The sequence below is a fragment of the Brassica napus genome, chromosome C9 (genome assembly GCF_020379485.1).
Source record: "Brassica napus cultivar Da-Ae chromosome C9, Da-Ae, whole genome shotgun sequence".
Classification (NCBI taxonomy): domain Eukaryota; kingdom Viridiplantae; phylum Streptophyta; class Magnoliopsida; order Brassicales; family Brassicaceae; genus Brassica; species Brassica napus.
In genome coordinates, this window is record NC_063452.1 from 9,826,028 (window position 1) to 9,970,206 (window position 144,179).

Genomic DNA, 144,179 nt, shown 5'->3' on the forward strand with positions numbered 1-144,179 from the left:
ATGTCTATTACAATTGTCGAACTTCGTTCGTTTATATAGAAAAGAAATTCACTGTGTAAATAGTGCAGCGGACCCCACATCTTTTATATTTTCAACATTTTCGGCGTTTCTCTTTCTGACTTTCATAACAGTACGCGTTTTGTTATGCAGAACTAATATTTTTGTTTACCCTAGATACTCACACTCTCTCGTGCATGGTACATTTGTACTATCAATTAACAAGAAAAACTAAATATATTTTTTTAACAACAAATTTAGCACAATAAAACCGTTTTCGGTAAACACACACAAGGATAGATGAATCCATTTTTATCGATTTTATACTGCTAATAAATAACCACATCGCGGTGGTCAAGTGGTTTCCACTAGAGAAAGAATTACCATGTTGGTCCAGACCAATGATCGACTCTCTTCTAGGGTAAAATTAATTAGTTCCACATGTGGCCATACGGATATGGGCTCATTGCTTACGGTCCATTTGAATACCAAGAGATGGTATATCTGTGGGCTGTATCTCCCACTCAGGGGTTAAGTCTGTGTCTCTAAGAGATCTGAATTTAATCCTTTTAACCAAGTGGTCTTGACTTAGTAATAAAGAGATTCCGGTTGGAGCTTCCGTCCTGGGTTCGATTCCCTTTGGCCATTCATGGACGCTTTAAGTGGGAAAAAAACCCAGATTTCCATGGACTTCGTAGTGATTAGTCATTGGGCTTAATAAACCTTCGAGATTACACTGCACTACGATTATTAAAAAAAAAAATACTGCTAATAAATGTCTCATACCAACTTTCGATTTCTAGTATTTCAGTTATCTGGATGAGAACTCTCTAATGAATAACCGAATAAGTTTTGACTTTCAGAGTCGGAAATATGAAAGCCTTAAAGGCTATCTAAGTCTTCATTATCAAGTCAGATATCGTTAAGACTTCAAAGAGGATGCCAGCCTGAAAAGCACGTTGTTGAATTTAGAATTACCATAAACTTTCTACTAAGAACGAATTAGTAATAATTGGATTAGTTCTAGCTAACCAATTATTTCTTTAACTATTAAAAGTGTTCAATTCGGATTTTGGTTTGACTTCGTATGGTTTATAAATATTAACTATTATATTAAATCATATTTACTTTAGTTTGGTTCGATTTATATATTATTGGTTTTTGATTTATTTGGTTTTATAGCGAAAACCTAAAACTATATTTATCTTTTATAACATTTTCTGAATTTTAGTTTATCAATATATAAAGACATTTTCAATACTCTAAAATAGTTTATGTTTATTAAGTTTTAAATAGAATAGTTTATGTTTATTTTTTCATTAAAAAGTAGCTGGTAAAATATAAAATTAATAAGTATAATAATTTTACAAAAAATATATTAAAAATTATTAATATAATAATATTACTAAATAGCTAAATTTTAACACACATATTTGTTACTGAAAGTTCGGTTGAAGTTGATGAGGAAAAAAGAAATGACTTCTAACTTAAAATACAATAATAAAGGTTTAAAATCAACATTTTAAATATGAAAATTATATCAATAAAATAAATTATGTATATATTATTAATTATATATATGTACATATAACTACATACTAATGATTTGGTTTATTTTGTTTTATTGGTTTATATACCGAACTATATCCATAAATTGTGGTTTCTTAAAAATAGCATCCATTCGGCCTCTACAATATTATCAAATCCAGACTACTTTTTCTATTTTTGTTTGATTTTAATTAATTCTGTTTTACTAAATTCCTTATCAACTACCAATATGTGACTTTCATTTATTCATTAACATTCTCTTTCATGCATAGTGTGGGAAAGTGCAGGAATAACATTCAATATATATATATAAAGTTGGCTTTTTCCCTTCTTATGACATATGGAAGGGGGGGTTTATTGACATGTGTCCTCATGTTTTTTTTTTAAATCCTTCTTCATTTAAATTATTGCAATTTGCTCCATCAATTTCTAATTATGTACTATCTAATCTTTCTCATATTTATTGGTCCCTAAAATTCAAGAAATAAATGAAAGAATATAAATATATTTTAAATATTTAATTTATTCACAATTCAAAATAGCATAAACTTTCACCATTTTATTATTTACTAATTTTTATTATTTCATTTACAAATTATATATTTATTTCACTATTAATATCATAAGATAATCAAACTAAGAATAAGAAACTAGTGCATCAACGCAAATAACCAAGAAAGCGGGACAAAGAAAGAATAATAATCGAAAGGCCAAAGCCACCAAGAAGCAGGATGATATATGACTAAAGCACTGGAATCACAACCAGTAGCTAAAAGGTAAGAAACACCTCACAAACTAAACAAGAACATACAAGATGGCCATGCAAGTGCAAAACCATAAAGCTCTGGATAGAAGGGACCAAAGCTTCAAGAGACTAACTCCGCTCACCTATACCAAGAGAAATATAGAAAGAAAAGAAACAACTTGAGAGAAGGAGAATGAAATACAACCACTGAGAAATCAGAGACTAAACTTGAGACCATAAATAACCTTCCAAGCCCACATAGCATACACGAACGAAAGCATTATCCAAACCTGAAGTGGCAAACATGGTGAAAGGGAGAGCCACCAGAGATGCGATGAAAGCTGCAAAGAGATGCGAGAATAGAGAGGGAAAGGGAGACGAAATGAAATCAGCAAACTATGGAGCCATCCTCGAGATATAAAAGAGAACATATAAATCAGAACACCGAAAAATAGATCTTGAAAACCAAGACGAACAGAGACACTATTGACGGTAAGCCAACAACGATGAATACAACATCAAAGACGACTAAACTCTGGCCCAACCAAAGAGACGCAGTTCCAAACATCAGCTGAAATCTAAGGAAGAAGAAGACCTGTCAATATTGACTGGAACAGCCTACAATGCCGTGAGAATCAACCGAACAACTGAAAACTCATAAACCTGATCTACAACAAATACCATATAATCTCACATGTGAAGAAGGCAAGGAAGAATAAGAGAAAGAGGTGAATCTTTTTCCGGTGATGGTGAGAACAATCGCACACCAGAAAGGTAACGAAATACATAGACGGTGACAGCTCAAGGTCAAAATATGGGGAGAGGGCATAAAACATAGTTATAATTTTCAAAAAAATAAAATAAAATAAAATACAATTTCGACGCTGAAACCGTTAATCTTATAATCAACAAATGCGTAGATACAAAGTTATTGAAATTCAATATTCTTTTACGTTAGAGGCTCATTTCACTACTAACAAGTACTATACAAACAAAAACAAATTATTCAAAAAAACAAACACAAAATATATTAATATATCACCTACTACTACAAAACACACTAAAAATACCAAGTAATGCTCTTAACAAATAAAAACGACAACAAAATTACATTATCCAAAAAAACATGCTCTTAGCAATAATAAAACAATATTCCGCGCGAAGCGCGGACATCCCCCTAGTGATCTAATATCGGAAGGTTCTATACTATATTAAATTGGGTTTATGGGTTTTCAGTTTAAAATTAATCCTACTACACTGAAACCTTTATAAATTAAGAATGTTGGGACTACGCCAAAACTATAATTTTTTTATTAATTTATGGAGATATTAATTTATCGATGTACTAATTGAACCAAAAACTCGATTTGTGTCTATAAAATTATATTATTTTATAGAGATTTTTAGTGTATATTAATTTATAGAGTATTAATTTAAAGAGGTTATACTGTATATATTAATTGAAAAGTCACTTAAGTGACTTTTGCTTAGGTGTCATTCATAGGTGAAGTTTAGAATTAATTTTTTTAATCTGATTGGTTGTTGGTATTTAAATTTTTTTTATTTAATTAAAGCTTTAAAAAGGAACTAATCCTATAACTACCTAATCTAATCTATATTACCATACAAACAATTAAATATTTTAAAGAAAGAAGAATTAACATAATTTGTTTATAGAAACAATTAAATACATATATTACATTATAGAAATTTAAAATATACATTTTAATACATATGGTATGATAGAAATAATTATATAAACTATTTTAACATATTTATATTAATAGTGGATACAATAAATTATAGATTACAGAAAACTAATTAACCTAAACGTAATAATATTTTGTTATACTCACTATATATATAAAAATGTGTCAAATGAATGCAAAACAGTCAAATATACAATTTAAATAACATTCAATCATTTTTCAGTGACAAATGTTGATTGTATAATTGAGTTATTACTTTCAAAAATGATTAAAGTATTTGTATATTTAAAAACATAAAAATATATAGTAAGTCTTTTAAAATAATATCAATAAATAAAAATATTTATTAGAATATAAAATTGAAAAATTGGAACATTATACTAATACAAGACTAAATTTAATATACTCTATTAATATATTCTTATAGCCTTGATTATAATAAAATTATATGGTAAATTTTTAAAACAATATTAATCAATGAAAAAGTTTATTATAATATAAATTAAAAAACAAGAACAATATATTAATACAAGACTAGAGTTAAGACTCTTTTGATATAGTTTTGATTATAATAAAATTGACATGCTTATTTTGTAATAGAAAAAAGAAAGGATACATATATAAAACATCAGTGAAGGATGCTAAAACTTGTTTGTTGTATTCTTTGTTATTTTATACTTTTAGGTACTTAATTTTTTATATGTTTGCCGAAATACATGTTGTTTACATATTATTATAATTGTTAATTAATTATTTGTAACTATTTTACTTCTAAATAAAATAAAGTGGTAGAAAAAATAATGTGAAAATAGAAAGTGTTATAAAATAACTTTTTTGTTCATTAATCTTTGGTTTTTTTATTAATCAAAAATTATGTCATAAAAAGACTTTTTGGAAACTTATAATAAAATTCATAGAATTAACAATATATGTCAATAATCTTTTAAGATTATACAATACCAAAACTTTTGATTTTCAATCTATTTAAAATAAAAAAGATATTTTTAATAGTTATGATTATTATTCAAAATTATAAAATTATAAACATAATATATAATTTTCATAAAATATTTATATCCGCGAAATCGCGGACAACCACCTAGTTAACAATAAAAAATTGATTTTAATCCTTTATATTTTAATTATTTATTTCTCTAACTATGATGTGAAATTTTTTATCAACATTCAATGATAATCAACCACTCGTCATTGTTATTTTACTAGTTGATGTCGCTTTTGCTTGCCTTAACGACAGTCGGGAGGCGAGCAGCGAACCATCACACACCATGTTTGATCGGTCGCTTTTTCTGTTCTTTCTTCCGATATCTATATAACCAGTAATTAGGATTCACGTCTCTTTCGCTGTTTGTCATCACCACATCTTGTACTTTTGAATGACTGCATCTAAATTATAGTTTAATATCCAGACAAAAACACGTATCAGAATTGGCTTCTTTAGCTAAATTAATTATTAGAATCTTCTTTTGCTAAATTATCCTCATTTTTATTATATTAGAGCTTTACTGGTTGAAACGTCTGGACGCGGTTACATGAATCTACGAATATGGGTGGGTGCAATTTTTATTGTTATTAAGTTATTTGCACCATTGGCATAACGTTAAAAATAACGCATTTACGAAATATTTATAACTGGTTAACTATAACGTACTGTAACATTTGCGAAATATTTATAACTGATTAACTATAACGTACTGTAACGATTTAATAACAAATTATCAATACTAACACATTATAAAAGTATCCCATGTGACGATCGTCACCGGAGATGCATCCCATGTCACCGGAGGATCCCAAATTGTGTTCTTTGGTCAAGCTAAAAACAAGGCTAAACCAAGGTTAGGGTTGTATACCTTTGTAATTGGTTCTTACGTCAAGTTTATATAGAGTATACACCATAATCTAATCACCTCTTTTCCTTTGTGTGATAATGTTTTATGTTTTCGATTGGTCCGGATGTGCCACTTTCTCAACCCAGGCGGAAGGCATAACCCTAAGAAGTTTCCTTGCTTCCCAAGGCAACCTGTTTTGCTTCTCGGTTGATTCTTTGTCTCAGATTTTGGTTAAGGTGAGAGTTGTTCTTGTAATTTTGTTAAGACTTCGAATATGCATAATTTAATTATAATAATCTGCATGATTTATAATATTTTGTTTGCCTTATTTAAAGTCATATTTTATATTTGGTTGCTGAGACGAGTTTAGTAGTTAGCCGGATATAGAGAAGCGAATATTTCTATGCTAGGTTGTGATTTTGTGGATGTTGCGGCCAGCTTGAGTCGTTCTGTTGAGCCGCAGCCTAAGAGGTCGATAAAGCATTCCAGGGACGGTGTGCGTGGGCACTAGAGGGAGACTTCTATCGGGGTGTGCAAACACTAATCTCGTAACTAGAACCCTGGCTTGTTGTTTGGGCGCTTTAAGTGTCATGCTTGTTTCATGTTAGGTTAGATTGTTTATATACAGAGTGCTATGTCCGAGTGGATTTTGGATTTAACATCTCATACCTCACTTAGTGACACCCTTGTTACTCATCCTTTTTCTTCCCCTTTTCAGGTAAAACAAATGTCTAGATGATATTTAGACGGACTGGTGCTGCATGGCGGTTTTCATTCGAATTTTATTTAGGTTTATGGTGAGTGGAGATGGACTTATGAGATCTATGTTGTGACATGTTGTTGGTGGCACACCGTTCTCGAGAGAGGAAGAAACATAGGTTATGTTTTGGTATCATAGTGGGTTTCGTCCCAGCCCTGACTTGGGGTGGCAATTAGAGGATTGGGTTTTCAATATTTTCAAAAAAAATGGGAATTGGGAATTTTAAAATAAAAAATCAAACAGCACATTTATGTTCCGTAAATTCTAAATCACTTGTCTTTTTCTTATGTCGATGAGTAAAATCATAGTTATCGATTCTCCGGCCACCAGTGCTTTCGTTAGATGTTCAGCGGATAGATCATGTTATTGTAAAAGACATATTGCTTGGATTTTATTAGTTCCGCCAGCCGTTACTCAGGGATTGTTCGTAAGAGGACATGTGACGTTTCTGTCACCACCCAAAATTTTAGCCGTGGCTCCACGAGTTTTGTTATAGCAGTTTATTTGGGAGATGAGATGATAGCTGGTTGTTTGTCATTACGCGTATTCTGGTTTTTGAGCATGTTGAATATTTTGGAGGCATACTTGATTTATAAACTCGTGGGGTTGCTTTTGAATTAGGGGTGCGGCGGCTTACGTTGTATTGATATTAGAGTTATTTAAGTTTTGCGAGTCAGATTGGATAGTGGTGATCGTTTTAGAGTGTGTACGAGTTAAACAGATTCAGACCATCCGCATTGAGAGGCTGAGAGCTATGTGCACTCATTGGGATGTACATGTCATACTCTGAAGATATAAGTTCATTGGAGACTTTTCAGAAATGAAACTTATCTGCGGTTCTTTTCTCAGCGAATCCCTCCTTCTACGCCAAGACAAAGCACTTCGCTCTTGACTATCACTATGTCGGGGAACGAGTAGCAGCTCTGGGTGCTTTTGAAGTCAAGCACATTCCGAATCATTAAAAGATTACGAAATCACTTACGTATGAAGCTCTCTCATCTCTTTGAGGCAAAGTTGGTGTCGAGGGTCTAAGCCGATCAGCAGCTACACCAAACATGCCCATCACGACTGCCACCTCTCAGCCAAAGCCCACCTGGAAGCCCAAAATTCAGCTTGCAACTAAAGAGCTCCAACGGTTATCTTCAGCCTATGAACAAGACAAAAGCAAAGTCAGTACAGAGTAAATTCCCTAAAGCAAAAACAAACTACAGCTGGACAAGCACAGCCTGTCACAACTCACAACCGGTTCACGGACTCGAAGGATAACGACGAACGAGACTAAAACCCTAGAGATTACCTCAGCTATATATGTAATACCTTGATGTAATGAAACCTTGAGAGAGTAATATCAAGGAGTAAAGACTCACCTTTCTTCACTTTTACACTACTTTCACTTTTTTACTGATAAAGCAAAAGCCAATGACTCATCATCTTCATTGTCTCTTGAACGTTTAGTAATGTATCTACGTTCTTTATCATGAGCAACTGATGGTTACTCAAATCTTCTTGTGCTTCTTCTGATTCACCTTCTGATCTTCTCTCTAAGCAGATCCTTGTAGACTTAATCCTCTGTAAAACATTGCATTATTCCTGTTAATCGCACACTTCTTGTCTTCTAACAACTACATTTTATACCCTTTTACACAATAGGGATACCTGATAAAAACACCTTTCATGCTCTCGGTTTGAGCTATCTTTGATAAATGTGACGATAAACCCATGTTCTTTTCCCAGCCATATTGGTACGTTCCCATCATTTGCCAATAAAGGTTTCATGTTAATGAGTTAAATTGAATAAGTAGTTGAAACATAATCATTCATAGTGTTTTATTGACTGAATCAGGCACGTAGTTAGTTAGTTATATACTTGTATTAAACAAAGTCAAAAATGGCACAGGGAAGGCAACAAGTCGTAACCAAGAATAGAAGAAGTTAGCACAGAATGCGTAAACAAAGAGTGAAAAGAAAATGTAAGGAAACACTCAGAGAATATAAATAAATAAAAGCTTATAAGTCAAATTGTATATAAAATAATCTATCCGATCAATTTGACTCGGATACTTTGTATAATGTACATAACAATTTTTCATTTCTGTTTCTTTTTTTTTTTAAATAATGCACACTCAAACCCTTACGATGCAGTAAACAGAACCCGTTGTTTGTTTTTATAAGGTAACCTTAGAGTGCCATCTCAGCCTGTAGTGCAGCGAGTTCATCTTCATGAGCGGACTGTTGCTTCTGAGGTAGAGGACGAGCAGGTTGCTTTCCTTCATGAACGGGTCTTGCTGGCTGAAGAAGTTGGTCCTCTAGCTCCAAGCCTTCAAGTTCTTCAAGTTCTGCTTCCAATTCATCCTATAATTTTGCAATCAAAAGACAATGCTGAGAAAAGCTGACAAAGAGATTGTTTGTTTCTAAAGAGTATGATGATCGTGGGAATAAAGGGGAAAGTTTACCTCATCGAAATCAGCAGCAGAGCCAAATGGAGCGGACAATGCGTCCTGGATCTGTTTCATGTTATCTGTTTGCTCATTGATCTCATCCATTGTCTTGTCAACATCGTCAATGTTTCTGCCAAAACACACATTGCGCACACTTAGTCGCTGCTTAAGTAAATAAAAAAAAGGGGTGGTTAGGGTATATATAAAACACATACGTAGCTTTCTGCATAGCTTTCATAGTAGCAGCACCAGTCCTCAAAGCATCTACAGTCTCAGTTGTTGCTTTGGCACCCTCCAACATAATCATCTGTAGTTTTACAACAAGTCATCGCTTAAAGTGGTAAGCAAACTTTCATCAAAAGTTAATAAAAAAAAAAAAAGAGGAAAAGGGTTACTTGATCATGGATACGGAGCTGGAAGTTTCCAAGCTGTTCAACTTGTTGCTCATATAACCTCTTCCTTTTCAAACATTGTATAGCCGCTGCACCAATAACAAGATATTAAGTTCTCTTGAATCTTCTACTAAACAAGATAGAATATTTATCCCCACAAGAAAGATTTAAGAGTGTTACCGCGTTTGTTCTTGGCCTTGGAGAATTCCTTGGCTCTCTCAACCTCTCCAGCAGCCTTCTTGAGAAGAACACCCTCCTTCTTCTCCAGCATCTCAAGTGTCTGAGGAACAACAATTGAGTCATGTAACCCGAAGATAAGCATTGAAAGAAGAAAATAAACCACCCTCAAGTTGAAGATTGACACGGAAACAATAGTCTTGGAGCCAATGAATAGTTATCTCAATCTCTTATGTTCTAAAGAATCCAAATCTTGACATTGAAAACAGAGGAATGGGGGAGGGGAGAGATACCTCATTAAGCTTGTCTAATGTGTGGAGAGTATTGGTCTCCACCTTGGGTTTACCGAATAGCCGATTAAACATTCTTGTTCCTTTGGATAACTCGTGAAACCTACACTGAAAATTATAACCCTAAAACATGAATCGGCGAATCGAGCTTAAGCAAAACTAGGGCAACATGATTTCGATGGCCGACATGTCTACGCTAACAACGAGGTTTTATCAATCCATAAACTCGATTCACAGATACGAACCTTTTGATTGATGCCCGGAGGTTTGCTTGCTTGATTGAGAAAGAGAGATTATATCGAGAGCGATTAAGAATGAGAAACGGCGTTGAAGTTTTCTGTGTGGCAATTTATATAATGATCGTTTTATACTTTGCAAGGTAGTATAATGATTGATTGATATTTTCTCCTTCTACCCCTTTTTTTTTTTAACACACTGTAGTTTTTCTTCATTAAATATATTAGAATCTACACATTTTTCTCTAATGGGCATATATGCTTTTGAGTCTCAATGAATGGGGCCTTTAATCTTTCAAGAAAACAGATGGGCCTCTTATTTTCCTTAAAAATTTGTTCTCTCCATAACTTCATAGCTATAAACCCTAATGACAGCAATGACCACGCAACATTGAAAATATTTCAATGTTTAAGTTCTACATGTTTTTTATCGGATACTGGGGGAAGATGGCGAAGCACCGGCTTCCGACATTTTTAAAATAAATAAAATATCGCCAATTGTTTTTACAGAGTTAATTAGTTCAATTGGCAAAACAGATTTTTTTTTTTAACGCTTGATAATTATACTATTACAACTATGAAAAATTTTATAGACGATTCTACAACCGACAATTCTGCCTGCTATATTTAGTATATAAATTTCCATTCATGGGTTTGATCACAAACAACTATACTATTTTCCTGATAATTATTTCGGCCCATATTTATTTTAAAGCTTTTTAAGGTCGGGCCCGTATAACATATATCAATTGTTTGGTGTAACAATCCCCCCTATATATTAATTCTGGAGCATTACAACATGTTTTCGTAACGACGTGTCATCACGAGAATGATTCTTAAAATAGTTAGAAAAATAAGTTGGTCCATATAAACATATACTATGATTTTTATTTAACTAATTATCAAATTAATTAATAGTGTACAAAATAATATTTTTTCTTTCCTTAAATAAAAGCTACGAAATTATCTAATATGGTTAACATATATATATATGACAATTAATGATTATGAATAATACATATTTGATAAAAAAATTCTAACTTCTCTCTTTTTTGTTTAGTTTTATACTATTAAAAGAAAGTAAACAATAACATTAAGCATATAATAAAAACAATTAATTTTTTTCTTATATGCTATATTTTGAATTTTTAAAAACGACTATAAATTACTAAAAATAGTAAAAGTCCCACATTAAAAATTTTGTGATCAATGGTTTAACTTTTTTTTTGTTCAAGCAAGATACAAATAATCATATATCATAGGGGTGGGCGTTCGGATACACGTTCGGGTTTGTATCGGATATTTCAGTATAAAAGTATAGGACCCGTTCGGGTATGTCTACATTTCGAGTCGGGTTCGGGTATTTTATGTTCGGGTTCAGATATTTTGGGTCGGGTTCGGATATTTAAATTTAGAAGAAAAAATAAATAAATTATTCATTGTTTAAGATTTTTGTATTTAAAATATACTTTAACTTAACTGTTTTTTTAATTTTTAAAAGATTAAAGTATTAATAGGTTTGGAGATAAAACTTTAAAAATAGAAAGACACTAATTTAGTTGTTGTTTTGAAATTTTAGATGAAACTTTTGTTAATGCAACAAACAAGAACTTAATATGTATTTTAAGTAAGTAGCAAATGATTTTGTCCATAATTATATATATTATCTAATTTTGAGCAATAAGAATCATTAATATAAATATTTTGAATAAAATGAGAGAAATAAACTAGAAATATAGAGTTAAATATACTTATGTTTGGTTATCTTCAGATATTCATTCGGGTTCGGATATTACCCTTTCGGATTCAGATATTATCCGAACTGGTGAAATAAGTAATTTGTTTTGTTGTTCTAATTAGACGATTTTTAGACCGAGCTGGTGAATATATACTAGACAAACATTTATATTTCGAGTCTGCATTTATATTCTATAACAGCTTAATATATTAGATTTGAACACTGACATGTTAATATAGTTTGCCGGTGATTTTTTTCAAAAATTTTGATTCTTAAATATGCATATGGAGTAAAACTAATTTTTACAGATGTCCATTTTTTTAGTTGACACTTATGTAATTCACTGAATTCATAAAAGAAGTTAAAAAAAAAACTTAACTCATATCAATGAAACAATAGAAAATGAAATCACTTAAGGAGAGTCAATAGTAAACAAATTGAGAGCATAAAATCTAATCTCCTTTTGTCATTATATAATAGATGTTGCCTATTTGGTTTTAGTGATTTGTGTCAGCCACAAAACTTAATTTCCTTTTGTGTATATGAAATCTTAAAAATAATTAAAATGAGATGTAATACGTTAACTCTTCAACAATGATGATATATTTAAGAGATCAACATTTGTTTTCATCATTTTATAATCGATAAAGATTGTAGTATTGCAAAATGTTAAAATCATTTCGTAAACAAACATTAATATAAGAACTCACTCTGCGCATGCGCGCGGGTTATCATCTAGTATATATAGATATACTTTGTCAAACACATTAATTTTTGTATTATTGTGCACTGTCTTCGTTACGAATTTTCTGTCGAACGATCAGTATAAAAATAAAGGTACAAACCATTTGGACTTCACTTTTCTCAAGAAGTAGATATTTTATGTCCAAATTGCATAAGAATGATCATACACACACTACTGCAAGAAAAGATCATAGCCCAACTCGAAAAATAAACACGATAACAAGAGATATACAACAACAATAAAAAGCAAAAAAATTCCTACAACAAATCTGTCAACATTTCATCGGGGACACCATATTTGATGAATTCCCAACGAAAGTGCTTCGTTTGGAATATCTCCTTGGAAAAAATCCGTCAAAAAAGATTCATTGATGATCTTGAGGAATTTCCAACAAATTTCTATAGACATATTTTTTGATGAAATTTGAACAAAACTTATCGTGAAACACACACTTAGAAATTCCTCTGTATAACTTTCTTAAAAAAATAATTGCATCGGGAAAATATCCAGACGAAAATAATGTTGTCTTTCGACGAACAAAATTTTGTCGGGAATTACCGATGAAATATATCTTGTCAGAAATATTATGACAAACTGTATCTCGTCGAAAATAATTACCGATACATTCATTGGAAAAATCAAATATAATTTTTAATAATATAATTAAAAGTAATATATAATTTAATTAACATTTCTATAATTAAACATCCAAACTGAACAACCATAATTAAAAGTGAAAACATATAATTTTTTTTAGAAAATAAATAACATTTAAAAGCTTTAAAAGCTAAAAAAAGTAAAATTCATGGGGAAACAATTGCTCCATGTTATCCATCATGAGTCTCCGCCATTTGAGTAAAGATTGCAGCAATTTTAGTCTCCAAAGTTTCAATCCTCTCATCTTTATTCCGCTCCACAATCTTGAAATCAGTGTACAATGCTTAATCATTAAAGTAAATCACTTAATCATTAAAGTAAATCAATTAAAATATGATATTTAAAATATAATAATATAAATATAATAATATTTTATAATTTTATAGTTTCAATCCTCTCGTCTTTATTCCTTAACTGCTCAACAATCTTGAAATCAGTGTACGAAGCTTAATCATTAAAGTAAATAAATTAAAATATGATATTAAAAATATAATATTTTATAATTTCTAAAATAATATTTATTTCTATTTTTATAATTATACAATTATTGCTAAAAAATATTTTCAATATTTTTAATTTTATAAAAAACAATTAGAAATTTTTAATCATAATATTATTAGCTTCTTTATATATCTAAAAATTTTAATAAAACAATTTAGCTGTATTTTTTTATAATTATACAAATTTTATACAAGTTTATTTAATATATTTAATCCAAAATAAATAGATAAAAATCTATCTAAGATTATAATTTTAAATATATACATATATGTTCTTAAAAATAATTTAAAATGAGCAGAAGTATTTATTTTATCTTAGTTTTATGTTCAATTAAATCAAAATCTATAATTTGAATATTAGTAAAAAAATAATAAAATCTAAAATAATGATAAAATTTTATTTAAAATATAATATAAATTTTAAAATTTTACTATTGAACATGATGTAGAAAAACAACTAGTTAAATATTGTTTTCCATGCTTTCTAAATAGGTTAAAATCATTAGTACATAATCCAATGTAGATCTTTTTCTCTCCTACGCAAATTTTGGCTTTTTTTATTGAAAATGATTCCACGCTTCTTCATCTCAAGGATGTGTAATCTCATCACATGTGGAGAGCTTTGCATGCCATCTCATTGGATCTGTTGTGCGTTTTGAAAAATATAGTCTCTTTAACCTTTTCGTCAACAGCAAATACCACATCTGTTTATATGGAACTTGAGCTCTTCCACTTGTATCTTGATAAAGAGGTTTCTGACAAAAATTACATTTCTTCTGGTTTTCATCTGCTCTCCAGTAAATCTTGTAGTTATCGATACATACATGTATCACCTGATAAGGTAACCCAAGACAGCTACAAGTTTCTGAACCTCATAATATGGACTAGGTGCAAGATGATTCTCAAGTAGATGACCTCCCAAAAATCAAGAATAGCATCCACACAGTCTTCAACCAAATTATAATATGCCTTTATGATCATCAATCTACTTATAAATGATAAATAGTTGTTTCGTTGCATCTAACGTATAAAAAAAATCTTCTTACTTTTATATTGGGTTCTTCCTGTCTATCTTCTTCCTCAACCAATGAAGGTAATTTTTTTCTATATTCATAATTTTTCATCATCATATAATCAACATCCATGCTAGGTTCTTATAACCTATCCACATTATGAGGTTTGCTAATACTACCAGAATAAGGTTCTCCATAAATATATCAAATCTAATAACCCAACATAAACCTATTTATATATAAATGCTTCCAAACGCCAATCTTCTTAATACTTCTATTATTCTTACAACAAGAGCAAAGACATTTCAACTTATGGATTTGTATATTTTGGTTGTCGTTGGGCCACCGTCATGAATTCACTAATATCATTTGCATATTATTATATAAGTAAATTTATCGTCAGATCCATAACAGGTTTATCTATCCAGAACTATTCTCAAATAGTCAGGAGGAGCCATATTTTTTTGTGCTTGTTGTGAATAGGAGGAAATTGTATTTATAAATGAAAGTTGCTAAAAAATGGACGAAATCGTGACAAAAATGACAATTTTGAAACAAGATTTGTCGCAGTTTTATTTAATTTTTCAAACGGCTATAAAACGGTCATATTATTCGTCCGAAATTCGTCAAACAGATTTCCAAATAAATGAACATTTTCTTTGAGAAATTAAGAATTATATTTTCTCTCTTAAATAAGTCGAAACTTTGTATATACTGACAAACTGTTTCTTCGCTAAATCGTGTCAGTATTTATCGCCGGATATTGTTTAATTGATAATTCTGTTTTTTCAGTATTTTGTCGGAAATTTTTTGACGCAATTCATCCGGATTTCTATTAAAAATGCCATGTTTTCTTGCTGTGAGACTATGACCATATATGCATTATGCATAAATATAAAACAATTGGAAACTTTATACATATACATTTGTCAAAAGAATTTTTTATACATTTACAAACATGTTTATCAACTAAGATACTAGATACTTTAACGCATATCCAAGATGATAGAACGATTATGGTGATGATTGGTTCAATTGTGGCTCTAAAAATTTAGCAGTAAAAGTTTAGCCGTATGTAAATTGGTTGTATCTGTAAAGTTGCTACTGTAGATTTTCTTGCAAAGACTTTTGCTGTAGTTAAATTTGTTGTAGCTGTGGCTGTAGATATTATAAAATAAAATATGTAATGTATATATAACATAATTATTTTTTATTAATTAAATAATTTATATTAATATTTTTTATAAATTGTCAAAGTTTATTGTTATTTAAAATGTGATATGTAAATAATATATATTTTATTTAAATAATTTAAATAATTTTTACAACACCCAAAATTGAATTAAATATTTTTGATGTTTTTAATTATGATTATCTAATTTATTTGATATCATAGATAATTTTTTTATTTCACAGATTCTACAGCTTATAAAAGAAAGCTTTAGGTTTTTTACCTAACATACATCAAAAAAAATTTTGCTTTAAATTTTTTGCTATAACTTTAAAAATAAATTTAAAGCATGATTGATAAAAGTTTATAAGAATTTAAATTAGGTTTTAACTATTAAAAATAAAGCTATAACATGATTGGTAAAATTTAGTGATTTAAAAATAGATAAAAAGTAAAGTAAGAAGATAAAGTCCAACTAATCACCCCTATGTTTAAGTAAATAAACAGCATGTTGTATGCTATGAGAGCATGAAAATACTTGTTAGATTTAGTTTTGGACTGGGCTTTCTTATCGTACTGAAAATCTCTCAGACAACATTAATTATAATGCGACGAATATCATACAAATACGAAATGGAAATGAGAGAAAACCAAATTTCTATTTTTTTCAAAAAACAAATTTTAGCAGAAACGGGAATCAATTATTAAAGGAAAAACATTGTAATAAATACATTCACACTAAACTGGACATATGTCACGTGTAGAAGAATTGTAATAAATGCATTCACACTAAAATGAACACATGTCACATGTAGAGAACTTCTCAGCCAAACTCTACATAAATATATTCACACTATGTATTTTACGTTTTTTTTAATATAAAACTCACATGCATGGTTCTTCTTTACGTTATTTTTACTGTTTACGAATAGAGTTGGACAAATTATTCATAAATTTTGACTCGATTCGTTATCTGTTTTGATTTGAATCGAAAAATCCAGATATCCGTTACTCTATGAAGCAAATCAAATACTAAAATGCAATATCCGTAAAAAAAAAATCACAAATATCAATATTTATAGGAACGAATATCCAATTTGATCCGTTATATACATATATTTAAAGAATTATATATAAGTTATATATTATAGTTTATATAAATTTTACAATATTTTTGTTTTTAAATAATTTCATTTTAAGAATTTTATTTTTCATGTATTATTTTGAAAAATATGTCATTTAATATTAGTTAACAGTATCTTTATATATTTATCAATCATCTTTATATACTTTTACATACACATACATGTGCACCTTGACGTGAGCACCTTATAAGTAAGTACTTACCACAGCTGAAGTATCCAATTTTTTTGGAAGTTAAAATATTCTTTTTCTCAATGTTTCTTTCACTATCGACCAAATTGTAGTAAAATGATTTGTCTTAATAATTTTTTTTTTAACTATTATCCATTTAGAAACTATAATATAAAACCATTTGTTCCACATCACGACTATCTAAGATTCATAACATGAAAACGAACAAATAATAGTAATTTTTGATTATCACAGAAAAAAAAATAAAAATATCAAATATTTTCACCGAACAAACCAAATAAATATTAATTTAAAATGATAGTTATATTTTAGAAGATTAAAAACAAAAAAAAGAACTAAAACCGAACCGATATCTAGATTAAACAGATTATTGTCTTTTTATTACAAAAACGAAACTAATAATCACATTATGCGCAAGACACAAATTATTACCTAGTGTCATATTAAAGAAGATGGCAGAAGAGTCATCTTTCTCCACCACAGTTGTTTAAAGAAAACTAGTTCTGGACCACTTATATTATTAGTTTGATTTCAAAGCAACATATATATGACTCAACAAAATATTAATTAATAAATAATAGTGTTTATACTCAAATTCTTTGAGCTGTGAATGTTCATTCCCTTCACGTCTTGAATTCAGTTCTCAGGCGAATTGAAAGATTGCCAACGTGTTGTTTTCACTAAGATTAGATGTAGAAATTGTATACCTTTTTGCAGTAAACAATTCCAACACTTAACTTTCAAGCAAAGATAATTTTTATTGGTTTAAGTTCGGTTTAACTAATTAACTATTTATTTTAACTAACTGATTATCGAAAAAAATATTTTTTCTGTTAAGAAATAACTTATAATTTATAGTATCGATAAATTTAAATAAGAGTAGAATTTGATACCCGTAGGAAGCAAATAACACTAGTATAAGGGAGAGAGTTTATTATAAGAAGGAAGAAGAAAATGTAATGATTCTTTGATGAATTACTCTTGTTCTTGTTTATGGTGTACAAAAGAGTGAGATGAGTGATGGTATTTATAGTGAACAACAATACATAAAATAACAAAGATAGTGCTTAATTTGGTAAATGAGTGGGTGATCATAGTGTTTGATGAGTAGATGATCATAGTGCTTGAGTTGGTAAAGAAGTGGATGATCATAGTGCTTGAGTTTGGTGAAGAAGTGGATGATCATTTCAATGGTTAATTTATAACACTCCCCCTTGATCATCCATCTTGTATTACGTGGTGCCTCGTTAAAAACCTAGTCATGGAAAACCCAATGGGAAAAACCGTAGTAAAAGTAAAAAGAGTACAACTACGTAAGCTCCCCCTCGAATGAGTAGTCATAGAACCTTTAGAACAATGATAGATTTTCATCTCTCAAATTGTAACATTCTCTTTGGTTGTCTATCTTTTGTATGTTCTTTGTTGCCTCGTTAAAACCTTGTCATGGAAAAACCCAATGGGAAAAAAAAAAATCATGATAAGGAAAAAGAGTACAACCACACTTACTATCATATTTCTTTCTCTGGAAATAATATCTTCAGGATATGCATTCCAATCAACTCTCTTCAGAGAATTAAGCTTAAGAGAATAAACTCTATTCATTTCTATTATGATATCTAGGGCCTTTAGACTTCTTGTCCATAATTCTCTTTTGACTTAGACAATAGTTTATTGGTCTATTTGGATTTCAAACCAAATTTCTTACATATAATTGTATAGAAATTCATCTCGTACATACGAATTATTCATTTGTAACTATAGAAGTTACTATTATGATTTTCTTTCTTTTCATATGAAATTACATCTTTCAGTAATGAAAAAGATTAATAATTTTCTTAAATAACACTCTTACGTATGGTATTTCAGGACCAAACATATACGAGCGTCTTAAATAAAATACTTTAAGGATCTTTATGATAACATCTCAGTTTTAGATCTCCAGTTTAGAATACATAAAAACAATATAGTATTGTCAAGAGTTTTCTTTCAAAATATAATTTTTCTATAACTCTTCAGGAGTTTTGATTATATTCAAATCATGATTCTATTGATTTATAATCTCTTGATAAATACAAATGGATACATTTGTTAACCTTATAATATTTCATATATCCCATAAAATAGTTTGTTTCAATTCGATCGAATATGCAGAGTTCCCGGGAACATGATTTTGATATCATCAATCCTTCATGGATTATACTTTCAGGGATTAACATTTTTCAAGTGGATTGTTTTATTCAAGTTCTTCCTTTATTACCAGACTATAAGGAACTTGAAACTAGTTGCATCTACCATATGAAATTATGTCTCTTCACAATCAATTTCATATTGATCCTTCTTTGTGTGCAACGGTTCATTTACATCTCACTTGTTTTACACCTTTTAGTGTATGGACTACTGGTCCAAATACTTCTCTATTTCACAAGAAGTTTATATCTTTGTCTATTGCATCTTTCTGATTTGGCCAATCATTTCTTTGTGTACACTTTTCAATAGACTTTCTTTCATGATCCTCTTTCTCATTTATTATATCAACTGCTACTTTGCATGTATAATATCATCGACGTCAATTTTCTTATCGGTTCCATTTTGTTTCATACATGACATAACTTATTGAGATCTCTTCATTTGTCTCAGGTACCTGAATTTTCGTCAGTCATGTTTAATTTCTCTTCTGGAGATCATACAAAACTATATTGCCTCGTTTTGACCATTATCAATATATGCTCCTTTTTCATTTACGAGGATTTATCTTTGGAACCAATCTGTCTACCACGCTGCAGGCGTGACTAGCAGTTTGATATTGTTCTTGTAGAACATTTATTCTTATTGGAGCATTTACAGCTGGTATATGTGACTTGATCACTATATTTATATGGGTCGTGTCTGGCAACTGCTTTAGTAAGTTTTGAAATGAATTATCTTTTGGACTTCTATTTCACATTGTGTTTAGCCCGAGGATCAATGATAATTCATTTCAACTTATTTTCTTTTCCAGCTGTTTATTTTCTCCCCCTTATGTTGGAAGTACTAACTCACTTTTAGAATTCATGTATAGCCTTACTTATAGTTTTCGGGGATGGCTCTGGATTCTTAAGTGTCAATAGAGATTTATATCCAACATATATTTCCAACCTCATTTGAAAACACATCTTCATTTGAAGCTCTGTGGCGGAGCAACATCCAACATTCTTAGATGAAAATGATTGGTTTCTGATTCTATACCAATGATGGGGAGAACTAGTGAATATTTATTGGCTTGATGCGATCCAATGTTGCTCAAAATGTTTAGCACTTATCTCAGTGAATGTGCTATAGTCGTTAAAGACTTTAAGAAGTGAATTCACCAATATTATAAAAATGCATAGTGGGTGATCAGTCCACTAACATCTTCGTTATTTATGCCAATATCTTATTTTGGCTGGTGAAAACCATATTACCCTTTTATCTTATGGGTAAGCAACATATGTCAAATCATTCGGAAGAATCTTCTGGTTCTTATATGACTATGCATATGACCTTTAAGTATATATTCGCATTATTAATGAACCAAAATGGTCTAACTGATTCATGCCAAATGTAAACTTCTAGTTTACTATACATTTATCTTCATTATACTAATCTTTGTGTAGTACAATATATAAGAGGCTGTAGATATTTTCTCTAAAATACTTATACTGCTTTGAGAATTATTTCTGATTGAAATGTATATATCATTTCGTTTGCTTATTGTCTCAACATAAGTGTCTCAAAATCTTACGGATTTACTTTGAGAAAAATTCATTAATCTTAGTTTTAGTGTAAACATAATCTTCTGGATGTTTGACTTATCATAAAAAGTGAGATTCTTTAACTCTTCCCCTCGAGATGATACTACTACAGGTTTATCAATCTCGAATGTATCTCATTTTCTTAATCAACAACATATCCTACATGGGTTATGTATTTTTCGTAGATCCTTTTAACTTTTGATACTTATAAAAATACAATACCTTAAGAACTTTAAATTGCATTCTTAAGAACTTTAAATTAAATTTTTATGTGCAGTAATACTATGTATACTTCTGGAGCATCATATATATCCTCTTTTTAAGCATTCTATAAGTTTTTACTACCTTGTATTGTACACACAATAAATTTTCTTTCATCTTCAGATGAATTGATAATTTCTTTTCTTTATTACCATGTTTATTTTCTCAACTTTAAGTGAGAGTATGAGTTATATAAAGAAACTCTTTGGACCTTGACCTCATTTATGCTCACGTCTAAAACCACTATTTATGAGTTTTTTTTTAAATGTCATATTCTCTTCAGGAGAATGAATCATAATCAACTAGACGTGATTTATCAATAGATATTTTTCAATATATATGCATCATAAAAAATTTCTTCAAGAAATTTTACTTTTAAACTTAACATCCAACATAGTTGGCTTTATTTACCGACTTCAGGTCTTGTAATCTTTAAATGCAAAATACAAAATGAGCTTTAGGTAATCACTTCAGGTGATAATACCTTTTTTATATATATTATCTTCCAAAACTTATGGATCTTTTAGAGTCAAGCTTTAAACTTAAAATCCTCAATATAAATGGTAATAAAATCAAAATATTTCAAATATATATAAATATGTATTAACAAAGGTGTCTTATTATATCAGAAAATAAATAAAACTTTCATAGTAATTATTATATAGACTATATTATTACTCTCATGCTTTTTAACAAAGTTTAACCTATCAATCAATTTAATGAACAAATTTATATCACTGCCAACTTCATGCAAATTGATTTATCTAATCAAGTTTGTTAAACTTGTATATAAAGCATAAAAATACTTATCTTATAAACAGAAGTATATCGGCGATGAAAGTTTCAGCTGTTCACGTTTCTGAATTGGCTGATAACTTGTACATATCTTTCCGAGAGAATACACAATCCTGAAAACTTTAAATTTTGCTCATATAAACATGGCCATTACATTAGTAAATATCAACATATAATCCAAATTCTTTTATGATATTAGACCAAAGACTAATCGACCACAAAACTAACCGATTACAAATAATTTCTTTTATGATGTAGACCATGAATCATAAAGTATGTTTCCTTAATACCATTAAACCATGAAGCATATTAAAGTATAATAAGCAAAATTTAATTCATCAAATAACTATTATTCTTACATATAGACAAGCGTTGATATATATATATATCATCGTCTAAAATGACTATATATATATATATATTTAGAATTTCGCAATTTTAAAATGAACCATTTATTATGAACTTCATAATTTAAAAACCGTTTACATTAATCATACAAGCAATTACAAGGAGAAGCGATGTAAAGAAAATTAAACCGATAATCATCTTAAATTCACTCGGAGTAAATTCTCCATCGAATAAACCATAAATAGAAACACAAATAAAAATGGCACATAAAAACAAAAGCGCGCGAATCATCTTTCTTGAAAAATCGGAGGAGAGCGATTTTGAAATTTTTGATAGAAGATGAAATGTTTTGGATGATGAAATGAAGTGAAAATGAGTTGTATTTATAGATGAAAATTACTGTTCATGACCGTTGGAGAAAGGGGAAATTTTTTGAAAAATTTTCTTTGTGACCGTTGGGTTAAATCGAGTGCACCAAAAATCAATCCGAAAATATTGTATTAAACGGTCAATCAAATCTATAAAATTTCATAAAAGTGAAAAATTATGACAATGAAATATTTATGTTATATGACAACAAATCATGCGACGGCTCAGCCGATCAATGCAGAATAATAAATAAATTATACGGCGGCTCGGCCGACCAATTAATAAATTAAACAGGATATAAGGCGGCTCGGCCGACCAATAAATAAATTAAATTACTTGTAAATAATATAGGCGATATTCCGGCCATTATAACATGATATAAATAATAGTATAGGCGGTATTCCGACCATTATAACAGGGTATAAATGATACAAATAAATTTTACCGAATCGCAGAGTGATCGTGCTGATAACGTGTTAAGAAATAACTTATAATTTATAGTATCGATAAATTTAAATAAGAGTAGAATTTGATACCCGTAGGAAGCAAATAACACTAGTATAAGGGAGAGAGTTTATTATAAGAAGGAAGAAGAAAATGTAATGATTCTTTGATGAATTACTCTTGTTCTTGTTTATGGTGTACAAAAGAGTGAGATGAGTGATGGTATTTATAGTGAACAACAATACATAAAATAACAAAGATAGTGCTTAATTTGGTAAATGAGTGGGTGATCATAGTGTTTGATGAGTAGATGATCATAGTGCTTGAGTTGGTAAAGAAGTGGATGATCATAGTGCTTGAGTTTGGTGAAGAAGTGGATGATCATTTCAATGGTTAATTTATAACATTTTCAATATTATTTTGATGGAATGTCTTCTCCTTCGGTCCTACCACTACACTAGGGTTTGGACAAGGATTTTGCATGGTAATAGTATTTAAAATCACGCCACTTAAACGAAAGTAGAAAGTTAAAAAGTGACTAATGTTGTTTTTCCTCTTCTGTTAATCGGAGGTATCTGGGACACTCAAAGGCTCAAAGTCAAAGCCTAACTAAACTCCTAGAAAGACATTATTGACGACTAATCAGGTTTCGAGTTTTTTTTATGAATAGTGTTGTTAACATTTCTTTTATCAAAATGTTGTTTAACACTTTATGCATAATAGTAGGCTATGCATAATAGTAATATATAGGCTATAGCTTGTGAGTGTGGTGGGGCTCAGTGAGTGAGATGACAAAACAGGGGACCGAACTATTTGCTTTCTCTTACCAAACCGATGTTAATTTAAAAGTGACTGATTGGAAGGAGAACATGTACCCGAACTTTTTAATAGGTTATAGTAGATCTTACGAAATCAATCCATTTTTAATTAACAAAAACAATTTGGACATTTTCTCGGTTTGTGGATATCATCTCTGTTTCCTTTTTGACATCGTAGACATTATCTCTATGAGCATAGGTCATAGTAGTTTTATATGTATTTTTAAGTTATTGGAAAAGTTATTAATTATCATTTTATCAAAATTTATTAGGTGTACTATGTACTTATATCATAGCGACATACATTTGCCGGCGTGATTTGTGTAGGGGTGAAAAATGCCACTGTATATAATTAGCGTCTGACAAACACATTTATTTTATTTATTAAATGGGCATTGAATTCTTAAAGAACATATTTTTCTTTTCTTTTATTTTGTCATCAAAGAACATATTTTTCTAAAGTGATGAAAAGCTTTAAAGAGAATTTTTATCTGATGAAAGCTTTAGATAGTCTGTGTATAAATTTATAAATAGTATTATAGGGTGTGCCTATTTTTGTGGAATTTGGTGTAATTTTATGAGTTTTCCCCTCTTTATTTAGATACATAATGTTATTAAATAAAACGTTTCCTCTATCTAGATATGATAATATACCAACTGTTTATTTAAAGAAAAAATGAATCTACACAAAACATTAAATTTTATATTGGCAGAGGTTCAGAATAATGACTAAAGTTGCAGCACAATAATATTCGAGAATTTATGAAATAATTAGTAATCTTTATCGGTGGTCAAATCAATAACGGAACTTAATTATATGGCTTTGTCTATAAATAAAGTCAAAACATATTTTTTTAATCCTAAATTAGAAAAAAACGTCAAGCAAAATGTCAATGCTCAAAATAAATAAAATGTCAAACTAGATTTATAGACAATCGTTTTGCTAAGGTCTGATTCATTATATATTCCATCAGACAAATTCGTTTTGCTTACCTCTAAGTATATTTAAAAAACAAGGACTTCGTTTTCTACAAAGATTCGACATCGTTATCATACTTTTTTTTATCTCTCCGACTTTTACCCGAACTATATGTTACTCAACGTCCTCCACAATTTTTTTTCAACCGCAAAAATTCGATCTTTCCTTGCTTAGTTTACAGACAAAGGGAGCTGCTTACGTGGGTCTATCCCACCACGAGCTCGAGTAGATCGATCTAGGGTTCCCATTAATTTCGGTATTTTTAGATCAAAAGCTGTCTTTTTCTTTTTTCTTTTTGAGATTCATCGAGAGAGAGAGAGAGAGAGAGAGAGAGATGGGTAAAGTGGCTGTTGGTGCGACGGTCGTGTGCGCTGCGGCGGTTTTCGCGGCGACGGTGTATGTGGTGAGGCGGCGGATGAAAAGCTGCGGGAAATGGGGGCGCGTGATAGAGATCCTGAAGGTGTTCGAGGAGGATTGCGCGACGCCGATAGGGAAGCTGAGACAAGTGGCGGATGCGATGACGGTTGAGATGCACGCGGGTCTCGCATCGGAAGGTGGAAGCAAGCTTAAGATGCTCATCAGCTACGTCGACAATCTCCCTTCTGGGTAATTATCTTATCCCTTATCCTTTCATTTTTGATAATTGGATTGCAAAAAAAAAAAAAATATATATATATATCCTTTGGCGATTTTTCTGGATTTTTTTGTACCCGATTTTTAATATTGATGGTCTGATTCTTTATCTAATTTGTTCACTTTTTTATTTTAGATAATGTTGGATCAAAGTCTGATAAACGGAAAAAAAAAATCAATGTTATGAGTTTCATCTGAGAAAGTTTCATGCTTTATGATTCATTTGGATCAGATGTCTCTGATTTTAATTTTTTATGTCGACGACCACTTTTGTTTCGCTGCGATTAAAAGCTGTTGAATCCCATGAAGTTAGATGTGTCCCCATGTCCTTTTTTTTTTTTTTGGAATTAATATCTGTTGAATCTGATAATCATGACACTGTATGTAAAGGGAAGACAAAACATGACACTGTAGGTTTAAGTCATTGTGTGTGCATTTTTGTTTCTTTTAAACTAGTACAACATAGCTGATAGGTTTTGATGTCTCACTGTTCCATGATTATAAACCTTTTCATTGATTCTAGAGAGTTCTATTTTACCTTTTTGTCCTTTTGTTTATGATCTCTGCTTTTAGCTTCATCTGTTTCTGTAAAGAAAATGAACGAGGTAGAGAGATATCAGTTCATATAATATTCCACACATAAATAAGCACCCTAAAGCGTCATTGGTGGGGAAAATTTGTCCAGAAAATCTGGGTTAGACATAGTTACTTATAAGTGGGCTTTATGACAAGTTTGGTCTCTACATATTCTAATGGTAGCTAATGTATCTCTAGTTCATGTGAAGTCAATCAAATCATCAACTTAGGCTGAATCATGAGTCTGGTTTCACTGGCACTGATTCGTTTCGGGGCTCTGATGCTGCTGACACAGTAGCCGTGAGCTGTATGTGAATCTAATCTAATTACCATCAATTTGGGACAGGGATGAACAAGGTTTCTTTTACGCGCTGGACCTAGGAGGAACAAACTTCCGTGTCATGCGTGTGCTTCTCGGTGGCAAACAAGACCGTGTTGTCAAACAAGAATTCGAAGAAGTCTCTATCCCTCCTCCTTTGATGACCGGTGCTTCAGATGTCAGTTCCCTTCCCTGACTCTAGACTTTTTATGTTTTAGTCTTTTGGTTGATCTCTATATATCTTTGCTTCTGCTAATTTGTGGAGACAGGAATTGTTCAATTTTATCGCTGAAGCGCTTGCAAGGTTTGTAGCTACGGAAGGAGAGGACTTTCATCTCCCAGCGGGTAGACAAAGGGAGTTAGGTTTCACTTTCTCGTTTCCTGTTAAGCAGACGTCTTTGTGCTCTGGCACTCTCATCAGCTGGACTAAAGGCTTCTCCATCGAAGATGCAGTTGAGCTTTGTTTACCCTTCCATTTTATTTCAAAATTTTATTACACAAACAAATAGCTTCCCATGGCTGTCAATTTCATGAACTTTGTTCTTGACTAGAGTCATTTTTTTTGTCATTTTTTTCTCTGAACTCTGTTTCTGCCTGCTGCTTGCGACTGTGTAGCTTGGACAAGATGTTGTGGGAGAGCTTATTAAAGCTATGGAAAGAGTTGGGCTCGACATGAATGTCACAGCGCTTGTAAGTTCATTCTTTCTGCTATAGATTATGTCATTTGTTAAACGATTCCTTAAAACCTCTTTGCAGGTTAATGATACGGTTGGAACACTTGCTGGTGGTAGATACTATAACTCTGATGTTGTAGCCGCTGTTATTCTAGGCACTGGCACTAATGCAGCTTATGTCGAACGCGCAAATGCCATTCCAAAATGGCAGGGCTTACTTCCCAAATCTGGAGAAATGGTTTGTGTTTTTATTTTTTCTTTTGCAACTTCCATTGAACTAAGTTGAAGCTTAGTATGTATGTACTGCAATGCAATGTAGGTGATCAACATGGAGTGGGGAAACTTCAGGTCATCACATCTTCCCTTGACCGAGTACGACCACTTGCTGGATTTCGATAGTTTGAATCCTGGTGAACAGGTATGAATGAGCCCTTGCTTGTCCTTTAGAGATCTATCATTAGTTATTGTGACTAAGATTCTCTATCTGGGCTTTTTTTTCTCACAGATTCTTGAGAAAATCATTTCCGGTATGTATTTGGGAGAGATCTTGCGTAGAGTTCTTCTGAAGATGGCTGAAGAGGCTGCTTTCTTTGGCGACTCCATCCCACCTAAGCTGAAAGTACCATTCATCATAAGGACTCCGACCATGTCTGCTATGCACAGCGACACTTCTCCGGACTTGAAGGTTGTTGGAAGCAAGTTAAAGGACATACTGGAGGTTAGATTCTCCTATATTCTCAAACGATTCTCACTAACCTACATAATGAAGTCTCAATGAATGATGATCTTTTAATGATCTCTCAGGTCCCTACTACTCTGAAGATGAGAAAAGTTGTGATCAGTCTCTGTAACATAATCGCCACCCGAGGAGCTCGTCTCTCTGCAGCTGGGATCTACGGAATCCTCAAGAAACTAGGAAGAGACGCACCGAAAGATGGAGAAACAACGCAGAAATCTGTGATTGCCATGGACGGTGGACTGTTCGAGCACTACACTCAGTTCAGCGAGTGTATGGAGAGCTCATTGAAAGAGTTGCTTGGAGATGAAGCATCAGAGAGCGTCGAGGTGATTCATTCGAATGACGGGTCCGGCGTTGGCGCTGCATTGCTCGCTGCCTCGCACTCTCAGTACCTCGAGGACTCTGAAACAAGTTAAATTTAAAAAGAAGGTTTCGACTTCCAAGCATGGAAGGTAAAAAGACCTTTGTGATTTTTTGTTTGCCCATTATTGAGGATTTCTTTTGTTATCATTGTGTAGGAACAATAATAAACAACCAACCTGGATATCTTCTTCAGGTTATGGCAAATTCAAAAACAAGCCAATGTTGTAGAACTATATATTTCATAGTTCTATATAAGTGACCATTTTTGTTTTTATTGATCTTGAGTTCAACGTACTCATACGCCCACATTGGGTGTGGCAAAAAATAACTGATAGTAACATAATTGTTTTTCCAGGAAATGACACATCAGCTTTTAAAAGCTTTGAGACCACTATTGAGACGACAAATAATAGTAATGTTTGTTTAGTGGTACTACTAAGTAATATGAAATCTTATTCCTTTGTGTGAAATGTTTCAAATTTGTGTTTGCTATTGACTAATCTTTGCCCAACCCATGAAAAGCTTTAAAGTTATATTGTGCCACTCAAGAAGAAATTTATTAAAATATGAAACAGAGCACATATGAACTGATCATATTGTCAAATACATGAAAGCTAGTTACCGGAAAAAAAAATAGTTACCGGAAAAAAATGCCAAATGCCTCAATGATAGCAACATAACTTTCCCATTGAGTCGAATTAGAATTTTCAGAACCACTCCATGGACTTGATCGTTGACGCGCAGGCCGTGAGATACTGGGCTTTACTGCACCCCTTACATTTTTTACCACCTTTTGATCCCAAATCGCTACTCTGATTTCTTTACCAGCAAAAGAAAAAAAGATCAATTCTAATTTCTAAGACAGAGAAAACCAAATCAACAGATTCAAAGAAAAAGTTTCTTATAATAACGATAAACTTACTGGTATTGAGAGATTCGTTATCGTACGTTAACCCAGCGAAGACGATTGTGTTGAATGATGCAGAGAACAAGAGAATAATCAAAGTTACTAACCGAACCGCGTACATTTTTTTTTTGGTTTTTTTTGTAGTTGGTTGGTCTATACTCTCTAAGTTTGATGATCAGTTTGGAATTTGTGTATGTATTTATATGTAGAGAACATGCACTAAGGTTAGGTGGAGTACTAATTTAGATAAATTAAACGCGTTTAAGTAGATTTTATATTCATGGTTGCAGAAAATATGTTATCTTGACTCTTGAGTTTCTTGTATCTACCTGAACCGGTCCAACTTCATTTTCCTTCCCCATGATACATAGATAATACGTCTTCTTGTGAATAAGTTGAATTAGAGAAAGACCAAGACCAAACAAACCTATACTCCCAACCAAAAGCTATTGGTCTAGCTAGTGGTAATGGAACTTCAGCTGGAGTGCCCGCCTTGGGTTCGAGTCGCTTTGGCCACCTTCCCGCCTATAATCGTGTGTGCCCGGATGGAAGGCCACGTGGGGATTAGTCTGGGCTTACCGTCTGGGATCTCCACGGATATCAAAAAAGAAAAAACAAACCTATACTCCATCTGTTTTTTTTAATATAAGTCGTTTTAAAATTGTGCACGTAGATTAAAAAATCATTATTTTTTTATATTTTCTAAACAAAAACATCATTAATTATTTATCTAACCACAAATCAACCAATAATAAAATAGAATGTATATTATCATTGGTCATATAACATTAAGTGTTAATAAATTTTACATAAAAAACCGAAAACGTAATATAATTTGGAAAATAAAAATTTCTCTAAAACGACTTATATTAAAAAACGGAGGGAGTATTTTATAACAAAAAAACAAACATTTACAATTGGAGTCAAATTTAATTTGGCAAGTCATCAATCAACAAAGGAACCGGTTGTTATTAACACAGACGAAGAAAAATGTCTGGAAGTCACAAGATAGAGACTGACAAGTAAGCAGTGGTGTACGATACAACTGAACTGGTTATGTTACTTTCTTGATGTTCATGATTCAGCCATTGTCTCGTACATGACAGAGCAGTAGAATCATCAACTGATGTAACTCTATCAAAGAAAAAGAGGAAAAAAGAGAGGAGAGAGGAGACTACATGGAGGAAGAAACAAGCTACCGAAAAGTGAGAGTCATATCTTACATATAGTAGTATTATGGTAGAAATTTCAGTTGAATATATATATGGCGATCCTGAGACAAGCTTCTGCTAAAGAGTTGTCTCTCTCTTTGTTGAATAGAATTTTCCAGTAAGATTTTTATTTCCATAATGAATAGGAACATGGAGAAGGAAGCTATTACTAAGAAACTACCAGAATCAGAGATTTCTCCAAATGAGGTGACAATTGAAGTGATTGAAAAAGGCGAGTTAGATGGTAAAGTTAGCTGTTCAAGGAAAAAGGGTGAGTATTATTTTTACATCCAAGTCATATGCAATATGGATGATGTTTCAAGTCCGGTTTGGCGGTTTTTCAGGTCAGCATACTCTATACTGGGAATTTAAAAGACACTGGAAAAGTGTTTGATCAAACTTTGAAGAAGCTCCATTCAGATTTTCCTTAGGTAGAAAATATTTTAGATATATTGTCATTGTTGTTTCTCTCATCCTAAACACACAATAATCTCTGTTTAGATTTTTTTTAACAATAAGTATAATGTTTGTTAAAAAAAGGTATAATGTTTGTTTGCTGGTGGAGAAAAGGTCATAAAAGGTCTGGTGTCGAAGGTATTGTATAGTAGCTGTTGGGCCCAAATCTCGACAATACAAACCGCTTAGACGAGACCCGGCCCAATGAAATAACTTATAATTTATAGTATCGAGAAATTTAAATAAGAGTAGAATTTAATACCCGTAGGAAGCAAATAACACTAATATGAGGGAGAGAGTTTATTATAAGGAAGAAGAAGAAGATGTAATGGTTCTTTGATTATAAACTCTTGTTCTTGTTTATGGTGTACAAAAGAGTGAGATGAGTGATGGTATTTATAGTGAACAACAATACATAAAATAACAAAGATGGTGCTTAATTTGGTAAATGAGTGGGTAATCATAGTGCTTGATGAGTAGATGATCATAGTGCTTGAGTTGGTAAAGGAGTGGATGATCATAGTGCTTGAGTTTGGTAAAGAAGTGGATGATCATTTCAATGCTTAATTTATAACACTCCCCCTTGATCATCCATCTTGTATTACGTGGTGCCTCGTTAAAAACCTAGTCATGGAAAACCCAATGGGAAAAACCGTAGTAAAAGTAAAAAGAGTACAACTACGTAAGCTCCCCCTCGAATGAGTAGTCATAGAACCTTTAGAACAATGATAGATTTTCATCTCTCAAATTGTAACATTCTCTTTGGTTGTCTATCTTTTGTATGTTCTTTGTTGCCTCGTTAAAACCTTGTCATGGAAAAACCCAATGGGATAAAAAAAAAAACCATGATAAGGAAAAAGAGTACAACCACACTTACTATCATATTTCTTTCCCTGGAAACAATATCTTCAGGATATGCATTCCAATCAACTCTCTTCAGAGAATTAAGCTTAAGAGAATAAACTCTATTCATTTCTATTATGATATCTAGGGCCTTTAGACTTCTTGTCCATAATTCTCTTTTGACTTAGACAATAGTTTATTGGTCTATTTGGATTTCAAACCAAATTTCTTACATATAATCGTATAGAAATTCGTCTCGTACATACGAATTATTCATTTGTAACTATAGAAGTTACTATTATGATTTTCTTTCTTTTCATATGAAATTACATCTTTCAGTAATGAAAAAGATTAATAATTTTCTTAAATAACACTCTTACGTATGGTATTTCAGGACCAAACATATACGAGCGTCTTAAATAAAATACTTTAAGGATCTTTATGATAACATCTTAGTTTTAGATCTCCAGTTTAGAATACATAAAACAATATAGTATTGTCAAGAGTTTTCTTCCAAAATATAATTTTTCTATAACTCTTCAGGAGTTTTGATTATATTCAAATCATGATTCTATTGATTTATAATCTCTTGATAAATACAAATGGATACATTTGTTAATATTTCATATATCCCATAAAATAGTTTGTTTCAATTCGATCGAATATGCAGAGTTCCCGGGAACATGATTTTGATATCATCAATCCTTCATGGATTATACTTTCAGGGATTAACATTTTTCAAGTGGATTGTTTCATTCAAGTTCTTCCTTTATTACCAGACTATAAGGAACTTGAAACTAGTTGCATCTACCACATGAAATTATGTCTCTTCACAATTAATTTCATATTGATCCTTCTTTGTGTGCAACGGTTCATTTACATCTCACTTGTTTTACACCTTTTAGTGTATGGACTACTGGTCCAAATACTTCTCTATTTCACAAGAAGTTTATATCTTTGTCTATTGCATCTTTCTGATTTGGCCAATCATTTCTTTGTGTACACTTTTCAATAGACTTTCTTTCATGATCCTCTTTCTCATTTATTATATCAACTGCTACTTTGCATGTATAATATCATCGACGTCAATTTTCTTATCGGTTCCATTTTGTTTCATACATGACATAACTTATTGAGATCTCTTCATTTGTCTCAGGTACCTGAATTTTCGTCAGTCATGTTTAATTTCTCTTCTGGAGATCATACAAAACTATATTGCCTCGTTTTGACCATTATCAATATATGCTCCTTTTCATTTACGAGGATTTATCTTGGGAACCAATCTGTCTACCACGCTGCAGGCGTGACTAGCAGTTTGATATTGTTCTTGTAGAACATTTATTTTTATTGGAGCATTTACAGCTGGTATATGTGACTTGATCACTATATTTATATGGGTCGTGTCTGGCAACTGCTTTAGTAAGTTTTGAAATGAATTATCTTTTGGACTTCTATTTCACATTGTGTTTAGCCCGAGGATCAATGATAATTCATTTCAACTTATTTTCTTTTCCAGCTGTTTATTTTCTCCCCCTTATGTTGGAAGTACTAACTCACTTTTAGAATTCATGTATAGCCTTACTTATAGTTTTCGGGGATGGCTCTGGATTCTTAAGTGTCAATAGAGATTTATATCCAACATATATTTCCAACCTCATTTGAAAACACATCTTCATTTGAAGCTCTGTGGCGGAGCAACATCCAACATTCTTAGATGAAAATGATTGGTTTCTGATTCTATACCAATGATGGGGAGAACTAGTGAATATTTATTGGCTTGATGCGATCCAATGTTGCTCAAAATGTTTAGCACTTATCTCAGTGAATGTGCTATAGTCGTTAAAGACTTTAAGAAGTGAATTCACCAATATTATAAAAATGCATAGTGGGTGATCAGTCCACTAACATCTTCGTTATTTATGCCAATATCTTATTTTGGCTGGTGAAAACCATATTACCCTTTTATCTTATGGGTAAGCAACATATGTCAAATCATTCGGAAGAATCTTCTGGTTCTTATATGACTATGCATATGACCTTTAAGTATATATTCGCATTATTAATGAACCAAAATGGTCTAACTGATTCATGCCAAATGTAAACTTCTAGTTTACTATACATTTATCTTCATTATACTAATCTTTGTGTAGTACAATATATAAGAGGCTGTAGATATTTTCTCTAAAATACTTATACTGCTTTGAGAATTATTTCTGATTGAAATGTATATATCATTTCGTTTGCTTATTGTCTCAACATAAGTGTCTCAAAATCTTACGGATTTACTTTGAGAAAAATTCATTAATCTTAGTTTTAGTGTAAACATAATCTTCTGGATGTTTGACTTATCATAAAAAGTGAGATTCTTTAACTCTTCCCCTCGAGATGATAATACTACAGGTTTATCAATCTCGAATGTATCTCATTTTCTTAATCAACAACATATCCTACATGGGTTATGTATTTTTCGTAGATCCTTTTAACTTTTGATACTTATAAAAATACAATACCTTAAGAACTTTAAATTGCATTCTTAAGAACTTTAAATTAAATTTTTATGTGCAGTAATACTATGTATACTTCTGGAGCATCATATATATCCTCTTTTTAAGCATTCTATAAGTTTTTACTACCTTGTATTGTACACACAATAAATTTTCTTTCATCTTCAGATGAATTCATAATTTCTTTTCTTTATTACCATGTTTATTTTCTCAACTTTAAGTGAGAGTATGAGTTCTATAAAGAAACTCTTTGGACCTTGACCTCATTTATGCTCACGTCTAAAACCACTATTTATGAGTTTTTTTAAATGTCATATTCTCTTCAGGAGAATGAATCATAATCAACTAGACGTGATTTATCAATAGATATTTTTCAATATATATGCATCATAAAAAAATTTCTTGAAGAAATTTTACTTTTAAACTTAACATCCAACATAGTTGGCTTTATTTACCGACTTCAGGTCTTGTAATCTTTAAATGCAAAATACAAAATGAGCTTTAGGTAATCACTTCAGGTGATAATACCTTTTTTATATATATTATCTTCCAAAACTTATGGATCTTTTAGAGTCAAGCTTTAAACTTAAAATCCTCAATATAAATGGTAATAAAATCAAAATATTTCAAATATATATAAATATGTATTAACAAAGGTGTCTTATTATATCAGAAAATAAATAAAACTTTCATAGTAATTATTATATAGACTATATTATTACTCTCATGCTTTTTAACAAAGTTTAACCTATCAATCAATTTAATGAACAAATTTATATCACTGCCAACTTCATGCAAATTGATTTATCTAATCAAGTTTGTTAAACTTGTATATAAAGCATAAAAATACTTATCTTATAAACAGAAGTATATCGGCGATGAAAGTTTCAGCTGTTCACGTTTCTGAATTGGCTGATAACTTGTACATATCTTTCCGAGAGAATACACAATCCTGAAAACTTTAAATTTTGCTCATATAAACATGGCCATTACATTAGTAAATATCAACATATAATCCAAATTCTTTTATGATATTAGACCAAAGACTAATCGACCACAAAACTAACCGATTACAAATAATTTCTTTTATGATGTAGACCATGAATCATAAAGTATGTTTCCTTAATACCATTAAACCATGAAGCATATTAAAGTATAATAAGCAAAATTTAATTCATCAAATAACTATTATTCTTACATATAGACAAGCGTTGATATATATATATATATCATCGTCTAAAATGACTATATATATATATATATTTAGAATTTCGCAATTTTAAAATGAACCATTTATTATGAACTTCATAATTTAAAAACCGTTTACATTAATCATACAAGCAATTACAAGGAGAAGCGATGTAAAGAAAATTAAACCGATAATCATCTTAAATTCACTCGGAGTAAATTCTCCATCGAATAAACCATAAATAGAAACACAAATAAAAATGGCACATAAAAACAAAAGTGCGCGAATCATCTTTCTTGAAAAATCGGAGGAGAGCGATTTGAAATTTTTGAGAGAAGATGAAATGTTTTGGATGATGAAATGAAGTGAAAATGAGTTGTATTTATAGATGAAAATTACTGTTCATGACCGTTGGAGAAAGGGGAAATTTTTGAAAAAAATTCTTTGTGACCGTTGGGGTTAAATCGAGTGCACCAAAAATTAGTCCGAAAATATCGTATTAAACGGTCAATCAAATCTATAAAATTTCATAAAAGTGAAAAATTATGACAATGAAATATTTATGTTATATGACAATAAATCATGCGACGGCTCAGCCGATCAATGCAGAATAATAAATAAATTATACGGCGGCTCGGCCGACCAATTAATAATAAACAGAATATAAGGCGGCTCAGCCGACCAATAAATAATAAACAGGATATAAGGCGGCTCGGCCGACCAATAAATAATAAACAGAATATAAGGCGGCTCGGCCTACCAATAAATAAATTAAATTACTAGTAAATAATATAGGCGGTATTCCGGCCATTATAACATGATATAAATAATAGTAGAGGCGGTATACCGACCATTATAACAGGGTATAAATGATACAAATAAATTTTACCGAATCGCAGAGTGATCGTGCTGATAACGTGTTATGAAATAACTTATAATTTATAGTATCGAGAAATTTAAATAAGAGTAGAATTTAATACCCGTAGAAAGCAAATAACACTAATATGAGGGAGAGAGTTTATTATAAGGAAGAAGAAGAAGATGTAATGGTTCTTTGATTATTAACTCTTGTTCTTGTTTATGGTGTACAAAAGAGTGAGATGAGTGATGGTATTTATAGTGAACAACAATACATAAAATAACAAAGATGGTGCTTAATTTGGTAAATGAGTGGGTAATCATAGTGCTTGATGAGTAGATGATCATAGTGCTTGAGTTGGTAAAGGAGTGGATGATCATAGTGCTTGAGTTTGGTAAAGAAGTGGATGATCATTTCAATGCTTAATTTATAACAGTATAATGTTTGTTTGCTGGTGGAGAAAAGGTCATAAAAGGTCTGGTGTCGAAGGTATTGTATAGTAGCTGTTGGGCCCAAACTCGACAATACAAACCGCTTAGACGAGACCCGGCCCATTGTCACCAACATGGAGTTCACCCATGATAATCGGCGAATGATCATGAGGTCGGAGGAAGGACGCAAAGTCGATATCCCGCACAAGGAAAAAATGTCTATTTTAGAAGATTAATATTCTCCAAAAAAATAGGATCAAAAATCTCGGAATTGTTAATAACATGAGAAGATCTAGCTAACAAACAATGGGGTGAGAGGGACCATAAAGAAAGAGGAGAAAAGAGCAGAAAGAGACATTCGGAAACCCTAGAGTCTAAACACACCATATACGACCTCTTACTCTCAATATCTTGTTCCTAGTTTTTAGTTATTGTAAGCCGTTGTAACTATTGTATCCAATTATTCTCTATTAATATAGTCCATCTTTGTCAACCAGAATCTGATTACAATCGTTGTGTTTTGAGGATATTGTTGTCCATAATTGTGTCTTTTAACTCTTTATTTCACATGGTTTTTCGTTGTAAATCGGCTCAGATTAAGTTCCAATTAAGACTTGTGACGCAGGACAAGCGGTTCTCCGTTCATCATCAGTCATCATGACACGACCAAGCCCGCTCTATAAAAACAACTCGTGTCAATCATCCCTTTCTTTTTAGGTTTGAAACTCTACAAAACATCTTCGATTAAAAACACTGATATATTTTATTTCGTCACGTTAACTTGTTATTCGTCGCTTATAATCTATTCAAGTCAAATTCTTGTGATATTCTTTATTTCTTCCACACAAGCAATTTTGGTCGCGTAATGTTTTAGATTAGTCCGAGTGATCATTTGACCGTGATCCCCCCAGAAGAAGAACTCAATTTGTATTTTTTAGCTTTAAATATAAAGAACAAAGAAAATTAAAACTTATCAACCCAGCCATCTTATCTAACTATAAACTTAGAGCAACCCCACCCGTTAAAACTTCAAAGACAAATATACTCTTATTTTAATGGTGTTTTATTAAGAAATTAAAATTTAAGTTTTATAAAAATAAAACTTATTTATATCTTAACAAGTGTCTAGAGAAATTGTAATACTGATAATGGATTATTCCATTTTATACTTTTCTGTTCACTATAGTGCATCAATATGTTGAACGAAGGATCGAAGGTGGTTCATCCCATATGTGTTTCTTCCACCTTTGTACTGCATTACATAAAAGAAACAGGGAAATTTTTTCGAATAACATTTTTTAAGTTTTTGTCACGAAAATATCCTTTAAAAACAAAAATGACCAAAATAACTTTTTTTTTTATTTTGAAATTTTTAATTTTTAATTTTTATTTTTTTAAACTTGAAACTCTATCTCCAAAACCCTATCCTTTAACTCTAAACCCTAAATCTAGATTATTTAATCTTAGGTTAAAAATACATTTTCACCTTTTAAGAAACTTGTTTTGGTCATTTTCTTTATTATATGCTATTTTTGTGACAAAAACTTAAAAATATATCTTAGGAAATTTTTCAAAGAAAAAAAAAAGTGCAAAAGTTTCAATTATTATAATATTTTATTAAAAACAGTAAATTTAGAATTAAAATAAATGAGAAGGAAAAGGATGTAAATAGATGAACTGTGTCATTCCATCTTTCTGGATTTTAGCTGCTCCCGTCAATGGCGATCTGCTGAATCTCACCACGCTCGAGAAGAATAGCAAATCTAAGAGTTCCTCATTTTGCTCCTTCTTCCCCTGTTTTGCTTGACGTCGAGAGAGAGAGAGAGAGAGAGAGAGGAGGGGAATGTCAACATTGGAGTCGATTCTCTTCTCTCTCAGCAGAGCCTTCTGCACCCCTTTCGCTGTCTTCCTTCAGATCCAGGTCAGCCTTTTCTCTTTAACCTTTAGAGTCCCTTCTTGTTAAAGAGAGCTTCTTTTCTTTTGATGAATCAAAAACATAATAAATTTTCTCATTTTTATCAAGATTTGTTGTTCTTAAGTGTTTTCTTTATATGATGCCTCCTCTCAGGGGTGTGTGATATGCTTACTCCTTGCTCTAGGCTGGTTAATGGCTGCATATGTCAGGTTTCTCTTTCTTTCTGTCCCTTAAAATTACAACCCTGCGTCTGTTTTTTAACTCTGATGTGTGTGTTTTTTTACCTTTAAGGAACCGAGAGATTAGGAGAATTAAGAACAGCATGAAAGCTGGAAACAGTTTAGCCTTCCTCAGTCAAGATATCAATGAACTTGAGCACTCTAGGCAGGTTCAACTTCCCAGAGTTTCCGTTGTCATGCCTCTCAAAGGTTTTGGAGAACACAATTTTCACAACTGGAGAAGTCAGGTTTGTTTGTCCCTCCTGTTGTGTCTCTTTGTTATTGGCAGTGTCTTGCTTCCAACTTTATTGGTAATCTTTACTTGTCTAGATTACCTCTCTCTATGGTGGACCGTTGGAATTCCTGTTTGTTTTAGAAAGTACTCAAGACCCTGCATACCATGCTGTTTCCCGTCTATTATCTACGTATCAGGTGCATACACGTTTCAACATATCTTTCTGTAGGAGCACTGTCCACACAAACCTTCTTTTTTTGTCTATGTACTGACTTCAATACTTTTGCTCATTATTATGCGCAGGATCATGTTGAAGCTAAGGTTGTTGTTGCTGGTTTATCAACCACTTGCAGCCAGAAAATTCATAATCAGTTGGTATGTTTGAGGCAAGACTTAAATCTTTTTGCTGATTGGCTTTCATTAGTTGCACTGGTGTTTTTTCTTCTCTCTCTCTCAATATTTTGATGTCACACTGTTTTGGGCTAAACTGTAAGCACAACCATGAAAAGCTTAACTATCTTCCAATATACATTTTTCATTTATGTTCTTCATTCATTGGCTTTTGCTGACTCTTTTTTTTTTTTTTTATAAAATTGGTTTCTGCTTGGTGAAGATTGGAGTTGAGAAAATGCACAAAGATACCAAATATGTGTTGTTTTTGGACGATGATGTTAGACTGCATCCTGGAACAATTGGAGCTCTTACGTCTGAGATGGAGAAAAATCCAGAGGTGGTACCCAAAACTATATAGTTCATGAACTGATTAGCTTAACGATAATTATGTTTGCTTATGTTGAAATTATTTAACACCTAGGTGACGTGTTGCAGATATTTATTCAAACTGGCTATCCTCTAGACTTGCCGTCTGGAACTCTTGGCAGTTATTGCATCTATGAGTACCACATGGCACATTGACATCTGTCTCCCTTCTTTACTCTTCCTTCAGTTCTGTTTTTTATTTTTTCTGTAGCTAATATTGGCATTTACTCTTTACAGCCTTGCTCAATGGGATTTGCAACTGGCGGGAGGACATTCTTTTTGTGGGGAGGGTGCATGATGGTATGTAAAATAGCATCGTAGATGATGTTTCTAATTGTATTTTCTGTGCTACATCTAATTTAAATGTTTATTTGCAACTGTTTTGTAGATGCATGCTGATGATTTCAGACAAGATCGGTATGGTGTTGTCTCTGGCTTACGTGACGGTGGTTATTCAGATGATATGACACTTGCCTCTCTAGCAGGTAACATTTTCTTCTGAATTTCCCTCTTTTTTTTTGTCTAGATATGCCTTTTGTATGTGTAGTTGATAGTTTCTTCTTGTTTCCACACCTGTTTTTTTTTTTTGTAACTCAAGGTGCTCACAAGAGGCTCATTACATCTCCTCCTGTCGCTGTTTTCCCTCATCCTCTTGCAAGCGATCTAAGTTTTGGACGGTACATACTCATATTTGACTTGTTTGAACCCCACAAAGGTAACACATTTTTAGATGTTTAACCATTTTTTTCCTCCTATCTTAATAGGTACTGGAACTACTTGAGAAAGCAAACCTTTGTGCTAGAATCTTACATATCCAAAGCTAACTGGATAATGAACAAGCTTTTGTTTGCCGTCCACTGTTATCTATCATGGGGTTTTGTTGCACCATATATTATGGCTGTCATCCACATAACATCAGCATTAAGAATCTACATCAAGGGTTATCATCAACTTGAAGACACGACCTTTGCTTCTGGTGGTGAGCATACTTTTCCTCTTATTTAGGTGGGTTATGTGTTCGAGATAAGAGAACCTGATCCTAGTGCCACGATGATTGCAGCATTAAACAAGTAGGATTGTTTGGTTTTTCTTGTGCTACATACTGATCTGGAAAGATGAGGTTTCTGTGCAGGTATGTCACTTGTTATACTGTTGGCAATCTGCACGTTCATCGAACTTCTATCAATGTGGAATTTGACAAGGCGGGAAGTGACGCTATGCAATCTGTTATCCCCGGAGGCTCCCCGTCTCTCTCTTGCACCTTACAACTGGGGACTTGTACGTGCTTTTCAACCACCCTTTTATTGATTAGATGATATAAAGCCTGAGTAATGATGATAAGATAAGAGAGAGAGAGAGAGGTAAAAGAAGGTTTCTCAGGTTTGATTTATGGGGGAAATAAATTTTGTATGCAGATATTCATAGCAATGCTGGTGGACAACTTCCTATACCCGATCTCAGCCTTCCGTTCACACTTTTCTCAGTCGATAAACTGGTCTGGAATTAGATACCACCTGAGAAATGGAAAGGTTTTCAAGGTATAATAATCAAGTGTATCTTTCAAGTAAAGGTCACCTTGACAAGTGTGTTTGAGATTTATTTCTTGCGATGTGATGTGATAACAGATAGAGAGAAGGAATGATATGGTACCAGCGAAGACTGACTTAGGAGGGAAACACTTGTATGGTAAGAAGGGAGCTCCACAGAAAGCTTCCTTCTTAAGCTCATTAGGAAGAAACTTGGCTCACTGGCGACAACCAAAGAAGTTTGACGTTTAAAAAAGTTCTCGGGTTTTTGTTTGGAATACAGTAGAAGAAGCAAAGCTCAAAGCTTAGGTGAATTGGTGATTCTTTGAAATGTTTAGTGATTCTTTTTACAGAGGGAGAGGGGGAGATTTGATTTTTTACTTCTTTGGGTACAAATTGTTTATTGGTAAAGAAGAAAGGGTACAAATTCTTATTTATTGATTTCTTTGTGTTTGTTTTATTTTATGGGTTTTTACTTGTTAAGCCGTTTGGGAAGAAATATTTGATCATCCATCTTATTCATCATCACCTCAGACTTGTGTAATTTTTGATTCTCCCATTGTTCATCTGTTTAGTTTTGTTACTTCTGTTCAGTCTATGACTTCATTTAAGTTGAATGTAGAGCAGCCCCACTGCTTTTTCTTTATTGCAGAAAAGCTCAACGCAGGCGAACATCCGTTTGAACAATGCTATGGACATGACATGAGTATGTAACATATGTTATCAGTGTAGTGGTCTTCCATGCGGAATGTGTTTTGTTTTTTCTTTCCAAAAACCAAACACTGAACTCTAAATTCAAACTAGTTCAAGTTAAAGAGGTATTCAAGCGTACGTTATATAAACCCCATGTAGTCATTTACAAACATTATGTTCTTCACTTCCCAACGGTTAAGAGGAAACTTCCTTGAATAAACAAACAGAAAAAAAAAACTGCTGCTAATTAAATCGTGACAAGCAGCCTCTGTATAAAAAAGTTCAAAACCTTCTCTAAGACAATTCATACGTAAGTTCTTTGGTCACTTGGAAACCCCATTCATTGATCTCCTTATAGAACCTGTTATGGTCTGAAAACGTTGTTGGTCAGGCCCATTGAATCCCCTACTTCTTCGGCTTCCGCTTGCGCCTGCACGAGTGCATGAGATTAGAACGACAATGATGCAAATTCCATGACTGAGATAATATTCAGTTTAGAAGGGACTAAACGTACCTGTAGCCGGTGTATTAGATACATCAAGAAGAGGTGAACAAAGATCTACAGTTTCATAAATGATGTTTTATTAGAGGTTCCATAGATGTTATTTGGGGGTGAGGATGAAGATATAGCAAGGCAAGTGATATTTGAAGAGGTAAGCGAGAGAGAGAGAGTCTCACAAGGTAAAAAAGCAAGAGAATCCGAGCTATCGGGTACCGCCAAAGGAACCTCGTGGCCCTTACAGCTCCTGAGTCTAACAGTTTCACTGCGTTTTGCAACTGAAGACACAAGGAGAACAAAGTGAACATAAGGTTAAAGGTTATATAAAAACAAATGACGATAAGCAGTGTTTCTAAATATGCTCCCAAGTCTCTCTACCTGTGTCCTCGCTGTAGCCATGTGTTGGTGATACAATGGAAGAGGCCTGAAATTATTATTATTTTTTTTGTAAGCATCGAAGAATAAACTCAATATAAATATCTATTATCACCCGTATTAGAAAAGACGTACTCAAGTGTCTTGATCTCAGAATCTTCTTCCCAAGTTGTTGATGGACGTCGAGGAACTCTGCTTTTTTCTACCTCTACCTGAATCAACCAAGTACAAGCTTAGAATCTTTATTTTTAAGTAGCGTGCGAATGTCATGAACTGTAGATAGATTTGACATCGAACCTGTGCTTCCTGTAGACGTTTAACCTCTTTCTCCAACTGAAACTCTGCTGCAGCCTTCTCACTCGCCATAGTCTCTAGTTGCGTTTGCTTATAGTACTGCATCGAACCCCATGGCCAGATACTATCATACAACTCCCCAATATGACTTTGATCTAAGAATCATTATGTTTCAGAGTTCACATACCAGTAAATCTGTTAGTTCACGGTAGCGTTTTTCCAGCTCTGTATGCTCCTACTAGGTCAGAGGTATTACGATTAAGCTCATGTTAATATAATCATATGCATTAAAGGTACCACTTTACGAGCTGGAGGGAAATAAATCAATTAGTTTTAAGCACTTAATTCTAGCAACCATTAATCCGTTATAACCACAAAAACCATGTTAACAAGTAGAGCAATGGGTCTTTCACACAAAAGATTCAAAAAAATGTTGCCAGGTCAATGAAATAGCCGAGCAACTTGATAGGAATTGAGGGGTAACTAGGAAATTCCATAAGAGGAGAAGAGACAGACTCAGAAACTGTGGATCTCACCTGGCGTGAGTAATGTTCTGCATCCCTCTTCATGGCTGCCATTTCAACCCTCACCTTTTGCATTTCAGCCTACAACAAGCAAATGGATCACATGTAAAATACAGCTACTCTTATAGAACAAACAAAAGATACATCATGTCAATAAAAGATAACATACCTCCATCGAAGAAAGTTTCTCCTCGGCATCTCTTTGACCGTGCCGAGCACGGTCCACTTCGTCTTGCCATGCTTGAATCTGCGTAATAAAAAGTAACTTCTATGGAGTAGACAAAATCTGAACTTTGAAAAGCTAATAAATGTTGTTTTCCAGGGTTCGAATATACTTCTCGCTTTTAGAATTTGAAATCGATACATGACTTATCATAGTAACCACGTAAATACTGTTTGCACATATTTTCTATGGTTTTTACTTCTAACGAATTTTTAAAAGAGTGCTAAGAGCTCACTATTGAAGTTAACATACCATACCTGGATCACTTGATTTGGTTCGTCCGGAGATTTCTTTTGTCCTCTGCGAGCACGAACTTCCATATCTTGCAGCTCTTGATTCAGAGATGTGCATTCGACCTGAGTATCATTTGCCATTTCTTCTAATGAAGTTCAAATATATGATGATAGGGTAACGAATTTCGTTGAGGATAGGTTCATCTACCTCAAGCAAGGCCACCTTCTGTTCAAGTTCTGCCACCTTCGCTGTCCTTTCATCAGCAATTCTCTAATAAACCAGCCATTTTCAAAGTCAGATCAAAGTAGTTCTGGGGTAACAAGACTTCCACATAGATTCTTTTTGCTTTGTTCATGATTATACAGCACATGAAAATACAAAGGGTTCCTAATTTTCCTTGCCGGAGAAATAAGAACACAGTGTACGAAGATGGAGCTAATACTCAGCAACTAACAGCATATTAAGTTAAATGACATATTTGAAACTGTAAACTAGTGATAGTAGGACTCATTCTAAGGATCCTGTCTCACCTGAATTCTAACAAGTGCTGTGGAAGCATCCACAGCCCTGTGCTCTAGCTCCCTCTCCCTTTCCATGGCAGCCTGACTTGGAAAGAGCAATTCACGTAAACAAAAGAAGTGATATCATTTTTCCATTATGAATAGTTTCTGCAACGTTCAGACAACAAACCATTTTTGTGGCATTATGTGCAGAACGCTCCTCTTCGGCTCTCCTTTCAGTAGTTGCAAGCTCCTCCCGCAGTGCCTGGAACAAGAAAAATATTAGTTCAATGGTTGTGAGGACCTTGCGTATATACTATATAGCAAGCAGAAACTATTGGAAGAAATTAATGGAAACAAAAATTCTAGTAGTACCTGCATCATCCTAGTCTCAGCCAATTCTCTGTTTCTCATAATAGACTCCATGTCAGCCTGATAAAAGTGAATGATTTTACTAAAAGCTGGTTGCGAAAAAAAGAAAAAAAAAGGCAGCTGAAGAGAGGAAATAACTAGGACCATTAACAGTCTAGCATGGTATGATATGACTGGAAGCACACAAAAGAAGAAAAATAAAATACGAGGCCTCGAATACCTGAAGAGACGACACTTTTCCTTCGTTCAGAGCAGCCTGGTTTTTCAGGGCATCCATTGCGCTGACAAGTGCTTCTATCTCTGTGTTCTTAGCTGCTAGTGCCTCAACCATGCTTGATTCTACTTTCGTCAGTTCGGTCTTGGAAGCTGATAAATCTTTTTGCAACTGTCTAATGCTAGCTTCATATGATTTGGTAAGCTCTTGCTATTACAGTAGATATGAAGAAATAATTAGGTTGTAGATATTCAAGTATCACTTGTACTTTTTTTTCTTATATGATTGAAAAAGAAACTCAAACTATTGAAATTTACCTCTGCAGTGAGAAGCTCTTCCAACTGTGCATTTTCTGCCTTTATTTCTTGTAGACGGGATGAAAGTCCAGCACAAACCTAAAAGCGAATAAAGACAAATTGGTCATGTCCAACAATTGGCATGGATAAATCCTATCCGACAGATAAAAGAGGGTTTCATCACCAGTTAGATAAAGGAAAGTAGCAAAGGATATGTGAGCTTACCCTTGCTAACCTGGCTTCTTTCGACTGCCCAGTGGAAACTGTAGCTTTTAACAACCCCTGAGCCTATAATTAGTGAAAAGATTGATCAACAGACTTTTAAAAAAGATTATCACACATGCAAATTCAAGTAGCAGACATAGCATGTGCTGTTTTTCTTCATTTTCCGGAGGCTAACTAACCTCTTCAAGTTGATCTTGAATCTTCATGGAAGTTGTACCAGCTCTACGATCTTGGTCTATCTCCAGATTGGTTGAGGCGTCAGCAACTTTCTGTTCCTGTTTTTTATCCAAATTGATTGAGGTGCCAACTTTCTCTTTCGCCTCATCACCTGTGGCTTGAATCACATCCCCTTCGCCTACAGGAGAAACGTGTACTGCAGATTCCAGTCTATCGAGGTCTCTTTTTGAAGAATCTTCTACCTCTCCTTGTGTATCTTTCTTGGTAGCATCAACAACCAGGTTCTCACTGGCAACGACTTCAATTTCTTTGTCAGGTAAAGATGGTAACGGTTGCACCAAAGAGTCAGTTGGAACATCTCCATCAGGATTCTTGCTACCTGGAGTTGCCTCAGCAGCAGATTCTGACGGTACCACAGCAGCATCTTCACTTTTTGTGTCTGCTGCTGATTGTGGAAGTGACTGAACACTCTGAACATCTGCCTCAGTCGGTTGAATCTCTCTTCTCTGCAGGGCGGGCCCTGATGAAGAGGCATCTTCAGCGGAAACAGAACTTTTAGATGGAGGCACCTCTGACTGTGACACACCTGGTCCAGACTGATCACCAGAAAGATCACTCTTATTAGAAGATCCTTCTTTTACAAGTTTCTGCCGAGCCTACAAATACATTCCAGAACAAAGAAGTTATGTACCAAAAGTAAGAGAACGACTTGCAGATAAGAGAAACACGGTAAATATACCTTTCTCCTTGAACTTAATCTCTTCGATTGAGACCCTTTCTTATCAGAAGCTTTAGCCACCCCCCCAAACAAAAAGAGAACATAACATAAGAGACAGATAAATAACTAAAACTAAAGATGCGAGCTTTACAAAAATCTGAAATTGATCCTTGTTAAAAAGATTTGGTCACATTAACACGAGGCCAATGCTAATGTTTCTAAATAGTTAAGAGAGAAATTCACTTTGGACTTGGTACACAATTATCATTGAAAAGTTCTTATATTGCAGGTGCAATCCTAATGCTATACAAATTGTGACATTCAAACTGTAATCACAGATCAACCAAAGATGAGCTTATTGGGTACAATGTGGAATGAAACAGAGTAATCTCGGCATTACCTGACGCCTGCAAATCGGACTGTTCCTCGGAAAGATCTTCAACCACGGACTTTGCCCTTCGATCCACAACCTCGAATAAATCTAACCAAAACAACAACTTTCGATTCAGAAAAATGTTAAGAGTGAAGAAGCCCCCACTACGAAGATTTACCTTCGGCAGCTTTGAGCCAAGACGCCATTGATGATGATCAGAATAGAAAGTAACTCCTTCTCACTAGTCACGGCGGATCGGTACAGGAGCTTCCATACACCACCCGTCTCGGTTCAGATTTGGGAATCAACAGCTGCTTACGAGAATCACAAATGCTTCTTTGGAGGTTCAACCAGAATTAGCATCTGAGCGAAGAAGAAGAAAACTCAGATCGTTGATCGTGTGGTGTCACGACCACCTCGTTTACAGTGGTCTACCTGATCGTGTCCGTTGAAATGGGATTATGACATTTCTCCTAAACTTCTTTGAATTGTGTGTTATTGGACTAATGTTTTTGTGGGCTTTTTACATAAAAGGGCTCTTAATGACTTTGAAGTTAATTATTTTATCAACGAAAAATTCCATAAAAATACCTTCAACTAAATTTTGTTAATTTTTTTAATGCCCAACCTTTTTCGCTATCTATTTTAATGTCTCAGGAAATTATTTTACACATTTAATGCACAAACTTAAAACGATGCTCATTTTAGGAGAAATTTTATGTTTACCATTTTCATTGAATCACTTTTCATTTTTAGTACCACTAAATTATTTTTTCCAAAAATACTTCTTCGTTAAGTAGTAAAAGACTCATATGCACTTGTTCTTTATAAATATAATAAATAAATATTTCAATAAATAAAAATCTAAAAAATAATTTTTTTAATTTTTTTCGAATTATACTATTTCGAAATCCAAATCCTAAACCCTAAAACTCAACTCTAAACCCTAAACCATCAATCCTAAACCCTATATTTTTTTAAAATACAAACCCTAAACCCTAAACAATCAATCCTAAACCCTATATTTTTTTAAAAAATACGAAACCTAAACTCTGAAAACATCAACTCTAAAACCTAAACCCTGAAACATCAACTCTAAACTCTAAACTCTAAACCTTCATCTCTAAACCCTAAAACATTAACTCTAAACCCTAAATTCAACTCTAAACCCTAAACCATCAACACTAAACCCTAAACAATCAACACTAAACCGTAAAACCCTAAATAGTAAACTCTAAACCCTAAACCCTAAAAAATTAACCCTAAACCATAAAACATCAGCTCTAAACTCTAAACCTTCAACTTTAAACCCTAAACTCTAAACCCTAAACCCTAAATCATAGAGTTGATGTTTTACTGTTTAGATTTGAAGGTTTAGGGTTTTAGGGTTTAAGGTTTACGGTTAGGGTTTAGAGTTGATGTTTTAGGATTTGGATTTGAAGGTTTAGGGTTTGGGTTTGAAGGTTTAGGGTTTTAGGATTTGGGTTCGAATTTCAGAAAATATTGGATTTGGGGTTTAGGGTTTACATTTAGGGTTTAGAGTTAATGTTTTAGGGTTTAGGTTTGAAGGTTTAGCGTTTAGAGTTGATTTTTCAGGGTTTAAGGTTTAAAGTTGATGTTTCATGGTTTAGGGTTTAGAGTTGATGATTTTGGGTTTAGAGTTGATGTTATAAGTTTAGATTTAGAATTTAGGGTTTACGGTTACATTTAGGGTTTAGAGTTGATGTTTTAGGGTTTAGATTCGAAGGTTTAGGGTTTAGGGTTTAGAGTTGATTTTTCGGAGTTTAGGGTTTTAGAGTTAATGTTTCATGGTTTAGGATTTAGAGTTTAGAGTTGATGATTTAGGGTTTAGAGTTGATGTTTTAAGTTTATATTAGTTAACCATATGTTTTTCTTTTGTCAAAGTTAATCAAAGGGTTATAAATGTTTTTTTATCATGCATTAAAGATGAAGGTAAAAGTAGTTAGTGTAAACAAGAAAAGTGGTACTTTGAAAATAGTTTTTTTGGTAATTTCCCATTTTAATACCCAATCCGTGTTAGTTTTAATCAAAAATATTAATAAATTTTAAATAAAATTTTGAAAAAATATCTAAAATACCAAAATATCTTCAACATTCTAATCTTATTTTAAGTCTTAGAAATAAAAGTAACTAAATTGTGGTAATCTTAAATTGTGTAATAAAAATTTTAAGTTTTATATCAAATTTGTTTTTTTTGGGAAATGCAAAACAAAATTATTTATTTTCCTTCAAAATTAAGTTTTTATAAATTTAAAATTTTATCCATACTTTAGTTACTTTCTTTCCTATAACTTAAAATAAAAGTGGGAATTTTAAAGATTTTTTCTTAGACTTTGGAAATTTTTTAAAAACTTTGGTTTGAAACTTATTAATATTTTTGATTAAAAAAAAATTGGAAATTAAAATGAACATAGTTTAAAAAAAATTGTATTAAAATGGCAAAATAATTAGTTGAGGTATTAAAGTGGGTAACAAAAAAGTTTGTGTATTATAAAGTTTAACAAAATTTAGTTGGAGTACTTTTTATGGAATTTTACTTTTATTAATTATTTTTGAATATTTTATATCAAACTTCAGGATTTTTGGTTTGACCTTTTATTTTATTTTTTGATCAAATTTGGCTTGACCTTTTAAATTTTAAGTTTCTGGGTGTTTATTCAAAATAACTTGCAACAAATTTTTTTCTACCCACTGAGATAGGGTTTGAAACAATCTACATCAGATTTGACATTTGTTCCTTAAAAATGTAATTTTTTTAATAACTTGGTCAGATGCAAAGTTTATTGGAGATTTAATATTAGCCAGATGCAAAGTTTATTGGAGATTTCATAAATTAGATAAACCATTTACCATGGTCTTAAATCAGTCGTGGATCCGTTATATTGTGGGTAAAAAACTAGTTAATTGGGACATCGGTTAAAATGTTTTCTGAAAAAGCCGTTGAGGTAGAGTATGCCTCGGATGTTGGAGAAAGTTATTGATCCATTATTACATATAGGAGTACTAGGGTAAACCCACCATACGGACAATACAGTAACGTTAAAATAATATAGAAACATCTTATATTTGAATAAGCATTTGTAAATATAAATGTTTGGATTGACATTTGTTTTTAACTTCAACAGGAATTGGTTATATCATTTGTGAACTATTATTTATATGCCATGTTTAATTAGTTATGTAGGATGTTAGAATACTCAGCGTGAGAACCGTCATTGACTACATAATACATCTTGTAATATATTGTCCTTACTTCATGCTTTATTTGGTTTGGACATCCGAGCCATAATAGTTTATTTAATAACATTCATGCTTGTTATTTTTTTGGTATGACATTCATGTTTGTTATTGTAATTCGTATAAATGGAAATATTTTTTTATTTGTATGAGTGTTGTTGTAAGATCAACATAATTAAAATATAAATTAAACTATTAAATATAAATAATACCGAATCTTTGATTCAATTCGTAATAATTAAATGTTTGGATTTTATATTGTTGGTCGAAATCAAGTGGTGATTCCAAGTTGCCACACGCCCCACACCCACCTTTTTTGACAATCTCTGTGTAGTTCCACGTTGTATACCAAACTCGGTTAGATGTATCGAATTCCCAAAATGATATAAATCAAATTTACGCATGAAAAGAAATTAAAAGGAAAACGGGAGACTCTAGTGGAGTTGGCAGGGCTAAGAGCAGGAGAAGAGATGGTTAAACATAGAAACCGAAGAATGCTGTCAGTGTCTATACTCGGATAAAACCGGCCCTCACAGCAATCCTTTCACTAAGACCACCTCGTGAATAAGCTCGATCTCTTCTTCTGTTTAGGACTACCGTCTAACCATTCTCCCATTACAACAAAGTTTTCATTAAAACCACCAATTACAAACCATGATTCAGCTTCAACTCTGGGCTCAACCTGAAATGTGATAATGATATACCTCAAAACCAGGAGGAAGCTTATAACATGGAGAGAGATCAACAACTACTCATAATAAACCTCAGGTTAAAGACAACATAACTCTTGAGAAAAATATACAATGACTGAGGTGCAAGAGAGATTATGTAAGGATGGTCACGATTCACCTGATTTATTACTGGGTCGCTTTATTGCCGCTAAATAGTGTAATCCTGCAAGAGAGATTGAAAGAAGAGAGTGCTCCTTCTGTAAAAAGGTTATTTCTCACTTTTTTGATTGTGGCCGACCATGAACACAATGAAGATATATATCTGCAAAAAAAAAAGAAGAAGACATATTAGGATGGTTTAGTCATACCGGTTAGATAATTTAATTATGGTTTACTCTGGTTAAGTTTCCTTTCGCTAAACCAGAACTATATAAACGATATTGTATACGTTTGTTACAGTTGAGCTGAATAACAAACTTTCAGATTATCGTCTTCTTCATCTTGAGCTCTGAATCTTATCTCCTTCGTCTCTCGATCATCACTCTTAATATGGTATCAGAGCTTAAACACTTCGCTTCCGCAACGCTATGAGCTTTCCGGTGCCTCTGTTTTCGCGTTTCCTGCAAATTCTTCGCTTGGCGATTGAAGACTTTTTGATTCAGATCTTTCTCTTTTACGTGATTCTTCTTCGATTCAGTCTCCATTTCTTTTGACGTCTTGATTTGACTTGTATCTCCTTTGATTACGGAGGCTTCTCTGGAATCGATTTCTTGTTTACGGCGATCATGGCGACTACTCAACCTTCGCAATCTGAGCGTTATCCGACTGATCAGTATGATAATCCCTACTATCTTCATCATAATGATCATGCTGGATTGGTTCTTGTTACAGATCGATTGACTACTGCTTCAGAATTTCACTCTTGGAGACGCTCAATGCGTATGGCGTTAAATGTTCGTAATAAGCTCGGTTTCATTGACGGTACGGTTGTGCAACCTGGATCTACTCATCGCGATTATGGTGCGTGGTCACGTTGCAATGATATGGTAGCAACATGGTTGATGAATTCTGTTTCCAAGAAGATAGGGCAAAGCTTATTGTTCATCAATACATCTGAAGGAATCTGGAATAATCTCTTGGCACGATTCAAACAAGAAGATGCACCTCGGATTTTTGATATAGAGCAGAAATTGAGTAAGCTTGAGCAAGGTTCTATGGATGTCTCAACATATTATACGGAGCTTGTGACATTGTGGGAAGAGCACAAGAACTATGTTGATTTACCGGTTTGTACATGTGGTAAATGCGAGTGTGATGCTGCAGCTCTTTGGGAGAAGTTACAAGAACGAAGTAGGGTGACAAAGTTCTTGATGGGACTGACTGAGTCTTATGAGCAAACTCGCCGTCACATTTTGATGTTGAAGCCGATTCCTACAATTGAAGAAGCATTTAACATTGTCACACAAGATGAACGTCAGAGATCTATCAAGCCTCGTGTTGATAGTGTGGCTTTTCAGAGCTCTACTGTTCCAGTCACCTTTGCTGATGATTCTCCATATGTGGCTGCTTACAATGCTTCTCGTCAGACATCAAAACCTGTGTGTACACATTGCGGTAAACTTGGTCATACTGTGCAAAAGTGCTTCAAGTTACATGGTTATCCACCTGGATATAAGACTAATGGTTATAGGAACCAGTCTCAGTCTAAGCCAAACCAGGCGAACTATGCTACTGCTCCACCACAGGAGCAATCTCAGTCTCAGCAGTTGCAATTGACTCCGGCTCATACAGCCAATGCCATCTCAAATGCCTACTCAATGACAGGACAATCTTCTTACTCAGTCCCTACACCTCATTTGACAGTAGGTGGCAGTAATGTCATGCTTCAGAACTTCACACCTCAACAGATTCAGAGTCTTATTGCACAGTTCAATTCTCATGTCCGATTTCAAGAGAATCAAGTTCCTTCCTCACCGACTATTCCACAAGCTACTATCACTGATCATGGTATAATGGCGTCTACATCCTCTTCTGGTAACATTTTATTCCCTTCTTCTAGCCTTACCTATATCAATAACCATCTGAAATACAAAAATCATTGCCTTTCCACTTTACCTTTTTTACTTCACAATGATGCTTGGATTATTGATAGTGGGGCTTCTAGTCATGTGTGCTCGGATCTAGCTAAGTTTACTTCTTTAACACTAGTAGATAGTGTCTCTGTTACACTTCCTAATGGTTCTGATGTTCCTATTACACACACTGGCACGATTCATATAAATGACAAATTGATTTTGTCTGATGTTTTGCTTGTACCTGATTTCAAGTTTAACTTGATCAGTGTTAGTTGTTTGGTTAAAACTTTGGGTTGTGCTGCACATTTCTTTCCTCATGGCTGTTTTATACAGGAACTTTCTCGGGGCTTGATGATTGGGAAGGGTAATTTGCATCACAATCTATACATCTTAAGCACTGAATCTTCTTCAACATCCACACATCTTTCATCATCATCTTTAACTGCTTCTGTATTGGTTGAAGAACATATATGGCATCAGCGCTTAGGACATCCTTCATCGATTGTTTTACAAAAGCTAGCTCATCATTTACCGGCTTTCAAGTATGATACATCACAACAGTCACATTGTCCTGTATGTCCTTTATCAAAACAAAAACGATTAGCTTTTACTTCTCGGAATAATTTGTCTTCTAAGCCGTTTGATCTTGTTCATTTAGACATATGGGGTCCTTTTAAAGTTGAGTCTGTTGAGGGTTATAGATATTTCTTAACAATTGTTGATGATTGTACAAGGGTTACATGGGTTTATATGCTAAGAAATAAAAGTGATGTTTCTAAAGTCTTTCCTGATTTCATTACACTTGTTTCTACTCAATTTCAATCCAAAATAAAGGCAATAAGAACCGACAATGCTCCGGAACTGGCTTTTACTGAGTTGATTACACGAACAGGAATGATGCATTACTTTTCTTGTGCATATACACCACAACAAAACTCTGTAGTTGAACGAAAACATCAACATTTACTCAACGTTGCTCGCTCTTTGCTCTTTCAATCGAATATCCCTTTGAAATACTGGAGTGACTGTGTGATTACTGCAACATTCTTGATCAATCGTTTGCCTTCTCCTTTACTTAACAATGTCTCTCCTTATCAGTGCTTGCAACATAAACTTCCTGATTATAGTCAGTTTAAGACTTTTGGTTGTTTATGCTATGCATCAACATTGTTAAAGGATAGAAATAAGTTCTCACCACGGGTTATTCCTTGTGTATTTCTAGGATATCCTACAGGATATAAAGGATACAAGCTTTTGGACTTAGAGTCTCACGCTGTGTTTGTTTCTCGTAATGTAGTATTTCATGAAACAGAGTTTCCTTTTAAGACTTCTGAGTTTTTGAGTGAATCCGTTGATATGTTTCCTAATACTATATTACCTATGCCATCACCATTGCATTTTGTAGACTCGTTGCCATTACCGTCTATGCATACTGATTGCTCTGTGCATCCTTTAGTTCCTAATACTAGTAATATTTCTTCTACTCAGAATGCACAATCATCGTCTCTTCCTGTTGATACTAGTGTTAGTGGAGTTAATGAGGTTAGACCTAGACGCACAACTAGAGCTCCAAATTATCTTTCTGAGTATCATTGTTCTCTTATGCCTTTTACTATCACCTCTCACCAACCTCTTTTTGATTCACCTAAACCAATTTTTCCAACTCCTTATCCTATTTCTTCGGTTCTGTCCTATGACAAGTTAAGTCCTTCTTACCAATCATACACCCTGGCTTACACTCTTGAAAGAGAACCACAAAATTTTAAAGAAGCTATGGCCTCAGGCATGTGGACTAAATCAGTGAATGTGGAACTTGGTGCTCTTGAAGAAAATAGGACTTGGGATGTTGTTTCTTTGCCAAAAGACAAGAATGTTGTTGGTTGTAGGTGGATATTCACATTGAAGTTTAATGCTGATGGAACTATTGAGCGACCTAAGTCAAGACTTGTAGCGCAAGGCTATACTCAACAAGAAGGTGTTGATTACTTGGAAACTTTCTCTCCTGTAGCCAAACTCACGAGTGTCAAACTGCTACTTGGTCTTGCGTCAGCTCAAGATTGTAGTTTAACTCAGATGGATGTGTCTAATGCGTTCTTGCATGGTGATCTTGATGAGGAGATATATATGAGTCTTCCTCAAGGCTATACGCCTGCTCCTGGTGTTATTCTACCACCTAATCCCATATGTAGACTACGTAAGTCATTATATGGATTGAAGCAAGCCTCACGTCAATGGTACAAACATTTCTCTTCTGTCCTTTTGGGAGAAAATTATGTTCAGTCTCCAGCGGATAATACATTGTTTGTCAAAGTGATGGGTACTTCATTTGTAGCAGTGTTGGTATATGTTGATGACATTCTGATTGCGAGTAATGATGAAGCTGTTGTACTACGTCTTAAGACTCTGCTTCATTCTGAGTTCAAGATCAAAGATCTCGGCCCTGCTCGATTCTTTCTTGGACTGGAAATTGCAAGATCATCTTCTGGTATTTCAGTTTGTCAACGAAAGTATTCTCTTAATCTTCTGGAGGATTATGGCTTATTGGGTTGTAAACCAAGTTCTGTTCCAATGGATCCTTCTTTACATCTTACTAAGGATCTTGGAACTTTACTACCTACACCAACGAAGTATCGAGAGATTATTGGAAGATTGTTATACTTGTGGATCACGAGACCTGATATTACTTTTGCCGTACATCAACTGAGTCAATTTCTCTCAGCACCAACGGATGTACACTATCAGGCGGCTTTGAAAGTTCTCAGGTATCTTAAAAACAATCCTGGACAAGGCTTGATGTATGCTTCTGATAATGAGATATGCTTAAATGCATTTGCTGATGCGGATTGGGCTGCTTGCAAAGATACTAGACGTTCTGTCACAGGTTTTTGTGTTTATCTTGGAACGTCTCTTGTGTCTTGGAAGTCAAAGAAGCAGGCTGTTGTTAGCCGCAGTAGTACAGAGGCTGAGTATAGGAGCTTGGCATTAGCTACTTGTGAACTGATTTGGCTACAACAGTTGTTGAAGGATCTTCATGTCACGATGTCCAGCATGCCGAAGCTGTTTTGTGACAACAAGTCAGCTATACATATAGCTACTAATCCGGTTTTCCATGAAGCAGGCCGGTTGATTACTCTTCATGTTTCATCTGGTAACCAGCTTGCTGACATACTGACTAAGCCACTACATCCCGGTCCATTCTTGTCGATGCTTCATCGGTTATCATTGTCAAGTCTTTTTCTTCCTCATGAGGATCAGAAGATAAAGACTTGAGGGGGGTGTATTAGGATGGTTTAGTCATACCGGTTAGATAATTTAATTATGGTTTACTCTGGTTAAGTTTCCTTTCGCTAAACCAGAACTATATAAACGATATTGTATACGTTTGTTACGGTTGAGCTGAATAACAAACTTTCAGATTATCGTCTTCTTCATCTTGAGCTCTGAATCTTATCTCCTTCGTCTCCTTCGTCTCTCGATCATCACTCTTAATAAGACAGAACAAAGTTTGGTATAATAAGTTTTCTCCTTTAACTTTCTCACAGTCCAAACAAAAGTTCAAAAATTTTGTATACTTTTTTATTTCATTCAAATTCATTTAAACAGCCAAAGTCGTCATAATGTTTCCGTTTTACACGGTTGACTTGACATAGAATTCCTAAATCATGTTTGTCATATTGATTGTTGTTTCCTCTGATATTTGGATTTCTCAGCAGAGAAATCACTAAACACAGTTACTTCCCCACCCTAGAATAAAATCAGACGGTGCAGTTTGAGTTATTGGTTTTACGGACCTGTTTCTCAAAATAACATTATAAATTAGCCAAAGAGCTTTAAAATTGTAGCTTTAGAAAATCTTTGTTTCTCCAACTGATTTTTCTACAGGTGGAACAATAATGGTCATTTGTAAGGTATAAGGACATAAACTTTCCAACAATAACATAACTCAAGAATAAATAAAAACAAAGAATGGATGCTGCACTGAGATTCAAGTTCCTTAGTATCTAGTTGTCAGCGAGCTAACATCAACTGATCAACCTTATCCTCATCTTTTAGATTTGCAATCTCTCCGTCTTTTACCCCAGTAGCGTATTCATTCGCGCAAAGTTATTTGGAGAAACCTCTCCAAGATGTTTCCGGAGCTCACATTTTGTGTCTTTCCCAGACTGCAACAAATGTGGTTTCTCACGCTAGATTCTCATAGCTTCGTCTCTCAGCTACTTCTGAGAACATTCTCTTTGAAAATGTCTTTTAAGTACATCAAACTTACTTTTCATAACCCATAAAGATTCCATAATTAAACAAAAATTACATCATATTCTAGCTAAATTGCTCAGATGTATTTCTTTGGTGGTGAAAACGTTAATTTGGAAGTAGGGTGAAGAAATTGTACCAATCAAAAGATAGAGATTTATATATTAACTATGGTCACCAATATCCTGCCTTTCTAATCTCATTATGAAAAGTGTATTTTGAAGCCTTAATTACTTTGTCACTAAATAGATGCAAAAATGAGAAAACGAAACATGGGTTGATGATTTTACAAACCCTTAATGGTTAACCAAGAAATATAAAAAAAAATCAATCTAATATAATTAACTTTATGAAATTGTAAATGTCAGAATTGCTCTTAAGTAATCCGAAACTGAAAAGAACTGCGAGGGAAGATGAGGAGGCCAACCTTTACATCAGTCAAGAGCATGTCACACCTTTATCCTAGTGGAGAAGCCTCCTCTGGTAAATCTGGGACTGGTTTCCATGCCTCCATCATCTGATTCATCACCTCTCTCCAGCTTAGGAAGAAGCATCTGCCTTAACCGAATCGTCCGCCACAAAACACAAAGCTGTTTTCGTCCCACATTAACCTCATACTCTGTAAAAAGCCTATCCGCGAACGGCTTCACGAGTGTGCAAGCAAAAGGAGGTTTCGTCGTCCAGGTAGAGAAAGGATAGAAGGCTAATCTATTTATGACTGCTTTAAAATCAGCAAGGAGGAGAGAAGGATTCTTCACCATTCTGGTTTGCCAAAGTTTATATGACTGTAAGAAATGAAATGATGAGTTTTACAGATTGAAGTCTACTTATAGTTGTATTTCACCGACTGGGAAAAGAGCGATGCATTGAATGAGAAATAGTGTATTGAAGGAGCTCTAGAAACGGTTCGTCTATAGTTTTGAAGATGACGTTTGGAATTGTTGGGCTCATCATGTGTATTAGCAGCCAGTTTGACCAAGCTTCCTAAACCCAAAACAATTGTTGCAGTTAATATTGAAGCCTATTAATTGATATACGGTTATTGAAACTTAAAACCCATTCAAAACGTGAACAAACTAAAGAAATCAGATACATTAACGACCAAAGCCCAATTGGCTCAAGCTTAAATGAAACGATGACTTTCATTCTGGGACACGTGTCGCGCTTAGAGGAGTCGACTTATGACGTGGATGCTGATGTGTCTCAACCAGGAGGGAAAAAATCTTCTTTTATATAAATAGATAAATAGATAGATACGAACCACAGAGTCTCATGGTGACTTTAACATCATCCTAAAGCTCCTAAACACATTTGAGCATACAAGGCCGAGCCTGAAGACCGAATTTTGCTGCTAGAATTGTGCCTACGTCTAATATAAATTACACATACTAACATCAACACATAGCCACTATTCAAATAATTCAACTTAACATTAAAAAAAATTCTGTCACCCTATACGATACCAAAGTGGGTCATTAACTTAATATATTATCTTTTCTATAAATTCACATTACCATTTTCATTCTCTTTGCTACATCCAAATATCCAATTGAAATCATCAATAAGGACGAGTATTCGCATCACCCATAGGTTTCGAAAAATAATTACATATAATCCAAATCAACTCATTATTATGACACCTGTACGAGCCACAACCGACACTGGTTGATTGATTGGCCACGACCTGAGTGTAGTGCCCGCAAATACCTTTGCATTTGTTGGTGGCATAATCATAATTAGGCTTCTCTGTCAACCAAAACATAGCCGCGATCGGACCGCTCATTTGATCCTTGGGTTGGACCCAACCAATTGCGATATTTTCTCCGTAAGGCCCATCAGAATGTTTCATGTCAGTATGCGCACACTTTCCGGTTTTGGAAAGCTTGTTGGCATAGTTCTGTGCATAGACCGCAAGGGTTTCGTTCCATACCAATGGAGCCACCTTGACCGCTGCTCGAATCTCGTTGTGAGCCTGTACAGTTTTCTCCGGTTGAACATCATCGATTGGCTTCACACTTGGCAGACCATAGGCGTGGGTTAAAAAGGCACAAAGTAATGTAAGGACTACAACGAAGGAAAACATTTGTTTTATTTTTAATAAATTTTCTTGGAACTTACGTGATCTATGTTCTGATTGTTGTTCCTGTTGGATAAATTCAATTAACTTGAGTAGCAAGTTGAAGTTCGATGGGTTAAGGAAAAAGGAAAACATATCGAGCCTATGAATATTTTCATATTATTATTAGGAAAAATGTAGTTTCGTCCTATATAAAAAGAAGTCTCATGGAGAGATGTTCTATCAAGAGAAACACTTTGAAATGTTTAGTTTTGAGAAAGTTTCTAAATCTAATAAGAAGAGAAGTTCTTATAATCTTTGTGTTTATGCAACTTTAATTGGTATCAGAGCTCCAGGTTTCGAAGATCGTTTACAAGAGGAGTTGTAACTCGATCAAAACATGGGAGACAATAACAATTCTCAAGGACGTGATAAAGGTCTTGAGATGAAGAAGGACATACGATGTCCAATGCTATCATTGACCAACTACACCGTATGGTCGATGCGAATGAAAGTAATGCTTTGTTTATACGAAGTTTGGGATACAATTGATCCAGGGAGTGATGATGCAAAGAAGAAGAATATAGCGATTGCTCTGATCTTTCAATCAGTCCCGGAAGCGCTAATACTTCATATAGGAGAACATGATACATCGAAGAAGATTTGGGAAGCTATCGAATCCCTTAACCTAGGTGCTGATCGCGTGAGAGAAGCGAGGTTACAGACTTTGATGTCTAAGTTCGACAAACTGAAGATGGCAGACACAGACACGGTGGATGTCTAAACAGGAAAACTTTCAGGCTTAGCATCGAGAGCAGCCGCGTTAGGAGAGATAATGGAAGCATCAAAGCTGATAAAGAAGTTTCTGAAGGGACTTCCAAGAACAAATTTCATTCACATCGTAGCTTCGTTAGAACAAGGGTTGGATCTAAATTCAACGGGATTCGAAGACATTGTTGGGAGATTGAAGGCTTTCGAAGAACGCATAAAAGAGGAAACCCTAGATGAAGATCAATCGAAGCTAATGTTTGTGAAGAATGATACGCAAGGTCGTGGAAGCCATAAAAACTTGCGAGGAAGAGGTAGAGGTAGAGGTTATGGTGGAAGAGGAAGAGGACGAGGAAGGTCTACTAGTTCTGATGGTCATAACAAAGGAGGAGAAGCTTCAGACAAGACCAAGAAGGACTATTCTAAAGTTAAATGTTGGAGATGCGACAAGATGGGGCACTTCGTGTCACATTGTCCTACACGACCAAGAGAAGAAGCTAACCTAACGGAAACACAAGAAGCAGATGCATTATATATGCATGAAGTAGTATTCCTCAATGAAGAGAGAGTGTTTCCTAAGAGGTTTGACGAATGCGATGGAAATACAAGTATATGGTACCTTGACAATGGTGCAAGTAACCATATGACAGGCAAGAGAGAGTTCTTCTCAAACCTAAACGAGAGCATCAAAGGAAAAGTCAAATTTGGTGATGGATCAAACGTCGAGATTGTTGGGCTTCATCAGAAAAACAGGGGAGAGAAGAGCACTCAAAGATATCTACTACATCCCAAGTTTTAAACACAATATCATAAGTCTTGGACAAGAAACCGAGATGAGTTGTGAGGTTAATATGAAAGAAGACTTACTAATGCTGAATGATCCCCGTGGAAGGCTATTAGTACAAGTCGCAACGCAACCAAACCGATTGTACAAGACGCCAATGGAGGTTGAATTTCTGAAGTGTCTTCAAATACAAGAAATTGATGTTACATGGACGTGGCATGCACGGCTAGGACATGTGAACTTTGGAGTCATGAAGAATATGGTAGACGAGGAGATGGTAGTAGGGATGCCTCAGGTGATAGACGAGAAAGATGTATGCAGCGCCTGCTTAGTTGGGAAGCAAACTCGGAAGTCTTTCCCGCCTAAAGCAAAGTATCGAGCATCACACACATTGGAGTTGGTACATGGTGACTTGTGGGGTCCGATATCACCATCAACTCCAGCAAACAATAGATATGTATTTGTCTTAATTGATGCTTACTCAAGATATATGTGGACGATGCTGCAAAGAGAGAAGAGTGAAGCGTTCGATCGGTTCAAAAAGTTCAAGGAGTACGTGGAGAATCAAACGAAACTAAAACTCAAGACTTTTAGCACTGATAGAGGAGGAGATTTCACATCTTCTGAGTTCATTCGTTTTTGTGAAGAAAACAATGTAACTAGACATCTCCCCGCATCGTATACACTATCAACAAATGTGGATGAAGAACCAGGATCATTCAAGCTTCCTCATATCGATGTTACAGAAGAAGGAGATGGTGATGAGCATCAAGATCACCAACACCACGAAGAGCAAAACAATAATGAAGAAGAAGAAGTTGTAGATGCAGGTGAACAAGAGCAAGTAACAGAGAACAACGATGCAAACCAAGACCAGCATGTAACATCAAGATATGGCCATAACATCAGAAAACCAAAGCGGTTCAGTGATTACATCCTACTTCCTGAAGTTGAAGGTGGCAGACTCTTGCTGACCATCGATGGTGAACCAGAAAGTTACATCGAAACTGCAGAGATACAGGCTTGGATCGATGCAATGAAGACAGAGATTGAATCTATCATCAAAACCAAGACCTGGAAGCTCGTCAAGAAGCCGACAGGTGTGAAACCAATAGGTTTGAAGTGGATCTATTAGATCAAGAGGAATGCATATGGAACGGTGATCAAATACAAAGCAAGGCTAGTTGTAAAAGGCTATGTGCAACAACAAGGCATTGACTTCGACGAAGTGTTTGCACCAGTTGCTCTGAGAGTTTAGAACATCAAACTCGACCGGGTTCTCAAGGAGATGGAGTTCACGAAGTGCACCAAGGAACATGCGGTATATCAAAAGAAAGAGAAGGGAGAGCTTCTAATCATAGCTATATACGTCGATGACTTGTTTGTAACGGGGACTTCGCTCAATGTTATCAAGCAATTCAAAGATGATATGTCAAGAAGATTTGAGATGTCAGACCTCGGGATGCTTACATACTATCTTGGTATAGAAGTAACGCAAGGAGCTGATGGCATTTGAATCAAGCAAGGAGGATACGCGCAAGGTATACTTGTCAAGAAGAAGATGGAGTCATGTAACTATATTCACGTTTTGATGCGCACGAGTTTGAAAGTATCAAAGGCAGAGGAGGAGCCTGAGATTGATGCAACATCGTATCAAAGCACCATAGGATGCTTAAGGTATCTTCTTCATACACGACCGGACTTGGCGTTTTCGGTTGGTGTATTTAGCAGATATATGCAGAGTCCAAGAGAGAGAGTCATGGAGAAGCAGTGAAGCATCTATACTCACGTTCCGATGCAACATCGTATCGAAGAAATGCGATGCACCTATTAATGGTCTATGGAAGTTCATCGGAGTATAAAAGATCAACATACCCGAGATTCGAGTTGGAATTAAGGGGGAGAATGTTGGATAATTCCAATTAACTTGAAGAGCAATTTAACTCATTAAAGTGAAGTTTGATGGGTTAAGGAAAAATGAAAACATATCGAGCTTAAGAATGTTTTCATATTATTATTAGGAAAAGATGTAGCTTTGTCCTATATAAAATGAAGTCTCATGGAGAGATGTTTCATCAAGAGAAACACATTGAAAGGTTTAGTTTTGAGAGAGTTTCTAAATCTAATAAGAAGAGAAGTTCTTATAATCTTTGTGTTTGTGCAACTTTAATTGGTATCAGAGCGGGACTTAGTTTGTTATCTCACATTCTCCCCCTCAAACAAAGGATCACATTCATCTCGTGTCCCACAATTGACTTCCAGGATCTTTTTGACTTAAACTCTGCCACACACACCTCCCAATCCTAACTCGATGGGTCCCGTTCCTACTCGAAGGGTATTTTGGTCTTCTTGCTCTGATACCAATTGTTGGGATTGTGTGAGCCCATGTTCAACTCTATATTCTCCGATTAGTACGATATTTTCCATTTTGGGCCTAATTGGCAAGCCCACATGGATTTACTTTTGGGCTCCTTCCCAAAAGGCCTCGTACTAGAGTTGGACATCTCTTTATATATTAGACATTTTTTGTCTAATTCTCCAATGTGGGACTTAGTTTGATATCTCACATTCTCCCTCTCAAACTAAGGATCACATTTATCTCGGGTTCCACAACTGACTTCCAGGATCTTTTGACTTGATCTCTGTCACACACACCTCCCGATCCTAAATCGATGGGTCTCGTTCCTACTCGAAGGGTATTTTGGTCTTTTTGCAGATTTCTTGTCAACCTGGCTCTGATACCAATTATTAGGATTGTGAAATCCCGTGTCCAACTCTATATTTTCTGATTAGTACGATATTGTCCACTTTGGGCCTAAGAGGCAGCCCCGCATGGATTTACTTTTGGTTTTCTTCCCAAAAGGCCTCGTACTAATTAGAGTTGGACATCTCTTTATATATTAGTCTAACTCTCCAATGTGGGACTTAGTTTGTTATCTCACATTCTCCCCCTCAAACTAAGGATCACATTCATCTCGTGTCCTACAACTGACTTCCAGGATCTTTTTGACTTGAACTCTGCCATACACACCTCCCAATCCTAACTCGGTGGATCCCGTTCCTACTCGAAGGGTATTTTGGTCTTCCTGCAGAATCTCGTCAAACCGCTCTGATACCAATTGTTGGGATTGTGTGAGCTCATATCCAATTCTATATTCTCCGATTAGTACGACATTGTCCACTTTGGACCTAATTGGCAAGCTCGCATGGATTTAGTTTTGGGCTCCTTCCCAAAAGGCTTCGTACTAATTAGAGTTGAACATCTTTTTATATATTATACATTTTTTTGTCTAATTCTCCAATGTAGAAATTAGTTTGATATCTCACAGTTCCTCTTTTTGAGTCTCTGAAAATGGCTATGGCACTATTTGGGGATTATTATATTCAGGGGCGAGGCTACGTTAATGGGATATGGGCAAACTACCTCTGGTAAATTTAAAAATATTTGTGAAAAATGTTAGCCATACATTCGGTGATTATAACCATATAAGAAAAGTCTAAATATGAATTTCTAAAGTTTTATTCATGGTTAATTTTAAACTAGGTTTTACGGCTCCACATAAACTAAACTACAATGGCTGTTACAACTTACACGTTTATTTTAATCTAAAATATACACGCGTATGTAGAATTGGTAATCAAACTGATTTTCGTTATTAAGCTCAATGGCAACTCATATTTATACATACGTGAAGAGAATCCTATCTCCTACATTCTAGGAGATTTACATCGATATTCGTAGATTTCTTATATAATAAAGCGCAAGTCGCCTAACAAATAGAAATCTGACACATGACATATGTTTTCCAAATTTTAAAAACATAAACTAGATCATGACCCGCGCTTCAGAAGCGCGGGGTATTATATGATTCAAATTTATATTAACAATGTTACAAATATTTTGTTAATTTGTAAGAATCTTGTCTATTTAAAAAACTGCATTTTAATCAACACTTTTAAATCTTAGACCCTCGAGTCGGTAAATCCAGTACAATCAATTGATTAAGGAGTAATATATTGCATGGTGATTATTGCATGTGGACTTATTAGATAGTGGTTATGAAATCTCAAGTTTAACATTATTGCACGTTGGTTATGAAATCGATTGGGCAAGGAGATATTTTTTTTTGAATATAAGGAATATGGGCCAACTGATAAAATGACGTGAATGCATAAAGAATAAGGTATTAAGTTAGCAAAATAGAATAAAGAAATCATTTACTAACATTAATTGTTAATTAATAGGATCAGAAAAAATATATATATATATCTATAAGTAAGTCCAACTTAAAAATCCACCTAGAAAAAGTCATAATGTTTCTGTTTTAATTAGATAGATGCAAAAAAAATACAAAACAGTTTCGTGTGCTTATCTCAACTAATTTTTTCTATAAAAAATTAAAAGTTCCTAATATTCCTCAAACTGCACCATCATCTCACGATCTTTGGAAACAGTAATCTTTTTTTAGATAAAAATTTAACTCACAGAGCTTTAACTCAAATTCATCTCTACTTGCTTAAATTCCTAAATTCTCTGTAACAGCTTCTAACTCTCTGTCTAAAGTGTGAAATTGCAATTTTAAACAGATAGATTGAAAATTTTATTGACCGTATCCATAGTATCGAATGGTGGATCAATATCAACGAAATCTCTGGCAAACTCACGGTGGCACAACAATAGGCTTCAAGCGGGTATGCCAATCGTACTCCAAAATTAGTAGTGTCCAGGTTATTGGCTCTAAAAACACTGAAACTCTTCCTGCTCAAATCCTAAATTGTGCCATGTTGAAATTTTTTTTCATCGACCTTTTCTTTTCTAATCTACTGATAGCTTTTTTTATAAACATTTTGCTACATGCTGGGTGAAAGTGATAACGCAAGTAAACGAAGTCAATATCATTTTCAAAATAGATTAAATCAATTCTGGATTTGTTGGAAGTTCTTATTTTGTGTGGTGGTGGTGGTAATTTAGAGAAGGAGAATAATGTGCACAAAAAAAAAAGAGAAGGAGAATAATAGAGACTCGCCGTAAAGCACACGTGCAAAATCTTTCAAAAATTTGAGAAGTGCCACAAGAGAAAAAATGATGATCATTAGAAGACAAAAAATGGAGCTGGAGAAATTCAGGTGATAGGAGAAATGAAAAAGACTCATATGTCACCTACTAATCTGATCAGTGATCAGGTTGGTCTTCCTTATTTTTTTATTTTTTTGTTTTGATGACCGTGGGGTTCCCAGGCGGTAAGTCCAGACTAATCCCCACGAGGCATTCCATCCGGGCACGCACGGTTATAGGCGGGAAGGTGGCCAAGGCGACTCGAACCCAGGGCGGACACTTCAGCCGGAGTTCCAATACCACTAGGCCAAGAGCTCTTGGTTCTTATTTTTTTTATTTATGTGTTTATTTTGTTTACTTTTGATTTATATATACTTTTTCACTTTTACTTTTCTTCTAAGCTTAACCAAATTTGTCTGATTTTTTTGGAAACAAAATGTCAAAGCATGTATAGAATTGAAAATGAAGAAATGTAAAAGTTACAGTGAAAGATAACAAAAGCATCCATAGGAAAAAAAAAGAGATAAACACGACAAAAGACACTAATGGAGTTTATCTACAAAGTAAGGTTGATATGTTAATAGTACTTATGGAAAACACATGTTTTTTTTTCAATTTGTGTTTCATATGTAATAAATTTTTATTTGGTTTTGAAAGAAGATCAATATTTTACTTTCAGGATTTATATTAGGGCTCTTTATATTATGCAATTGTAAGTTATAAATATCAATTTAAAAAAAATGCAAATTAACATTGTTAAATTTATATTTACTATATTTAGTGTATATATACATACAAATAAATAAAAGCCGTGCATAGCACGGGAGATATACTAGTATCTTAATAAACCACATGTTTATCTAGCTTAGGATAGCTCCCCACAATACTCCCCCTCAAGTTGGACACTAACATATGAAACTGCGCCCTGCCTAGAGCCTTTGTTAAGACATCAGCAATCTGCGTGTCTGTCGTGATGTGTTTAGTAACGATAATGCCATCACAGACTGCATCCCTAACCGAATGACAATCATTTTTGATGTGTTTCGTGCGCTCATGAAAGACTGGGTTAGCAGCAATGTATATGGCCACTTGACTGTCACAAAAGAACCGTGTCGGTTCTTGTTGTTTGACCCCCAATTCTGTTAACAATTTGCGAAGCCATTTTATTTCTCGTAAAGCAGTGGCCATCGACCTATATTCGGCCTCAGCGGAAGAATGTGAAACTTGATCGGAGAACCACCAAGCATGACAATGAAAGCGCTCAGAGAACGTCGCGTAATAGGGCACGAAGACCAATCAGAATCACAGTAGACTGTCAGTGTAAGGTCTGGATCAGATGAGAGAAAAACACCATACCCCACAGTACCTCTCAAGAACCGAACAACTCGCGTAGCAGCATCCCAGTGAGCTGGCTTTGGTTTCTTCATAAATTGTGTCAAAATATGAACCGCATAGCTAAGTTCTGGACGCGTATGAGTAAGATAAATCAACCGGCCCACAAGCCGACGATACTTTTGTGGATCATCAAACACTGGAATTTCCACAGTGGCAAGATGATGATTCTGTTCAAGAGGTGTCAAGGCAGGCGTTGGACTAAGGTTCTCTGTATCAGATACAATATCCAATGCATATTTTCGCTGAGAAAGAAAGATGCCATTTGGTCCGCGACTAACCTCAATCTCCAAGAAGTAACGCAGTTTGCCTAGATCTTTCATTGAGAAACATCGACCAAGATAATCTTTGAACTTCTGGATCATATACGCATCATTCCCACAGATCAAAAGATCATCCACATATATCAGGACTCGAATCTCCAGACCCTTCTTTGTATAGGAGAACAAGGAATAGTCATCATAGGCTTGCGTGAAGCCGAACTTGAACAGAGCATCCGAGAGCTTTTTAAACCAACACCTAGGAGCCTGTTTAAGTCCATACAAAGATTTCTTCAAACGACAGACTTTGCCAGGGTGAGTGTGACGAAAACCTGGTGGCAATTTCATATAAACCTCCTCCTGCAAGTCGCCATGAAGAAAAGTTATTAACGTCCATTTGGTAAATCTCCCATTGTTTGGCTGCAGCAATGCGAAGTAAGGAGCGAATGGTAGTCATCTTCACTACTGGGGCAAAAGTTTCATTATAATCCTTCCCCGCAACCTGCTTGCGCCCATTACCAACCACTCGAGCTTTGTGGCGCTGGATCGTCCCATCAGGATTATATTTTATCTTATATACCCATTGACTATCGATAGCCTCTTTGTCGGGAGGAAGATCTGTGATGTCCCATGTGCCATGTTCCTCCAAGGCATCGACTTCAACATAGATCGCATCATCCCAAACCTTTTGACCAATAGCTTCTTTAAAGTGTTTTGGCTCAACTCCGGCCGTTATGGCAGCCATGTAAGCCTGGTGTCCTGGGGAGAAGTCAGAGTCAGCTATAAACTGAGACAGAGGATATTGCGACGTACCTTGAACCGCTTGCGAAGACTTTGATGTGGAAGATGAAGAGCATGGAGCGTGATGGGTATTTGCAGCTGTAGTGTTGTACGTGACATAATCAGTAAGACGCACAGACAGAGTGCGTTGTCGCTGTCCACGACCTGAGGGAGCAACCAGCTCTGGTTCTGGTACTGCAGCATTATGTTCTGTCTGTGAAGTTACGGACAGTGGAGGCAAATGAAGTGTAGTATTCTCCTGTACCTCATGTGTGAGGCCATGAGTCTGAGACAAAGCATTACCGCCAACTGCAGGTGGTGCTTGAACACCGGTTTCAGTTTCAGTCGCCACTGTACCAGGACCTTGTGTAGCTTCTGGTACAAGCAAGGAAGTCTCGTGTACTTCATGAGACTGCGGTGACAATGAAGAGTCAGAGCTCCCCCTGTTGTCGAAGGTTGTGACCGGAATTTACCAATCTTCATCAACAGCAATGACTTGTGACGTAATGTCGTCGAAGGTAAGTTCTTAGCGTAAGGGAAGACATCCTCCCGAAAGACAACGTCCCTAGAGATTATAAATTCATCTTGATCAGCATCATAGACTCTCCAGCCCTTTTTGCCGAAAGGATACCCCATAAAGACACCAAGACGACTGCGAGGTCCAAACTTATCTTTGTCTAGTGAGGCTCGATGAGTGTAGCAAGCGGAGTCAAACACCCGCAGATGACCATAATCTGGTTTAACACCATGGATCAATTCATACGGCGATCGTCCATTGTGTAGGTTGGTGGGTGTCCGATTGATCAAGTATGCCGCAGTTAGAACTGCTTCCCACCAGAACTTAATAGGTAGACTCGCTTGAAACAACAAGGCGCGAGAAACATTGAGAATATGCCTTTTTTTACGCTACACTCGTCCATTTTGCTGTGGAGTTGCCACACATGATGTCTGGTGAATAATACCTCGTTCACAGAAAAGAGAAGAGAGACACATAAATTCGGTTCCATTGTCACTGCGAACCATTTTCACACTCTTTCCAAATTGTTTTCCGGTGTATGAGAGAAAGTTTGTAAGGACAGTACGAACTTCAGACTTTGCCAACATGAGATACGTCCAAACTGAACGAGAAAAGTCATCAACAATTGTCAGAAAGTAGACAGCTCCACATGTAGAGGGAACTCTATAAGGACCCCAAACATCACAGTGAATAAGAGAGAAACAATCAACTGTTTTATTAATGCTGTCATGAAAGACTTCTCGAGTTTGTTTAGCCTTAAAACACACATCACAAGAATGCTGACTAACAGAACCAGAAGAACCAGAAATCATAGGTAAAGCCGAAAACACTGAAAAACTTGGATGTCCGAGACGTTGATGCTATAGAGCCCGACTTGTTGCAGCATCAACTCGAGGAACCTTCACTGTCACGACATCCGTAAAGAAATATACCCCATCACGATCTTCACCGGCTTCAATCAAAGTCTTCGTAAAACAGTCCTGCAATAAGCAGATAGTATCAGTAAATGTCGCAAAACAATTTGTCTGCTTCAGAATCTTTGCAACAGAAATCAATGTGCAACTGAGTGATGGCACATAAAGCACGTTGTCAAGGAGACAGTGTCTGTGAGTTTAAAAAGTCCTTTGCTTAAAGCAAAGGTTTTGCTTCCATCAGCAAATCCAATAGCACAAGGTGGAATATCAACAATGTCTGTTAACAAGGAAAGAACTCCGGTCATGTGAGGTGATGCTCCAGTGTCGAGTATAATATTCCCATGAGTCGGCTTACCAGAAAGCTTGTCATTTCTGTTTGACTTGTCTTGGATAAGTTTAGCGAGAGTCTGCAACTGTTTTGGTGAGAAGTCTGGTAATGAGGTAGAGGCAGATGAATTTGAGGTAGTAGCGTGAGCTGTGATAGCAGAACCGTGACCTTTTCCAAATGACCCAGCACCACGTCCTCTTCCTCGAGTACTTGTTTTGTTGCGTTCAGTTCACCATTCCGGATAGCCTACTAGTTGCCAGCAATCTTTCTTCTCGTGTCCGCTACGTCCACAGTGAGTGAAAAGCATAGATCGATCTCGTGGACGCTGAATAGTATCTGGTCTAGCAACATCAGTTGTTTGGGCAACAAACCCAACAGCATCTTGTTGTTGTTCACGAGTCCGAGCAGAACCAAGTCGTTGTTTTTATCGTACAACCCGGGAGTAGACTTATCCAAGAGTTGGTAACAGATCAAGACCAATCAGAGTGGTACACAACCCTCCAAATCGTGAGTCATCAAGACCAAGTAGAAACTCTTGAACTTTGTCTTCTTCTCGCTCCTTTGATATGTCTGAAGCCGCTCCACACGAACAAGAGGGAATCGGTCTGTAGATTGCATATTCTTCCCACAGAGTACTCAACCGACCAAAGTAATCAAGGACATGCTGGCCATCTTGCTTACACGAGGCCATCTGAGCATTGATTTGATGTAACCGGACCTTGTTCTTAACAGAGAATCTTTGTTTCAGATCTAGCCACATTTGAGAAGCTTCAGAGACAAACGTAACAGTGGATCTTATCTTCGGTTCAATAGACGCTCGCAACCACCCGATGATCATGGAGTTGACTGTCATCCAATTCTCAAAATCATCATCTCCACTTGCGGGTTTCTTGATGGTTCCATTGATGAAGCCTGTCTTGCGTTCTGCGTTTTGCTTGCAAAGCATTCAACATCTCAACGGACCATTCATTATCGTTCTCACCATTAAGCTTAACTGAGGTAATGACAGCTCCTGGATTATCGGAACTGTACAGCACGTACGGTGAAGGAGAAGCCACTTCTTTCTTCTCACCACCGGTAACTTGAGATAAAGACTCTTTCTCCATTATCTTGCAATGAGAACAAGGGTCTCTTGTTGCAAATTAGGCACAACACGTATGCTTTTAAATTTGAAAAAAAATGTAAATATGCTCTGATACCATGTAGAATTGGTAATCAAACTGACTTCCGTTATTAAGCTCAATGGCAACTCATATTTATACATACGTGAAGAGAATCCTATCTCCTACATTCTAGGAGATTTACATCGAGATTCATAGATATCTTAATAAACCACATGTTTATCTAACTTAGGAAAGCTCCCCACAATACCGTAAATTGTCTACTCCAATTTTGGTGAAGTCGTGAAGATTTTATCGTAACCAATAAAGCTATAAATATTTTCTTTTCTTTCACCAGAGAGGGCCCTGGCCCAAAATGAATGTGCTTGCGGCCGTATTTTTAAATACTTATTTTTAATCATATCAAGTAGGGGTGGGCACTTTACCCTATACCCGAAGCCGCACCCGAACCCGACCCGAAAAACCCTAACCGAAATCCGAACCGAAGTAGCAAAATACCAGAACGGATATTAAGTTAGGAGAGATTGGATATCCGAACCCGAACGGGTAATATCCGAACCCGAACGGGTAATATCCGAACCCGAACGGATAATATCCGAATCCGAATAGATATCCGAAGATAACCGAACATATATATACTTACCCATATATTTCTAATTTACATCTCTTATTTTTTTTTACTATTTATATTGATGTTACACATACTTTAAGATCAAAATATATATAATTATGGAGAAAATGATTTGATATTCATTTAAAATGCATGTCAAACTTATGTTTAATGTATTAACAAAAGTTACATTCAAAATTTAAAAACAATACCCAAATTAATATCTATTTGTTTTTGAAATATTATCTCCAAACCTATTAATCATCCAATCTATAAAAAATAAAAAATCAGTTAAGTGAAATCTATATTTTTAAATACAAGAAACTTAAAAAATGAAAAAAATAATTTTTTTTTCTTTTAAAATCTAAATATCCGAACCCGATTCAAAATAACCGAACCCGAACTAAAAATATCCGAACCTGGCCCGAAGTACAGAAATACCCGAAAGAGTTCTCTATCCCTATACCGAAATACCCGAAATTCGAAATACCTGATCCGAATCCGAACGGGTATCCGAAAGTCCACCCCTAATGTCAAGGGTTCGAAACCATCTCTGTGCTTAAGGAATTTTTTCAGCCATTTCTTGTGTTTGACTAGTAACCTCATAAATAAGGACCGGCCTGTCTTTCATAAAGTACATATTGTATATTGGAACTTGGAAGTAAGGCGGATCCAGATATCTAGAAACAAATCATACTTGTAAAATTATGTGTATCAGTGTCTCGTAAGTTACATATAATCTTTCTGTCACCTTCATATTTTTTCTTTTTGAAAATTTAGTAATTTACACTTTAATCCTAAATATTATTAATAGTTAACTATAATCACTAAACTTTCAAAAACCAATAAACATACTATTTGAAACATATTAAAATAATACGTTTGAAAAAATATAATAATATGTAGTCAAATATAACTATAAATAGTAAAAAAGTGTTAATAAAATAATTTTAGTCTAAATAATTTTAAGAAAATATAACGATAAGAACTAAAATATAATATATAAAAAGTTATGCATGAAACAGTAAAACATATAAAGTTGTAGGACAAAAGTAAAAAATAAATGGTATTTTAATAGCTGTATAGTGCACTCTCAAATTTGAGAGTGTACTATTCACTCTTTGAAAATTTGAAGAGGTAAAAAGTTGTTGGAGTGCAAACCGCTAAAAATGAAGAGATAATAGGCTCTTGGAGATGCTCTTACTTCATATTTGAGATTTATTCTTGATTTTTTACCTTTTTAGTATCAAATTAAATTTATTTGATTAATTTTCCAACGTTTTTTAGTTTTCCTGACGTTAATATTAGATAGTGAAAATTTTCAATTAAATATTTTTGTCGGCCATTAAATATATATTAAATCACAAACTAATTAAAACGTAAATTTGAAATTATTAGCTAGTTTTGAATTTATTATATCTTTAGACTAAAATTTTAATTTATGGTTGAATATTACTTTTAAACAGCAATAAAAACAAGTGCTTATATCTAAATAACACACAGAAATCATAAAATAACATTTAGTAAAAACTAAAAACAATAAAATGCTTATATTTCTGTTTATAATTATATTATGAGTTATTATTTTTTAAATAAAACTAACAGTTTTTAAAAAATGTAAATAATAAACTATTTACTAATGTATATTTCATATTTAGGTTTAGAGTTTAGTAGGGTTTAGTATTTAAAAAGTGACAAGATTAGGGTTTCTGGTGTAAGGTATAACTAGATTTTGATCCGCGCTTTCAAAGTGCGGATTTGTTTTCTTTGACATACTTATTATTATAACAAATGTGTTTAAATGTATATCAAGTGTCTTAATGATTTTTGTTAGCAGTTGTTTTTTATGTTTATCGATCTGATTTAAAGCGAGGTACTTAGGTTTTAGGAGAAACTTGGGGAGAAAGTTGGAGGATCTTCTCTTTATTATCGAATATCTTTATTTTTTAAGATTATTATTTCAGTTACCATGTCAAACAGAATATATTCTCTGAGTGTTCATCAAGTTAATTTAGTTAAATCGGAAAATTTTGTTTCTGTATATTATATTTTGAATTTATTGTATGTAGCAATTACGAAAATGGAGGTTATCAAGAATATTCCTAGAATTTATTTGATTTGAATCCGAAAATTTGTGAGTTTCTATGTATTATGTTTTATATTTATATTTATATACCAAATTTGGTAAAATGTTTAAATTAAAATATTTAAATATTATTGGCTTTTAATAACATTGAAAACCAATGATTTCGAAATATGTTAACCCTGTACTATAATAGTATAATTAATATTATTGAAAGATACTATTAAATATATTTCGGAAACTTCGTATAAGAAAATTTTAAATAAGACATAATGAGCTCCAATATATTTGGTATAGTTTTTTGGACAACAGGATTTGATGGTGTTAATAGGGCGTGAATAGAGTTAGGGTTTGAATAGAGTTTTAGGGTATAGGGTTAGAATAAAAACGAATTTCGATGCGTTAGTAAACATATACGAAATGAGCTTAAAAATGTTACTTGTTAATTTGTTGGGCTTACAATTTCCAAAAAGCATTTAAAAAAAATTCAAAAAGGTAATGACAATTCTTGTAATTAATTGGAAAAATCAGGGGTATAATCTTAAGAAGGATTCTGCTTTATAGTATAAACTAGGTGATAACCCGCGCCCTGCGCGGAGTAAATAGATTTCAAAATATTATCACTTTTAATTTGTAGACATAATAAAAGTTAAAGTTATAGCAAGAAATACTATATGTTATAAAGTAAGGGTTAGACGAAATTTAGTATGTCAATCTAAATTAAGCTGCGGAATTTTTGTTTAAAAATTGTATATTTGTTTGCATAAAATAAATTATAAATATAAAATAAAACAAAAAATAAGCAATAGACAAATAAAATATAAAAAAAAACAATGTCTTGAATGGTTTCAAATCGGAAATTGAGTTAAAGCCATCCATTTGATTGCTTGAGAGAATGTTTTGATATGAGCAAAGTCGAGAAGAAAGGTGTGGTGAGTTTTCTGAATTATAGAAGCCGTATATTTATACTAAAAAGGAATCGCCATGTGGTCATATGGATTCAAAATAATGGCTGTAACTAAATCGAATATTACACATAACTTGCGTTCCAATTTTAGTCGAGAATTAATTTAATATTGTAAATAGTTAATGCAAACTTCCTTTTATCAATAGCAATTGAACAAATTCAAGAAAGTTCACGATTATTAATTGATTACAATAATTTGAACCTTAATCTACGTTCCTTATATACAAAAGTCAAGTCCTCGCAAATCACGTATTATTACCATCAATTTACCAAATTTGTAATTTAAAAATATATCAAAGTTATTAGAAGTTTCCTTTTTCCCAATCATCAATCAATTTCGTCCTTGCAAATCACGTTTGAATCATGGGCAATTTGCTCTGCCTTTATTTGCATTATGCAAGCTGGCGTTAAAATCTTAATTACGATAGATCACCTAAGGCAAGTTTTTATAATTGTATGCCAGAAAATTGTATTGTACCTTAGTTTCTACAATCGCAAGGCGGGAATCATCTAACAATTTAATGAAACGGGGCAAGTATATACCATATGCATGGTTCTTCTGTTTCACTATTTTAAGAAAACAAAGTTTTCCTCTTGATATATTTTTAAGAGAACAAATATTTTTTCGCATTTTTAAGAAAATCAATCACTTGAGTACGTATTGATCATCAAATACTTTTTATGATTTTTCAGAAAACAAACTTTGATTGATAATCGCACATTAACTTTTTCGCATCTATATTCATTTTGAATAAAAAATTAGACCACTACGTATGTCAGTAATGTTTTTGTATTGAAACAGATTAATGAAAAAACTTCAGTCAAGGTAATTAACATAATTTTAAAATCTTTGATGTAATACGTAGAACTTCGGTTAAGGTAACTAACACAAGAAATAAATGATAAGGTTTGATGTAATACGTATCAACGTATATATGTGACAAATGTAGACAAAACTAAGGTAATTATAATGTTTTGATTAATGACATGATGTGTAATTACTCTAGTTAACAATGGAGTTTTAAATAGAATAGGTGAGGGAGCTTGTGGAGTTGCCACGTAAGAAATGGCACACTTGTAATAAACACATGAACTAAAAGTTATTTATTTTTAATGCTCCTCAAATAATAAAAAAAGGATTTAGGAATGTTTTGAAAATTCTTTTTTTGTGTAATATTTTGTGACAAAAACTTTTTTTTGGGTGATATTGATGTGATTCATACTTTATCGTTCCTGCTAGTATCCTTTATGTATCATCTTCGGTTTCAAAATCACATATTGTTGAAAGGAAAAGGCAAATTACAATTCAATATATGTATTAGATTTGAATTAGTTATATATATAATATTAGCACAAGAAAATGAACATGGTGATTTATTATGCAAGTGTAATATATATATGTTGAAGATGATTTTTGTAACAAGTCGAATACGCACTCTCCAATATCTGAATCACATATTACCATACTGTTTAGTCATCGTTAAAAGAAAACACACAATTTAATTAATACGGACGTGTGTTCGCATCACCCATTGGCCTAGGAGCATAGTTACATACGACCCAAACATACTCATTGTTATGACACCTGACCGTACCACAACCAAGTCTTTGCGATTGATTAGCCACAATCTGGGTGTAATGCCCACACACACCACTACATCTGTTGGTGTCATAATTGTAATTAGGCTTCTCCGTCAACCAAAACTTAGTCGCAATCGGACCGCTCATTGTGTCCAAAGGTTGGACCCACCCTGCGGCTAAATTCTCGCCGTACATTCCGTCAGTTGAATGCTTCATGGCGCAGTCTTTGGATCGTACGTTAGCGTAGTTCTGTGCGTAGGCAGCTAGTTTATCGTCCCATACCAACGGAGCCACCCCGACATCGACTCGAATCTGGTTGTGAATCGCTAGCGTTTCTTCCGGTTTGAGATCATACATTGGGTCAACTTTTCCCAAACCATATATTTGAGTTAAGATAATGGAGAATAATGTTAGTACGACGAAGCTATAACCAGAAAACGACATTCTTCTTCTTTTTATTGTTGTTTGGAGCTTCTTAGATCTCTCTCTTCTAAACTCTTTTTTCTTCGTCTTTTTGTAAGCCTAGAAAAACAAGAGTTCCGTGACTATTTTGGGATTTCAATATTCATTAAACCAGAAAAAAACGAAGTTGTTTATCTTCGTAATCAGTTACTATATAAATAACAAAAACCTAAATAGTTAGTTTTAGAAACTTCATACAATAACAAAAATTTAGGATTAGATTCTAATTTAGAGTAACGCTAACAAACCATGTTTATCATTAAGTAATCGACAGAAGTTAATAGTCTTGAAAATTTGATAATTATAACAGAGAAGTCAAGAATTCTTAATGCATTCCTTAATTATAACTTTTATCGATTACTTAATGATAAACATATTTTGTTACTCAAATATTAGAATCTAGACCTACATTTTTGTTATTTTATAAAGTTTCTAAAAGTAACTATTCACCTCTTTTTGTTATTTATTAACTTAATATAGGAAAATAAGCAACGTTACTGAAAATCTTTTCATTCAAAAACTAGTAGCAACAGAAAACAAGGTCGTCGAGAATGAAAGTTGCAAGATAAGAGAGAGTCTCTGAAAAAGACCAACGCTACTAGGCATCATAAAAATAGAATCCAAAGCATGGGGAAAGGAGGTCATGTGGTGATTGCATGGTAAACGAGAATTTCGAGCCTTCCGGAAATTAACGCATCGCCCATCGCAAGGAATGGGGCTCACGGGTCGAGTGAGCGGGCATGGGGCGGTCGGGGCGTTACACTTTACTTCTGGTCAGTTGACGGGACAGAACTGCAAACCTTCTCTTCATCTAAAACCTGGGACGAAACAGAGAGCCAGTGAAGCGATGGACAGAGAATGTATGGTTTAAAGGAGCTATTCCTAAACATAGTTTCACTATGTGGGTTGCGCACTTAGACAGGCTACCAACTAGGTCTCGGTTACACAGATGGGGTGTGCTGATAATTCATTGTGTTGTCTGTGTGTTATGGCTACAGAAGATAGAAATTAGTGAAAATATGTGGGATATGGTTCTTAAACGACTGGGATTCAATAACCTTGGTTTCATCACTTGGATTGCGTTCTCCGATTGGCTGGCACTAAAGGATTCAATTGTTCCACAATTTTCAAGCGGATTGTGTAAGAGAATTTAGCTTAGGTTACTTAGGTTCCAAGTTAGTCTTAGATCTATGTTTTAAACTGAAAGCAATGACACAGTCAATTTAACGAGTTCCCGGCCCTCGGCACGGTACGTCTCGTGGGAGAACTTCTGCTCCCAAACTTCACTAGATCAAAGAGACTCTAGAAACACCAAAGTAGTGTTCTAGATAGTTTGTTACACAAGTATCAAATACTCTTCACAAGAGAATACAACAAAGTCCTTAGATCAACTAGACTTAGGCCTAAGCTATTGATCTTGTATTGTTGTCTCCTTCCCCTTGCACTTCACCTTGATCTGAATACTTGTTGATGTCTGCTATGTAACAACCTTCTTGTATTGTACGGCTTAACCTAATCAACATACTCACGTTATGTTTATATGTGACTAGGTGTTTCAGCTGGAGTGGGCCTGCGTGTTCTTGGCCCAAGTCACATCAGCATTGCTTCTGGCCCATCTGTCTTGCCGAAGCCCAAGCTATGTTCACAAATCTCCACCAGCTTGGTTAAGGCCCGATCCTGGCCCACCTCGATGAACCCTCGTGCCGACAGCCTCACGCCTTGGTCTCTTTTGTCTTCTTGCGAAAGAAAGACATCAGTCTCTACTCTCTCTCTCTCTCTCGCCGTCTCTCTTCTCGCGAACCTCCACCAGAGAAATGGTATTGGCTCAGATTTCCGAGAGATCTCGATCAGCTCAGTTTTACCGACGTCCCTCTGCTCCTCTGTTATCTCCAGGTATATCTGATCTCCATTTTAGCTTTGAGATTAGGGTCTTCTGTAAAGAAAGTTGAGAGCTTTCTTGGGAATTTCACTGATCCTTTACTTCCTTGTGTCTTGCATGTCTTCTCCGACATGATTCCGGCTCTTACTCGAGCTCCACTGTCACACTCCACCTCTTCTGTGAACCGAGGTATGAACTGACAAGTCCTCATCCCTCTGCGTGTTTTCGATCTACTCTGATCTGTTCCATCTGACGTTTCAGGGCACCCTCACGTATGACGGCCCTAGTACGACCCTGATGATTCTGTATCTCGATCTTAGTACTCTGCTTTAGCTCGGTGAGCTTTAAACGCGCTGCTTCCCTGCTTCTTATCAACAGAACTTCTCAACAAATCCTTTTGTTTCTTGTAGCTCGTTGTGGTTTAGAAAAGCACTTTGAAGAAATGGTTGGTGACGACATTCCTAACACCAAACCCGTGACTGGTTGGTGTTGTTTGGTGAACTCCACCTGAACCGAGGACTCTTCTCGATTCTACTTCTGCTCTAGGTAACATCTCATGTCTCTTGTCACGATACTTTTGGCCATCAATTGACTCCTCCTTCGTATTCACTAACATGCGTTTGTTATTTGTGATCTACGAGGGTGAAGTTTAGACAACCATAGTCACCTGGAGCGTCTTCCTATCTCATCAGTGGACATTCAAAAGTTCACAGCAAAGCTGGAACTTCTGACCAGGTACTGTCTTCGTTAGGAAATCTGCAGGATTAACATTTGTATGAATCTTGTGTAGAACTATATCTCTTGCTTCCACTAGGTCTCGAATGAAGTTGAACTTGGTAGCTATGTGCTTAGTCTTCTCGTGATTGACTGGATTTCTTGCTAGAGCTAGGGCACTTTGAGAATCGCAGTAGAGTTTGATTCCCTGTTGTTTGAATCCTAGCTCTGCGCATATCTCTTTTAGCCACATTGCTTCTTTAGCTGCTTCATTCATAGCCATGTATTCGGCCTCTGTAGTTGAAAGTGCAACAACTGATTGTAGACATGATTTCCATGAAACTGTATTGCCTGCAAACTTGAAAACATAACCTGTAACTGAGCGTCGTCTGTCCATGTCTGTTGCATAGTCTGAGTCTGAATAGCCTTCAACTTCTAGTGTAGAATGCTTTCTGAATGTTAGAGATGAGTTCATTGCTTCCTTTAAGTATCGTAGAACCCACTTGACTGCTGACCAGTGGTCCCTTCCTGGTTTACTCATGAAGCGACAAACATAGCCTACTGCAAATCCTAGGTCGGGCCTCGACCCGACCATTGCATACATTAGGCTTCCTACGGCACTGGCATATGGAATCCTTTCCATATGTGCTGCCTCTTCTTTCCATTCTTTTTCTGTTAGACTTCGAAGCTTAAACTGAGAAGAGGTGGGAGTGACTACAGCCTTGGCGTCCTGCATTCCAAATGTTTTTATCACTTTTTCAATGTACTTTCTTTGAGACAGAATCAATGTTCCTTTCTTTCTATCTCTGATGATGTCCATTCCCAGTATTCTGGATGCTTTTCCCATATCTTTCATCTCAAACTCTCCACTCATTTTTTCTTTAAGATCCTTGATCACTTTCTTGTTTCCTGAAGCAATCAACATGTCGTCGACATAGAGGAGCAGATAGATGGCTTTGTCAGTTTTAACATCTCTCATATAGACACATAGATCTTTACTGCAACGCTCAAATAGCTGATCCTTCATGAAGCTGTTGAACTGGTGGTTCCATCTTCTTGGAGACTGCTTCAAACCATACAGAGACTTTCTCAGCAAGCACACTTTGTTCTCTGTTCCTGGTTTTATAAAGCCTTCAGGCTGTTCCATTAAGATTCTTTCCTCCAAGCTTCCATGTAGAAAAGTTGTTTTCACATCCATTTGCTCTAGTTCTAAGTCTAGATTCATCACAATGCTAAGCATTAGCCTGATGGAAACATGTTTTACCACTGGAGAGAAGATCTCATTGTAGTCGACTCCTTCTCTCTGTGAATATCCTTTGGCAACTAATCTGCCCTTGTATCTTTCATCCTCAACACCTGGGATTCCTGGCTTTAGCTTGAATAGCCATCTGCATCCCACAAGCTTTGCCTTTTCAGGCCTATCAATCAGATCCCAGGTTCTATTCTTTCTGTGAGACTCCATTTCTTCTTCTGCAGCGTGCTTCCATTGCTTACTTTCACGACTTCTCATTGCTTCTGCATAGGATTTTGGTTCCTGAACTTCCAAATCATCAATCACATTGAGCGCATAAGCCACAAAGTTCCCATCCTCATATCGAGATGGTGGTCTCACGTTCTGTCTCCTTTCTCTATCTCGTGCTAGAACGTAGGTGTCAAGAGTTTCAGTGTCACCACTTTCACTCTCAACCTCGTGATCTTGTTCTTTGTCACTAGAGCTGTTAGAGCTAGACGATGATTCTTCTCCACCTTGATCAGATGTGCCTTCGGATTCTACAGAAGGAGAAGGCCCTCTGATCAAATCATCACTGAAATAAACCTTCTTCTTAGCTCGTTTTTCTTTCTTAGTCACTTCTGTGCTTTCTTTTCCTTTAGCAACAGTGTGTTTGTACAGCTCATCCTCGTTGAAGACAACGTTTCTACTTGTTCTGCATCTGCCTTCCTCCTCTATCCAGACCCTGTAACCTTTAGTGCCCATAGGGTATCCTACGAACACTCCCTTGATGGCTCTAGGTCCCGTTTTGTCCTCGGTTATGTGCACATAAGCAGTGCATCCAAACGTTCTGAGATGTCCCAAATCAGGTTTATAACCTGACCACACTTCTTTAGGCATTTTGAATTCCAGCGTAGAGTTAGGTGATCTATTAATCAAATAAATCGCAGTAGATGCAGCTTCTGCCCAGAAGCTTTGGTCCAAGCCAGATTCGGCTAACATACATCTCACCTTATCCATAATTGTTCTGTTCATTCTTTCTGAAACTCCATTCTACTGCGGAGTGTAAGTGCAGGTTTTGTGCCTCTTAATCCCAGCCTTCTTGCAGTAATCATCAAACTGTTTATTACAGAACTCCAAACCATTGTCTGTCCTTAAACACTTGATTTTCTTCTCTGTTTTAGTTTCAACTTCAGCCTTCCATTCCCTGAACTTAGAAAATACCTCATCCTTAGTCTTCAGAAAATAAATCCAGGCTTTTTTTGAAAAATCATCAATAAAAGTGACGAAATACTTAGCTCCAGCAAGGCTGTCTGGTGTAGAAGGAGAACCCCATAAGTCAGAATGAACATACTCCAGAATTCCATTAGTCACATGTTTAGCTTTGGGAAAGCTTTGCTTATGTGACTTCCCAATGATACAATGTTCACAGAAATCCAGCGTCTTAACATCCTTGTCGACAATAAATCCCCTTTTGACAAGTTCTGGCATGTTATTAAGACTCATATGACCGAGGCGTGAATGCCAAACATTAGTCATATTCTTCTCTGCTCTGGATAGATTAGCTTCTCCTCTTAAAACTGTTCCTTGAAGATAATACAATCCCAGGTGATACCGTCCAGACAGAACTCTTTTATCATCCTTGAAGAAATTAACTGTGAGATCTCTTCCTTCATATCGACATCCTGCTGTTTCCAACATTCCATAAGAAATTAAATTCCTGCTCATGCCTGGCATGTATCTAACTCCTGTTAAGATAACCAAAGAACCGTCTGGATTTAGAATTTTAATTTTCCCAATTCCCTGAATGTTGCTATGAGTGTTGTTCGCCATCAACACTTTGCCTCCCTTAAATTCTTCCAAATCAAATAAGAAGCTCTTATCAGGTGTGATATGAAATGAGCATCCTGAGTCCATCACCCACTTGTCCTTAGTGTATTGAGTGCTGACTGTGAGTATTAGAGGTTGCTTTGCCTCTTCTGCTACATTCGCCGAGTCTTGCGACTTGGCTGATCTCCTGTCAGGGCAATCACGCTTCCAATGACCTTCCTTTCCACATACAAAACATCCCTTAGTGTTTTTGTTGTTCATGGAGCGAGACTTGGATCTCCCATGTCGACTCTGAGATCTACCTTTGTATGTCTTTCCATTGCCCTTTCCGGACCTTTGTTCTGATCTGCCTCTGTCTACAAGCAGACCTTCTCCACCTGACCTGGTGAACTTACCACTCTCGATCAACTCTCTTTCTTTAGACTTTGCAGCACCAGTAACCTCAGCTAGGCTCAGTGTGTCTCTCCCATACTTGAGAGTCTCCTTGAGTTGATCATATTTAGCAGGTAGAGAACTTAACAGTAAAATAGCTTGAACTTCCTCTGATACTTGAACTTGCAGATTGTTTAAGTCTGCTACAAGTTTTAGGAAGTCATCAACATTCTCATCAATAGATTTTGAGTCAACCATCTTGAAAGTGTAGAACCTGAGCTGTAGATAAATCCTGTTGGGTAGGGAAGTCTTTGTGTAGAGATTGTTCAGTGTAATCCACATTGCAGCAGCAGTCTCACAATGTTGAATTTTCCTTAGTACCTTATTCCCAACATTCAGCACAATCAGGTCTTTGGCCTTTTCTGATTTTTCAAATTTTGCAGGGTCTATCGCAGGTGCAGGGTCAACAATTCCAGCCAGTCCCTTTCCCGAGTCCTTCATGGCAGACTCAGGTTCATCCTTTGCGTCTGATCCCTCCTTTAGAAGCTTCTCGTCAGTGAGAATGGACTTAAGCCCAAGCACTCCAAAGTGAGCAAGCATCCTCACCTTCCACAGGGTGAAATCACCATCACCCTCGAACCGGTCAATATCCACACGTTCCTTCGAAGTCACCATTGAACAGGTAATGGATATGACTCTGTCTCTCTCTCCTAAGTAGCCTTAATAACCCGGAAGCTCTGATACCACTTGTAAGAGAATTTAGCTTAGGTTACTTAGGTTCCAAGTTAGTCTTAGATCTAGGTTTTAAACTGAAAGCAATGACACAGTCAATTTAACGAGTTCCCGGCCCTCGGCATGGTACGTCTCGTGGGAGAACTTCTGCTCCCAAACTTCACTAGATCAAAGAGACTCTAGAAACACCAAAGTAGTGTTCTAGATAGTTTGTTACACAAGTATCAAATACTCTTCACAAGAGAATACAACAAGGTCCTTAGATCAACTAGACTTAGGCCTAAGCTATTGATCTTGTATTGTTGTCTCCTTCCCCTTGCACTTCACCTTGATCTGAATACTTGTTGCTGTCTGCTATGTAACAACCTTCTTGTATTGTACGGCTTAACCTAATCAACATACTCACGTTATGTTTATATGTGACTAGGTGTTTCAGCTGGAGTGGGCCTGCGTGTTCTTGGCCCAAGTCACATCAGCATTGCTTCTGGCCCATCTGTCTTGCCGAAGCCCAAGCTATGTTCACAGATTGCTTCACAAGCTACCATCTATGGAATTTGGGCGGAGTGGAACAAGCGCTTACACGACCTCATTTCAACTGTTCCATCCACGGTCTTCAAAATGACTGACCGCACTGTTAGGAACACAATATTGCGTAGCAAGGGAAAGAATAAATTTATCCCTCTGATTCAAGCCTGGCTTACACATGAATGTGTAATTCAGTGGCGAAGCTACAACCAAAGCAATGGGTGTCTTTGTACCCAAAGCAATGAGTGTCTGTGCATCCAGTTATTTTCAAAAAAATATTATTTTATGAGGTAAAAATGAAAGAAAATTACTAAAAACATAGAAAATTATATTTATTGCACCCACTAATTTATTTTATACACTTTCTGCACCCATGAAATTTTACATCTAGATTCTCCCTTATAACTTACAACTAGATCTTGACTCGCGCTTAACAAGCGCAGATTATTTTATGACAAAAAATTTCACTAGTAACTTAACAAATATTTTGTTAATTTGTAAGAATTTTGTGTATTTATAACATTTTTGCACTAAAATCAATGCTTTTGAATTCGTCCCAAACCCGCGGTCTAACCGGTTAGTCCAGTGATCCAGCAATTCGATTTAGATTTTTAAAAATACTCATATTTAAAAAATCACTAAAACCCGAGACTAACCGATTGAACTGATGGATAGCCAATATATAATCCAATTTGATTTAAATTGTTATAGTTTCATAATTTGTTACCTTTTAATCCAAATTTTAAAGTTCCTTATTTTGTAATTTTATGAAATTATGACGTTTCTACAAAATTTTGATAGAGAAAAATGATACATATAAAATAATTAACAATTATAAATATGTCTTGATCATATTGCTCCTTTTTATATAGCTTAATTAATTTTATAATAATTTTTTGTGTAATTTATGTTGTTAATAATTTATATTATAATCGGTTTAAATTTACTATTAACAATTAGTGTTAAGCATTTTTTTAGATAACATATATTTTGAACATTTTTCATAATTTTTTTTGTTATTATATTTATTTTACAATGTATAATTAATATATATATATATATGTAATGGCTATTATTGAATTGTTATGTTACTTAAATCAATGATATAACCATTGTTTAGTAATTATAAATAAAATAATATGCTAATTTAATTAATTTATTATTGATTGAAAAGTTTTTGTAGTATTTAAAACTGTAAAAATAAGTTCTATTTATTTTCGTTGTTTTATACATTATTTGATTTTTTTAATTATTTAATCTATCTAAATCATTTGAAAGAAAATGGTTAGAAATATTAAAAATATGAATTCTAATATTTTACATTGTTTGGACACAAGATTAATTATAATGTTGTTTGGAAACATGGATAGTAGTATACAAAAATAAGTATATTGTTTGAAAACATTGATAATAGTATAAATAAAGTATTATTAGTGATTTAATGTAGGTTTAACTATAAAGTAGGAAGATGCATTTAATTTAAAAACTTACAAAATAAATGTAAGGCCCAACGCAATGTTTCTGTTTTAAACTTTTAATAATATAGATCTTTCAACTTGGTTAGTTAAAATTTAGTCAGACCGTGTTTTTATTCTTTTTTGCAAAGTTTTAATAGCAAGATATCTCCTTTTGTAATATTACAAACCCGCATCATTAATGTAATAATTCACATTTTGGCAAAAAATCGTTGTTGTAACCAAGTCGGACCATTCCTTGCCACATACGAATGCATTCGTCCATCTCGAGTAACTGAGTTTGCAATCATCTCCACCGGCATGTTACCTTCCTCACCTATATAGGATATATCCCAGTGATCAATTTTAGATAGGATAAAAGATCTGGAAATTCTACTTATTTATGTGACTGGAGATCCCAATATTAAGTTCAAGGAGAAACAAAATCAAACAGCATCTTCTAAGAGGACTGTGATATGTGTATATCTACTCAATTCCTAGAATGATAAACAGTGGTACACAGTGGCGGAGCTATGGCTTGGTGAGGGTGTGAAGATGTATAGTCAAGACGGAGCTGTAGTAGTTCATGAAGCACGACATGAACTACGACATCAGATGAGGATACAAGAAGCTGATCGGGTGAGTTAATGAGCATTCAAGGAAGAATTACTGAAGGAGTCAGTTTAAAGAAAGAATTGGAGAAAAAGCAATCTAACTCAGAAGAAAGGAAGTTTGGCTTCGCTGAAGAAAAAGATATGAAAAGTTTCCATTAAATATATTTTATGTCTAGGGTTTATCCTCTAAAGAATATAAAGAGGAGACTTTGCACGGTGTGGTGTTGCAACACACAGAGAGAGCTTTTAGCAATAGGAGGTTTGCAAGTCCGAATAAGGAGAAGCAAAGCCACTAGGGGTTAAGGGTTTGAGTGGTTCATAGACTACATGAAGTCTGTGAACGAGGAAGACTAGTCAACAAGTCAAAGTTTGTCTTGAACTTGCTTGAAGGATTGCTTCTAAGAAGAACTTGTATGTGCTTTTAAAAGGATTAATCTAGTCGAATTCATTGAAAAGAAATATCCCTGTGTTACTGTGTGTTCTAGTTAGTGTAGCTTGATTATCTTACATCAACAAGTGGTATCAGAGCGGGTATCTGTATCTTTTTAAACAGGTAAGATCCTGCGGAGTAAGATGGACAGCTACCGTGAGATGTTGTCGCACTCAAAGGTGATCCTTGAAGTAGGAAACTACAGCTTTTGGAAGGCTCGTATGAAGGCAACGATCAAGGGGATAGATCCTCTGGCGTGGAAAGCTGTGGAATCTGGGTGGACGGCACCTGTTGCCAGAGGTGATGATGGAACTGATGTACCGAAGGGAGAAGAGCTATGGACGGATGAAGAAAACAAGATGGCTAAATTCAATGTGAGAGCTCTTACTGTTATTCACTGCAGTGTAGCGAGAAAGCAATTTGAGCTGATTCAAGGGTGTGAGTCAGCAAAAGATGCATGGAACATTCTCCAAGTACATTTTGAAGGAACACTGAAGGTTCAGAGCTCCAGAAAAGACATGCTTGCAACCAGATTTGAGGAACTTAAAATGGATGAAAATGAATCGATTGGTGACTTCAGCTCCAAGCTCAGCTCACTAGCTCAGGAAGCATTAACACTTGGTAAAAAATACAAAGAAAAGAAGCTAGTGAAGAAGTTCCTAAGGTGTCTACCAGCTAAATTCATGCCATACAAGGCAGCTATGAGCGTTTCTCTGAACACTGACGAGATGACATTTGATGAAGTAGTCGGGATGCTTCAAGCTCATGAAATGGAGGTCTCTGGTGGAAAGAAGGAAAAAGGAATCGCTTTAGCATCAATAGAAAAAACTGAAGCTGCGAATAATGATCCAGTGAGCCTATTGGTCAGGCGATTTGACAGAGCTCTACGCAGGGTAGAGCAAGGACAGAAGAGGTTTGTTCCAGGGAGGAAGACAGCCGCTGAATCTGTCAAGGGGAACAAGAAGGCTGATGTCAAGTGCTATGAATGCAAGGGATACAGTCACTTCAGAACCGATTGTCCAACGGTCAAGAGAAGAGAGTTTCAGTGTCATGGATGTCAAGGTTTTCGACATACTCAGGCTGAGTGTGAGGCAGATGGAAAAAGGAAAAAGGAAAGATCCATGATTGGAATCGATGACAGTAACTCAGAAAGTGACAGTGAGGAAGAGTTGAATAACTTTGTGGCATTTCTTGGAATAACTGACTTTGAATCAGGCTCTGAAAGCGATGGTGAACCAGAGAGAGTTAGATGAAAGCTACAAGGAGGTGCGTGAAACACTAATCAAACTCAGTATGGAGAACCTCTCACTCATTAAGGAAAAAGAGATGTTAGAAGCTGAACTGTCCCTTGTTCGAGTTGAACTACAGAAAGAAGCTGAACTGGCTAAGGAGAGTGTCGGACTAATCAAGGAAAAACTAATTCTTGCCAAACAAGCTGAAGAACTCAGACAGGTGGTTGTAGCTGAGAAACAGGTGTCAGCAGATCTCCAGGAAAAACTCGACCATCAGAACAAAAACATCAAGATGCTCACTGGAACCAAGCAACTGGACAAGATTTTGTGTGCTGGAAGAACAGAAAGCTCGCACATGGGCCTGGGCTACACTGGGAGGCAGAGTAGTAATACAGGAAAGACACAATTTGTGTCAGGAGGCTATGCACATGGAGAGGAATTCAATTCAAAGCCAAATGTGCATCAGACTACTGGGTGTTTCTTCTGTGGAAAGTTCGGACACTACAAAAGGTTCTGCTATAAGTACCTCAACAGGGTCACTCAAATGTGGAAGCAACGGAAGTTCTGGAGGATTGGAAAAACGAATCAAGTTTGGATGAAGAAGACTGATCTGTATTCAGCAGCAGCTAACAGTGGAGCTGGTGGAATTAGGTGTAACTTGGCACGCGTCACAGATGAGCTAGATTCAGACGAACCATGGTATTTTGACAGCGGTTGTTCCAGACATATGACAGGCAATGCTGAGTATCTCAAAGAAGTGTCAAAAGTTAAAGGTGGAAAGGTTACCTTTGGAGATGAAGGATATGGAATCATCAAAGGCAAAGGCATCACGTGCAACTTAGAGTTACCTAAGCTAGCAAATGTGTACTTCGTCAAAGGACTAAAAGCAAATCTGATTAGTGTTAGTCAATTGTGTGATGAAGGACTCACTGTAGTATTCTCAGCGACTGACTGTCGTGCAATAAATGCATATGGCGTGACGATTTTGCAAGGAATCAGATCTGGTAACAACTGCTACATGTGGGTAAAGAAGATCAAATGCATGACAGCGCAAGGAAATGTTGAACTATGGCATCAAATATTGGGACACATGAATGTCAGGAATATGACAAATCTGGTGCATAAGGATCTAGTTAGGGGAGTACCGAAGCTCCGATTTGATGATAAAATGGTGTGTGGAGCTTGCAATCAGGGAAAGCAAGTAAAAGTTCAACACAAGAAGGTTCCAGATGTACAAGCTTCAGCACCACTTGATCTAATTCATATGGATCTCATGGGGCCAATGCAGAAAGAGAGCATTGGAGGCAAGAAGTATGTGTTTGTGCTGGTAGATGACTACACTCGCTTCACTTGGGTTCGATTCATCATAGAGAAATCGGAAACTGCAGAAAGCTTCAAAATCCTGGCTCTTCAACTCATAAATGAAAGAGGAGGAATCAAGAAGATACGCAGTGATCATGGTGGAGAATTTGAGAATGGAGATATGATGGAATTCTGTGAACAAAAGGGCATTAGTCATCAGTTTGCAGCACCAAGAACCCCGCAGCAGAATGGAGTTGTTGAACGAAAGAACATGACTCTACAGGAGATGGCTCGTGCAATGATTCATGGAAATAAAATACCTCAGAGATTCTGGGCAGAGGCATTGAGTACTGCGTGCTACATCATTAACCGAGTTTATGTTCGAAAAGGGACCACAAAAACTCCTTATGAAATGTGGAATGGAAAAACACCTAATATTGGTTATTTTCATGTTTTTGGTTGCAGGTGCTACATCCTAAATGACAAGGACTATCTTGGAAAATTCGACTCCAGAAGTGATGAGGGAATCTTTCTGGGTTATTCAGGAACTAGCACAGCTTACCGAGTTTACAACAAGAGATCAGCAGTCATCGTGGAATCCGTGAATGTGGTGTTTGATGACATGACATCTGTAACTTGGGAGCAATGGGAGTCAGATAAAGACACTGAAAAGGAGGAAACCCGGGTCAGTGACAAATCACCTGAAGAGAGCGAGATCGAAGGGGCTGTGATTGAGTCAGAAGCTTCAGTTCCTCAACAAGTCATTCAGCAAGTTCATCGGAATCATTCAGTGTCAGATGTCATTGGAGGAGTTGAGGAAGGTCGCAAAACTCGTGGAAAAGTGATCAACTTCAGGGACATGGTTCAGTTTGCATGTTTTGTCTCTGTTGTCGAACCTAAGACACATACTGAAGCACTTCGAGATGAGTATTGTATTGTTTCCATGGAGGAAGAGTTAAAACAATTCACACGGAATGATGTATGGGAGTTGGTGACTCGACCTAATGGAGTCAACATTGTTGGAACCAAGTGGATCTTCAAATACAAAACAGATGAACATGGAGAAGTGATTCACAACAAGGCACGACTTGTAGCACAAGGTTACTCACAAATCGAAGGAGTTGATTTTGAAGAAACCTTTGCTCCTGTTGCAAGACTGGAATCCATACGGTTATTTCTGGGGATGGCATGTATACTTAACTTCAAGGTGTATCAAATGGATGTGAAGAGTGTTTTCTTAAATGAGATACTGTAAGAAGAAGTGTATGTAGAACAACCAAAGGGGTTTGAGGATCCAATCCATCACAATCATGTGTACCGACTTACGAAAGCCTTGTATGGATTGAAGCAGGCACATCGGGCTTGGTATGAGAGACTTACTGGATTCCTTGTGGACAGTGGCTACATCAGAGGAAGTGTAGACAAGACATTGTTCTTCATGGAAAAACAGAAGGATATAATTATTGTTCAGATCTATGTGGATGATATAATCTTTGGGAGCACATCTCAATCAATGGTAGACGAGTTTGTGAAGAACATGACACAAGAATTTGAGATGAGTATGCGTGGTGAGCTGAAGTACTTCTTGGGGTTACAGATTGATCAATCAGAGAAAGGAGTATTTATATCTCAAGCCGCATATGCACAAAGTCTGGTGAAACGATTTGGACTTACGGACAGCAAGATCTCCAAAACACCTATGAGTGCCACCTTGAAACTTGCACGAGATGAAGCAGGAGAGGATGTTGACACAAAGCTTTATCGAGGGATGATTGGGAGTTTACTATATCTCACTGCTAGTAGACCGGATCTATCATTCAGTGTTGGGGTCTGTGCGAGATGTCAAGCTAAACCGAAGGTGTCTCACCTAAATGCTGTGAAAAGAATCATCAAGTATGTCAAAGGAACAGAGAACCTTGGAGTGTACTACTCAAGAAACTCGAATGAAAACTTGGTGGGCTACTATGATGCAGACTGGGCAGGATATGCTGATGACAGGAAAAGCACAAGTGGAGGATGTTTCTTTCTTGGAAACAATCTCATTTCATGGCTGAGTAAGAAGCAAAACTCTGTATCACTTTCTACAGCAGAAGCAGAATATATTGCTATGGGAAGCTGTTGTTCACAACTGATCTGGATGAAACAAATGTCAGCTGATTATGGAATGCACGCTGGTCCTCTTCTTGTATACTGCGACAATAAAAGTGCAATCGATATCTCAAAGAATCCAGTTCAGCATTCGCGAACAAAGCACATTGACATCAGGCACCATTTCATCAGAGAATTAGTTGAAGACAATCAGGTAGTCATCGATCATGTAGTTACTGATTCTCAATTGGCTGATATATTTACTAAATCTCTTGAATACACCTGTTTTATTACTCTAAGAAATGCAATTGGAGTGTGTAAGCTTGACCATTGAGTCAAGATGTGCAGATGTTAGTGCAGGTACTTGCTCAGGATGTACGTATAATTCTGATTATGTTTGAACCTGAGAACGCTGTGGAAAAGAGTTGCTTGATGTGCCGTCAATATGTGAGGTACAGGTTTTGCGTCAATCTGTGGCCCCTCCCTAATCTTAAAAGAGCCAGTCATGTTTCAAAAAGATGCTCAATGGAGAAAAAAAAAAAAACAAGGGTGACAATATGGGTTTCACAGCACGCGGATAAAGGTTAAAAACCCACATGATTGATAAAGGCATGGCAATGTGAAAGCTAGCCATAACAAGATAATCAGGTGCACCAGATCGTAAAATCTTCAAAGAGTGATACGTGCAACCTGAATCAAGTGCTGAGCTAAGTCTTGCAGTACTCATCTTAAAAGGTACAAATAATTTTTTTTAATTATGAGGTCAAGATTGGCCAATTGGGAGTGTGTTAACTCATGTTTGATTACTATTCTGAAAGTCTTGTGATACACGATTGATTCACAAATGTGCTTGAATGACCTTGGGTTTGGATGAGAGAATTTGAAAGTACAGGTCAAATAAGAAAACAGGCTAACAAGGAGGGACTGGAGTTGCAATTTCAGAAAAGTTGATTGAGTTTCTCTCTTAAGGGACGTTGTGAATCAGAAACCCTAAACGGTTACTGTTTAAAATCAAGAACTGCTCCTCACCGTCTCTTTTGCTCTCAATCAAAAAGGCGATTTCTTGACATCTATGGTGAGAACGAAGCAGATGGCTAAACGTGATATTGCAATTGCTTCCTCGTCACATGCAGAGGATGAATCACAAAGACCCCATCTCGCTGATGAAGGATCTGAGGCAACTCCTCTGAGAAACGAGTTACCGACAATGAACCTGCTCCCAGAGGTCACAGAGGAACTAGACGAGTTTAACACTGCACGTGAGACGGCTCTGTCTGACGAAAGCGGTGATCAACAAGTCTCCTTTTTCCAATAAAAAGGTCTGATTGCTCCAGATGCTATGACATCGACTGACCCAGTACCGCCTAAGTCTCCACTGCCCCACTTGACGCTACGCCGTCTGAATCACTCAGATCTGAAAATCTAAATCAGGTATCCGACCCTCTTTTGCTTCTTTGCCCTGATGAAAAGATCGATTCTGGTGACAAGGCAAAAGAGCAGGGTCAGGATCAATCTGAGGCAGGGGCAGAGGATGTAGTTTCTATCGGGTCATCGGCTGAAGAAATCTCTGAGAAACGAAGCAGGAAGAAGCGGGTGATGAAGAAATTGGGACTAGGATCTTCAAAGCGATGCAGGACGAGTAACTCTGGCGCCTCTAAGTCCACATCTAAGGCACCATCGACTGATGAGTTGAGTCCTCCAGTCCTTGCTCAGAATACCTTTGTTTCAAGCCGTGTTCGATCCAAGAAAGCATCTGAGAGAAGTGATGCAGTTGAAGTGTCCCCAGTCACCGAGAGGGTTCAGAAATTTATGCGTCGAAGCCCCATAGCCGAGAGATCTGTGGATATGACTGAGAAGGATCAGTGGGGCTATGTTGAGATCATCGCAAAAGGTTCTATGAGAACCACAGTCTCAGCACTCGGAAACTATGTTGAACAAGTCGTTGCTGAGTTCTATGCAGGTCTTCCTGACACAAAGGTTGAAGCAGATGCAGAGGAGATAGCGGTCCAAGTACGTGGTCACACGTATGAGTTCTCACCAACAATGATCAACGAGGCTCTGCATGTCGAACCTCTGGATGAAGATGAGGTAGAAGAAGAGACCACTCTTGATAGCATCTCGAAGTCTGAGTTGGCTGAGTTTCTCACTGAAGGAACTCGAAAAGAATGGGACAATCTGACCACTGCTGACTTGTCTCCCCGCTACGGTGCCCTCATGATCATTGCTGCCTACAATTGGATCTCGTCTACACACAAGACACATGTCTCTGTTGATCGAGCACGGTTGATCTACAAGATGGCTCGAGGAATCTGAGTTGATATGGGAAGATTGATCTTCAGGCAAGTCATGAATCTTGGTGTGGTGCAGAAGAATGACTCTCGCTGGTTGATATTTCCTCGTTTGATCATGAGTGTCCTCCAGAAGCAACATCGTGTCTCTCTTCTTCCGGGTGAGAAAGCTCAGGGTCCAGTGGTCTATTCAAAGGACAAACGGGTTGGTGAGATCTATGAACAGCGTCTCGCTAAAGCAAAGGGTAAGGCAAAGAAGGGAGGGGAAGGAAAACTTTCCTCAAGATCAGCTCGCGTGTCACACCCTCTGCCATCATCCTCAAGTGCTCCGACTCCAAGCACCACCACAGGACCGCGATGTTTCAGTGTGCATGACCTTGGCTCTGTTTCCATACCTCGAGGAGTACTGACTCAGGATGATCTTCACAAGGTCTTACAGCAAACCACCTGAGCTCTTCAAGCACTGACTGACATTGTTCAGGATCTGAGTCGCTCTGTTGCAGGTTAGTAACGTCTTACTCTTTTGTGACTCTTGTGTTTACATTCGTTTTTAACCCTTGTGCTCACAAGCAGGGGGAGAAGATGAGGATTAAGATGAAGAAGGGATAAGTTTGTGGGGGAGCAACCTTTGATGTTTATTTTCTTTATGTACTTTCCGATTGCACCACTTGCTGCAATTGTGTTTATCTTATTATTCAGACTGATCATGGTTTATGGGGGAGTATTTATGTGTGTTGTCTTTGTTAAGATGTATTAAATACTTGAACCCAACTATTAAGATAATATAAGTATGCTTTTGGTTGCTTCATGCCTATATGTGTTTGCTCGTGTTTGTTGCGAATCCATGTGTTGTGTGTGTGATTCATCTTAGGTACTTGTGAGACGCAAGGATTAAAAAGGGGGAGATTGAAGATGTATAGTCAAGATGGAGCTGTAGTAGTTCATGAAGCACGACATGAACTACGACATCATATGAGGATACAAGAAGCTGGTCGGGTGAGTTAATGAGCATTCAAGGAAGAATTACTGAAGGAGTCAGTTTAAATGAAGAATTGGAGAAGCAATCTAACTCAGAAGAAAGGAAGATTGGCTTATTCGCTGAAGAAGAAGATATGGAAAGCTTCCATTAAATAGATTTTATGTCTAGGGTTTCTCCTCTAAAGAATATAAAGAGGAGGCTTTGCACGGTGTGGTGTTGCAACACGCAGAGAGAGCTTTTAGCAATAGGAGGTTTGCAAGTCCGAATAAGGAGAAGCAAAGCCACAAGGGGTTAAGAGTTTGAGTGGTTCATAGACTACGTGAAGTCTGTGAACGAGGAAGACTAGTCAACACGTCAAAGTTTGTCTTGAACTTGCTTGAAGGATTGCTTTTAAGAAGAACTTGTATGTGCTTTTAAAAGGATTAATCTAGTCGAATTCATTGAAAAGAAATATCTCTGTGTTACTGTGTGTTCTAGTTAGTGTAGCTTGATTATCTTACATCAACAGGGTGGTCATATGACCCATATGAAATTGTATCAAAATAAAATTTTCCTTGTATTTTACAGAATAATTACTCAAAATTTAACATATTGACCCACATATCATATGTTTATTATGCATTTGACCCCTGTAAAAAACCGAGCTAGCTCCACCACAGGTGGTACATGTGCATGAAAAGGGTAAATATTGGCTTTTAATGATTCTATAACTTTGAAATAATAGAGTATGATATTATACTTCTGAAACAAATCGAATGGTGGATCACCTAATGAGTGTGAAATGGAACCGGTTATAGGAGATCGAAAGTTGAATCTATATTCTCTAAGACTAACCAAACATGTTCAAAGCCAAAATGAACAAAATATATAACGAAGTTTTACGAGAAATGAAGATGGGTTATAGGTGCCGTCTCTGTTTACATCAAAATCTCATTGGTTCAAGACATATACACCTTGTAGCTGAGTAAATCAAACATATATTAACAGTGAATGGATCAAAGCTGGAAAATGATAAGATACAATGAAGTTTTGCATATACTCTTAGAAAGTCAGTCAATCTAGTCTATAGTCCAAGTCTAGTTCGTTGGGTCCTTCAAGTCTGCATCCGATTTATTTATGTTTAAAGTCATTTATGTTCACATGGGATATTGTTGGACCAACAATTTTGACAAAGCCAAAAGCTTTCTTCTCTACTGTATTAACAGAAACTCGAACGATAACATCCCCTATATATTATTTGTGAAACATTACAACTTCTTTTTGTAGCCACGTGTTATCACTAAGATGATTCTTAAAATTATTAGAGAAATAGGTTGGTCCATCTAATTATATAATAAGCTTTTTATTAAACTAACCATAAATTCATTATTAATGTCATTTATTATTTTCTTAAATAAAGATTACGGAATTGCCTAATGTGGCTAAAGTATATATGACAATTAATGATTTTGAATAATAAAGATCTGATAAAAAAAAATAATGTATCTTATCAAATTTGTTTAATTTTAAACTGTTAAAATAATTTTAAAAAATCACAATAACCATATTATAAAAATTTAGATTTTTCTGTATATATTATATTTTGAATTTTAAAAACCGATTATAAATTACTAAAACTGTTAAAAGTCTCACATTCAAATTTTACGATCTATGGTTTAAAATTTTTGTTATGAAAAAATACAAATGATTGCAAAATCATATAAGTAAAAGTCTAATTTAATTAATCATTAAGATTTAAAATATATATGTATATATATATCATTCTAAATTAAACTATAAACAATATTGAATAAATAAATATTTTAGTTTCAAAATTTACTTTGAATAATTTTTTTTGATAAAAGTTTTGAACTAACATTGATAAATTTTTTTAAATTATAAATTTCTAAAATTATTAATCCCACAGTGAAAATTTTGTTATCAATAATTTAAAGTTTTTGCCATTACAGATACACACGATAAAAATAACATATGAGTAGAAAACATCATTTAATAGACATTAATATTAAAAATATACTATGTATGTTAATATCATTTAAATTTAATTACATATCCTATCAAATTTTAAAAAAATTGTTTGGATTAATAAAATTGATTTATACGTTCGCACCAATTTAACTATATATGTAATAGTTATTGACTTTTAATTAATCAATATATATTTATTATTTCATAATATGTAAGAACATAAAATACATACAATAATTTATATATATAATATTTATCCCGCGCAAGGAGCGGATCTTAATCTAGTATTTTATTAAAAGGTTTTAGAATAAACTTTGGACATTATAAACATATAATTTAATCGATCTAATTTATCTAAGAATTTAATCCCACAAATATATATCTCTTATATATTAAAGGAGAAGCATTGTAATAAATGCATTCACACTATAATAGACACGTGGCAACCTCACAATGATTTGATAATAAATATGCTAACGCGTTCACACTATATTCATAAATGTATTCAAACTATATATTTTGTATTTTTTAATATAAAACTCACATGCATGGTTCCAATAAAACTTTGGATTTTTTGGTTCGAATCAAAACAAATAACGAATCAAAAACTAAACTATATATATATTATTTTTTATTGTTTACAGATAAAGTTGGGCAAAATATTTATAAATTTTGATTTGAATCGTTATCCATTTTGATTTGAACAAAAAATATGGATATCCGTAACTTTACGAAGCAAATCAAATACTAAAATACAATAAAAAAAATCAAATCACAAATACCAATATTATTAGGAACGGATATCTAATTCGATCTGTTATATGCATATATATATATACATATATGTACAGAATTATTTATATATATATATATGTTATATATATTATAGTTTATATAAGTTTTAAAATATTTTTATGAATTAAATTTATTATATTAGGTATTAAAATTTAAAAAGTTAAATAATATTTTTTTTTTGTAATAAAATATTGTTATTAAAATTTACAATTATTTTTAAAATTTTATTTTATCTACGGATCATATCAGATATTCTTTAAAATTCTAAATCATTTCGGATATCAGAGTCACCGACTATCCATGTGGCTAAAGATTGAATCGACATGAATGCCTCCAAATACCCGGATATTCGATATGTGCCCACCTCTATTTACGGATACAATTTATTTTTCTTTATATGAAAAAAATCACTAATGTCAAGGTCTTTTTAATTTTTAATTAATTTTAATTTTATATTTCGTGTATTATTTTGAACAAAAATGTCATTTAATATTAATTAACAATATCTTTATATATTTGTCAAATATTTTTATGTACTTACATACACATACATGTGTACTTTGATGTGAACACCTTGTGACTAAGTATTTACCACAACTGAAGTATCTATTTTTTTTTGGAAGTTGAAATATTTTTTTCTTAATGCTTCTTTCACTACTGACCAAATTGTAGTGAAATGATTTGTCTTAATATTTTTCTTTTCTTTTTCTTGAACTATTATCCGTTTACAATCTATGATATGAAACCATTGGTTCGACATGACAACTATCTAAAATTCATAACATGAAGATAAACAAATAATAGTAATTTTTAGTTTTTACCAAAAAAAAACTAAAAAATCAAACATTCTATCACGAATAAACCAAAATAAATATTAATTTAAAATAATAATTATATTTTAGGAGATTAAAAACCAAAAAATAACTTAAAATTGAACCGATATCCAGATTAAACAGATTTAATATGTTTTTATTAAAAATAACGAAACTTATAATCACATTTCGTGCAAGGCGCGCGTTATTACCTAGTATTATATTGTTTTATGTAATGTTCACACAAACATTTTGAGAAGATTATATGTTTGCAAAAGATTATTTTTAATAACTTTGTGTGTATAAAATTAAATGTTTGCGATACATTTTTGAGTAACTCATTTTATATTCCTTATGTTTCTGAATAAGTGTCACTATGACATTTTTTACACAGATTAAGTGAGTTGATGAAATATATGTAAATTGTTATTAATTACACATTTTTGACTAATAGTATTTGAGATAAATAAAATTATTTATAAAATTAATGCAGTTTGCAATTAATTTTCAGCTAAAATAAGTATTATTTCTTTTGAACTTGTAAAATGACAATTTTCGTGTAACAAGAAAAAAATGTTAGAATAACACGAAACAAATGGAGTATTATTTTGACCATTTAAATAATAGAATATGTGGTTCTGGCATAAATCCATGAAGACCATCTGCCTCTGCTATCCACGTGCAATTATAACATTGTGCGGTTGCTCTACCCGCTTGAAAAATTGTGAATGTGCCTTTGTCTATTTTTCCATGACTAAATTTACAGAAATATAATGTAGTTCCCCAAAAATTAGCATGGAAACTCCATATATATATCTCACCCTTTTTAAGAATCTTGAAACCCATATCATCATCTCGAGATTTGCAACGGACTCCAAGATGATAGTCGTTGTTATTCTGAATCCTTATTGTAGTACGAGGATTATCAAATAGATCTGGTTGCAAAGCTTCAGAATTGGTCAAAGGTGCCACCATCATGAAGATAGTAAACACCAAGTACACAATAGTTATGAGTTTTTTTTGTAGATGAGTTCATCATGATGATTTGTTAGGGTGAATACTCTTTTCAAAAAAAGATAGTTTATATGTAATGAAATACTAAATTATAGCAAATATAACGTACATTTAGATTTTTTAAATAACTTAAATTAGTAAAAAATCATTAGAATATATGTGAGCTGTTATAGGTAGGAAATATAATTGATCATATTGTTTCATAAAAATTCCTAATTATATATATAAATACTAAATTTTAATATATATATATATATATTTATTTATTCTTAATAAATTTTAGATTTAGATTAGTCTTTGTTATGGATAATCACATATGTGGATAACAATTATAAAAATATATTTTTTCATAATATTGTAGATATATATGAATATCCAAGATAAGATTAAATCTTAGATTTGTAATTATATATAAGTGATTTGTTATTCATGGAATAAATATACTTGAATTTTTTTATTTATTTTTATTCACAACATATTTGTCATTTTTTAATTAAGATAGTTTTTTTCTGGTAAACTATTATTTACATTCTTATCTTTCCAAATTTATAGTCACACATTTGTCATCATTTTTAAGTTCAACTAGGTGGACTGCACATTTATTTTGAAATAAATGAATTTTGTTAATTATCCATTTCTAAATTAAAACCCATCTAACGGTTTTTTTCACTGAAAAAACAAATAAATGTTCGTATAATCTTTTTTTATATTAGGTTGCATAGAATCGAAAACAGATACGTAGAAACAAAACGTTTCGAAACGCGGAAATGTGATTACTACAAAATTTAGGAATGAAATCGTTTCCAAAACGTCTGTAAATAAATATACATATATATGATTGATTAACATGTTAGTACAATTTTTTTATTATGTTTAATTTATCTAATAAACCATTCAATGTTAAATATACAATAATAAAATAAGTAATATTTAAATATCAGTCATATAAAAATCACAACAAAAATCTAGTAGTCTCTTAACTAAAGATAACATTCATAACGACAAGTCAAAATATTAATAGCATCATCTTCAACATCATTTTCAGTAGCTACATCAAACATAATCGCTTCCAGCTTATGTTCATCTAGAGAAATATTTTTAAACTCAAGCCTTCCAAGATTAATCTTATCTAATAAATCAAAACGATCATCTCCAACATGAATGCTATCAACATCTCATATATGATTAGGACCATATTTGTATGCAATATTTTGTCGAGATAGAAGACAAAGACTAGTGTGTACAAATACTAAATCTTCCGCTCTTTGCAAAATATATTCTTATATTTATTAATTATTATTAATTATTTATAAAATCTGTTTTAATCTTTTTTAAAAGTTTTCTTCGCGTTTCCAAAACAGAATTGCGAGTTTCTAATTCATCGAGCTTCTAAGATGAGATTTTTAAAAAACGGGTTTCCGATGTGTTTCCACGAATTTCCAAAAGATTCTGATTCCGAAATGTGAAACGGACCTTCGGTAGAGATTCCATGCAACCTAGCTTTTTTATTTATTTTTGTTTCTGTCGAACCCGCACGACCATGCAGGTTATGTTTTGCTCCAATCATATAAACTGTTTTCATAGGCTTTTAAAATGCAAAAATATCTTGTAACAAAATATAATTTACAAATAAAGATGTTTTCAAATTTTTGTTTTAGTGTATTTGAATATTTATATAGATAATTATATTATTTTGTATTTATTCAATATCAAATTGTATAAGATATTATTTAATTTAATTTTAATTATTTTAATTATTTTAGTTATGAATTTCAATAAAATATATGTAATTTATTTGATTAATTGTATGATAGATTTTAATTATAAAATTTATTTGATGTCAATTTATTGCATTTAATTTATATGCAGAATTTAGTTTAATATCAAAGTTAATTTAATTTTCAATGATTGTAATTTTATTTATGAAAATATAAATAAATAATCTATTAAGTTAATTGATTTAACATTTATTGAAATTTTTTTTAGTATCTAAACCTACAAAAATAATTTATACTAGTTTTGACTGTTCATAAATTATTTAAAATTTTTAGTAAATTATTTGATTTAATTTGTAATAAAATTGATAAAAATTTATTAAAAAGATGACTTAAATATTGTTTGGAAACACGATTAGTTATTGTGTTGTTTGGAATTATAGATAGCATTATAATATTTTCCATAGTTAATTTACTATAGAGGTCGTATTTAATTTAAAATCTTATAAAAAAAGTTTAGATCCAAAGGAATGTTTCTATTTTAATAAAAGAGATGGATAATTAACAAAATCCATTGGGCTAATCTCTACTTATATCTACATCTGTTTCTTTTGGGTTAATTCTTTTCAAAAAAATCATAATGCTTTCATAAAAAATGTATACGAAAATAAAGATATAGAATATTATATATCTAACTGAATAAAACTTATATACATTTTAATCATTAAAATCTTAATTTTATGTTATAATAGAGATATATAGAGTATAAGAGTATTTATATGAAGTGTAATTAATGCGATATATATGAACACAAAATGTATTCATATTTCTATATGATAGAAACATTAGTTATTTTTGTATGCACTAATCTACAATATAATAAAACATAATATATTTTATCTAAGTAACATAATAATTCAATAATAGTCGTTACATAAATATATATATATATTATACATTTTACAATAAATATAATAACAAAAATAATTATGAAAATGTTCAAAAAACATATTATCTGAAGATATATGCTTAACATTAATTTTAAAAACAAATTGAAGCTTATTATAATATGAACCAAATTACTAGCAAGATAAATTATACAAAACAATTATAATAATGTTAATTAAGCCACATAAACAAATATTATACAACTGAAATCTCTTTTAACACTAAACAAAATTCTATTAAATTATAAAATTTGTTATAAATTTAACTTCGCGCTGTCGAGCGTGTCATGATCTAGTATTTTGCTATTGCTTTATAAAAAAATAGACTATAACCTTTATGCAAAATCTTATAAGAAAAATGATAACCAAATGCTATACGCGGCATTTTCTATCTCTCTCCTATCAAAACTAGTGAAGAGTTTAACACGTTTGCTTCTAGAAAAATTTACCATCACTACAAGAAAACAGAGGGATTCTGATGACCGAAATCGTCGAAAATTCGTCGGAATAGACCGATTCTGACGAATTTCCGACGAACCTGTCCGTCGGTATCGTTTTGTCGGAAAAAAAAAATTCGTCGGAATTTCGTCAGGACTTCCGACGACTTTCTGACGAATACCGAGAAACGTCATTCTGACGAACTTTCGACGATATTACGATGCGGACACACGAGACCAGAGTTCATCGGAAAAACTATGTACCGACGGAGAACGCTCCTCGGACAATTCCGACGTAGTGGATTCCTCGGTGTATTCCGACGAACTGTGGGCGTCGGAATATACCGATGGACAATGGTCGTCGGAATATACCGACGGATATTTGTTCATCGGTATATTTCCGACGAAAGGTGGTTCGTCGGTACATTCCGACGGATATTTGTCCGTCGGTATATTCCGACGACCATTGTCCGTCGGTATATACCAATTTTAAAAACGAATTAATTTTGCATTTTTATATATTTTTTTATATTAATAAATTAAAAAAATCAGAAATTTAAAACAAATAATATTATATAATTTAAATTCATACAAACCGAAATAGAAAAAAAACATTCAGAAAGTTTAAAATTCATACAAACCGAAATAGAAAAAAAAACATTCCGAAAGCTTTAAAAAGCCAAAAAAACTAAGATGAACTCGAAATCATCAAACGATCTAGCTTCTGCATTATCTCGGTGTTGAACTTCTTCTGGGATGCCAACTCAGCAAGGATAGTGGCATTCTCCGAACGGATAGTGGCATTCTCCGAAAGGATAGTGGTGTTCTGCGCTCACACTGATACAACCTCTTCAATCTTTCCGTCAAAGGCAAATACCACATTCTTTTGAATGGGATCGGAACTCTTCCCCTCGTCTCCTGATAACGAGGTTTCCCACAAAATTTGCATACATTCCGTGTCTCATCCGCTCTCCAGTAGATCATGCAGTTGTCAATACATACATCTATCACTTCATACGGTAGTTGAAGACCTGCAACAAGTTTCTGAACCTCGTAGTATGAACCCGGTGCAAGGTTATCCTCAGGTAGAATACCTTTGACAAAATCAGTAATCGCATCCATACATTCTTCAGCCAAATTATAGTCTGTCTTAATACCCATTAATCTAGTTGCAGATGATAAGACTGAACGATCATCTCTACAATTTTGATACAAAGGTTGTTTTCATGCATCCAACATGTCAAAAATCTCCTAGATTCGGGATTTGGTTCTTCCCCTCTATAATGATCATGTACCATCTGCTCAATACCTACACCATAATCTATATCCGTTCTAGATTCTTCTAACCTAATATCAGGCTGAAGTTCACTAACAGGCTGAGGTTCGCTAGTACTACCATATTCATAACCAGTTTCCCCATGAAGGTACCAAACTTTATAATTACGTGAAAACCCTTTCATATACAAATGAGTCCAAACATCAAATTCTTTTATAACCTTATTATTATTGCAAGAAGAGCAGGGACATCTTAACATACCACTTTTTGCATCTGGTTGCTGTTGAACAAGCCTCATGAATTCTCCAATCCCTTGAACGTATTCTTCCGTAAGCAAATTGGTGCTCGGATCCAAATGAGGTTTATCCATCCACGAACGATAATAAACTTCTGAAGACATGATTTTCACGGAATTGTTATGACTAAAGAGAATGAAGAGAGAATGAAGTGTGAATGAGTTGAATTAGGAGGGGTTGTATTTATAGGAAATTGCTTACGGCCCTCCGACGACTTTCCGAGGAAATTCCGACGGATGTAAAGCAGTCCGTCGGAATTCCGTCGGTATTGTCCAATCTCAAACGGCTATACAACGGTCATATATATTTGTCGGCAACGGTCACATTGTTCGTCGGAAATTCATCGGAAAATTCCGTCGGAATTCCGACGACTTTACTGTTAATCGGAATGTCGTCGGAAATTCGTCGGAATATACCGACGAACTTCCGACGACTACAACGGTTACATTTTTTATCGGAATGTCATCGAAAAATCGTCGGAAAATTCCGACGACCCTTGTTTCGTCGGAATTCCGTCGGAAATGGCCGACGGAATTCCGACGACTTCAATTTTTCGGATTTGGTCGGAAATTGGTCGGTAATCCGTCACAAATGTCCGACGACATTGATGTCCGTCGGAACCTTCGTCGGAATTCGGCGTGTTTTCTTGTAGTGCATATACAGTTTATAATCTAATTTTTATGCTCCTTCAAGTTTACAAACGATTCTTTAAAGCCTTTTCTACTGAACGGTCAAATCATCCCTAAGAAGAAAATAAACTAGATACCTCCAAACCGAATATATTCAGCTGTTGTTGCTTCGATTTTATTTTCAGCAAAACAACAGAGAATATATAAAAAGGCATAATCACAATGCGAGACTTGTTTCCAATTTCATGATAGGCAAACTATTACAAATGATTAGAGTGACAATCTCAACTCCAAATCTAGCTCTTGATTGTCATTCGATCCCGAGTTTTGGTTTCCTGATCCCAACGATTTACTTCGCCTTGTAAAACATGGATCCTATTTCAAGACAAAACAAAAAAAAACATTAGATTAGATCTCTTAGCTACAAATCGACCAGAGCTGTAACACTTTAACAAGGTTATTTCACCAACATTTAACCATGACGTAACTGCATTGAACCATGGCTACACTAAACTAGAATAAACCAAAAAATAATTTGAATAAAACCAAAATATTGAGTGAAACGAAAGTATATAATACTACACAGACTAATAATCATGTGATCAAATGAAAATGTTATTATGTGTGATGGTATAGAATAAGAACCTCGTTCAATATATGTCTGGTGGTGTTTGGTTCCAAATAATGGTGGCTCTCTAAGATGCCGTAGCTTGGGTTCCAACTGTTTTGAACAAAACATAAAGGTCATTAATATTTAGGACCAAACGAAATACTAACATATTCATAAACCTAAAATGGACAGTTGAAAGTGATTTTATATGTACCTCATGGTTGCTCTCTCGTATTGATCTCTATGTGCATCTATCTGCCAATAACAGAAGGAAAAAACAATTAGTAGTTGATATTTTTCCTTTCATTTTTTCACTTTGTTGTTTTATGATTACTTGAAAAGAGTGTTGTTATAGATGGAAACATGATTGACCTAATCTTGTTGAAGATTTCATATCTTAAGGCGTGATATTTGATTTGAGGATTTTTAACGTTAAAACCCCTCAACTAAGTTTGTTTTGGGTAAAAACCCACAGACTAAGTATTTAACGGAAAAACCCATAAACTAACTTTATTTAATGAATTAAACCCTAGCATGTCATAATTACCATTACTACCGGTAAATCTTTAAATTAGGGGTTTCTACATTAAGTAAACATAGTTGAGGAGTTTTATCATTAAAAATAAAAAAAAATTCAAAATTTTATAATATTATCTAAAAATTAGTAACTTAAATTTTCAAAATTAGCATTTTTTAAATTTTTTTGTAAATATATGAGTTTGATGTGTTTTTAACATCAGCATTATATATGTATAAATAAAAAATGTAAACCCTATAAAATATAATAAAAATTCTCTAAAGATTTATTACTACATTTTTATTAGATAAGATATCATTTTTATTATATTTTCTTCTTTTTTACATTTTTAGTCTTTTAGTAATTTTATTAGAGGTATATCTTTAGATAATTTTTGTTATATTTTCTCTGTTTTAATTTTTTTTTTAATTTATACATATATAATGTTGATGTTAAAAACACATCAAATTCATATATTTACAAAAAAAAAAAACTTAAAATGATAATTTTGAAAATTTAAGTTACTAATTTTTAGATAATATTATAAAAAAAAATTTTATTATTTTTTTATTTTTAATGGTAAAACCCTTCAATTATGTTTACTTAATGTAGAAACCCCTAAGTAAAGATTTACCAATAGTATTGGTAATTATGACCTGATAGGGTTTAATTCATTAAATAAAGTTAGCTTGAGGATTTTTTCGTTAAATACTTAGTTTGAGAGTTTTTACTCAAAACAAACTCAGTTGAGGAGTTTTAACGTTAAAAATCTTTGATTCAAAAAGAAAGTAAATAAATAACTAGATCAAGTTAGAATAGGAATATAAAAAAGTTAGAGTAGGAATTTAAGTGATATTCTTCTTTATAAACACGCGCACACACAATATCATTATCAAGTATAAATCGCACACAAAGCGAGCATTAAGAGTATATATATACCATCATATTTGGATAGAGGCCATAAGATGGTGATGGTGATGGTGATGGTGATGGTGATACATATGTAAAGGATGGCGATGATGATGGTATGGATGCATATCCTTGCATCCTCACATTCTCCTACATTTACATTCGCATATGACGGTCTAATAATTAATATGCAAATTATACTTATGAAAGAGACTGAATCAAATAGACAAATAATACAAAATTATTACAAATATCACATATCATTTTCAAATCTACACTAATCACTTTAACCCTCACTTTTAATGAAGACCCTTGTACTTACGGTTAGAGTTAACTAATTTAGACTTAGGGTTTAGAGTTGAGGAGTGGGGTAAGGTTTTTGGGATATAAAATTTAGAATTCTAATAAATATATAAATAAATACTTAAAAGTATAAAAAAATTTAAAAATTAGTTTCAAACATAATTTTCGATTTTCAAAAAGAAAATTAGAAAAAATAAAAAAAAATCAAAAAAAAATTCAAAAAAAAAAATTTATAAAAAAAAAATTTATAAAAAAGTTCGAATTTGAAAAAGTATAATTCGAAAACATAAAATTTTTTTATAATTTGAATAATAATTTATTATATATAAAAAACAAGAGTATATGAGTTTTTTATCACTTAACAAAGAAGCTATTTTTGAAAATGTCCCTTTAGTGATGGTAAAAATAAAAATTGGTACCATGAAAGTGGTAAACATGAAATTTCCCCTTCATTTATAACATCTAATTTTCTTTAAGTATATCTTAAGGACTCTATCTTAAGAAATGAGAGGAGTGCCCTCGAGAACTCAACGACCTAGAATAATAACTTATATGAAATCTATTTCATTTCAACTGAGTAATCTTCAATAGTAGATACATAGACAAATTCTTTTCTCGTTTAAGTCAAAGAAAAAAACAATTTATACGACTATATTTACGTATAATCGTTAGATATAGTAAATTATAGATAATTGATTTTTTAACTTGGAAAAATGATTTTTGGCCAGATCGAGCATGATTTTTTGTAAAGATGTATACGTTTTGTAATCTTTGTGTTAGTTGTAATTATTTAGGTGAAATCTAAAGAAATTATTACATACGACAAGAAGAGAAATTAAAATCCTTTTAGATTTCATACAATTAACCATAATCAGACCTCTGAAGTTCACGGGACACTGAATCAAAGCTCGGATTCCTATAATAGATCCGATAGAAGAATGCGATGAACACAAAAGGGTCACCACACGTACGATGATCACCACTATGTTTAACATGCCCCGATCAACACTGACGAGATTATATAGTTAATGCATGTATATATATGTAAAATGTTACCTGAGGATACAAAGAAGAACTGTAATTGTCGAAGCTGTTGCAACTCATCTCGCTGTGTAATCTAATTTTCTCCAGCTGTGCAACTCCGAGACCTCTCTGTGGCTGCTTTGGCTTCTCGGAACCATTCTTCTTCCCTCTTCTCGTCGCCGGGGATGAAGAAGACGATGTTGGAGACGATGAAGACGGCGAAGATCCTCTCATGTTTGGTTTACCAAAGAAACTACTTCCCATGTTTCTTTGATCAGAATTAATTTTTAATATCCGGTGTTGAAATACACCGGAAAATCAAGAATTGGAGAGAGAAAGTCTTCTCTAGAGAGAGAGATTGATTTTTCTTGTTATGGTTGGCTTTGAGCTAAGGAATCCGAGAGATCTCTTTCATGGTGAATTAGTGATCTCCTTTTTATAAGCCTTTAGTAACTAATATTTATTTTATGTTTTTATTTAAAAACATTTAGTATAACTAAAACGCATCGCTGGATCAGATTTCAATAGATACGCCACGCACACAAATACATTACGTTACATATATAGATTTTGTTCTCTTAATTATTTTGATATTCCAACTCTCAATTATTTTACTTTTCAATTAATTAATATGCAGTTTTATTAATTAGAATGATTGTGCAATAAAATACTATAAATAATTAGCTTAAGCATTCTTAAATATTTCTTGCTTTGAATGTGTTCCAACGAAGAAGACTTCGACATTAATTATATGATACTAGACCCGGCCCGTCCTACGGGCGGAAAGTTATAATAAAAGTGATTTTATAATAATTTATGAAGTAATTTAAAATTATGATAGATTAAAAAATATTATAAACGAAAAAATAATGAAAGACTTATGAGATCATTATAATTATTTTTTTTGTTTTGAATTATAATGACAATAAATTTTACTATTCTCTGATAAATTACATTATATTTTTAATATGTATTTTAATTCAAATGTTTTGTTTTATAATATTCTTAATTAAACTAACTTATTTAAGGTTTTTTTTTTTGCGAATATGACTCAAAACTTGAAGTCATTCCTAAAGTAATTCATGCTTCTTTTTTTTTTGTGATGTAATTGTATATTCCGTTTGTATGTATGTTTTGTAAAATTTTGTTAAGAGAAGTATATAATAATGTTTATGGTTTTGAGAATTTTAGGGTGTCGACGGATTATTTATGTTAAGATTAGTTATATTTGAGTTAAAATGTTTTAATGAGGGGGTTCATTGAATGATTTAATGTGATAGTCAATGAGGATGCATGAATCCAACCGATTTCCATAACAGTTCCAAAATTCAACCAAGGGTAGAAGAAGTGGAATCGAACAGCCAAATACGACGCCTTCCAACTGACCTTGATCGGAATTCAGCGTGGCCGGTGCAGCAAATCTTCATTGGCCGTAGGTTTGAATCGGAGTTGTTAAAACGCAGCAGATCTGTCTTTCGTTCGTCGACATTATTTTTGGAGAAGAAGCCGTCTCATGTGGGACTCCCTCATGTGTTACCTTAGAGCCCAGAAACCCAATTATGTTAAGCACAAAACACTGATCTGAAATATTTATTAACAAAAAGAGAAAAACCCATTAATAATTGTGATTAAGTGAAACGGTGAGTATCATCCACCCAGACACGTGTCGGCCTGTCAGGAACCGACTTTATGACGTGGCGCAACAGGAGTGAGGCGAACATATTTTTATATATATAGACTAGGGGTGGTCCGCCCTACGGGCGGGAAGTTATGATAAAAACTATTTTATATGAATTTATATTAATTTTATGAAGTATTTAAAATCATTATAGATTGAAAACGATATTATAGACAAATAACAAATAAAAAAATCTGAGATCATATTGTTGTTTATAATAAATATTTTTAGTGTGAATTAAAATGATAGTAAACTTCATATTCTCTATTCTGTAGAAAATATAAAATTAGCAAAAACTAATTCAGAAAATGTAATAATACATTATATATATTATTTATATTTCAATTTTACATATAAAATATAAAGTTTAAATAAATAATACTAAATTTATTTCAAGAATATTTACCTTTTAAAACATTTTTACACAAATGATTTATTTCATGATAATGAATTAGTCTATCTCCAGGCTAAATCATTTAAAATATAATATAATTTGATAAAATAAGTAAACCTCAACGTTAAAATACTATATATATAGTTTATTAATATCATAAATAATAGTTAATATTTTCTAATTTAACAGGAAAAAGATGTTTTAGAATATAATTGTTGCAGATCATAATTATATATGGAATGAAATATTAAAGAAACTTTAGTGTTTTACTGATTATGTTTTGTAACTTATTATAACTTTTGTTGAACGCTATTTAGTAACAAAATTATTTGTTAGGAATTTTTCTCATGATATTTTAAAACAATATTTAAAATAGTATTTTATAAAGTAATGAAATAGTATACTTCTATAGCAAATTTTTACTTTGGTTACACACCACTTCATATCAAATAATTTATTGGATGAAGTTAGAGTGAAGCAAAACATAACTAAAAAATGAAAAATTAAGAAAATATTTAGTTTATTCTCAATTGAAAGTGATTTTAATATATATTCATCATTTGTTTTTGTTATTATTATTTAAAATTATAGGTTTATCTCACTAATAAGAAAATTTTCATTTTTATTCATGTTATTATTTTACATTCCAAGTTGCTGAGCATAACATTCATCATACTCAAGAAGCTCTCTCACACCTAAAACCAGTTCTATGTTTGTAATGTTCTTACCTTTTTGTCTCAGAAAGTATGATATATACCTCGCTGAATGCTCCATAGGCATGTTCCTTGTGTGTACTCTAAAGTTTTATCAGTCTGGCATCCACTATGCTACGTACACTTCTCTTTCTTTCTCAGTGCTTGCTTCCTAAACCTTGGCCTTCACTTTCTTACATATTCATTATCTATCCTTCACTTTTGGTGATGCATCTTCACTTTTGGTTAATAAAAATAACCGCCTCAAAATAAATTAAAAATCGTGATAATGAATGTTTCCATTAAAAATCGTGATAGTGAATATGTCCATAATCCATATAGATCAAAATAGTGATCGTTACTTCTGTTCGGTGGAGAAATTATGGGATAGCTTAGTTTTTATGTAAATGTGAGCATGTAATATTTTTTTTAACTCCACCGTAAAAGCATATCTTTTGATACAGTGATGGAAGTTGATAGAACTATTTGGTTCGGCGTCTGTTTGTAAGTTATAACAAACACTATTGTCAAGACATCGGAGAAATCCATATGCATAATAAACCAACTATTTTGTGGCTTAAAAGTTCAAGGAAAAAAAATATTCAGAGGCTCCATATATGAAATGTGATACAATATGAAGCTCGACTTCAAAAGATTGAAGAGAAAGAACGGAGATGACACTCGAAGAGATTAAGCCATTGGAGCCACAAAAACAGAGAGAGACCAATTAAAAAAAAATTTCTGCGATTGAACTTCGAAACTCCCAACTCAATTCGCAACAAATTCCACATATGATAAGAGTACGTAACTATAAAAAAAAAAGCAAAACACAAAACTAAACAACATTAGTATTGAGACGTTCCAGACATTAAGGGAAAACAATTCCAAAAGAACCAGCTTAGTCGACTTCTTCAATCTTGGGACCAGCAGCAGGAGGAGCTTCATCATCAGTAGGACCACCTGCTTCACCACCAGTTCCTTGATACATCTTTGCTATGATCGGGTTGCACACACTCTCCAGCTCTTTCATCTTGTCTTCAAACTCGTCGCCAACTGGTTACCACAAAGCCCTTGGGTTGCTTCCTCAACCCAATCCTCAATCTTCTTCTTGTCTGCAGCAGGAAGCTTCTCACCTATCTTGTCATCACGGATGGTGTTTCTCATGTTGTAAGCATAGTTCTCAAGAGCATTCTTGGCTTTGACCTTCTTCTTGTACTCCTCATCCTCAGACTTGTACTTCTCAGCCTCTTGGACCATTTCTCGATCTCGTCTTTCTTACAGCCTCGGGTTTCAGCATACCTGTCGTGCGGGTATATAACAATTCTATTATCTTTGAGACTGATCATCCACTGACGACACGTTGAAATAGGGACAGATAGAAGGCAGAAACACGCCTGTTTAAAAACAGAGGTGAACTCCTAAACAAAGTTTATTCAAAATTAATTGTTTTTGAGAAAGTTAGTTTAATGTGAAGCGACTGAAACTTTCTCTGAAGCCTTTAAAAATGGTGAAATCCTTCCACAGACACTCACCAGTCACTGTGAGATAAGAAAAATAAGAAGAAGAACTATGAATTACTAAGATTATGCACGCTATGCGTATCTAACAAAAGCCATCCAATAAAAACCAAAAACAAAACCCATCCAAAATCCTCGCATAGCACTCACCAACATCTAAACCGTTGGCCGCTTCTTGAGAAAACGATGACGACGAATCACTGATATATCCACCGCTTGTGCAGGCGGAAGCTTAATCGACGACTTGAAACCACCGGCATTCTTGGGAGTTAGCTTTGTTAGTTGCTGAGTTGTTAGTTGTAGAAACTCATCGTCGCCACCGCCGAGATGAAGCGATTCAAGCCATGTTGCTTCTGGGAACAGCCTAACCCCACCGGATCAAGATCTGAATGCTCCGGTAAGATCCATCAACATAACAATTCCGAACAACAACACCGGAAACTTAAAATCTCAAAGAAACTCTCGAATTAGAGCGGAATACAGAAACTTTTGGAATCCTGCGAATGATTCTCAAGGGATAGGGCTTGACTGTTTTATAGGTGGAGCTTGGAAGAGGGATAAGACTCATTCAATGGAACTGGTAACGTATGTTAGGACATGAATCCAGAACGAAACGACTCCAGAGGAATCGTCATAGACGCAACCATCAGTCACGAAGACGATACATAACAGGCCAACCTTCTAGCGTATCAAGCCGAAGTACAAATCTCTTTCGCATTCGAGCCGGTATTCTTCAATTTGGCGGCGACCATATGCTCGTGAGGTAACGAACTGAGGCAAGCAATGTAAGTTAGCAGAAATAGATTAAAAAAAACGGGAGATGGAGATCCAATCGAACCAATGTAAAGAATCAATCTCATGGTCGATGATGATTGATTTATATAGCTAGTTTGGGAGAGGGGAGAAGTTGAAGAGAGTTGAATACTTTAAGTTCCTTAATTTTAGAGCGCAATAATGGAGGAAGATGGGTGATGTTGGAGATGTGTAACGAAGGTGACGATTTGTTAACCGAAGTAAGTTTGACAGAGATCTCGAAGAGTCGAAGACGATGACTATTGTATCTGACGTGTCTACACCATAGAGCTCCTATTTCCACTATGTCATCGTACGTGTCCTCACAGGAGAGAAACAATCTCTTATATATATATAAAGATACTACAAAATTGGGTGCTAATCGAGGAACTCAAAATAACTACTACCCCTGTTTTAGAAGATGTATGTTTTATGTTTTCCGCAGTTATTAAAAAAATATTTCAGATTTTAGTCACTAATGCATGATTTTCAGTAATCAAATATTTTTCACAATTTTTAACCAATAAAATTTTAATAAACACAATTATGTTTTTTGAAGTTTACAATTTGCAATTAATTTATGCATTGCAAATGTAAAAGGTGTATCTTTTTGAAACAATTTTTTTCTAAAATATGGAGTTTTTTGTAACAGATTGGAATATATAAATAAAACTAACTAAACACTATAACTAAATATTATCTTTATATCGGCCCAACCCTAATTGAGGATTTATAAATAAAAAAATTAATTTTAATTTTGTTTGTTAATTTTGTATTCTCGACAAAATGGCAAAATACTAGCTAAAACAGTACAAAATTTTCAAAAAAGTTTATGTGACTGAAATATATCCGTTTCAAAGAGCAAAAGAAAAACATCCTGTCAAATTTTGTAAATTAATTATCAATAAAATAAATATGCATAAGACTTTGAATTACTAGATCATAATAACATCCATATATATATACATATTCATGTTTCCATCACTAAGATTTTATCAATATTATTTTTATTAATTACAATTTTAATAAATTTTTGTTTTTCACTATTGACTTTTCATATTAATATCTAAAATTATAAAATAAAAATTTAAATAAGAAAAATATATTATTATTTCATGTATTTTAGTGAATTATATAATTAAATTTTGAAATTTTTATTAGAGAATTAAATGCATATATAATTTTTGATTAAAAATTAAATAAAATGACAATATTTTATACTTCAGATAAAATCCGAATAAATGTAATTTTAGTATAATATACAAACTTTTATCTACAATTTAAAATATGAATCGAAATTGGACAGATTCGAATTAAACATCTCTAGATCTTATAGCAAGAAGTAGCGCTAACAGAAACTAAGTCTCGGTTGTAAAGAAAAAAAAAATCTTGAAAAGATTATTAAGAAATCAAAAGTGATTCTTATTTATTTTTTCTCATTTTAGAAATGCAAAGAAAATAATTATTAACTATAAAATAATTATGTAATGTTAAATAGAATAATTTCACTTATTAATGACATAATATTTTATTAGATTTATTTATATGTGTAGATTTAATAATTCATCTTTAATTAGTAGTTTCAAGAAAAATCATAAGCAATTTTTTTTTTACTACTTCACAAATATTTTAGGTCAAACTTGTAGGAATTCACTTACGGGAAGCAAAAAAAAATTAAAGGTTATGGTTAAAGTAAATATAATGGTTAATGATGGAATTTTGAAAAGTAGTAAATCAAACTAGTATTTGATAACTTTACGCTTATGTGGTATATGGAACATGTGTTTACCAATTACATGAACAAACTTTCCAAATTCAAATTTGCAGCAATATTGGAATCTGATGTTACCATCTATCGTTGAGCTGTTTTATGCATGATTTGATTGTGGCTTATCATTTTTTCATATTCTAATTTTATTTTATACAGTATGTTTTTATTTGCTTTGTCACCCAGTCTGTAATGCAAATGCAAGACTGACCAAGTCCCATTACCATTTAAAAATCATAATTGTTCTGAAACGATTTATTCTTGCGGCAGAAAAGAGAGAGAAAAACCAAGTGATGAGCACAATTTAATTTATATATTCATCAACAAGCAAGGAAATTCCTTTTCTAATATTTTAAAATTGTCCCATGAAATCGCAAACCTCTGATCAAATCTTGATATTCTTTAATATTTAACACATCTGAACATTTAAATTTCTTACAAAACAGATAATATATTCGCTTATTTAGTTTATTCATCGATGTAAAAGACGATGTTTTGCTCTATATATTGTGGATATGCCTTTCTGAGTTTTGAGCACTAACAGAAAATCAATATAGAGTGAATAAAACGTTATTTTAATAATACGTATATAAGCAAAACACACAATATTTAGTTGATCAAAAATGGTTTTCTCCATCATTCAATATATTTACAAATTGATTTATCTGTCATTAAAACGTGTGTTTTCCATAGTAAGTTAAGTTAAAAAGATTTTTTTGATTAATACATAGCTACTAACCCATGTCGTATTTTTGGTTTGTTTAAGAGCATGCCAGAAACACATTACTACCATGGTGCCACCATGTATACGCGCATTCATTGAGGTAAAAAAATTTGTATCCCAGGTTGTACCCTCAGCAATAATCATTATATCAATCGTTTTGCAACTCTTACAGTCCTACTATTTAGAGCTACATTTTTCTTTTCAAGGTCTATTAATCAATTGTCAACTAAATTAAGAGTAATTGGAAATGAGTGAATGTTAAACCTCTAGCCTAGGTCTTTTAGTTGACTTATCAATGCTACTTTTTTTTACTTATCAATGCTACGTTCAGTAACGATCGAAAGAAAAATAATACAGCTTGTCTGGCTACAATTTTTTATCCATATAATGTTCAAACTCGTGAATAATGTGAACCTCGAACATGTCTTAGCCTTAATTAGTTTCGAGGGAAGACGAGTATTATAATAATGTAGCAACGAGGTGTCACTTTTGAATAGACCACTAACTACATGACACTTGTTAGTTCATATGCCGACGATGAATATTTTTCATGTGCGTGACCCTGACTTTAAAAGAAAAATTAACACAAGGGCTGACATATAATTCGATAACCTGAAATATGATTAATGTTTAAGTTTATATAAAATAATTTTCTCATGTACATCGAATTCCCATTAAAAGGTCCTGCGAAAAAGCATATTTTCAGGGTTGCAAAAAATTATGCATATGTAAATGCGAACCATTTAATGGAATGGTTAATTTACAAGAATATGTACATATATACATACATATATTGTACATATACGCATATGATTAAAAATTTATGAACTGAACGATTGAAATAACTTAAAGACAGAGAAGTGCATCACAACAGGGGATCCCCTGTACTATATTTGCAAAGTGATTTTGCCACATGTCCTTTCTACAATCAATTTTACAAAACAAATATGACATGACTACTGAAATTGATGACATGGTTTCCGAAAAAATATGACATGGATAATTTCATTTAATATTAATTTATATTTTTGGCAAACTTATTAGAATATGGTAAAAATTCATATATTACATTTAATATTGATATGTCCTTTTTGGTAAACTTTTTTTAAATATGGTAATAGATCATACATCATCTATAAAATAAATATATTCATATATAACATTTCAAATTTTAAAATATTATTATTTTTGTATAATTATACAATTTGTATTACTGAAGTTTTCAAAAATTTCTACAATTTTTTAAAAATTTAAATATCTAATCATAAGATCATTAGTTTTTTATATACCTACAAATTTTATAAATATTGTTAGGCTAATTTTTTGATAATTATACAATGTTATATTATTTTTATTAGTTTTATACAAATTGATTTAATATATATCAAATCTATATTAAATATTAGTAAAAAAATAGTAAAATCCCCTATACTATATTTGCAAAGTGATTTTGCCACATGTCCTTTATACAATCAATTTTACAAAACAAATATGACATGGCTACTGAAATTGATGACATGACTTCCGAAAAAATATGACATAGATAATTTCATTTAATATTAATTTATATTTTTGGCAAACTTATTAGAATATGGTAAAAATTCATATATTACATTTAATATTGATATGTCCTTTTGGTAAACTTTTTTTAAATATGGTAATAGATCATACATCATCTATAAAATAAATATATTCATATATAACATTTCAAATTTTAAAATATTATTATTTTTGTATAATTATACAATTTGTATTACTGAAGCTTTCAAAAATTTCTACAATTTTTTAAAAATTTAAATATCTAATCATAAGATCATTAGTTTTTTATATACCTACAAATTTTATAAATATTGTTAGGCTAATTTTTTGATAATTATACAATGTTATATTATTTTTATTAGTTTTATACAAATTGATTTAATATATATCAAATCTATATTAAATATTAGTAAAAAAATAGTAAAATCTATAATATTTAATAAAATTTATTTATAAATATAAGTTAGATTTAAAAAATTTCTTACTGCACATGCACATGGTGCAGGAAAACACCTAGTTATGTTGAGATTAGAAGTGATTTGATGAGTAATTAAGAGAGGATAACACCAAAAAAGACAGAGCATATAGTGGAGAGAGTATGAGATTTATTAAAAATTAATTAATTATGAAATAATATCTACTGTAGATTGTGTGCACATGCATTTCCCCTACTGCATTATAGCACCCTCTGTCTAGTTCTTCTCTATCTTTACTCGTATATGATTTAATATTACACAAATTATTGATCTGTTAAGGATTTTATTTTAAATCATTTTTATCGAATCAAATCACTTTGATCCTGCTACTTACCTCGACAGCCAATCAGACCTAAAATTCCCATTATATTAATTACTAAAATAGTTAATTACTCACTCCCTTTCAGATTACTTATTGTTTTAGACTTCGGCACATAGATTAAGAAAAATATTTAATTTTGTATATTTACTAGATAAAAACATCATTACTAATACGCCTAACCACATTTCAACCAACAAAAAAATAGATTAAAATATAAAATCAATAAATTTTGCATTGAAATTTATAAAACGACACTTAGTTTGAAACAAAAATTTTACCCTACAACGACAAATTAATAATCTGAAACGGAGAGAGTATATTGTAGTTTATTTTATAACTCTTAGTATAAGTTAAGCTTAGAAATGTACATAGCATAATACCCCGTTGGATATATTAAAATTTATAGACTTTATGCTGACATATTTTTGTGTTATGTAAAAACTAATTCAATTATTTCTTAAACTAATATATCATATATAAAAAGTATGCTAGTGTTGTTTAAAAGATGGGAAAATATGCTAGCGTTTCATTATTTATTACATCATATTTTTTGTACAACACTAAATTTGATTGATAAAAAGATAAACCGAATTGATCTATATGTAGCATTAAACAGTAGATCTCTTGAAATATGTAATTTTTAAGAATAAGAAACAGTATCTGTAAAATTAAAATTTTAAAGGTGTCCACGTCATCTCATGCTGTGGGTCCCACTCAGAAAAAAAAATGTTGTAATGGGTCGCGTTACGTATGGGTTGCGTTACGTATGGGCTGCGTTTTAATGAGTGTCGTGTGTAGAGATGGGTTTTGTGGGTTGAATTGAAGGAGTCGTAATTTTTCCTCTCATGTGTTTTCTATGTAAAGCCCATGTGGTGCCTGCATTGCTTCAGACAGATCAAGAAAATTCAACTTTCTCCTTTGTCTTTTCAATAAACGCCTTCTCCGTTCGTAATCTTCCTCTCTAAAGGAAGCTCTACAGTTTCACTTCTTCACTTCAAAAATATCTCAAACATAGATGCACTCCAAAATACAGAGAAACCTTTCGATTTACCAAATCAATTACTCCCATTCAGCCTCTACAGCTACCCATCTTTACAATGGTTCCCATTCATAACCCCACCCAATAATCTCATTATATAGGATAAATTATCACAATAAAAAAACTTATCGATTTCTCTCAGAAGGTTACCTTATACAATATCATCGATTATGTCTCTCTTTGCTGCTCCGGTTGCTCAAGACGACGCCCGCCACTCAACATTCGACTCAACATTCGACTCATCCTTTAACTATTAAAATTGTTTTGATTCGATTATACGGATCCTCATTTTTCACGTTTTCTGCTTTTACTTTCAGAATGCACTCATCCATGGCTTCGTCCCCGTTCGTCGTGCCAATCACCAACCCTACAGCCAGGTCCCACGTTATGATCTGTCTCCTCATTGATCGGTAAAGAAACAACTGAAAACAAATATTTCTCAACCATGCATTTTAGCCCACCTTATAAGATTTTTTAATTGCAGTGGTGTGACGGCCTTCTTGAATTTGACGGGAGAACGCTGCATCTATGTTTAGGTCTATCTTGAATCCCAGGGTAACATACACTCTGCAATGTTGGTCACCACAACCAAACCACAGCTGTTTGGAGGTCAAGTCATCTCTTTCTGCGTCGTAAAAATATATAAATTGTTCATAATTTGAGCCACCTGCATGAGTTCATGTTCTTTAAATTACACTATTATAATCAAATTGTTCACATTGGCCTATTTCAGTAGGTTCGTCTCAGCTCGACGGCAGCCACCAATTATTACTTCGATACAAACACTACCCCCGTTGAAGAATCCATAAGAAGGTAACAACACAAACACTTTAACATCCGATCACATGATTTAATTAACGAGAAAAATTCAAACAACCTGCCTCATTGCAGCTTGAGAATTGCAGAAGATTACCATTTTACATGTGTTCAGACAAGCGAGCCCATTCAAAACACAAATCTAGGAGATGACATTGAAGCTGGACACCTCCCACCTTCTTCTAGCGATTAAACTAATGAGGAGGATGCAAAAATAAAGACAACATCTCCGTCAATTGTTGTTGGAAGACACACATCAGCTGCAACTCTAATTTATTGTTTCATAACAAAGCTTTATTACTAATATGCTATATTTTAAATAATGGGTTTTTTTATGTTTTAAAAATCTTTCTACGAGAAAAATGAAAATATATATGATTCCAAACATATCTCCACCTGAATTTCATATACAAAGATAAGTTAAAAGTGTTGTGCAACATTAGCGAAATGAAAAATTATCGAACAAACACCAACAAATTAAAATAACAAAAGCATTACACAATATCGCTGAAAATAACATCCATTCCTTCAAATATCAACAGACATTATCGTCAACTCCAACAGTCGCAGAACTCAAACCATATCTCTCTGCAAGGACACAGTAAATTAATCAATCTTAAATTTCATTGTTTAAACCTTCGCCAAAAACAGAGTAAGCTACCAACTCTCACATATAAAGCTACACACGAACTTAATTTATCTACAACTCCCATTAAACAAAAAACTATCGAACACTGGCACCCCAAGCAATACCAGGGACTCTCCCGAGCTTCACACAGGCGGCAACTTCTTCTACAACTGTTCGCTCCTCTTTCTTATGAATTCAGATTACAGGCTCAGCGATAACTGCCCAATACTAAACTTTCCTTATGTCAAAAACTTTAATTCATTTTATACCCAACAGGCCCAAGTACTACAAATCCTCACACTAACTTTCAAATGATTTCTACATTTCTTTGATTTTTACATTGTGTCCCTACATTCGCAAAAAGTTTGATGTATATTCTTTGATTATATACAAAATAACAAAAAAAACACCAAACTTCTACTACTCACCTGCTAAAAGATTAGTCATAATCAAAGAATAATATACATTTTTACCACAACTCTTTACCTCAGCAAATACCTATAAGATAACAAATATTCACATGCAAACCAAAACTAGAAAGGACACCATCTTCATTTCCATTACATAACCCAACATTTCCATCAACGACCGCAGGGATTCCGCACCTAGTACATACAAAAGAAAAGAAAAGAAAAACTTTCTCTTAGCCCGATCACCTCTCTTCGCCGTCTAGGGTTTTCGACTTCATGTCTTTCATTTTTTTCCGGCGGTCGTGGCCGTCTCTTGTGCGACTGCCGGATTCGGGTTATGCTCCTTCGTGTGCTTGTTTGTGATGACACAAAGACCATACAATACCATAAAGACCAAACTTCCAACTCGAACACATAAAAGACACAGGTTTTGGACATAAAAAATCGTTTTGTGAATCCACAAAGACCGATCAATAACACAATTAAATGAAACAAACAAGTTCACTACACCAAACCAAATACATTTTTTAGAACACAATTACAATATCTTTTGACGTAATAGCACCATTAACCCAGCCACAATCATACATCCAACGACTAAACTCGCTTTTGCAATCTCTTGCTCAGTTCTCACATTGTTGCCTTCAAGTGCTTTTATCTCCTCTAATTATGCCTCATCAATCCACTTGAGTATATGCTCATCATTCTCTAGCTAAACAAAGTATTACACATACACAACAAAGCACTACTCATTCATCATAATCGAGTTAAAATTGACCTTTCTGAAACTAATCATGAAACTCAACAAAATTATCTTTCTTCGTTGCAGCATACACACATCGAAAGTATCTTCTGTAAGGATTGTGATTCGATTTTGACATCAAGGGGACGACGGATTTGCCACATCAACAATTCTACGGGACCTACAAATCTTCTTCGACGCCCATTAGATGATCCACAAGAAGCTCCCGACACGGTTTTGGAAGACCCAAACATTACTCCTCAATTACTCTCACTTTAGGAAATTTGAGGAGAAGAGAATCTAAATTGATAAATCGATTTTAGGGTCCTTGCTTCGATTTGGGATTTTAAACAGAGTGGGCCAATGGATCGGGTCAATATTGGGTTACTTTTTAGTTTCAAATCGGTTTCGGATTTCTGAGTTTGATAGTTTGGTCTCGCAATTGTACCAAAAATTGCCTTAACCAATACCGAATTAAGTTTCATGGAAATACATCTGGAATTTTTTTGGGATATACAGAATGAGCCAATAGTTTGGAAACGATACTTCTCATGGGAAAATAAATCGTCGATCCAAAAAAATGATGATATGTGGGCTGTTTTGCAGATGTACATGCTTGATTTTGCACATCGAGAGGGGTTTTGGAAGAAAAAAAGAAGAATGGTCAATATATACAGCATATAGAGTTTGTATATAATGTGTAATTGCAATCTATTACTGATATGTACGCTTGTGGCTGAGGCTTTGGCGGTAAAGGCTGCATTGACTGCGGCTCTCTCTTCCCACGTCAGAAGACTCCATGTCTACTCTGACTCTAAGGTCCTCATAATGCTCTTGAAGTCCCAAAACCAGAATGTAGTTCTGAAAAGTCTCCTCCATGATATCAGAATCTTGGCGCAATCTTTCGAATCTATCTTGTACTTTTTCATTCCGCGTTTAGCAAACAATGTGGCTGACTCCCTTGCTAAGTCAGCCGTGAACGTTCTTCGCTCCTCTGTTTTTGTAACTGCAACTGAGTAATTTCTTACTTTTAATTAAAGACTTTTCGATCAAAAAAAAGATAGAATAGAGGTACAATTGTATTTAAAATTACAACTAGACAGAATAATGTATATTCAATCACTACTAATTTCAGAGTTTTCGGTGCATATATAGAGAATGCAATTAATCAATTAAAAAAATGATCGAAGCTGTAATAACGAAAAAAGATTCGGCCATGGCCCAATATTTGCTTTCATATCTAACCAAAATTCTGTAAAAGTATTTAAATAGAAATATTAGTATAAAGTAGTTAAATATTTCAAATTTTTAAATACCTTATGGTAAAAATAAAAACATCTACGAATTTTCTTTTTCAAAAAAAATTATTGGGCCGTTAGCTTTATTAAGTTGGGCTGTTAGCTTTCTTAAGTTGGGGTGGCTTGTTAGCCTTAGTATATTTAGTCAGTGTGTTGCATTTGGGAAAGGCTATCAAACAATCTAACTCTTTTTCTCTCTCTATGTTCCTTCTTTCACACGATTCTTCTTTTCTTCTTCCTCTGTTCTCTTCTTCCATCTCAGTCACAAACCGCTGAGCATATCACAAAGCTTAGCACTATGGTTTCCCCAGCAAGCTTAAGCAAATCAGAAGAGAAAGAAACCCTAAACCCTAGAAACGTGTACCACATCGGAGGACTCCAAGTGAGATTCCCTTATCAGCCGTACGGAACACAGCTAGCTTTCATGAGCCGTGTCATATCTACGCTTGATAGAGCCCAGAGAGACGGTAGATGCCACGCGCTTCTCGAGTCCCCCACTGGCACTGGCAAAACTCTTTCATTGCTCTGCTCGGTTCTCGCTTGGCAACAGAGCTATGCATCGCGCTTTCCTAAAGGAAACTCGGCTCATAAAAGAAGTCATTTCACACCTGACGTCACACGACCACCCTCAACAGAACCTAGCAATGTGGTGGAAGTCGAAAAACCTCCAAGAGTTCCTACCATATTCTATGCTTCGTAAGCATTTCACATTGTTAGTTTTGTTGAATATATAAAGTTTATGTTTTGTGTTTGTGTCATAGACGAACGCATGCTCAGATCACTCAAGTCATTCGTGAGTATCGCAAAACTGCTTACAGAGTGCCCATGGCTGTATTGGTATGTCAATATTTAATCTTTTAACTAAGAAAAGTTGTCTGTTAATTGTGTTATCCTTCATCTTTGTTGAGAGTTACTAGGGTGCACGTAAACGTTCATGCACCAACCGTCGTGTACAGGGGAAACCTAATTTAGACGAGATATGGTAAAAAAATGTCATTCTCATTATTATTTTCAGCACAGATGCTCTCCGCTATCTAACATAACATGCATTCTCTTTTTTTTTTTTTTTTTGTAGCCGGTGTCTCATAAAAGATAGAAATAAACCAAAATGTCCCGAGTTCATGTAAGTTTAATCCTCAACTTATTTTCTTTTTCCCTCTTTGCTCCTCAAATCACGTTTCTTTTCGTTTAACATCCAGAGGCAAAGATGATATTGTAGCTCACCCATCACTTCAGCAAAATGAAGTTCATGATATTGAAGATCTTGTCAAAATTGGATATGCTGTTAGAGGTTATACGTTTGATTTTACAGTTCTTTATTATTATTATTTATTATTTCTTAAATCTCAAATATATAGTCTTCTCTTTTTAGGTTGTCCATACTTTGCTGCCTGGGACATGTATGAGAGGGCACAAATTGTTTTTTGCCCTTATTCCTATATAGTTGACCAACTCATTCGACAAGAAAAACTTGAAGACAAATTGAATGGGGCCATTATAATCTTTGACGAAGCACAGTAAGCGTCAAGTACATATATAATTAAGTTTTCAAATTTTTATTAGCAATGCTTGGTGGTGTTGATGGTTGTCTACTAAACACTTTTGTTTGTGTACAGCAATATGGAAGACATTGCTCGTGAAGCAGGCAGCATTGACTTGGGAGAAGAGACTCTTTTCAGTTACATGCTTACTCAAATCTATTACCAATGCATTTTTTTCACTGACATTTTACTTAACTACTCATGATGTCATGCAGAATTACAGAGTGAACTACAACTTCTAAGCCTGGCGATCCCAATGATATATCAACCCGTGTGTGATGCTATAGACGTAAAGTCATCCATCATCTTCAAGATAATAATATTCCTTTGATAGACTAAACTGAGAATTTTCTATGTATATTTAGGGATTGATAAGCTGGATTGGAAGCAGAAAGGACTCCCTAGCAAAACGTGATCCTCAACACTATTTCTCTAGGTAAGTAGGGTTTAAACTGCATTTATATTCATAGAGGTTAACTTTTAGTTTATATGAAATTTACTCAATTCATACATCATTTTTGCTATTTATCAGCTGGACCGGAGACAAAGCTTTAAGGGAGCTAGAGGAATCTAATATCACTCGAAAAGGCTTCCGGAAATTATCGAACTGCTTAATTGATGTAAGTCATTTCTTCTACGTTATCTTCCACATGCTTTTATACGAAGATTCAATGTGATGTTGTTCCTTATTCGTCAAGGCAATCGAAAGATCAATGAAAGAAATACGTCCTCATTTGAGTGGGATATTTGTCTCCACACTTCAAGGTTTTTTTTTCTTGTTACTTTTACTAAGCATCATCGATCTCTGTAATATATTATCTTTGAGGATGAGAGCTTATGGTACAATTATGATGCAGAGTTGTTAGTTACACTTGGATACTTCTTTTCAAGAGATGGAAGTCACAGTCACACCCTCGATTACGAACTGGGTTTACAACGCTTTATTAAAAGAGGTAACAAAGTGAATATTCTGTTTATCCGAATAATGTAAAAAATACAAAGATGTGTTCATTGTTGTTACTCTAGCTAATGGGATGCATGCAGGAGATTCTTCTGGGAAGTGGACACATACTTTGAGTTTGTGGTGCATGAATCCATCTGTTGTTTTCAAAGCCATAGTTGATCTTTCTTCATCCATTATTTTAACATCTGGGTAAGCAAGCAGCAGTATCTATTACTTTTTGCTAAGAATCATTTTCCAAGTAATAACTGTTTCTTTTTTGTTACCTCACTCTATAAGGTCTGGTTTAAAAACCACAATTGTCATCAAATATACAATCATATTGCAGGACTTTGTCACCAATGGACTCTTTCTCATCTGAACTTGGGATGCAGTTTGGCGCTTGTTTGGAGGCTCCACATGTGGTTGATGCTAATCAGCAGGTTCGTTCTGACTTAAAGAGAGATAAATATCCACTTAGTAGCATTAGTCTCCAGAACTGAATGTATGATTTTAACAGCCACGCTCTCTTCTCTTTTTTATCTTTTTTTTTTTTTTTTGCAGGTGTGGGCTGCTGGAATCTTCAGTGGTCCTAGTAATCAACCTCTAAATGCAAGTTATAAAACAAATGATGAATATCCGTTCCAGGTACTTGGGCATTTTTTTTAATCATTGTTAAATGGTTTTCTTCTTGTTCTCTGATTACCTTACTTTTGGTTTGAAGGATGCTCTAGGGAAATCATTGGAAGAGATTTGCTCTATTGTGCCAGGTGGCTCTCTCGTCTTCTTTCCAAGCTATAAGCTTATGGAAAAACTCTGTACGCGTTGGCGTGAAACTGGTCAATGGTCTCGGCTCCGCTTGGAAAAAGACATTTTTATTGGTGAGTAAAAAGAATGTTCCTACACTTTTGTTGTTGTTATTGAAAAATCTTAAATCCCTCTCCGCAGAGCCAAGAGGAGGAGCAACGGGGGAGTTTGAGAATGTCCTGAAGGGATATTATGATTGTATAGGCGGAAAAAATAGATTGATTGGAAGAAATAGGAGAGCAGGGACTCGAGTTGATTCCAAGAAAGGAGGAGCATTTCTTGCTGTATGTAGAGGAAAGGTTTGTGACGATCTTGTCATGGGTATATATAGTTTCTATCTTTCACATGTCGATTTTGAGTCTACACTTGTCACAGGTTTCTGAAGGGCTTGATTTTAGTGATGACAACGCCAGGGCTGTGGTATCCTTTCAACTTCAATAGAATGTTATTTAATAAATAAAGATTCTTATGCTGTTAAAACCTTGATGCTTTGCATTCAGATAATCGTTGGCATTCCATTTCCAAACTTGTAAGACTTCTGTTTTCTTTCCTCCTATAGAATCATTTTTCTTAACTGATCATTTTTTTTTTGTCCAGGCATGATGTCCTAGTCGGACTAAAGAGAAGTTATAATGATACGTACAAATCATCTAGAAACCTTCTTGGAGGGGGTGAATGGTATTGCCAACAAGCGTATCGTGCTTTAAATCAAGCAGCAGGTGTGTGATGTGATAACTTTGTCTTCTTTCATTTTTATTTATTTATTCCAATCTAACATGGTGTTTTCATCTGTATAGGGAGATGTATTCGGCATAGGTTTGATTATGGTGCCATCATATTTTTGGGTATCTATGAAGATTTTAATAATATATACAAATATGATGATTGTCAACGCTCCACTCTTTTTTTTTATTTCAATTCATTTCCTTGTGTTTGATTTGTCCAGATGAGAGATACAGACAACAAAGGAACAGAGTGTCTATTTCAAAGTGGCTAAGACAGTCTATCAAACTGTATGATAATTTTGAAGAATCTATGCAAGACTTGAAATCATTTTTTCCCAGTGCCAAGGTCTCATTTCCATTTCTTGAAAACTCTTTATTATTACATAAATCAATAAAATTGTTAAAAGCGAAAACTACATGCATGCAGGAGCATGTTGAAAGTAAGATGTTAAGCTACAAAGAAGTCATCGACCTTGAGTGTGTGGTCCAAACTGAGCCTGAAACATCTTTTGTGATCAATGGTAGTTCAGCATCCAGTCCATTTTCTTGCTCCAGTGGTTTGACTCTAGAACGAGGGGGGCCACCGAGTGTTAGTTCCCATGCTTTGAAGAGAAGAAAGTTTATCAGCTCTGCAGCCGTTATTGACCTTGAAAAAGAAAACAACCATGACATACTCACAAGGAGAATTGAGTTTGGATCTGACAGCAGCACTGAAACAAGAGCTAGAGTGCAGATATCTTGTTTGCTATGCAGAAGCCCTTTAGGTCACCCAGATAATAATGGCTCTTCATATCTAAATTGCTTGGTGACTCGGTCGTCCAAGAAGTATTTACTGTCTCTCCTGAAAGAAACATCAAGATCTGAAATGCCAACAAGCGTTTCAGTTATCGTGACACATTGCTCCTCGGTTGACCAGAGACTCTGCACAAAAGATGAGGGGATTTGGTGCGAGCAAGATGGATGTGTTTTCAACACCATCTTCTGCCCTTTCTGCAGTGTCCCAAACACGACGTGTCTCGGAGTGCAAATCATGGCTACTGATTCATCAAATGTCCACTTTCTCAGCAAAGTAAGCTTCAACTCCATTCATCCCCTCTTTTATGATTAGTTTGATTGGCTAATTTTACTTCTTCTTTTTTTTGCAGATATTGTTCTTTTCTGATCATCTAAATGTCATGGGTGATGCTGCAATCAAGGAAACGTTGTTGGAGCACAAAGTTACTTGATAGAGAAGCTGAAGCTGGGAAGAAGAGATCAAAACAGGTTCCGCGAACTCGGGATTTTGGTGTTGATGATACTCTCTACGGTTTCTTGAGTTGTCAAGGCAAACTGACCATGCATTACATTTTCTTGGTTCATCATAAGGAGGTGTGACCTATAATTCTGCCAATCTTTACTTATATTTTTCAGTGATTATGAGAAATTGATTCTCCCTAGATTCCATCTATCATTAAGAACAAGATCAGTTGGATAGTGTGTTAACTAGCAAGCAATACACTCCATCTTGTTTGCTTATATAAAACGGCATCCCTTCCAGATTGTGTAGAGCATATATTTGCATTCCAAGGGTTTTTGGATGGGAGCATTCTTTTTTATACATAGGAAATGCCCACCTTTTAGAGGCAAATTGACCACCTTATAACTTTGGGAGTTGCCTCAAAGAAACTCTCTTCTTCTTATCATTTATGAAATCAGAAGATTTTTACTTTTCTTTGGTGACAATATTAGTTTTTCATCTTCTTTATTATATGTTTTTTTGCATCAACATACACAAACTCAACTAAGACTCTGCAAACCAAACCGGTAACTCCGCATAATCCATATGAACGGTTCTTGACCACTATGTGCAATACTGTCCGCCCTTGTATTCTGCGTCCAAGGTATGAATGAGCTCTGAGTGTATATATAAAGTATATGCAAGACTGTCAGTCTTTATTATAGGTCCAAATGACAAAAACATACATTTTTAATACTTTGGATAATTTATAAAGTATTGTAAATAATTTTGCAAAATTATTTGATAGAATAATAAAGAACTTATAAATAATCAAGAACTTATATGATTCAAATTTCAAATGAATAGTTTTTGTCATTTTTATTTAAAATGTTTGAATCATTTGGATTGAATATTGAATATTGAATATAGGAAGACTTGGTTATCCAAATATGTAATGTCCGTCCATGCCTCACAAGCAAGAGAAAGGTATGCTTAACACAAAATTAGTTCCATCAAGCTTACAATAGTGATAATAAATGAAACGCATAAGTAACTCTTGACTTCTTGTAAATGTTCAAATGTCAATTGTGTTATCTTTCAATTGTAAGGATCATCCCACCTTGCTAGTTTTGCTATCAGATGTCAAAAACATACACATATAACTTAGATAATATCATTTTTATTTTGGAACTGGATGTGCTTTACAAGATTATTTTCGCATTTTACAAAGGCAAATAATTCCAGATATATCATTTTATCATTTGATGTTGGATTTAAGCATAACCCTCCTTTAGAAATTTTTTGGTCTATGCATTTTTTGTTGCAGTCTTTTATTTCTCAAGTATGCCAAAGAAAAAGAAAAGTTTATTAAAATAAATTCACCAATTGCCCCCAACTGCCAAAAAGTGTAATTTAATTTCGAACAGTTTACACATTGACAAATTTCTCTTCTTTTTCGACAAGTGAAGCAGTATCCTCATACGTTGAGTTTGTGAACCGCCTGGATTTGACAACTAACAAAAAATGAAATAAAACAGAATTGTAAAAAAATTAATTGGACGAGGAAAAACACAAATATATATATATATATATATACACAGTAAATAGGTGGGTTTTTTTTTCCATCGATATTTGATTAACGGACCTAAAAACCCACAATACAACATACATAAGCCCAAGAAAACGGGCCAAAATACAACAAAAATCTGGACCCAAGGCCCAACTACGAGAACCCTAGGAGACAAACGAGGCTCCGCCACCGCGCGGACAAACGCTGCGGCTCTGACGTCGCCCTCACTTCGAAACACCACCGGGTAACCAACCGTCGATTCAGCCGGATCCACCGGAGCTCACTAACTCCACCCCATCACCACCGCAAACATCTTCAACTCAAGTGAATCCAATATCGGAGAGCATCAATCGACTGTTCGAGATCTCATCCGTCACCATTCATCCCAATCACCGAGAGGAAAGCTTCACGTGAACCATCACCTTTAACCATGGTCGAGCTTCGATCGTCCTCCAACGAGATCTCCACCAACCCTAACCAGACCAAAAGCGTAAAACTAAAATGAAGGAGAAAACCAAACCCTAAAACGGAATTAGGGAACCAAAAGTCGGCGAGGCAATGCAAAGAACGCCTTCACCCCCCGGGATCTAGACCGACGACGGCAGAGCTGACGAAGCCTCCACCTCTCGGGGACAGGAACCGGCGTCGACGGAGCTGGAGGAACCTCCGTCTCTCGGAGACAAAACCAAGTAGCCGAACGATGAGCTTTACCGCGCCTTCCTCAACACGACCGCACCTTTACGCCAGAGACAGATCCGCCATGTGCGGCCTTGTTCCAGAGCTCAAGCAACACGGAGGAGAGAGGGAACGAGAACGAAGCGAAAATCAACAGCTTTAAAGGTGGCTTGAGGGGCTCCGGTGGCGGCACGCACGCTCACGCGCCGGCCGATCACCAGACCCGGTTATAGATCTACTTTGAGAGAGAGGTCCTTCTCTCACAGTCTCCTTTTCGATGAAGAAGTCCAGTAAATAGGTGGGTTTAACTTGCGTTTTATTTTGAAATTTTCAACAAAATAATATGTGAATAAATCCAAAAATGGAACACGATATGTTCACAAGTATCAGGAGCAAAGATAACTTGTGACAGGTAAGCCATATTTGTAACTATCTGCGTAAGAAACGGATCAAAACCTTCTTACATGAATATGATGAACTGGAGGTGTCCAGAGTTTCTGTGATCGTGTTTTCTGAAATCTATGGAAGATTCGAAATGGTGTTTAGCCAGCTTCAATTGCAAAGATGTTTGGAGAATTGTGACAACTGACCTTTTCCATGGTGACCCTCTTCGAAGATTAAAATAAATCTCAAGTAAATCATGTACCACTGGTGAAGTAGTATAAAAGATACTATATGAAGATAATAAATGTCATTTAGGGGATGTATTCAACTGAAAGTTTCAGGTGATTTGTATTAAAATAACAAATCCACTGTTATTGAAACATGAATTTTAAAAACTCATTTAAAATCCAGTGTTATTGAATTTGACATTTCTTAAAGTACTCTGAAATCCACTGTTATTGAAAATATTTTAAATTGTGGAGTTTTAAAGTTTTCAGGTGATTTTAGGGTGTTTGGATATGATTTCTTAGTTAAAAAAATTAAAACTCAAATTCCATAGTTTTAGATGATATTCTAGAGTAGTTTAACCCCATTAAAAATCAAATCACATCAAATGTTAAATTGAATTAATCATCAATCAGAAGCCCACGGTATTTAAAAAATTGATTGATCATACGAGAGAAAAGTAATAACACATTCCCGCGAAAAAAGATAAAAATAGATCACACACTAACAAAATGAATAGAAGAAAAAAACCAAGTTGCAAAATTACACCAAGAAGTATCACAAGACATACACATATAACCCCCATATACAAAATGAACAATAACGAATAACAACCCCAAATACAGAAGGGAGAAAACCAATGAACCAGGAGCACAAATGGCTCGTTACGTGTTTGAGTCTATAGGGGCACCAGTTCTAGCCTGTGAGATTCTGTTTGCGTAGATGGTCACCAACCGAACCTGTGTGCTGTTTAGACTTTCCAAATGAGGCAAGAACGCTTTCCCAAGCATTATATATATGTCCACCAGACAGAACACCACTGTCTGCAACAACACACAAATCCCATTAGAGCTCAGATATACGTCTTATTAACATTTTGTATCCCCGTTTCCAGACATAACACTACTGTCCGATTTGTTTTACCTTTCGGACATCTGCGCTTTGGTTCCCAAATGCTTCAAACACCGCAGGCAAAAAGGAAGACAACTGACTCATTAACTCCTCTTGCGAGAGCCTACCCACAAGCTGTGTACACAAGAAAGCAATGTGCCCTTTCAGTGACATCTGATGACTGTATATATGCATGCACCTTTTGTATCTACAAACTCCGAAAATTGAAGAAATTATTTACCTTAGTTAAACAATTGATGGAAGCGACGAGAGTTTTCTCATCTTCTGTTACCAATAGTGGCACAATAACCTGAAACAAAGACATAACTTAGATTAAGTCAACTAGTGATCAAATGAAGTACAAATCCAAATGAGGCTACTATGAGAAGATGATAGCTTTAACTACAAACACTTAAGCATCTGAAAGGATCGTATTGGGACAAAACTGTGGTCAAGCATTGCTCAGCTTCACCGGAAACCTGAAAGGATATATTATCATATACGAGGAGATCAGGACTCATTAAAAAAATACGAATGCACAAGAATAAGGTCTCTTACTTTTGGAATAGAGTCCTTCGAGACATGAAGCAGCTTCTCAATCACTATCTCTACAGAATCTTCCATGGCATCTTTCTGAAATTATCAAGTGAGATATATATACAAGTAACGAAAGATGCTCGCAATTTCACAGAACTGGAAATATAACACCATTAACGTGTTAGAGACGCTTGATTAAAGAGTCTGAGTAAGTAACAAACCTGGCTCTTTAGCATTTCAGAAATAAGCAAAAGAGCAACTTCTCTGACTGAAAAATCTTCGTCCTCGACCACTTCAAGAACAACCGTCAGTATTTGATTGAAATACTGAGAATAAACAAAAGAATGGAGAATATCCATTAGAATTGATAAGCAAAATGCATATTTTAGTTACTTCTGAGTCAGACCAGCAAGACGGAACAAGAATCACATGGCAAAAACAACAAATAGGAAAATACAGCTGCTACAACATGTCAACAAATTTCATGGTTTGGTTTGTTAAGTTTCTAGTCCTAAGTTCAAACCAATATAAAACAACTAAGTTTACCAACACACATTTTTCTTGTCTTAACTAATCTTGTTTAGATTCATAATATCATGGAGTGAATTAAGACATATCCAGTAACTAACTACTACTCTTTTCAATAGAACTGTAATCTATAAGTTGGCCATGTCGAGACCAATCCCTCCAACTACTGGAATTAGGGTTTATTAGGTATACCTTGGTCCAAACTGATTCCTCGTTAGCTACAGAGGCTTCAATTAATTGCTGCAGTCCAGATATCTTGCTTGAAGAAAGGCTTCCATCACTCCCATTGATCTGTATAAGGATAACCATCAGGACATGCTTTACAGTGAGAGATAAAGATAACGACTTTTAGCCGATGTGGCAATTGTTACTTACCATATGTAGAATCTGAGGAATACTAGGTCCAGATTCCGGTGTTGGGTTAACCTTAATAGATGAGAGCATGTAGTGACTCAAATCTAAGTCGCCGGAGACCTCATCTCCATGTCTTTCTTCCAAGGAATCAGCGTTTGTCATATTCAGACCATTTTTCTCCAAATGTTGTGGAGATAAGCCATCCAAATTTTCAACGTTGTATGAGCTTCCATTAGGGCTAGTTCTTGATATCAAATTCTCACCAGCTGGAGTAAACGTATAATCAGAATCCTTTTGGTTCAACAGATCACTGGCAGAACTTATCCCACTTCTGAAGTTGTAATATAGTTTTTCCTGAGTTCCACTGGAAACACTTTGACCAACAACACAACCAGTGACCGTTGTCGTCTCCTGGGAAGAACTCCACTTCCTCCCACTATCACTGTCAACAGAACCCCCAGAATACCTGCCAAGGAATATATTCTTCTTGGAAGCACCGGGATATCCTTCTTCAGATGATGTCCCAATGGCATCAGATGGGTCATAAGACTTTATTCTTTGTTTCTCCTTCTTACTCTGCATATAATTTAATAGCTCCACCTCGATGCGGGGAGTATATTGTTTTAGGGCTCTTCTCAAGGAGTTTTGCTCCTCAACCGACAAACTAAGAATGTAATTTAGAAGTCCTGTAGAATCATAGTGGTTGTAGACAGATATGATACAAGTAATGGAAGCTTCTTTTAACTTGGTGTTTTTGTCGCGGGTTAATGGTGTCAACTTTGCCAGCCACAACTTTAGGATGCCACTGTTACCCGAAATTTCAGGATTGCCAGCGTACCTGTTGAAGGAGTTGATGGCAAATTCAATCACAGCTAACTTAGCCTTTGGAGATCTCTGCTCATCCAGTGAACGAAGCAACGCAGGTAAAAGGGAATCTACACTGTAGGTTTTGCTGACAATTTCCAAGGTTGACGAGCAAGGTTGTCTAACTACCTCTTTTGGATCGATTAGCCTTGAAAAAACATGGGGTAAGACTCTCTCCATGTAGCTCTCAAAAGGCTTTCGGCAAGATGGTATAAGATCCGCGAGTGTCGACAGTGCTGCTTGTGCAACCTTGTGGTGAGGATCATCCAAGTGCCGGAGAAATAGTTTCATTACTTTCTCAAAATTTTGGATTATTTCTTGAGCACCTTTTGGGCCTTGTTGCAGCAAAGTTTGGAGAAAATTAAAAGCTGCAACTCTGGCAGACCAATCAGAACTTGAATTCAGTCCATCGTTAAGGGCCTCGTTAAGAGACACTGGACCATCAACATGATTTGACATGTAACCAACTTGCAGCTGGCTATCATCGAAACTCCTCCTGCCTGCCGACATTCTTCCCCCAGCATTCTTTCTCAAAAGTGGCCTCTGGAAATTGGGAACATGGCTAGCGTTCAAATCTCTATAAGAGTAATCAATCTGCTGTCTGTCTAAATGACCCACCATAAACCGCCTCGCCTCCCCGGAATCGTTGTTGTCCTCAAAACAACTTCTTTCATTTCTCTCTGAGACCCGTTTAGCTGTCAAGGATGAAAAGCTCGGATGAGACTCGGACAACAGATTGCCACGGTGTGATTGTCTTCCTGAGTCCTTCGCCGCTTGTATTTGGGTGATGATATCTGACAAACCAAGGCCACCACTGCGATTACTGCCTCTGTTAATACTAGGCATTGATTCAGCAGTTGTGCTATTTTTGAGAGTATTGGATGCTGCACTAGAGGCATGGAATGGAGGATCACGGGACGATGGAGGGTCAACTCCTGCACAGGGGATAGAAAGACAATTTAGCTGCGCACGAATGTTTTAGCTCATGTCACAGAATGTTTCAAAAACAAGATATACTCTCGCAAGGAAAGAAGCTCAATACCTAGATCCAAACTACTCGAACGAAGGGCTGCAGGATCTTGTCTATCGGATACATGCAGTCCTCGGAGCATACTTTCAATTGCACTGACCTTTTGCTTGCTTGACTGTAACACACTTTCCAGACTACGTTCAGAACCTTTATTGAGATCCTTTGACTGGGGTAGGAGTAGGCCAGAAGAAAGAGATACTCCTGAGGACAAATTTGAACTTCTATCCATAGCGACTATGGCTGATGTTCCATAGCCAGGTAAATTAGATGGAGCAGACGTCTGAGAAAATGAAGGCTGGGAGTGTCTCTCACGGACAGATGGTGAGGCGTGTCTCCTATGAATTCCACCTTCTTCTTCATTTATTAGCTGAGAACATTTGGAATGTGTTATTAAGTCTCATCATGCTAATACGCAGAATATAGAGAGTTGAGAAGCCTTACCCTTTGAATGACAGGGTCAAAGGAGGAAAATAAACGACGAGAACGATCCGGCCAAGTTTTTGCAAACATTCTGTAGCACATTCTAGCAGTTGCCCGTACCTGTTATTCAATATATTAACAGCTTCCAATGATACATGGGAGAATGATAGAAGGGCAGTACAAGATATGCAATCGTTTGATACTAATAATGCAAACATAGATCCCGTTACAAAGTTTTATAGAACCCTAATGACTGCCATCCCACACAGAGATGAAACAAGGAACCTACCTCACTCATAGCATCTGCAACACAGCATCTAATCAGATCCTCGTATAAATCAACTGACCGCTGAATTTCTGGAGCATCAGGCCAATGTTCGAGTGTTAATAGTGCATATTCACAACACCTGTATAAAAAACTGGGATCAACTTCCATAAAATCGAAGGTCTTATGATTTATACCAAGGCCGAATTATACCTTGCTCGCAGAACTGCATTACGGTCATGCTTTGCTGACTCCGCTATGCGAGGAAGTACACGGGCAACTTTGCAGTTACGCAGCATCTAGAATAGCAAGAAAGCATCTGTGTAAGCGGAAAATTTAGACGAGCAGGCAATCTTCTAGAAGCCAAAATCAGAAAAGCTAATGATTTACCGTTTTTATGCAGTTATCAGCAGATTCTGCAATTACAAGCACAGTTATCACAACCAGCTTGAAAAGTACCTGATTAACATATAATAATATTAACATGAATGTTTTAAAAAATGTCATAACAGTGATGACAGAGGTTTAAGCTTACTGGTATAAAAATCTCAGCGCATGCTTCAAAATCACCCAGTAGCTCTTTCGATAAGAGACACAAGAGATGGCAAGCCTATGAACACGAGAAACAGTAAATGAAGGAAAGGCAATGATATAAATACAAAACTATATAAAATAAGGCTGCATTCATGATATAAATATGTTACTGTAGCTAAAATGTATACAAATTATACAACAATGGAGAGTGTCGTCACGGGCCAGGGAAAAAATATGAACTCCATAAACTAATGAAATAGTATTTCTCTCGACAACCCAAATCATCAGTTTGTCTCCATTGCTGGGCAAAGAATCACAATGCACTCTAAATCTTAATAATAAAAATATCAAATCGACAGTTTAGTGAACCTGCTTAACAATGGTAGACCGCCGGTCAGATAATTGTGTACTTAAGGGACCAACAAGTTGCTTCAGAAGACCTCGAAAACAAGAGTAGTCAGTCGCACCTTCAACAGAGGAAGATTTCATGAGATGTGACACTAGAAATTTCAGAAAATATCATGGAGAGAAGGAGACGGACAAAAGAAGTTGATTAAGTAAGTACCTCCTGCAACGAGTCCTTCAACCCTCCGCATAGCTGAAATACGCAATGACCAGTCTTTCTCCGGGACAAGTGTTGAAGCAACTTTCTCAAATTCTCGTATCAGCTCCTTCTCTGAGTACACTGTGACTGGCTCGATGGGTTTTTCGGTGATGTCGGCATCTCCTGAAGTACACAGATAAAAAAATCAGCCAAGGTAAGCAACACCAATTATAGACTTTTCTTGGGGGGAAAGATCTTAACCTGCAAATAAAGAGTTCTCCCTAGTGGAAATCTTTGCTCTCGGACTGCTTTTCTTGGGATTGACATTTGATGCCTTAATCTCATTAACAACATGGTGATGGCTATCTGTAGAACGCTGTTGTGGCTCAATACGTTCCAGTCTAGCATTAATATCCTTTACCTGATTAATAACAGAGAAGGAGTTGTAGCAAACTGAAAAATTCTACTATTCCTCATCAAAATACACTACGCCGGGATGCAGATTGATATGCAATATGCACGCTCTGCACCAAATATGAATCAATCTTAATCTGAGATCTACCATATATGATGGAAGATGGTGGCGCTGGAGCTCCTCGCGAAACTGAGACCCACCTTGCATGTACATCTCCTGAGGGAAAACACAAGTGTCATATTAGAAGCAAACACAAGACACAGCATCTCTATGGGTTCTCAAAAGCAAATAGAGAAAAATTGATGAAATTCTCTGCACAAAGTATATAGGATTCACTACCATCTCATTCAAATTACTGGAATTTGATGTAAATAACCAGTCAGCCTCCATGATTAGAAACTAATACAAAGTCTCTTAAAAGGTTGACACTTTACCTCAATGCACAGAATTGCAGCTTCCCTAACAGCTTGATTCGGATCATTTAACATCTGAAGTATCTGACAAACAAGAAAATACCATTTTTAAGATCACCTTATTAAAACCAATCATTACAAGCATAAAAAAATAAACAAGGTTGCTTCTTTTGTACCGGAGCAAGAATAACACGCTGAAGAGGGAGTTCGGTGGATGCAAAGAGACCAATGGCAGACGTGACAGTACGTGCAAACTCTTCCCTCACTCTCCAACTCTTATGCATCCAACCATACGAACCTGCTCTTTCCACTATAATCGTCGGAGACGAAACCTTTTAATTTAAAGAAAGAAAGAAACTGTTACATCTTCTTAGCAACACTTTGGCAATAACAATAAAATGATAAACTCATTTCACCTCCATGAGAGTTGTCAACAAACGCCTCGCCGCATCCCTAACCGGTTGCTTGCTGTCGCCAAGCCGCTCCACGACGGCAGGCACGAGCGCGTTCAAGTGAAGCTTCAGATGCTCGCCGGCGAGCACGGCGGCGGAAGCAAGAGCCTGGAGCGCGCCCTGGGAGACTCTGAAATTGCTGTCCTTGAGGAGATCCAGGCAAGAATCAACCAGGGACGTCACTTCCGATGGACTCAAGCTCTTTCTAGAAGCTTCGAGGAGTTGGTGCAGCCGCTCCACCGCCGCCATGCGCTCCTTGGTGTCCTTGGCTCGCGCCATTTCCAGAGCTTCCTCCATGACCTACAAGGCTACAACTCCCGATCTGCCTCTCCTCTCCTCCCTTCAGATCTGATCAATCACAAATCACAACTACACCAAACCGAATCGATCCGAGGAGGGAGAGAGAGTGTAATGTGATGTGTTTAGAGAGAGAGAAGCAACGAAGAGATTTAGCGGAGAAGTGCCGCTTAATTTTTTTTTTACTTAGTAGAAACAAAGAGTAAAGGCGACTGATTAAGACTTTAAACAAAATATTTGAACAAGATAAAACGAAACCACGTGGTTGGCTGCGTATTTGGGTTCTTACCCTTCTTCCGTTTAGTAATTACAGTGACACGCCACTATTAGTTGTAGACCCTGTTCGTTTGACTGTGGCAGCGACTAGCCATAGCGATTAGCTATAATTTTTGTTGTTCGTTTCATAATTGTTATTTTCTAATTGCTGGCGATTAGTCGTTGCAATCAGTCGCTCTATTTTTTGTTTTATTATCGCTAGCGATAGCGATTAATCTCTATATTTATTTTAAAGTTTTTTTTAAAAAATTAATTTTAATTTTAATTTTAATTTTAATTCTAATTTTAATTTTAATTTTATACAAATTTAAGTTTTAGCTTAATTTTCTATTTTTTAAAATAAAAATAATTTTAATATTATTTTAATATATTTTTTAATCGCTTATGTTGTTCATTTCTTCATCACCAGCGACTAGGGGTGTCAAAATGAGATAAAGCTCATGATCTGGTCCAACTCAGATCTTTTTTCATGAGCACGATCTCTATATTTTAAGCTCATTTAATAAATGAGTTTAATGATCGAGCTTAAATTAGATCACGAGTTATATAAACGATATTTGATGAACATGAGCTGACTCATGAGCTTGTTTATTTTACACTTAAAATAATATATAATATATTTTATATATATTATATTTGGATTTGGATAATTTCTATTTTTATGTAAAAAAATAATAATTTCTATATTTATCATATTTATCTTCTAAAATTAAAATGTCAAACCAAATCTTCTTAAAAGATAATATATATATTAATCACTTTTATCTTCTAAAATTAAAATGTAAAACATACATAACACACTGAAGATGAATTGGCTCAAGACTCTCACCAAGAATAGAGATTTGGATCATTGGTTTTGCTTTAATTTAATTTATATTAGGTGTTGTTTTTATTTATTTTTGTCTTGTGTTGGTTTTTATTTAGTATTTAATATTTATGTTTTGGATTTTTTAATATTTAAATTTTGAACAATATTATAGAAGTTATTCTATCACTATTTTATTTTATTATAATTATTTTTATTTAGATCACGAGTTAGCTCATTTAACTCACGATCTAGATTATCTGAGTTCGAGTTTACATATTGAAGCTCATATAATAATTGAGCTGAGCTGAGCATGCTCATGAAAGAGCCGAGCTCACTATGAGTTGAGCTGAGTTGAGCTGAGTTGAGCGAGCCAGCTCATTTTGACACCTCTACCAGCAACTGGTCACTGAATTTTAAAACACTATTTTATATTACATTTTATATATTGGAACATAAAAATTATTCTAAACATTTTATATTTAAGAACGGAAAGAGTAAAAAAAAAGAACTCAAACAATCTATAGAACAATTTAAAATAGTTTCAAATATAATTTTTTATTTTCAAAAAGAAATTTTGAAAAAAAAAAACAAAATGAAAAAAATTTTATAAAAAAGTTCGAATTTGAAAAAGTATAATTTGAAAACGTAAAAAAAATAATTATTTTTTATTTATTTAAATAATAATTTATTATATATATAAATAACAAGGATATAAAAGTCTTTTGTCAATTCATGAAGAATGTATTTTTGAAAATGACTATTTAGTAAAGGTAAAGATGAAAAGTAGAACCATGAAAATGGTAAACATAAAATTTTTCCAACAAAATAAATGTTTAAAATGAATTCTTTTCTTGTTAATCTATTAATTTAGAATTATATTTTGTATCTAACCTACATATTATACATGTGTGATATTTAACTTTTTTGTTAATCTATTTATTTAGAATTATATTTTGTATCTAACCTACATATTAGACATGTGTGATATTTAACTTTTGAACCTATTCAAAACAAACATTTCATTAAAGGTAAATATAATTATTTGGACTAAATATTCAACTTATGATTAATATTAACCGATTTGCAATGAATTCGCATACCTTAACCGGATTCAGTACTTATGTGATATATAAATTCTGCCTATTGTTCATACGTATTTGGTATCTTAATGTTACCCTAAACACGTTAACATTGATCTACACTTGTGTCAATTGGAAGCTAACCGGTTCAATCAGCTTCAAACTAGACATTAGCGACCAGGAGATCATTTCAACCAATCAGAAGATATTCTAGGTGTCCAGGAGGAGTTCTACAAGTTCATACCATGCACCAGCAACCATTAAATCAGGAAGATCTTCATTTACTCAAACCTGCCTTATTTGGAGCAAACCGACATTAATGTCCAACAGCTCTTTTCTCTTCAGATCAGGCATGACATCAGCACCTATCAAGCACCCAGGAATATCCCAAGGAAGCTCTCTTATGCCCTTAAACCGTCCAGGTTCAAGAAGAATCAAGTTTCTCACTTGGAACCAAAATCCCATAAAAGGCTCCAACGGCTAGTTTCCGATTTTGTTACTTTGCTTGATTTGTTTCCTTTTCTATTTGTTTTAGAGCGTTAGGACCTTTGTCTCTGAGCCTTATATAAGCTCCTAGACGTCCATTGTAAAAAACACCCTTAATCACCAAGTTAATAAAAAGTTTATTCAGTTTTTATCAAAGATTGTTCTTTGTATAAAATATCGGTCTTTAGGATTCAAAGAGAGAGTCTTTGTTGTTCTATTGATTTCGTGAGTTTAGTTTGTTTGTGAAAATCAAACAAGCTCAGTACACAGATTGAGAGAGTCAATCACTTCGATCCATCACTCCATCAGATTGAGAGATTCAATCAAACCTTCCTCCGTAAATCCACTTCAGTCCATCTTCTAATCAAGCTGAGAGTGATACACATCCAGTAGCTTGATTCCACCATATCTATCCCTTTTATTTGTTTATTTATCTTGTTTTATTATCATTATTATTATCATCATCTCATTCGTTTTCATAATTGTTTTTGTTTGCATTATAAAACTCTAAAAGCTCACAAAAATCTGTTCTCTTTGTTTCAGGTTTAAAATCTTGGTTCCACCATTCTATCCATTTGTGGGTTAACCCCCCTGTGCCCACAACATTTTGGTATCAGAGCTCAAAGCTCCTGAATCAGGTCCATTTTATCATTGCATCATATTTCATTTGCTTGCATTTGTTTTCATCATAAACCGAAAATCCAAAAAAAAACTGTTTCTTTGTTCAAGTTTTGTTTCTGCATTTGTTTTTGTATTCTTTCTGTTCATCCTCTTAAAAGCCACGAAAAAGAAAAGAAAAAGTTTTATTTGATTCATTTAAAATCGAAAATCCCAAAAGAAAAGTGTTTGCATTCATTAGTTTCCATAAAAGAAAATCCCATAAAAAAATGATGTTTTGAATTTGTTTTCTTTCCATTTGCATCCATAAACTTAAAAGCCAAAATAAATCATTCTCAGTATTTTCATACCATTTCTAGTTGTCCATTTCGTGCTTGCATCAAGAAAACCAAATAAAAATATTGCATCTTAGTTTAAATCATTTTTGCATATTGTTGGTTAATTCTTGCATAATTAAGAAAATCAAAAAAAAATATCAGCATTAGTTTGCTTTCCATATTATCCTTTCATTTGTGTTCATTGTCATTTAATATTGTTTCATTTCGAGATTTGCATTAAGAAAACCAAAAGAAAAATCATTTTTGCATAGTTTATTTCAATTCGGGTCATCATACCATATTTTCTCGGTTTAGTTTTAATTAGCTTGCATTTTTGGTTCCTATTTTGATTCGACCAGAACTTCCCATACCTTCACTTGATCTTTGAAAGTGTTTTCAGGAAGCCATGGTAGGAAAAACACACGGCCAATGTCAGATGACCAAACAGAACCAACAGTTGACAGCTTTGCAAGAGATCAATGTTCGGATTGCTCAGTTGAGGAAAAGAAACAAGGCACGAGGCCAACGTCCACAGCAAGGAGAAAGGAGATTTGGAGATGCACCAGAGGCTGTCTATGTCGATCCCAAGCCACCAGATCCTTCAAGGATTAATCAACATCCAACTTCTCAAACCCATACTCATCATGTTGCTAATTCTCGGTTTGATCATAAATCTTTTGCTGATAAAATTGAACTCTTTACATTTTCAGGAGGAATAAGCTACCTAACATGGGAGAGTAACCTTGATGAATGGTTTCACTACAACAACATCCTGAAGGAAGAGAGGCTATCTTATGCCCTTGATCAACTAAGAGGTAATGCCTTTAAATGGTGAGTACAAGAAGAAGATGATAGATGGTTTTACAAGGAGCCAGCTATCAAAACATGGAGAGCTCTTAAGGAAGTCATGAGGGATGAATTTGCACCAGAACTCACAAGTTCTAAGATCAAAAAGATATACCCAAGAAGGTATCTAACTCATGGTTCCAAAGAAAAATCAGAACCTGTTATTGTCCAAGTAAAGGCTAAGGTAAGTCCTATACTTGATAAATTTGTTGATAAATCATCTCCCACTAGTATGAGTCACTTGTCTTTATCCAAGAATGTTAAGACAGGTCCTGAGGTTCAGAAAGACACGATCTCCCCATCCTTGTTGAGATCAAAAGTTGTCCATGATTTAAGTCCAAGATACAAGGAGATTTTAAACCCAAATAAAGAAGAGCCATCAAGCCAAGGTAAGTCTTCTAACTCTGAGGATTTGAACAATCAGACATGTTATAGATGTCATAAGAAAGGACACTATGCTGTAGTTTGTCCTACTAACAAGCACTGATAGAAACATCACTAGAAGAGAAAACAGATTTATCTATGAAAAGTGATAGTTTTATTCAATCTGATTTATTGGTTCCAAATTCTTGTGTAATGCATTTGTCTTTGTCAAAAGGTGTTGTAACAGTACTTAATGAGCAAGAATTCAAAAGAAAGGAATCACCAGGCATCACCCTTGTGATAGAGCAGAAGATGGTTCAAGACACAAAGTAGTCTATGTTGCTTAAAGAAGCAAAACCGGTCATAAAAGTATCCCACCAAGGTAAGTGTCTAACACCACCTCTGGATACTAGTACTTACGTGTGTGTTCTAGGTTCACGGAGAACAAATGAAAGCTATAAGCTTATTGAAGTTCCAAAGAAAGAAGCAGACCATAAGCTCAGCCATAAACCCACTCCCAAGTGGAAACCGAAATCTGAACAATCCATTGTTCAAGTTCCAAAACCTATGGTAAAATTCATTTTAGATCAGCATGTTCTTAATATTTCAATGACAGATATAATGCACTTGCTTTTTGTCCAGAATGTTGAGAATTTTTCAGGTTGCAAAGAAGAAAGCTTCAAAGAAATCCCACCAGATTATCTTATGTTGCTAGGAGGATCAACTCCAAAGATGATCAGAAACGTGGCCACCAAAAATTTAAAGGACCATCCACTCCAGAATATAAGAAATGACCATGTCCAGAGCAGAGGCGTGATCCATTCCTATTTTCTCAAAGGAGAACCACCTGATACACAATCCATTCCCAAACCGAAACAATTACAAGGTAAGGTTTTAGAATCTCAAAAGAGAATGAAAGATTACTTGCTCT

General features: G+C 34.4%; 9 protein-coding genes, 2 long non-coding RNA genes and 1 pseudogene across 14 annotated transcripts; 4 read left to right on the forward strand and 8 right to left on the reverse strand.

The window, feature by feature from the left end:
- Nucleotides 1–8,578: 8,578 nt before the first annotated feature.
- On the reverse strand, nt 8,579–10,322 carry LOC106445382 (vacuolar protein sorting-associated protein 32 homolog 1). 2 transcript variants are annotated; one of them, XM_013886925.3, is made up of 7 exons: nt 10,152–10,322; nt 9,910–10,014; nt 9,620–9,719; nt 9,443–9,528; nt 9,263–9,354; nt 9,063–9,177; nt 8,579–8,961 (listed from the first exon to the last, which is right to left on the reverse strand). In XM_013886925.3, exons 2-7 carry the CDS (start codon nt 9,979–9,981, stop codon nt 8,788–8,790), a joined length of 639 nt encoding a protein of 212 aa, XP_013742379.1. In that variant the 5' UTR covers nt 9,982–10,014; nt 10,152–10,322; the 3' UTR covers nt 8,579–8,787. The 2 variants fall into 2 exon arrangements, with proteins under 2 accessions (XP_013742379.1, XP_022564877.1); XM_022709156.2 differs by having other exon boundaries at nt 9,910–10,016; nt 10,155–10,307.
- A 14,850-nt stretch (nt 10,323–25,172) lies between these two features.
- Nucleotides 25,173–28,663, forward strand: LOC106445383 (hexokinase-1). Its single transcript, XM_022710077.2, has 9 exons — nt 25,173–25,691; nt 26,641–26,791; nt 26,883–27,065; nt 27,229–27,303; nt 27,370–27,525; nt 27,607–27,705; nt 27,793–28,005; nt 28,092–28,478; nt 28,545–28,663. Exons 1-8 carry the CDS (start codon nt 25,420–25,422, stop codon nt 28,440–28,442), a joined length of 1,500 nt encoding a protein of 499 aa, XP_022565798.1. The 5' UTR covers nt 25,173–25,419; the 3' UTR covers nt 28,443–28,478; nt 28,545–28,663.
- On the reverse strand, nt 28,526–29,640 carry LOC106445384. The gene is made up of 2 exons (XR_001288437.3): nt 29,312–29,640; nt 28,526–29,208 (listed from the first exon to the last, which is right to left on the reverse strand). It is a non-coding gene; the product is annotated as an uncharacterized LOC106445384 (long non-coding RNA).
- Nucleotides 29,641–38,463: 8,823 nt separating this feature from the next.
- Nucleotides 38,464–42,025, forward strand: LOC106445385. The gene is made up of 14 exons (XM_013886929.3): nt 38,464–38,710; nt 38,858–38,913; nt 38,996–39,170; nt 39,253–39,354; nt 39,461–39,532; nt 39,771–39,887; nt 39,986–40,063; nt 40,154–40,216; nt 40,305–40,401; nt 40,515–40,593; nt 40,681–40,895; nt 41,049–41,194; nt 41,332–41,454; nt 41,542–42,025. The coding sequence occupies exons 1-14, from the start codon at nt 38,633–38,635 to the stop codon at nt 41,692–41,694; spliced, it is 1,554 nt and encodes a 517-aa protein (XP_013742383.2). The 5' UTR covers nt 38,464–38,632; the 3' UTR covers nt 41,695–42,025.
- A 233-nt stretch (nt 42,026–42,258) lies between these two features.
- Nucleotides 42,259–47,595, reverse strand: LOC106445386 (golgin candidate 1-like). Its single transcript, XM_013886930.3, has 21 exons — nt 47,338–47,595; nt 47,187–47,267; nt 46,808–46,857; nt 46,071–46,724; nt 45,892–45,954; nt 45,688–45,765; nt 45,377–45,580; nt 45,160–45,216; nt 44,975–45,049; nt 44,815–44,886; nt 44,492–44,554; nt 44,308–44,406; nt 43,997–44,074; nt 43,840–43,908; nt 43,491–43,538; nt 43,307–43,402; nt 43,145–43,221; nt 43,013–43,058; nt 42,814–42,912; nt 42,650–42,694; nt 42,259–42,565 (listed from the first exon to the last, which is right to left on the reverse strand). The coding sequence occupies exons 1-21, from the start codon at nt 47,363–47,365 to the stop codon at nt 42,500–42,502; spliced, it is 2,148 nt and encodes a 715-aa protein (XP_013742384.2). The 5' UTR covers nt 47,366–47,595; the 3' UTR covers nt 42,259–42,499.
- Nucleotides 47,596–58,638: 11,043 nt separating this feature from the next.
- LOC106447946 (pathogenesis-related protein 1-like) lies at nt 58,639–59,528 on the reverse strand. The gene has a single exon (XM_013889891.2). The coding sequence runs from the start codon at nt 59,495–59,497 to the stop codon at nt 58,973–58,975; it is 525 nt and encodes a 174-aa protein (XP_013745345.1). The 5' UTR covers nt 59,498–59,528; the 3' UTR covers nt 58,639–58,972.
- Nucleotides 59,529–76,167: 16,639 nt separating this feature from the next.
- LOC106449233 (pathogenesis-related protein 1-like) lies at nt 76,168–77,460 on the reverse strand. The gene has a single exon (XM_013891024.3). The coding sequence runs from the start codon at nt 77,073–77,075 to the stop codon at nt 76,554–76,556; it is 522 nt and encodes a 173-aa protein (XP_013746478.1). The 5' UTR covers nt 77,076–77,460; the 3' UTR covers nt 76,168–76,553.
- Nucleotides 77,461–104,695: 27,235 nt separating this feature from the next.
- Nucleotides 104,696–108,750, reverse strand: LOC106449235 (protein SPEAR1-like). Its single transcript, XM_013891025.3, has 5 exons — nt 108,027–108,750; nt 106,698–106,817; nt 105,456–105,496; nt 105,277–105,352; nt 104,696–105,006 (listed from the first exon to the last, which is right to left on the reverse strand). The coding sequence occupies exons 1-5, from the start codon at nt 108,255–108,257 to the stop codon at nt 104,902–104,904; spliced, it is 573 nt and encodes a 190-aa protein (XP_013746479.1). The 5' UTR covers nt 108,258–108,750; the 3' UTR covers nt 104,696–104,901.
- Nucleotides 108,751–111,406: 2,656 nt separating this feature from the next.
- On the reverse strand, nt 111,407–115,765 carry LOC125593380 (annotated as a pseudogene).
- Nucleotides 115,766–118,316: 2,551 nt separating this feature from the next.
- On the forward strand, nt 118,317–120,137 carry LOC106449237. Its single transcript, XR_001289108.3, has 4 exons — nt 118,317–119,344; nt 119,419–119,543; nt 119,668–119,747; nt 119,826–120,137. It is a non-coding gene; the product is annotated as an uncharacterized LOC106449237 (long non-coding RNA).
- A 2,699-nt stretch (nt 120,138–122,836) lies between these two features.
- On the forward strand, nt 122,837–128,592 carry LOC106449238 (Fanconi anemia group J protein homolog). Its single transcript, XM_013891026.3, has 24 exons — nt 122,837–123,524; nt 123,590–123,665; nt 123,746–123,810; nt 123,904–123,951; nt 124,028–124,119; nt 124,201–124,345; nt 124,445–124,506; nt 124,585–124,658; nt 124,735–124,805; nt 124,902–124,989; nt 125,068–125,134; nt 125,227–125,322; nt 125,414–125,522; nt 125,659–125,752; nt 125,874–125,957; nt 126,034–126,190; nt 126,258–126,415; nt 126,492–126,536; nt 126,617–126,645; nt 126,714–126,835; nt 126,914–126,961; nt 127,063–127,187; nt 127,269–127,910; nt 127,987–128,592. Exons 1-24 carry the CDS (start codon nt 123,127–123,129, stop codon nt 128,065–128,067), a joined length of 2,976 nt encoding a protein of 991 aa, XP_013746480.1. The 5' UTR covers nt 122,837–123,126; the 3' UTR covers nt 128,068–128,592.
- A 2,747-nt stretch (nt 128,593–131,339) lies between these two features.
- On the reverse strand, nt 131,340–138,649 carry LOC106445387 (CLIP-associated protein). 3 transcript variants are annotated; one of them, XR_001288439.3, is made up of 21 exons: nt 138,123–138,649; nt 137,883–138,038; nt 137,728–137,790; nt 137,441–137,509; nt 137,140–137,299; nt 136,900–137,061; nt 136,704–136,801; nt 136,336–136,410; nt 136,191–136,259; nt 136,014–136,099; nt 135,825–135,942; nt 135,557–135,655; nt 135,128–135,482; nt 133,243–135,020; nt 133,060–133,158; nt 132,561–132,665; nt 132,361–132,435; nt 132,209–132,281; nt 132,044–132,112; nt 131,836–131,937; nt 131,340–131,735 (listed from the first exon to the last, which is right to left on the reverse strand). XR_001288439.3 is itself a non-coding variant. In XM_013886931.3 (21 exons), exons 1-21 carry the CDS (start codon nt 138,453–138,455, stop codon nt 131,577–131,579), a joined length of 4,299 nt encoding a protein of 1,432 aa, XP_013742385.1. In that variant the 5' UTR covers nt 138,456–138,649; the 3' UTR covers nt 131,340–131,576. The 3 variants fall into 3 exon arrangements, 1 of the variants encoding a protein (XP_013742385.1); XR_001288438.3 differs by having other exon boundaries at nt 132,206–132,281; XM_013886931.3 differs by having other exon boundaries at nt 132,213–132,281.
- Nucleotides 138,650–144,179: the final 5,530 nt, after the last annotated feature.

Coding starts and splice junctions, on each gene's coding strand:
- LOC106445386 (XM_013886930.3), bottom strand. CDS start 47,365: ATGGCGTCTTGGCTCAAAGCTGCCGAAG. Junction 44,407..44,491: donor AGAAGGTGGCCTTGCTTGAG/GTAGATGAACCT, acceptor AATGATACTCAG/GTCGAATGCACATCTCTGAA. Junction 42,695..42,813: donor TTCTCTTGCTTTTTTACCTT/GTGAGACTCTCT, acceptor ATGAAACTGTAG/ATCTTTGTTCACCTCTTCTT.
- LOC106445387 (XM_013886931.3), bottom strand. CDS start 138,455: ATGGAGGAAGCTCTGGAAATGGCGCGAGCCAAGGACACCAAGGAGCGC. Junction 138,039..138,122: donor TGTTGACAACTCTCATGGAG/GTGAAATGAGTT, acceptor TTAAATTAAAAG/GTTTCGTCTCCGACGATTAT. Junction 136,802..136,899: donor TGAAGGACTCGTTGCAGGAG/GTACTTACTTAA, acceptor CCTCTGTTGAAG/GTGCGACTGACTACTCTTGT.
- LOC106449233 (XM_013891024.3), bottom strand. CDS start 77,075: ATGTCGTTTTCTGGTTATAGCTTCGTCGTACTAACATTATTCTCCATT.
- LOC106447946 (XM_013889891.2), bottom strand. CDS start 59,497: ATGTTTTCCTTCGTTGTAGTCCTTACATTACTTTGTGCCTTTTTAACC.
- LOC106449238 (XM_013891026.3), top strand. CDS start 123,127: ATGGTTTCCCCAGCAAGCTTAAGCAAATCAGAAGAGAAAGAAACCCTA. Junction 123,811..123,903: donor CCTAATTTAGACGAGATATG/GTAAAAAAATGT, acceptor TTTTTTTTGTAG/CCGGTGTCTCATAAAAGATA. Junction 126,191..126,257: donor GGAAAAAGACATTTTTATTG/GTGAGTAAAAAG, acceptor CCCTCTCCGCAG/AGCCAAGAGGAGGAGCAACG.
- LOC106445382 (XM_013886925.3), bottom strand. CDS start 9,981: ATGTTTAATCGGCTATTCGGTAAACCCAAGGTGGAGACCAATACTCTC. Junction 9,355..9,442: donor AGCTCCGTATCCATGATCAA/GTAACCCTTTTC, acceptor GTAAAACTACAG/ATGATTATGTTGGAGGGTGC. Junction 8,962..9,062: donor CTGCTGCTGATTTCGATGAG/GTAAACTTTCCC, acceptor GCAAAATTATAG/GATGAATTGGAAGCAGAACT.
- LOC106445385 (XM_013886929.3), top strand. CDS start 38,633: ATGTCAACATTGGAGTCGATTCTCTTCTCTCTCAGCAGAGCCTTCTGC. Junction 38,711..38,857: donor CTGTCTTCCTTCAGATCCAG/GTCAGCCTTTTC, acceptor GCCTCCTCTCAG/GGGTGTGTGATATGCTTACT. Junction 41,455..41,541: donor GAAATGGAAAGGTTTTCAAG/GTATAATAATCA, acceptor ATGTGATAACAG/ATAGAGAGAAGGAATGATAT.
- LOC106445383 (XM_022710077.2), top strand. CDS start 25,420: ATGGGTAAAGTGGCTGTTGGTGCGACGGTCGTGTGCGCTGCGGCGGTT. Junction 25,692..26,640: donor GTCGACAATCTCCCTTCTGG/GTAATTATCTTA, acceptor AATTTGGGACAG/GGATGAACAAGGTTTCTTTT. Junction 27,706..27,792: donor GTTTGAATCCTGGTGAACAG/GTATGAATGAGC, acceptor TTTTTCTCACAG/ATTCTTGAGAAAATCATTTC.
- LOC106449235 (XM_013891025.3), bottom strand. CDS start 108,257: ATGGGAAGTAGTTTCTTTGGTAAACCAAACATGAGAGGATCTTCGCCG. Junction 105,497..106,697: donor GCCTCTATCCAAATATGATG/GTATATATATAC, acceptor TGTTATTGGCAG/ATAGATGCACATAGAGATCA. Junction 105,007..105,276: donor CCAGACATATATTGAACGAG/GTTCTTATTCTA, acceptor GTCTTGAAATAG/GATCCATGTTTTACAAGGCG.